Below are 144,179 nucleotides of genomic sequence, written 5' to 3' on the forward strand. Positions count from 1 at the left end.
ACAGAGTGCAGAAATGCTGCTATTTGTCCAGTGTTTATGTTTTTGTGCTTGAGCATTGGATGGTGTTTTAGTGCTGAGCATATTTAGGTTTAGTGATTTGAACAAACTCCTAAAATTAAGCAATAAATGTTGCCATGCCATTTTTTCCTGCATTGTTTGTGCTAAAAAAATGCACAAATAATGCAGCTTATTAAGGAGGTAGATACTATTCTAAGCAATCAGAGTTTATGATTTTTGCCTTGTGGATGATAAAACTGGTGAAAACATCCTATAGACAACACACAACACCCTAGCAACCACCAAAGCGCCCTCATAACCACCTAGTAATGCCTTGGCAACCACCAATACACCCTAGTAACCACACTGCAACTCCAAAGCACCCTAGAAACACTCCAGCAACCCATATAATAATTCACCCAAAAATGTCTTAGCAATCAGCAGTACACCCCTGCAACTGCAAAGCACCATAGTAATCACCTAGAAATGCCATAGCAACCACCAAAGCACCCTGGTAACCACTTAGTAAGGTCATTTATACACCCTAGTAAACACTGCAACCACACAGCACAATAATAACGACTAGTAATGCATTAGCAACCACCAATACACCCTAGTAACTGCATAGCAACCACAAAGCACCCTGGTAACCACGTAACAAACACAAAGCACCCTAGTAACCACCAAATCACCCTGTTATCCACCTAATAATGTCTTTGCAACCACCAGCACACCTTAGTAACCACCAAAAAGACTTGGTAACCACAAATAGTACCTGAACAACTACTGATACATCCTAGTAATGACAAAACATCCTAGCAACCACATAGTAATGCCTTAACAACCACCAGTGCACCCTAGTAACCACATAACAAACACAAAGCACCCTAGTAACCACCTAGCAACACCCTGGAAACCACCAAAGCATCCTGTTAACCACCTAGCAACCACAAAGCATTGGTAACCACCCTGGTAACCAACTAGTGATAGCCTCAAAGCACCCTAGTAACACCCTAGTAACCACCAAAGCACCATATTATCCACCTAATAATATCTTAGCAACCATCGGCACACCCTAGTAACCGTCAAAGTGCCTTGGTAACCACCAATAGTACCTTAACAACCACTGATACACCCTAGTAATGACAAAACTCCCTGGTGACCACCTACAGTAGTAATGCCTTAGCAACCATCAGCACACCCTAGTAACCACCAAAGCACCTTAACAACCACTGACACACCCTAGTAATGACAGAACACATTGGTAACCACATAGTAATGCCTTAGCAACCACCTAGTAACCACATAGCATCCACAAAGCACCCTGGTAACCACATAACAAACACAAACCCTAGAACCACCAACGCATCCTGGTAACCACCTAGCAACCACATAGCACTGGTAACCACCTAGTGATAATTTAACAACCCTAAAGCATCCTAGTAACCACATCACAACACCCTATTAACCAAAAAAGCACCCCGTTATCCACCTAATGATATCTTTGCAACCACCAGCACACCCTAGTAACCACAAGTCACCCTAGTAACCACCAAAGCACCTTGGTAACCACCAATAATACCTTCACAAGCACCAATACACCCTAGTAACGACAAAATGCAAATGCCCTAGCAGCCACCAGCGCTCCCTTGTGGACACCAAGCAACAGCACAGCAACCACTAAAACACTCTAGTAATCACCTCGCAACATCCTAAAACTAATTGGAATTGTAGCAGCAAGTTTTGTTCCACAAATCTGGTTTATAACACGGTGGTGTACAGTTATAACTGATTTTTCTGGTTGCGTAATGCACAAATTGAGAAGGCTGTTGATAATATGCTGATATCGAACCTCCAGCAGATGAATAAGCCGGGGGATTTTCATTCTAACACCCCCAGTAGTGATCGGCATTGATTCGCAGCGCGCGGCAGGATGCCGGGAATATTGAAGCTGCAGCAGCACAGCCGGTTGTCGATACTGTTGATATCAACGGTGGACAAATCATCTGTTTGATCCAGCAAAGCCCAGCCGAGCCAGAAGAAACCTGAGGTCACGTGACGCCAATGCTGCTAATGAGCCACTCTTTTTCCCATAATACAGATGCTTATCTAGAGTAACTCAATCCTCATGTGTGAAGGGAGGACCCTGTTACGCCATTTACGGCACCTTCAGTGCGATGCTCCTCGGGGGAAACCGATCTGCCTCTTTCACTAAAGCAGATCATGGATTCTATATGCATCTGACGGAAACTAAAGATGCTACTGAGTCAAAGTTGTCTGGGCGTTTCGAGTCACTGGAACTAATCCGGACGTCCCGATTGGCTGACGTCCTCTTCCTAGTTGCTTTTACGACCGACCCAATCCCCAGTGCTGCTTTGCCTCGCAGTGACCCTCAGTCTTTCACATAGTCTCTCTTTTGGTGGCTTTTGTCCACCTCCCAGTGTATTATTGTCATCCAAACGCTCCCAATTAACAATGCCACTGCTTTTTCTGAAAAGACGAGTCTTGGATCTCCATCACGGGGTCAGTGTTTTTTCTTAAGAGCCTTGAATGGTGGAGCACTGGGGAATAAAGGATGTGTACTGTTTACCAGTCGAAAACAACGCAGCATTGTTGACATTAGTCTCGGCTCCCTCGAAGACAATCGTAATTGAAATGATTGCGAAGATGCACCGATCTTTCAGCCAGCGAGCCCATGGGAAGAGTATCTCTAGCACATCATCAACAGGTTTTGTTGCCGCAGACGTGTACAATGGGCTTTACTGAATGCTGAAGGAGCTGTATCAAGCTCCCCCTTATAAAAGCTGTCCAGCAAGTGAAGTAGGTGCCCTGCATAAATTATGCAAATTTAGCAGAAAGGATAACAACAGGGAGTGCAGAAACAGTGTGTTTCTCTGAGGTTCGGTACAGGCGCAAGATGTGACCACATGCTTGGATGAATGTTTATCAGAGGTGTAAATATTTATTAAAAAAATATTATGAACAATGATCCCTACATTCAGCATTATCATTTAAAAACAAGATATAGCAATGCATTGCAAATGAATTGCTTATTGCTTAATTGTTTATTACAGTTACTTCTGATGTAATTGCATTAAATACTGTGTAGACTATAGAACAATTCTATATAAAACAGTAGCGGAATGTCAACATTTAAAATCTAATGTTAAAATGCATGTTTTAACCTTCTCCTTTAACCTTAACCTTTTCCTTAGATTTAAATGAATTTTTTTCTTTATATTCTATATAAAACAGTAGATTTAGCGTCAAAATTTAACATCTAATGTTAAACTGTGTGTTTTTAATGTAACCTTCTCACTTTAAATTCTAAATTAAATTTAATTTCAAATTAAACTTAAATTTATTTTGTTTTTTTATATAAATATTTAAAAATAAATTAAAAATAAATATTTTTCTAGATATTCTATATAAAACAGTATACTATATACTATAGTGGATTTATTGAATTCGGTTCATTGTGTTATTGTGAAAACTATAAAAAATAAATTTGATTCAATTTCCAATTTAAGTGAGATATTTCCTCCAGTATATAAAAGTATGATGAGGACATGAAAATGTACAGCATGACATGAACAACCCTTTTTTTTTCAAACAGTCCAACAGGTGTCAACAGGAAGCTTTCAGCATAAATTTCCCATCAAATCATTCATACTGCACACCTTGCGCATACACAATCCAAAAAACACAGACTGCATGCTGTTTACATCTTACAAAGCTCTGAGCATATCATAAAAGGTCACATTTACTTTTAGTATCACGTTGCACATCACTAGCACCGTTTCTTGACCGTGCACGTCCCGTTATTTGGTCCGTAAACCCGTGATTGATTGTGCGCGGGACTGGAGAGTCACTGGGCGGCGCGTAAAACGCAGCGTCTCTCTCCTCTTGCGCGCTGTGATCTTACAGTGAATGAAGCTCTAGCGTGGGAAAGACGAACAGGATACGCGAAGCACTGACATGGACCCACTGTAACATCACTGCAATCGCTGCTACTGCATGCTCAACGGATCAGCGTTCACTCCACGTTTAACCCAAACGCGTTTAAAGCCTAAAGACGATGCGTCTGATCGCAGCCAAATCACATCTGTTCATCGCGCAGCTGTGGCTCATCTGTCACACAGGTAACAAGTAGCCGAAATACAGTCAGTACAGAGTGATGCATGTGTCCGGAAAGGTTTGATGTGTTTTGGGAACGAATGCGTTGATGCGTAAAGTTGCCTGTATCCAAAAAGCGTTATTTCCGCAGGTTGTTAATGCATTAATGAATTTATTATTAATGATTATTGCGTTTAATCTCAGTCTGCAAGACAAAAAGCATTGCATTAACTGTTTTGATTGATTCATGAAAGGTTCATGAATCTATTTTAACTGAGTTGAATTAATAATTTCGTTTCAATGCTTTATTTGTGGTTACTTTTTAGGTTCATACACCGTTGTAAACACAGCGTTGCAAAACCAGATATGAAGTGTACTGTTTAATGCGTGATTTCCTTGGTGTGCAATAGTTGAATTTCTATTTTATGCTGCACAGTGTTAGTTGAGTTTCACTCAAGGACGTTTGAGCTGTAGGACAGACTTTGGCTCTTTGCTCTTGGCGCTCAATCACTGATGTGATGGTCGTTTAATCTCTCTGTCTCTGTTCATCCTGCTGAATTAAATGAAATTTGACATGGTGGGGGAATATAAAGCCGTGTGTTTTCGACCGCATGTGTCTCGAGCCATCTGCATCTGTGATGCCCTGCATGCTGGCACATCAGACGCTGCTCAAAGTTGATCTCAGAGCTGTCACAATGCACCATTGTCCTGTCTATTTCAGTCTAAATGTTGCTGATTTAGCTCAGAAGCATTAGTTATTCCCTGTTCCGGGCATCTGTGCTGTCACTTATGTGTGTGTGTTGGAGATATGCATGTGAGTGCTGGTGCATGTGACACCATGTTGTTGGACGTGATGGCAGGGGAAGCCCGTGTTTGTGCTGCTTTTGTCTCAGTGGCGCTCATTCACTGTTAATGCCAGCAACAGGAAGAGAGAGAGAGAAAAAGACAGGGAAAGAGAGAGAGCTTCTGCCCACCAAACACATGATTGATTGATTGATTCACATCAGGGTCACCCTGCCATGTATCCAAACAAAATAACCACAGCATGGGTGGCGATCGGGAAAATGCAGTTTATTTTCACTTGATCAAATGAGTGACAGCGGAAGATTGATTTTCATTGATTCACCCGCAATCCAAAGGCATTTCATTATTAGATGTTATTTGAAAGTGACAGGCATTAGCAATCAATTGTCACACTTTGTGACATGTAACAAAAACTGTAATATATATTGCATATTACCTTTGGTTTGCATTTGTGCTGCAGCTTGTAGAGACGTAACAATGTCTGCTTTTTTGACTTAGCATCTCAGTTTCTTTTATATATTGAAGTTATTGGAGATTGTGCATGCTTCATTAGAAGCCTGCATAAAAAGCTACTGTTCAGACCTTCATGGTATTTGGTTTGCTGGTATTTGGCACCAAAAGCCTGAACTTTTTTTCCAAAGTTACTTGATACCAAAGTGGCTTCAGATAGGACTTATTTAATACCTGTACAGTGCACCTTTGTACAGTTTTTCTTGTTTTAATCTTAGTCTCAACTAGTGGTTCATGACCCCAAAATGCTAAATACACTAGAAGTCAAAAGTTTTTGGACAGTAAGATTTTTAATGTTTTTAAAGAAGTCTCTTCTGCTCACCAGGCCTGCGTTTATTTGATCTAAAGTACAGCAAAAACAGTAAAATTTTGAAATATTTTTACTATTTAAAATCGCTGTTTTTTTTATTTTAATATATTTAAAAATGTAATTTATTCCTGTGATTTCAAAGCCCAGTTTTCAGCATCATTACTCCGGTCACATGATTCTTCAGACATCATTTTAATATTCTGATTTGCTGCTCAAAAACATTTATTATTATTATGTTGAAAACAACTGAGTAGATTTTTTTTTCAGGTTTCTTTGATTAAATAGAAAGCTCAGAACAACATCATTTATCTGAAATAGAAATCTTTTGTAACTTTATCAATGCCTTTATCATCATTTTAAACAATTTAAAGCATCCTTGCTAAATAAAAGTATAATTTCTATAATGTCTTTCCCCAAAATAAATAAAAAATCTGATAAATACTGGTCTTTCAATCTGTCTATTCAACAGAGAATCCTGAAAAAATGTACTCGACTGTTTTAAATATTGATAATAATAATAATAATAATAATAAATGTTTCTTGAACAGAAAATCTGCATATTAAAATGATTCCTGAAGGATCATGTGACACTGAAGACTGGAGTAATGATGCTGAAAATTTAGCTTTGATCACAGAAAAAAAATTACATTTTAAAATATATTAAAATAGAAAGCAGTTATTTTAAATAGTAAAAATATTTCACAATATTACTGCTTTTGCTGTACTTTGGATCAAATAAATGCAGGCTTGGTGAGCAGAAGAGACTTCTTTAAAAAATGTTAAAAATGTTACTGTCCAAAAACTTATGAGTGGTAGTGTATATGCACATTAAATGCTAATTTAATTAATTATATAACCAAATTGTATAATCAATATTTAAAACACTTCTAAAACTAAAATAATACTTTAACTCTTCAGAAGTTGCATTTCATTGCGTCAGTTTAATATAATTTAAGTTGAAATGACTTCAACCAGGTTGATTATACTTACATTTAAGGCAGCAACTTTAACTAGTTGGAAATGCAGTGGTATTTTAATGCAAAGTCAACTTAATTAAACAGGTGTGATCAGGGACAGGTTGTGTGACTTGGAAAACCAACATAAGAGAAGGTACAACCCAGAAAGTTCACTCACAATGAGGATAAACATGGCTTGCCAGCCACAATGTGTTTTTTATGCTGTGAATTATTGATGACAGCGAGAGCACGAAGCTATTTACATTGAGACGTTTAGAAACCAAAATGATTAATTTTCCTATTCAGCCTGTTATATTAATCATTTTGCATACTGTGGATTTCCTAAAGCCAAACCCATTGAGAAGCATTGCTCTATATAACCTTCATCATCAATAACTAAATCTGTGTTAAATCCACATTAATTATTGACGATTATGGCCTATTTAAAATTCAGCAGTCGTACCCTATTTAAGCGTAAAAAAACAACTCTGCCGAGTTTTGTATATTGGGACTTGAATAAGTGAGCTTACCTTACGTGGGTTACGTTAAATCATGTCCTTCTGCTTTCTGTGGTGAACTGCTGTGAATTCACCTTAAACTCAAAGGGCAAACTGTGCATCTCTTTACAGATCAGAGTGCAGCCGGATAATGAGTCTGTTGAGCACTAAACAGCTCCAGTTCATTTCCAGCACCCGTCTGTGTCTAACGCAGCCTCAGGCAATATTGCATGTACTGTTATGTCATCCTACAAATGGAGACTTACATAATGAGCAGAGGTGCTCTAGATATTAATGCACATTGGTTTTAATCAACCTGAAAAGTTTTGTGCTGAACCTGATGCCATAGTTACTCACTCTCAGGCCATCCAAGATGTAGATGAGTTTGTTTCTTCATCAAAACAGATTTGGAAAAAATGTATCATTACGTCTTGCTCACCAATGGATGCTCTGCAGTGAATGGGTGCCGTCAGAATGAGAGTCCAAACAGCTGATAAAAACACAATAATCCACAAGTAATCCACACCACTCCAGTCCAACATCTTGTGAAGCCAAAAGTTGCGTGTTTGTAAGAAACAAATCCATCTCTAAGACTTTTTTAAAGGTCAAACCAGTGCTTCTAGACAAAATATGACTTCATAACGCTTCTTCTAGTGAAAAAACAGCCCTCAAAGTACATCAGAATCCACCCATATATTTGTTTAGAACTGTTTTGGTCTGTTTTCACTTGTAGTGCTTGATCTGTGCATATTTCTCTCCTGATTCACATGAGACACTTTTTTTTTACTGGAGAAAGCAATATTGTGGATTAAGATGGAAGCTGTCATTTGAAGTCAAAAATATCTTGATGGATTTGTTTCTTATAAACACACAGCTTTTCGCTTCACAAGATATTAATTGATGGACTGGAGTGCCGTGGATTATTGTGATGTTTTGTAGTGACGTCAGAATGAGAGTTCAAACAGATGATAAAAACATCACAATAATCCACAAATAATCCACACCACTCCAGTTCATCAAATAACATCTTGTGAAGTGAAAAGTTGTGTGTTTGTAAGAAACAAATTCTTACAAACAAAGACTTTTTTTTTTAAAAGTCAAACCAATGCTTCTAGCCAAAATATGAGTTCATAATCCATAATAATAATTCCTCTAGTGGAAAAAAAGCCATCAAAGTACAACAAAATCCACCCACATATTTGTTTAGAGCTGTTTTGGACTGTTTTCACTTGTAAACTGTGTTTGGTCTGTGCATATTTCTCTCCTAATTCACAGGAGACAACGTTTTTACTGGAGAAAGCAAGACATTAAAAATGTCTTAATGGATTTGTTTCTTAAAAGCATGCAGTGTTTTGTTTCACAAGATGTTAATTGATGGACTGTAGTGGTGTGGATTGCTTGTGGATTATTGTGATGTCTTTATCAGCTGTTTGGACTCTCATTTTGACGGCACCCATTCACATCCATTGGTGAGTAAATGATGTAAAGCTGCATTTCTCCAAATCTGATGAAGAAACAAAGTAATCTACATCTTGGATGACCTGATGGTGAGTACATTTTCAGCAAATTTTGAACTGTTCCTTTAAATTGAGTCAAAACAACACTCAAGATGTTCATTCTGGTCTAAAACATTCCTTAGAGAAAAGCTATTCAATGTTGGAGAAATACAATCTCCTGTAAAGAGTACCTCGTATTCAAACAAATCTGGGCAGACGTTGAGATGGCCAGCCGTCTTCATTTCATTCAATTTCCGTTGCATTTTTCCGAGTGGTCGTATTGCTTCTCAGTGTGTGTGATTTAGATTAAAGTCGTCTGGATATTTACACCATTTCCATCGACTGAGCTTGATGCTTGTGCATGTGGACCTCGCGTTAAAGAGCTTCTTAAGCCTTTTGATGTAAAATTCATTAATTGCATGCTCTTCTCATGTGGGACTATGAGACTTTATTCCCGGGATCTAAATGCAGTTTTTCTAAGCATTTATTAATGAGATTCATGGCAAAATTTCACACCTGTCACAGGCTACATGCTTAACTTAAGCAGATTTCCTTCTATTTTCAGTTCAAAATAGGATTGAAATTTGAAGAGACGGTTCTTTTTAAAGCCCATTTCTTGATTTTCTCTGAAAGCATCTATAGATTTGCTTCTTATCTATAGTGTAAATGTTTAGAGAGGAGACATAGAACTGGAGAGACCGTGAAAATGAGGCTAAACGCTGAAGGAAGAAGCAAATCTCTTCCTCTTGACCTCAGGATGTGGAGCCGGAGCTCTAGTAAAGCGCTGACAGTGTGCTGAACTCATAAATGGCTTTGGCTCGGTCCGGCGGACGGACAGTGAGGCGAGGAAGGAAAGCTTTTTCCCCCATTAAAGAAAGATGGAGGATTCGGTTGCCTTTCCGAGTCGGATCTGGCCTGGTGTCCGTGGCGATAGAGGAGGCTGTGGAGGAAGTCCTGATGGCTGAACGCCACCGGAGGTTCTGTCTGTTGTCAAGGAGTTTCCTCTGGCACGTCCTAAGAGTGAATGGAGAGCGTCTCCTGCTCGGATGTGCTGCATAATATATATTGTGCTTGTTCTCAGTCATTAGCTATTACACTCCTAAAATAGGCTCCAGAAGTGGATTTTCACAGTGATGCCACAGAAGAGCCATTTATGATGGAATCTTTCAGTAACAGTTCTTTGAAGAACATTTTTTTGAACATTCTATTCATTTTAAATGACATTTTTCTGCTGTTAAGAACTTTGAAAGATTCCATTGATGTTACAGGTTCTTCATGCAGCCATAGATTCCATTAAAGAACCTTTATTTTTAAGAATGCATGTTAGTAACATTCGTCTTTTTTGCTGTCTTATTTATAAAATGATTTGGGTTACATCAGTCAATGCAACCTAAAGTATGTTTCTCTGTTAATATGCACGCCCTAGAGTTATTAATAGTTTTCCAAACATCACTACTATTACACATACATGGAGGTTAATGATTTAAACAAACCCATATACCGAAGTATTACACCTCCCATACCACTTGTCCAATCATTTTAGGATCAGCAATGTTGACTTTTTTTTTTCTCAGTTGTTATCATTTCTTTGCGTTTTGACATTTTTAGGAACTTTTAGCACTTTTGCATGGAAAAAAAGCATAGAAAATCTGCTTTAAAGCACCTCTGCTACATCTATAAACATGAAGTTGGACAATGGACATCTTTTGGATACAAATACTTGCTGAAATTTCACCAATGTGACTACACAATCCGTTATGAAATCTGCATGTGGAAGTCTTTCCCAAACACATGAATTCCTTTTGATTTTGCAGACAAAAATTCACCAAAAAGCTGTAAATGTGACTGCATCTTAAGATGTGGAAAATAATTTTATTTTATTTTTATTTATGTTATTTTATTTTATTCATTTTTATTGTCTTTTTTTGCGTTTTGACATTTTTAGCAACTTGTGCTCAAATTAGTAAGTGGACAATGTGCTGTGCTTTTAGATTTTAGACATTTTGGATGAAAAAAGTCATAGAAAATCAGCTCGAAAGTACTTCTGCTACATCTATAAACATTAATTTGGCTAATGGACATTTTTACACACAAATAGTGACTACACCTTTGCTGAAATTGTGACCACCTTAAGTTGAGTATTTTTTATTTATTTTTTATTTAATTTTTGCATTATTTTATTTAGTTTTTTTTATTATTATAATTTATAATTTTATTTTTTTTAAGCAATTTTAGACATTTTGCATGAAAAAAAAGAAAAGAAAAGAAAAATCTGCTTTAAAGCAATTTCACCAATGTGACTACACCTTAAGTTGAATCTGTTGCAGACAAAATTGGCCAAAAAACTGTAAATGTGACTGCATCTTAAGATGTGGAAAAGAACCATTGAATTTTATTTTATTTTATTTTAATGTATATTTTTTTATTTATTTATTTTTTTTGTTTTACTTTATTATTATTTATTTCTGTGTGTTTTGACATTTTTAGCAATTTGTGCTCAAAGTAGTGTGCTGACAGTGTGCTGTGCTTTGTTTTAGACATTTTGCATGAACAAAATTCATAGAAAATCTGCTTGAAAGCACCTCTGCTACATCCATAAACATTAAGTTGGACAATGGACATTTTTGCACGCAATTTTTTTGCTGAAATTTCACAAATGTGACTGCACTTAAAGTTGAATCTGTTGCGAAATTTGCGAGCCAAAATCTTTCACCCTCATACAGAATTCCCAATTGGATTGATTCCTATTGAAATTACTGAATTTTTCTTTCTTCCTTTCTTTCTTTTTTTTTATACAAGCTGAAAGCAAGTTTGTTTTTTCATCCTTGATCATGAGGGAAATCTTACAACAAGGCCAAGGATGTACAAGCCAAGTATGTTTACAAAAGTATCCTGAAAAATGTTTGGATGAGGATAAGAAATCCCACAACAGCAGCACAGCCTTGATTTATTTTTTCCTTCAGTGTCTTACAAAAACATAGCTTGCCATGAAGGCCAATTTATTGACTAAAAGAGTGAATTTGAGCACTGAAATGGGAATCTTGGAGGCAGGGCAGTGTTTGTGGGTGTCAGGGAAGGTATAAACCCCCAGCTGTTGACTGGCATTACTACCTTCAGCTGCAGTGAGTTCGTTCTCACGCGGACCGCATGTCACTTTCCCCCGACCCTGCAGTAACAGCTGCCACAGGCTGCCGCACACATGCACCATCACATGCGGTTTCCTACAGGAGGAGACCCTCACTTTATATGTTTCTCTATAGCATCAAAAAAAAAAAAAATGTATGAACATTCTAGCAGCCACACACCAACATTCTAAAAACATCCACATAGCAACATTTTAAAAAATCTAAAGAATATTTGTTTAAAAACTTGTATGTGCAAGTGTTTTTTTTTTTTTTTTTTTTTTTTTAATGAATTTTATTTCATTTTATTTTATTATAGATTTTATTTGAACTTATTTTATTTAAATTCTTTGATTTATTTTAACCTATTTTCATTTATTTTATTTTACATTTTTTTATTTTATTTTATTTTATTTATTTTAAATTCTTTTACATTCTTTGATTTATTTGAAACTTTTTAAAAACATTTTTATTTTACATTTTTATTTTATTTTATTTTAGATTTTATTTTATTTGTTACATTTGTTGATTTAATTTTATTTCAACATATTATATATATTTTTTTAATTTATTTTAAATTCTTTAATTTAATAATTTAATTAATTTTTAACCTCTTTTAATTGATCTTATTTTAGATTTGTTATTTTATTTATGTTAAATTCTTTGATTTTTATTTTATTTTAACCTATTTTAATTTGTTTTTTATTTTTTAATTCTTTGATTTTATTTTATTTTAATCTATTTTAATTTGTTATTTTATTTTGTTTTATTTTATAAATTTATTTGTCTTATTTTATATTATTTATTTGTCTAGTTGTTCCAGAACTTAAATTTGATTTGACTTTACCAAAACTTAACTTTTTTTCTTCTGTTGAACACAAAAAGGATTGCCATTGACTTCCATAGTATTTTTTTAGAACCCATATTCTTTAAAATATCTATATATCTATTTATGGTGTTTAACAGATGCAAGAAACTCATACAATTTTGTAACGGCTTGAGTAAATAATGGCCGAATTTTTATTTTTGGGTAAACTATCCCCTTAAGTTCTCATGTAGACAAGTACAGATGGATTATATTTCAGGATGTTATATTTCCTAAAATTGGTCCAATTATAGCCAAGCTTTAAACTTTCTTCTGTCTTCAATTATTTCCCAACTGGCTGATTTCCAACCCTTGACCTTGGGGATCCAAATATAATCTGTGCCTTTGGAAGCAAATGTCATAATTCAATTAGCTGTCAATTTCAACAACTGCGTCCTGTGAATTTAGACCACGACTCTTCGTTTCCCAGAGCGCCTTCTCAGTGTCAGACAGGTGTTCTCCATCATACGAGCGTCGGCAGACACAGAACAGTTCACAGGCTGCGTTTCATCCAGACGAGGGGAGGGAACTCCGCGTCGGAAGTTATTTAGTGATGGGCGAGGAGGGGGACTGGGATTTAAGGCCCGTGTTTTTGTTCTTGAGTTAGAAACACGACGTGCTGGCCGTCTTCCCCGAGTCTTTTCTAATCCTCTTATGTATTTGAATGACTCCAGAGACGTTTACAGAGGGCAGAGGATGGTTACGATTCCTCCCCCATCCATTTCCTGCGTGGTAGAGGACACATGCTTACCGTCTACAAGCTGTGAGCGAGTGACTGCAGTCCGGCTGTAGTAAACAACTTCTGCCTGCCAGAGAGCTGTCCTTCAACAAACTCTGTACTTGAACTTTGCACTAAGTGTGGATTCAGAGTAAAACAACTTAAAAAAATTTCTATATTCAAATGTAGTAATAATTGCATGTTGTTTATTATTATTATTATTATTATTATTATTACATACAATATTTTGATACAATTTTGAGAGCACTTTTCCACGTCCACTCATGTAACCATTTCTATATTCCATAAAAAAAAATCAATAATAATAATAATAATAATTAATAATAATAATAATAATAATAATAATTATTGTTATTATTATTGTAATTATCAACAATAAAATATAATATTTATAATAATAATAAAAATTATTATTATTATTATTATTATTATTATTATGTGAACGGTTACATAACTATTTGTCTAACATTTTGAAAGCAATGTCCAGTCATTTTTTAGATTTTATTTGAATACTAATCATAATTTATTATTATTATTATTATTATTATTATTATTATTATTATATAAAATTATTACATGAAATATAATTTAAATACATTTTAAAGGCCAACTCCCATTCATATAACCATATTATATTTAAATGTAGTAATAATAATCACATCTATAATAATAATAATAATAATAATAATAATAATAATAATAAATTATAATTAGTATTCAAATAAAATCTAAAAATGGTTAAATAACTGGACATTGCTTTCAAAATGTTATACAAATATTTATGTAACCGTTCACATAATAATAATAATAATAATAATAATAATAATAATTTTTATTATTATTATAAATATTATATTTTATTGTTGATAATTACAATAATAATAATAATAATAATAATAATTATTATTATTATTATTATATTAAATATTTATATACAATTTTGAGACATGTTAATAATAGTAATAAATAGCAATAATAATAATAATAATAATTAGTATTAATTAATAATAATAATAATAATTATTATTATTATTATTTATAATTAATATAGTTAATATTAATAATAACAATACATAATATAATAATAATAATAATAATAATTTTTATTATTATTATTATTATTAATTATTATTATTATTATTATTATTATATGAATGGTTGCATAAAATATATATTTTTTTTTAATTTTGAAAGCAGTGTCCACTCATATAACCATTTTTAGATTTTATTTGAATACTAATCATGTTTACATATTATTATTATTATTATTATTATTATTATTATATGAAATTATTAGATAAAAATATAGATTAAATTAAAAAAGACAACGTTTGTATGTAAATAATGCAGGTAAGTAAATAATTTTAAAATAAATAAAAACACTATAAAATAAATGTAAATATTATACCAGTTAAATGTATGATTACTTTTAAATATATTGATTATTTGCAATCATTTTCATTAATTTCACTGAATGTTGCCATAGAAACAAATAATTTCCAGGGGTGACTCACAGTAATCACAGTCATTTGGATGAGACGTGAACATAGGGCGTCATCTGCTGCTGCTTGTTCAGAGATATCTCATGTCTAATAGTTTTGTTTATCTGGAAAATGGAAGCAAATGCCCAGTTGCGTTGATGTGTTTTTGTGGAGAGCAGTGAGAATGCAGGATGTGAAGTGGAAGAGGGGTCCAGTGAAGGGCTTGTTTTATTGGTGATAGACTCATTAACATCAAACTGTGAGCAATTTTAATCTAATTTGCCGCAGGCTTTTCTCTCCGTGCCTGTGAAATGGAGCCGAGCCAAAGAAGCTCAGCAGCTTTGTGGGGCGCAGGTCGCTGTATGATACCGCTCCTGTGAAACGGGACGGACTCTGTTTGACGAGCCGAGCAAAAGAGCTTTTTCCACTCGCAGTTTCATCGCCCGGCCAACTGGGATTTACTCCACACAACCGGCAAACACAAAGCCCGTTTTTGAAAAGGAAATGTAAATGTAATGTCCTAAACAAATGAGTGTTTTACCATGTTTTACCACAAGAATAGTGAATGTAAATAAAGTGGTGTAGTGCAATGGTATTTGCTAGCTAATTTTTGCACTAGTTTTCAACCCTGAAGCATTAAGCTGCGTAGCATTTTAAATGTCACAAAACAGATACATTGTAAAAATAAATAAATAAAAATAATATAATAAACGTAATTTATTTTTGTATTATAATAAAAACTTTTTCATTTTTCAAAATATATAGTACTGTATATAATAAATAAATGTTAGAACATTATTTTATGTTACAATAAAACATTTTTTATTTTTAATTATAATTAAATAAACTTCATAATTTGTTTATATTATAATAAAATATTTTGTTCAGTTTTTTTAAATATATAATATTCTACCTTATTTTTGAATATATAATATTGTATATTATAGATACATAAGATAAATAAATATTAACATTTTATAAATATTTTATAAATAAATGAAATGAAATAATATTTTATATTGTAATAAACCACTTTTATGTATGAATAATAATATAAAAATAATATAATGTGTATAATTTTAAATAAAAAATGTATAATATTGTATAAAGATTATTAACAAATATTAATATTAATATTAACAAATATTTATTGCATATTATAACTTTTATTTTTGTAAAATATAAAGTGTATATTATTTTATTTTTTAAATATATAATATTCTACCTTATTTCTGAATAATAGTATTGTATATAATAAATATTATTAACATTTTTTACATATTTTATATTTATTTGGTATATTTTGTAATAATGTTTAAATATATAATATTGTATATTGTTTTAAATATAAAATATGTAATATTGCAAATTAAATATTTTAGGATTTTAAAAAATTATAATAAATCAGTTTAAATATTGTGTATTGCATATTATAAAAACTTTTATTTTCAGTGTGTGTGTATGTGTATATATATATATATATATATATATATATAATATAAAAATCTATTTAAAAATAAAAAAATCTTTGTAAAAATGATTGTTTATTTCATATATTTTATATTTTTATTTTATTAAGATATATAATATTATATATTATTTTAAAACTTTAAACATATATTTAAATATATATTTAGAAAATATAATACATTTGAAATTATTTTATATCTAAGTATATAATGAGGATACATGGTTTGGGAATGGATGGATATAAAATGTAAAAATATATGCTGTTTCCTGACAATAACCTCATATGGACCTCAGAGGTGTTTGTGAAAACTCCTCCAGAACAACTTGTGTCTGACTGTTCTTTCTAATAATGGCCTGTTCTGTGGCAAAACTCTTCAAAGGCTCTATTGTGTCAGTGGCTCTCGGTCACCATTCACTGAGTAATGGGCTCGGCAGGGACGGGACGGCTGCAGCGGGTCCGGCCGCATTACACACGAGACGGGTTAATGCTGTTGGGTCAGAGGGTCAGACTGTTAAAATGCTAAAACGCTCTTTAACTGACTTTTACACGCTTCATCAGTTTTCATCTTCTCCAATCCCTTGGAAGGGCATTTTACATCTGATACACACACTGACTCTTGGACTTTGTCTAGTTTAGCCGCTTACAGTCTGACATATGCAGTTTCAGTAGTTTCCTACCACTTTTTTTTCCCAATTTTTGGTTTCTTTGAGTCCTATCAAAACATTTGAAGTTGTTGTTTCTCAGCGGTTATGGCTGTAATCCGGACACAAGTGTGTGTGAATGAGCTCATGTGTCCTTTCATCTCGACTTTCCCTTGTATAGCAGTGACACGTGTGTTTTGATGTGTCTGGCAGGTGTCCCTACAACCTCACACACACACACACACACACACACACATGTGACACCAAACACCAACACACGCACCATACCATTCATTAGTCTAATGACATCATTTTAAAGGTATAACCTGCTGTGACATCCTAGCAACTGTACAGCAATGCACTCTATATACCATTTAGAACATCACACTATCCACATAGCAATGCCCTAGCAACCACATAACAATGCACTCTATATACCACTTACAACACCATGCCAACCACAAAGCAACACCCTAGCAACCACATAACAATGCCTCCTAGCAACAACATTGCAATGCACTATATGTGCCACTTAGAACACCATACCAACAACATAGCAACGCCCTAGCAACCACATGACAATGCATTCTATATACTACTTATAACAACATTTCAACCACATAGCAACACCCTAGCAACCACACAGCAATGCCTCCTAGCAACAACATTGCAATGCACTATATGTGCCACTTAGAACACCTTGTGTTCTATAATGCACTCTCTATATACCACTTAAAACACTATACCAACCACATAGCAACACCCTAGCAACCACATGGCAATGCCTCCTAGCAGCAACATTGCAATGCACTATATTACAAACCACATAGAACACCTTGTGTTCTATAATGCACTCTCTATATACCACATAAAACACTATACCAACCACATAGCAACGCCCTAGCAACCACATGACAATGCATTCTATATACTACTTATAACAACATTTCAACCACATAGCAACACCCTAGCAACCACACAGCAATGCCTCCTAGCAACAACATTGCAATGCACTATATGTGCCACTTAGAACACCTTGTGTTCTATAATGCACTCTCTATATACCACATAAAACACTATACCAACCACATAGCAACACCCTAGCAACCACATGGCAATGCCTCCTAGCAGCAACATTGCAATGCACTATATGTGCCACTTGGAACTTACAAACCACATAGCAACACCCTAGCAACCACAAAACCATGCACCCTATATACTACTTAGAACACCATACCAACAACATAGCAACGCCCTAGCAACCACATGACAATGCATTCTATATACTACTTATAACAACATTTTAACCACATAGCAACACCCTAGCAACCACACAGCAGTGCCTCCTAGCAACAACATTGCAATGCACTATATGTGCCACTTAGAACATCTTACCAACCACATAGCAACACCCTAGCAACCACATAACAATGCACCCTATATACTACTTAGAACACCATACCAACAACATAGCAACGCCCTAGCAACCACATGACAATGCACCCTATATACTACTAAGAACACCATACCAACAACATAGCAACACCCTAGCAACCACACAGCAATGCCTCCTAGCAACAACATTACAATGCACTATATGTGCCCCTTAGAACACCTTACCAACCACATAGCAACACCCTAGCAACCACATTATAATGCACTCTCTATATACCACTTAAAACACTATACCAACCACATAGCAATGCCCTAGCAACAACATAGCAATGCACTATATGTGCCACTTAGAACACCTTAGTAACCACATAGAAACACCCTAGCAGCCACAGTGCACTCTCTATATACCACTTAAAACACTATACCAACCACATAGCAACACCCTAGCAACCACATAGCAATGCCCTAGCAACAACATAGCAATGCATTATATGTGCCACTTAGAACACCTTAGCAACCACATAGAAACACCCTAGCAACCACATAGCAACACCTTAGCTTCAAGGTGGCAACTTTTGCATGTGCAAACCCCAACAATCTCCAAATAATTAGTGTATATTGTCACTTGTATAATGATTGCATTATACGAACAGTAAAGATTGTTGTTGTATTTTGTGTTTTCTCTGAAGGTTCTGCTTGATGTGTTTGTTTGGCTCTGTGTTAGCGCTGCTTTGACTCCAGCTCTCCTCATCTTTCTCGTTCCAGATCTGAGCACGGCGTACCTGAGAGGTCAGCGCAAATTCGCCGAGGACGTTGACTGGTCTTACACAGGTGAGTTCACCGTGAACAAACGGCCTTATTGTGAGCGTTTCACCAGACTCCAGTGTGGCACAGCTCTGGCTTCAGCCCAAACGCCTTAAAAAGCTTTTCTCCTGCGAGCGAGAGACAGGATAAGGTAGCAGCAGATGGAAGCGAATAATGACGGATCGATGTCCGTTCTCCATCAGAAACGACGGCAGCGAGTCGACCGCTGACCCGCCGGTGCAGGAGATTAGCTGAAAGTCTGAGACACTTTAAGACACTTGAGTCAGTGACATTCAGGATTGCTGGAGAGCCTTGACTTGTGGCTTTTAAATCAGGCTGGTGGACAGTAGTGGAAAAACAGAATGGGATTGAACAGTTTTTTGGCTTTCGGTCCATGTCTCTTATTATTATTATTTTTTTTTTTATATAGTTTCAGTTTTCAGTAGAAAAGCTAAATATTTAAAATGTACAGTCATTCTCTTACCTGGAAAAGAGACCAAAACTGAGTCACTCACTGACGGGAAAACCATCAAAACAAATGTGATGTCACATTTCCAGATGGTGTCAGACACTGATGAGATGAATTACGGTAAATTCATCTCAAAGAACATGTGAAATGAATCATCCAACTCAATCCTTAAAGTAGTGTAATTATGCAAAACAGGTTTTGTGTGAAATGTCCTTGTTAAAAATCGTTTTAAATGGATAAAATAAAATAAAATAAAATAAAATAAAATAAAAACAAAAAACAAAAAACAAAACAGAATAATAAAATAATATACATTTTTAGATGTATATTTTAATAAGAATTTTGTTTTCAAATAGTTTTGACAAGGAAATCTGTCACCTTGTTTGTTTATTTATACTGTTTAATTTATAAATTATATATTTAAAATCTATCATTATTAATGACTTAATTATATGAATATATAATTTTATAATATATTTATATATTATAATATATATATATATATATATATATATATATATATATAATAATATATAAAATTAAATTAAATGATTTATTTAATACATTATTTATAAAATTGTATAAAATATATAATAAATATAAATATATTTATTTATATATTATAAATATATAATAAATTACAATTAATTTTATGTGTATATTTCAATTAATTTATAACAATTTTTAACAAAGAAATCTGAACCTTGTTTGTTTGTTTGTTTGTTTATACAATTTAAATAATAATATTATGTATACATATATTTTTTTTAAATAAAAAAAATAGATTTAATTAATTAAAATAAATTTTCTATGTATATTTCAATAATACCAATTAATTTATAACATTTTTTTTTTAAATGTATTATTTTTTAACAAGGAAATCTGACACCTTGTTTGTTTATACGGTTTGTATAATTATATATAATAAATATAATATAAGTAAATATATATTTGTAAATATTTAAAAATATATACTTAATTATCGATGAGTTGTTGTTAATAATAATAATAATAATAATAATAATTTATTTATAAAACATATTTGCTAAACACACACACACACACACACACACACACACAAAAATACATTTATTTAATGAATTAAAAATAATTTCATATTTAGATTTTTATAATACCAAAGCGCAAAAATATGTAGAATTTTATGACATGGAAATCTGACACAAACCTTGTTTGTTTTTATGTATTTTTAAAAATGTTATTAAAATATGATTATAATACAAATAAAAATAAATTATATATATTAATGCACCTATAAAATAAATAATAATATTTATTTAAATCATTTGCTTTTAGTACTTTGGCACTTCATAGCTGCTTGATTTAGATCATCATATTAAATTGGTTAAAGTTTATTTTTATTTTTTTGTCACTTTTTTTTTGTGTGAAGCACTTAACATTACGCATTTAATGTTTCAAATCAGCTTCATGAGAACACTGTCTGTGAGTCTTAAAGACATCCATAAGACAATCACTGCTGTCACATTAAAACTGCTGCAAGTCTGCATCGAGTCAAATGTTACTGTTTTGTAAAAACTTGTTTGTCTGACTGTGAAGTAGAGTAGGATGCGGATTCGTGTGTGTGTGTGCGTGTGTTCAGTGAGTCGAAACTAAATGAATTAACATGTGAAAGAGCACGCTTGATTGTGAGGCCCGGCACAGACCTGTGGAGAAAGAGAACGAAACACGTTCCTCTGTTTTAACTGCGATTGTTTCCCGTAAGCTCCTCTCTCCACAAACAAAAGTCGTCAAGCTTGAATGCTAATTTGTTCATAGACCCTCGCTTCTTCAGCTGACAGTCACACAGCGACTCTGTAACGCTTCAGATTCCCTCCTGATGTGTGGGAAATGTCTGTTTTTGTTTATATGTTTTATTAGTTTTTTTGTTATATTGTGTTATGTATTATACTGTGGTCATGGTCACCCGGTTAAATGAGCAATATCCCATGAATTATTCCACAGCATGTCGTTTCTCTCCAGATTCTCACTGACAAACTTTATTTTCTCCCCTTTTCTTCACTTCTAATCCGTATTAGCATCCATTACTGTGGGAACATTTAGGCAAATGCAATGGACAAGATCACGTTTATTGTAAAAAATTACAGAAATAATTAAAAATATATATATATTGAAAAGAAACTGGAAACATTTTCATTTAGAAATTAATATATAAATAATTTTTAAAAAAAAGCTGCAAATTTTTATTTAGAAATTGCTAGTAAATGTATTTGTTTAAAATTTTACATACATGAATATTATCCTAATATAGTTTATATATTATATAATGTACTTACATAATATATCAAAAAATGTAGAATATATTACATTTAAAATATATTTAATATTAATATATTATAATATTTCAATAAGTAAATGCTTTCATTAATAAATTGCTAGTAAATTTATTTGTTGAAATATTTAAATATATGACTATTATCCTAATATAATATATGTACCATATATAATATATTTTATAAAATGATATGTGTATTTAAATATGTATACTTTTGAACACACATATATTTATATTTATATTTATAAGTATCCTATTATAATAACATGTGTAATATTGTACATAATATATCTTATAAAAATTATAAAATGTAATTTAAAATAATTATTATAATAAATATAGTAATATAAAGTAATTATATATATATATATATATATATATATATATATATATAATTTTTTTTTAATATATATTAAATGTTATAGTTGATATCATTTTTTATAATTTTTGTAATGCATATTTTAAATATATTTTTGAATATATTTATAATTATTTAAATATTTTGGCTTGGCTTATACCTAGTAGCTGTTAGATATCTACAATTCTTTGTGAAATGTACTAAGGCTTGATTTCAATGTGAAATTTTAAAATAGTAAGACCGTGAACATACTACAATAATTTTGTTGTATTCAGAACTTCAAATATATAAATATATATAGGCGAAACCTATGTCGTATGTACTTCTATTTGGTTGTGTAATGGATGTTTTCTTATGTAGAGCGTTCTAAATCAGTCATTTCTGAGGTTCAGTTTCAGCAGCTGTCTATGTAGGCAGTAAACGGCAGGACTGCTCACCTGATTCTGGGACAGAGATCTTGAGTGTGTGTACATGATGATGGGTTATTGTAGCGTGTCAGTCCCCCGTGGAGCCTGTTTTCCAGAGCCCAGGAGTGTGTGCGATTCCCGCCGCTGGCGCGGGTCCTGTCTCCATCTGCTGCGGGGGCCGCAGCTCCTTCCTCTAATCGTCTATATGCTCTGATAACCTGCACGCCTCCGTCCTCAGCGGCACCTCGGCTTTATTGCTCATGATCTCTTATTCATGAGAGACACGGAAAACATGATGTAAAAATGCATATGTTTCTCTAGAGCAAGTGTGTAACTGCTGTGTTGATGTGTAAATTATTGATCGATCACATAGAGGCATTGCTCTATGGTATACACATGCTTAGTTGTCATGGAAACGACTCTACAAGTTACTCACACTCAAGCTACATCTTACAGCGGCTGGCCACCTTCACAGGATATAATGAATTTGTTTTATATAAAGGAAAATAGGTTATTATAATTACATAATATGCAGAAATAAAGGACACTTTGAACTTGAATATGCAACATTTATTTGTTGTTATATATTATATTATATTATATTATATTTAAATATTTCAATACAGCTAATTATTTACACTTTAAGCTGTCATTTTTGTTCAAGTTATTTAATATGTATTAATATTTCATTATTTAATTAAATATTAAATATTAATATATTCAAACTTTTAAATAAATAAATAAAATTTTTAAAGTGTCTTTTATTTTATATATATATATATATAGTTTTAAATAAAATGCAATATTTACTATATTTCCCTATAATTCACCAATTAAGTTAAAAAATTTATTTTGTAATTTTAACTTTTTAAAAATTAAATGGATATGATGTGTATATATAATTTAACATATAAAATGTGAAAAATAAGTAGGAAAATGTATCATAATATTTCATAATATATCATATCTAATTATTATATTTGCATGCGATTAATAGACTAATACAAATAATATTATATATAATTATATATAATATTTATATTTAATTTAAAAAATAAAAAATGAACACCTGAGCACATTTTAAAGTTAATTAGCTACATTTAATTGTTAAACTATTTAATATATTATATATATTATATATTATATATATTAAATTGTTGTATTAGTATTAATTATTAAGTTTAAAATGATTTTTTGTAATTTTAACTTTTTTAAATTAAATGTAAATGTTATATATAATTGAACATATAAAATGTTAAAAATGATTAAGCACATTAATATCTACATAATTTTTTAATATAATAATACAGTTATATAGTTTATATTAATTACATATAACATTTATATTTAATACAAAAAAAAAAAAGAATTACATTTTACTTAACTTAATTAGTGATTATTTAATTGTTAAACTGTTTAAATATTATACTATATATAGGATAGCTGCTCCTTTATGACTTTGCAGTGATTCCACAGACATTCACACAGGTTCTTTGCTCTACTTCTCCCCTTTGCCGACCTTCTTTCATGGAAATTGAGAAGAAACTGTTTTGGATAATTGGCTGGTGTAATCAGACTGAATGTCGGAGTGGATCAGGGTGTCATTACAGAGGGGGAGGAATCCGTGCTAACCATTCCCATCCGTGATTGTTCTTACGTTTGTTCACATGCATCATAATTCTGTGGATCGCTTCAAAGGCCGAAGCGCTTCCTACCTGTTATTGCGGCTTTTGATTGTGAACGATCTGACCTTACGTGCTGTTAGAAAAATAGAAATATTCAAAATGTCAGAGCAGCCCAGAGGTCTCAAAATCCTCTAAATTACTTCAGGCTCTGCGTTTATGCCACATCCGCAGACTAGCGGTTACCATAGCAGCAGCGCTTCTCTTTGATTACGGCATATCCATATGTGTGTGAGAGTGTGGCAAGCTGTTTTAATCCTAAGTGTGCTAGTATAAATTTTCATATAATAAATCTTTACTAATAACTTAAAGTGCCAGTAGCTAATGAATTAGCACAAGTAGCCATCGCTAAAGCTACTATTCGCTATAAGCTACTATTAAAGCTACTATTAAAGCTACCACCGCTAGTAGCTAAAGAAGCACTTGTAGCTAAGTGCTAGTAGCTAATGAATAAGAACTAGTAGCTAAACAATAAGCATTAGTAGCTAATGAAAAAATGTTAGTAGCTAAAGAATAAGTGGTAGTAGCTAAAGCATAAATGGTAGCCAAAGAATATGTGGTAGTAGCTAATGTATAAACACTAGTAGCTAATGAATTAACATTGGTAGCTAAAGAATAATCACTAAAGTGCCAGTAGCTAATGAATTAGCACAAGTAGCCACCGCTAAAGCTACTATTCGCTATAAGCTACTATTAAAGCTACTATTAAAGCTACCACCGCTAGTAGCTAAAGAAGCACTTGTAGCTAAGTGCTAGTAGCTAATGAATAAGAACTAGTAGCTAAACAATAAGCATTAGTAGCTAATGAAAAAATGCTAGTAGCTAAAGAATATGCGCTAGTAGCTAATGAATAAACACTAGCACCTAAAGAATAATAACTAGGTGCTAAGAATAAGCGCTAGTAGCTACAGAATAAGCGTTAGTAGCTAATGAATAAGTGCTAGTAGCTAAAGAATAAGAACTAGGTGCTAAAGAATAAGCGTTAGTAGCTATAGCTACAGAATAAGTGCTAGTAGCTAAAGAAGAAGCGCTAGTGTCTAATGAATAAGTACAAGTAGCTAATAAGTGCTAGTAGCTAATGAATAAGCATTAGTAGCTAAAGAATAAGAACTAGGGTCTAAAGAATAAAGAATAAACATTAGTAGCTAAAGAATAAGTGCTAATAGCTAATGAATATGCATTAGTAGCTATAGCTACAGAATAAGTGCTAGTAGCCAATGAACAAACACTAGGAGCTAAAGATTAAGTGATAGTAGCTAATGAGTATGCATTAATAACTAAGAATTAGTAGCTATAGCTACAGAATAAGTGCTAGTAGCTAAAGAAGTGTCAGCATCTAATGAATAAGCATCAGTAGCTAAAGACTAAGAACTAGGCACTAAAGAATAAACGCTAGTAGCTACAGAATAAGTGCTAGTAGCTAATGAAGAAGCACTAGTAGCTAAAGAATAAGTGTTAGTAGCTCATGAATAAGCATGAGTAGCTATAGCTACAGAATAAGTGCTAGTAGCTAAAGAAGTGCCATTATCTAATGAATAAGCACTAGTAGCTAAAGAATAAGAACTAGGCTGTACAGAATAAGCTCTAGTAGCTATAGAATAAGCGCTAGTAGCCAATGAACAAGCAGTAGTAGCTAAAGAATAAGAACTAGTAGTGGAACAGTGAGTACTAGTACTTAATAGACACTAGTTGCCAAAAAAATAAGTACTCGTAGCATGAAAATAGATGCTAGTACTATATAGGGATTAAACGTTAAAACGGCTTGCCATAGTGTGTGTCTGCTAGATCCAGATGTGTACTGCTGTATCCTGTCAGACTCGTAGTTCAAAACACTATTTTCCTGGTAAATGTGGATCCATCAGTCAGGTTAACGGCTGACGTTTGTCGATATTAAGCACCTCGCGGATGTGGTTCTGCTGTCCTCACATGGTGGACGTGATCCTTTATAGCCTGTTAGGGGCGTATTAATTATGTTGTAGCTTAAGAGGGTGAAGAATTGCCACCCGGGAGCTGAAAGTGAAATCATTGTGAAAATATACACACTAATTGTCCTGCCAGGGAACATTAGAGCTGCTAATTCAGATCTAGCGTCTTAAAGACATGTCCTTGGGGACACTTTTAATCAGCTGTGTTTATGTTTGTGTGTGTGTGTGTTTGTTCAGTGATGTGTGACCCGCTGCCATCTGCTTGGTGAGTTTATCATCTGCTGAAGTCAGTGTGATATATCATAGCTCTCGGTTTATGTGTTCAACACCACTGCAAGTGACATTATTCTGCTCTGATCAGCACTGACGCTTCATATGCCATACCATGTGCTTCAGTTTGCTGCCATATGTCATTGCTTTACATTTTTGGCTTGTTTATTTGTAGTACACAATAGAGAAATCAGAAAATTTTAGGTAGAAGAAAAAGCTAAAACCTAAATTTGACCCACAATGGGTCAGAAAAAGCACTGAATACAAGACATGTCCTTTCATAAAATACATAAAATAAATATTAAAATATTAACTATAGCTTTTAGGTTCTTTATAAGAAGTATACTGCAGAAAAAACCTTGTAGCTGCATTTTCATGCTTAAAATTTTAATAAAAGCATAGATGACATGCAACATCCTGCACTGTGACATGCTAAATTTAATCTAAAACTTGCTAGTTTTTGTGTGTGTATGTGTGTATATATATATATATATATATATATACACAGTATTTATATTATATTACTTAAAAATATATAATAAATGTTTAAAATACTATTAACGTTTAAAATAAATATTTTAAAATATTATTTAATACTCTTTAATAATATTTAAAAGTTTTTTTTTTTAAGTTTTTTGTGCATAGCTGCTCTTTTTTGTATTCATAAAACAACTTTTGTTTTATTTTTTTAGCATTTTTATAGTTCTTGTATAATTATTGTACATTTGTTATTATTTATTATTTTTTATTTTGTATTATTTAAATGTTTACCATTAGACATTTTTTGTGAATGATTCTATTCTGTTTATTAATTCATTATTATTATTATTTTGTTTATTATTTAGTATTAATATATAATATAATATATATATATATATATATATATATATATTTTTTTATAATATTATTAAAAAAAAAAATATATATATATATATATATATATATATATATATATATATTTTTTTTTGTTTTGTTTTGTTTTTTTTTTAAATATATTTTCTAATGCAGTTTTGATTTCATGTTAACTGAGGAACTATGCAATATGTCTGCTTTTATAAGTGATTTTATATAATTGTTATTTAGTAAAATAAATTAATATAGTCACATTGCAGGACTATTTAAATGAATAATTAAACTAAAAGATAATTAAAAAGGTTCAAAGACAAAAATTGTGACCAGTTATTGCACTTTCACCTAATACGGTCACATAATTTACCTAAAAAGCTATATAAATTCAGGTCAGTATCTTGTTGCATTAATTAAGGCAACAAATCATTACTTGATTTGCTGCAAGATTGTTGTCTGACAAATTGCTTTTGTAAGCTGTTTTGATTAAAAGTGTCTGCTATTATTAAAGATTATTCCTTTCTTCTTTTATCACACCCTTATTCTTCACAGGGGCCCTGAATCCGAAGCACTGGGCAAAGAAATATCCGGTGTGTGGTAATGCCAGACAGTCTCCCATTGACATCAGTGAGGAGTTCACGCAGGTCAGGATTCAGTACCAGAACCTGCAGCTGGAGAACTGGGAACAACCAACCTCCGAATCCACCACCATCACCAACGATGGCAAAACAGGTCTGTGCCGATTCCATATTGCAGATAAAACGTGTCTGGCATTTGAATTCATTCTTTTAAGCGGCACTCAGTGAAATTACACTGACATATTAACTCCCCAGAGCGATGGCCTGCGATGAATGCAATTACAACCTGAGATTAATCACTAGCAGACTAATGGAGCCGCTGAAGAATAAAATCTACTGGTGTTTCTCTCTCATACCTGTGAATGGCAGCTGGTCGTCTTTTGGACGGTCTGTGCTTTTATAGGAGCGCAGAAGAAAAGCTGCGGCTGAATTTTTTGTTCTGATTTGACACTATGAGAATGACAGATGATTCCAGCACAAAAGGCAAAGCTGAAAATGAATCTTTTATCAGAGATGGAAGCTGAAATATGAAATATGGGCAATTAGGCGTGTTGAATGAAGAACACAATTACGCGTCAAGCGGTCATTGAGTTTGAGTGTGTGTGTATCGTGTTTCTCAGTGGTAATCAGTCTGAACGGTCAGTACTTCGTAAGCGGAGGTGGGCTCAGATCCAGGTTTAAAGTGGGCAGGATCACGTTCCACTGGGGCCGATGTAACGCCACTTCAGATGGATCTGAACACAGCCTCAACGGAAACAGGTTCCCCCTGGAGGTAAAGTTATAATAAGAGAGTAAAATGTGAATTCATGTTAACTTGAGTTAAAATGAAACAGCTGGACGTTGTGTGTCTCTGTTTCACAGATGCAGATCTATTGCTTTGATGAGGAGGAGTTTGAATCCATAGACGAGGCGATAAGTAGCGGAGGAAAGATTACTGCTGTGGCTGTCCTTTTCGAGGTGACATTTTCACAAATGCATCTGTATATTAACTCGTATCTGCAACCCTTTTATCGTAGTGACCTACATTTGGTCTGTCCTTTAGGCCAGCATTGAAGACAACGAGGACTATGCGGCCATCATTGAAGGGGTGAACAGCGTGAGCCGATTTGGTAAATCCTTATTTTAAGATGACATGCATAAAGCTTTTCATTATTTCAAATTGCAATTACACACAAACATGCTTGTGTTTCATTTTAAGGTAAAAGCAGCCCTCTGGAAGCGTTTTCTCTGCTGGCTCTGCTTCCACAGTCCACTGAAAAATACTTCATGTACAATGGTTCACTCACCGCACCGCCGTGCTCTGAGAATGTGGAGTGGATCGTGTTTAAAAACACAGTGGCCATCTCAGAAACACAGGTCAGAACATCTGTTCTTCTTCTTCTCCTCCATTTCTTCCTCATCATCATCCTTCTTTTTTTTCTTTCACTATTTCACTATTGGAAATTCATAGATACACTTGCAGGAAAGTTATGAAATTTGGCACTCAGATAAAGGACAGGCTAAAACATTAACACTTCTTTTCTTCTTCTTCTTCTTCTTCTTCTTCTTCTTCTTCTTCTGCTTCTTCCACTCTTGAAACTATGGAAATTCATAGAAACACCTGCAGGAAAGTTATGACCTTCGGCACACAGATAGAGGACAGGCTGAACATTAACCACAGCAAATTTGGGGTCTTTAACTCAGTCCTTTTTCTACTTCATCTTCTTTTTCTTCTTCTTTGTTCCTTCCACTCTTGAAGCTATGGAAATCCATAGAAACACCTGCAGGAAAGTTATGACCTTCGGCATACAGATAGAGGACAGGCTGAACATTAACCACAGCAAATTTGGGGTCTTTAACTCAATCCTTCTTCTTTTTCTTCTTCTTCTTCTTCTTCTTCTTCTTCTGCTATTTCCACTCTTGAGACTATGTAAATCCATAGAAACACTTGCGGGAAAATTATTAAAATTTGGCACACAGACAGAGGACAGGCTGAACATTAACCATGGAAAATTTGGGGTCTCTAAGTCAATCCTTCTTCTTTTTCTTCTTCTTCTTCTTCTTCCGTTTCCACTCTTGATGTTATGGAAACCCATAGAAACATTTGCAGGGAAGTTATGAAATTTGGCACACAGGTAGAGGAACATTACCCAGAGCTAATTTGTGGTCTCCAACTCAAACGTTCTTCTTCTTCTGCTTCTGCTTCTGCTTCTGCTTCCACAAATTAGTCTATGTAAATCCATACAAACACTTTTGAGGAAAATTATGTAATTTGGCACACAGATAGAGGAAAGGCTGAACATAAACCATGGCAAATTTGGGGTATTTAACTCAAACCTTCTTCATCTTGTTCTCCTCCTTGCTCGTTTTCTTCTTTTTCTTCTGCTGCCACTATTCAGTGTATGTAAATCCATAGAATCACTTGCAGGAAGCTTATGAAATTTGGCATACAGATAGAGGAAAGGCTGAACATGAACCATGGCAAATTTGGGGTCTCTAACTTAAACCTTCTTCTTCTTACGCTTTTGAGTCTATGGAAACCCACAGAGGCGCTTGTTTGAAAGTTATGAAATTTGGCATACAAAGTTGCCCTCATGTTTATGCTGATAACTTTTTAACCATAACAGCTAGAAAAAAAATTTCTTCTGCTGAATATTTTTGCTGATTTCTTGGCTCATGCCAAATTGACTGCACCCTGTGATGTCATTTTTCATCATAAAAATTTCCCCATTTTAAATTTCCCGAAAAATATAACTTGTCCTAGACAGTTTGTATGATTTTGACGAAAATTGTTTAAGATCATCTTCAGACTGTGCTGGCAAAAAAGTTTTGCCAAGAAACATTCTTGTATAACTCATTGTCAAATTTTATGACATGACGTAAACGCGTGCTGAATTTTCTTTTTCTTCTTCTTATGCTGCTTCCATTTCCATTGTTGAGGACAGGCTGAACATTAACCATGGAAAATTTGGGGTCTCTAACTCAAACCTTCTTCTTCTTCTTTTCCTTCTTCCATTTCCACTCTTGATGCAATGGAAACCCATAGAAACACTTGCAGGAAAGTTTTGAAATTTGGTAAACAGATAGAGGACAAGTCTGACCATTAACCACAGCAAATTTGGAGTCTTTAACTCAAACCCTGTAGCGCCAACAACAGCTCAAGTTTGCAGTCACATTTATGCTTATATGCTTTTTCAAACTCGTCTTAGGCAGTTTGTCCAATTCTCACCAAAATTGGCTCAGATCATCGTTAGGCCATGCTGGCAACAAGGTTTTAAAAGCTTTTGGAGCATTGAAGCATTCTTGTGTAACTCATCATCACATGTGTTGGAATGATGCCAAACTGGATCTGAAGCTGTATTTTCTTCTTCTTCTTTTTCTGTTTCTGCTATTTAGTCTATGAAAACCCAATTAACCGCTTGCGGGAAAGTTATGAAATTTGGCACACAGATAGATGACAGTCTGAACATTAATCACAGCAAATTTAGAGTCTCTAACTCAAACCCTTTAGCGCCACCAACATTCCAAATTTGCACTCACATTTATGCGAATAACTTTTGAACCATAAGGGCTGGTAACAAAAATCTCGAACACAGAAACAAAACACAATTTTCACCAAAACTGGCTTGTCAGATTTTCACCAGAATTGGCTCAGATCACCTTCAGACCATGCTGGCAAAAAGCTATTAAAATCTTTTTGATAGAACAAGCCGTTCTCATATGCCATGTTGCCAAATTGGATCTGTGGGTGTATTTTTTTTCTTCTTCTGTTTCTGCTTTGAGTCAACAAAAGCCCATTAAACTGCTTGTGGGAGAGTTATGACATTTGGGACACAGATACAGGACAATCTGAACATTATCCACAACCAATTTAGAGTCTCTAACTTAAACCCTGTAGTGCCACCAACAGCTCAAATATGCACTTACGTTTATGCTAATAGCATTTGAAACACAATATTCTTTTCGAAAACATACTTTTTCAAACTCAGCCTAGAAATTTTGTTTGATTTTCACCAAAATTGGCTCAGATCATCTTCAGACTATGCTGGTAAAAACTTATGAAAAGCTTTTTGACAGATCAAACTGTTTTCCTAAAACTCAAAATTTGACCAAGTTTGATGGCATTATGCCAAAGTCAATCTGCAAAGCTGTGGCATATTGACACCAAACCTTACCTGTGTCATTGTCACCCAACACTGACCCCACCAGATCATTTTGGTGACAGCACCACCTATTGGTCAAAAGTGATAAGCAATTATGTCCAATTGCAAGTCATTGTATTCATGGGTTTTCAACCGTTTTGCTTAAAATCATCTATAAATATCTTAGATTACTCATTGTTGCAGTTGATCTGATGCTCCCTGCCAAGCTTAGCTTTCATTTTGCCTCTGTTGTCCTCTTGAGCCCTTAATTGGTGCTTGCAGCTATTTATTAGTTATATTTCTGTGTAACACATCATTTGGCTGAATAAAGTCAAGCCTGAAAATCAGGCTAGTGAGAAGTTTGGGGTTAGTATTGCAGCCGCTGGCACTATTGTGTGTTTATGTGTGTGTGAGAGAGAAACCCCTCTCCTAAAAATGTAGCATGGTGAGTTCATCCCTCACAGCCCCTTTAGCTATTCTTGAGCAAACGGAGGCGTGTGCATTAATATTTCAGCTGGCCACAGTCTGACATGTGGATCAGAGAAAAGCCCTCGATGTCAGCGACACAACTTTGCCTCTCTCATCCAGCTCAGTTCTAAGATGCGAGGAGGTTTTTTGTCATGCGGGTGTGTTGCTATTTTTTCTTTGCCCCTGTGCCTGATCTACTTAAAGCACAGACTGTTTCTTGAGCATGAAATTTTGATGCGGCAAAGTACAGGCATGCTGAAGTAAAGCTGATGAATCTTTAGCGCTGGTTCATTGTCACGTCTGATCTCATTACTGACCCGCAACTGCATAAATTCACTCATGCATATAAAACTGTTCACACTCATTAATCTTGATTTCAATTTAAATGCAGTTAGTATAAACAAACAATATAAATAAATGAACCTGTTAGTAATACTTGGTTGTGCAAGCCAATACTGATGCTTGCTCTTTTATTTTTGTATGATGATATTATGTATTTTTGCACAATAAAATCAATATTTATGTATGTATGCATGCATGCATGCAATTGTAGTTCAGTCATACTAACTCAATATTTATGTTGTTTATGTATACATTTTATTCTTATATAATGTGTATATATATATATATATATATATATATATATAGTTTATTATAACTACACAGTTTATTCATATTATTAAATATTATATAAGATATTTGACAAAATATAACTACATCTTTTAATGAATTTTATTAAATTATGTTACCTTTTTTATATGTACCATATGTTATTTTATGTATATTGAGTGTTTTTCAATGGTCCTATTGTTATATAAAAATATGCATTTTATTTTTAGTTAATATTATTTTATGTAAATATTTTACAACATGACTCTACTGTTTATGAATTTTACTATTTCTTTCACTTTTTCACTAATAATAATAATAATAATAATTATTATTATTATATTATTTTATATAAACTAGTACTTTATTATTTTATATATTTTACATTATTTTATATTATATTATTTTAATATAAGTATTTATTTAAGATCCCATTATTGTAATAAAACTCTAAGCAGGGTTTAATCTGGTCTGTCTCACTCTAATCTCCTGATTTGTGTGTTTCGTGTGTGTTTGTAGCTGGAGGTGTTTTGTGAGGTGATGACCTTACAGCAGGCCGGATACGTCATGCTGACCGACTACCTGCAGAACAACTACCGAGAACAACAGCAGCAGTTCATGGGACAGGTGTTCTCATCCTACACGGGCACAGAGGAAGTTCCTGCACCCAGTATGCAAACCACACACACACACACACACTCCTATAAAATAATGATTAGAGAGGAGCTGGAGGTCAAAAAGAAGCAGTCGTGTGCGTCTCCTCCTCCTCTGACCGTGGACTCACATGCGTTGCGCTTTTTAAGACCCTGCTGCGAGTGAGTGTTGCTAGGTAACCCCGCTTTGGCGCTTTTCCAAAACAACAAATGCAACAATTCTGTTTCAAACAGAGTTGATTTAGAAGCAATTTCGGAAGTTATTGCTATTCGACTGAAGTTACTGCTCCTTATTAGAATAAACTGTTCTGCAATAACATGACATTCTCTGAGGCTCTCTATCTGTATATTCACAATGTAACACACCGTCTAGCATATTATTGCTTAATCTTGCTTTCCCTCCAAGAAATTAGGGTAAAAATGACAAAAAAAATGACATTGTTTAAAAAAATGTAACAAAGTGTACCTATAGTTTTGAAAGAATTGAAGTATTTTTAAAATCGTTTTTAGATATTTTTATGCTTATTAATTATATTTACAGTGATCCTATTCATGTTTTATGATTTTTTAAAAATATTTTAATTTAATTTAATATTATTTTTTATTTTGTCAAAATATAACTATAATTTTTAATTAAGTTTTACTAAAATCTTCTTTAAATGTTTTATGTTAATTGGATTATATTTTCAGTGATCCTAATTATGTTTTATGAAAAATAAAAAAGGATGTATTTGTATGTATTTTATTTTATATTATTTTGAATAATTTTTTTTAGCAAGTTTTACTAAATTATTTATCTCCTTTATAAATTGATGTTTATTGATTATATTTTCAGTGATCCTATTTATGTTTTATGAAAAAATAATAATTTGTCAAAATGTAACTAGGGTTTTTAATCAGTTTTCATGAAATTATTTATTTTATACATTTTAGTGATCCTATTTGTTTTATGAAAAAAATAACCTTTGTACATATTTTATTTAAATTTAACATTACTTTGATAATATTTTGTCAAAATGTAACTATAATTTTTGATAAAGTTTTACTAAATTATTTATCTTCATGTTTATTGGATTATATTTTCAGTGATCTTAATTATGTTTTATGAAAAATAAAAAAATTATATATTTTGTATTTTATTTTATTTTATATTATTTTGAAAATATTTTATCAAAATGTAACTATATTTTTTTAATCAAGATTTATTAAATTCTATATTTTCTTTATAAATTGGTTGACATTTGTATAAATATATTTATATTCTTTATATATATATTTGTTTATTATATTTTCAGTTATTTGTGTTTGAAATAAATACAATTTATGTATCTTATTTTTATTTAAGATTTTTTACAATATTTAAAAAAATGCAACAATACTTTTAATAAATTGTACTAAATTATATATATATATATATATATATATATATATATATATGTATATATATATATATAATTTCATATGTATGCATTTTTTAAAAAATGTAATGTTATTTAATAATGTAATAAATATATTTTACAAAATGCAACTATACTGTTTGTTATTATTATTTTTATTATTATTATATTTTTTAATATTATTTATTATTTATTTAAGCTTCTATTATTGTAATAAAACTGAACACAATTTTCTACATTTTCTGAGTTTTAACAGTAATATTCAGTCTCTTTCTGTATTTAGTGTGCAGCTCTGAACCACAGAACGTGCAGGCAGACTCTCAGAACTACACGGGTATGGTGGTAACGTGGGAAAGGCCGCGGGCCGTCTATGACACCAACATTGAGCGCTACTCTGTCACCTATCAGAGACTGCAGGGCAGAGACCCGCCTAAACAACAGTATCTCACAGACGGAGACCAGGATGTGGTGAGCGCTTTTAGACCTGAACCATGATTAATATAACTGTGATGAGTGAAGTACAGTAGGGATAATTCAGTCAGCGCTGTAAAATGATAGCTGATCATAGTTCAAGGTTACACCAGTCCTGATGGTTAGAAGCAGGTGTTATGGTATAATATGGTCTTGTTTTTCCAGGGGGCCATTATCCATCATCTGCTGGCAAACAGTAGCTATGTTGTCCAGGTGGTGGCGCTCTGCACCAATGGCTTGACGGGAAAAATGAGTGATCAGGTTATTGTGGACATGCCTCTCGAAGACCCTGGTAAACAAAAATCTGAAAATCTCGCAGAAATTTTCCATTACAGTTAGGCACATTTAATAATGCATATTATTTAATAATCTATATTAATAATAATCTTGTATTATTACCATAATGAACAACATTAAATATGTATTTTTAATGATATTGTTATAATTGTACTTTACAAATGTGAAAAATTCTAAAAAATAACAACAATAATAATAATTACTAAGTATTTGTTTTACTGAATTTATTTATAAATAATATTAAATGTACAGTGTACAATGTACTGGAATTAATAATAATAATAATATTTTTTATAATACTTTACAAATGTGCCCTAAATAAGCATTAACAACTATATTATTTATTTTACTGAATTTATTTAAAACAACTATATATGTATATATAATGATATATGTACTGTAATAATAAGAATACAAATAAAAATAATAAGAATATTATTATTAATTAGTATTTGATTTCCAGAATTAAATTATAAATAATGTTCATTATTTCTAATTAATATAATAGTAATTAAATTATTTATAAGTAATAACAACAACAACAAATATATAATAATAATAATAACAATAATAATAATAATAATAATAATAGTTATTGTTGTTGTTGTTGTTGTTGTTGTTATTATTATTATTATTATTATTATTATTATTATTATTATTATTATTATTATTATTATTCCAGTGATCGTCATTGTAGTAATTGTTTTACTAAATTTATTTACTAATTATTTAAAATAAATACATAAAAATGAATGAATGTACTGGAATGAATATAACAACAACAACAAAAACAACAACAACAATAATAATAATAATAATAATGATTATTATTATTATTATTATTCCAGTGATTGCCATTGTAGTACTTGTGGTACTGAATTTATTTACTAATTTTTTAAAAATAAATAAATAAATGTACTGAAATTAATATAACAACAATTACTATTATTATTATTATTATTATTATTGTTCCATTAATCATCATTGTTGTTACAGTTCTGTCTGTTTGTTTTCTTGGTTTCTCCCATTGTCTCCCCCCGTCGATCTGTCTGATTTGGTTTAGTCCTTGTTAGTGTCATCTGGTTCACCTGTCTTTGTAATTAGCACACCCTTTATAAATCTGTCTTTGTCATTAGTTCCTTGTCGGTCTTTGTTGTTGAATTGTGTTTCTACGTGTGTGGATTATCGCTCTGTGTTCCTGCCTGTTCCAGCTTGTGCTACCTGAAGTTTATATTAAATATTGTTGCTTGTTATCTCGTCTCTCGTCTCGTTCCGTCCAGCACGCAGCGACTGCGTAACAATTGTAGTACTTGTTGTACTGAATTTATTTACTAATTATTTAAAAATAAATTAATAAATAAATGTACTGAAATTAATATAACTATTATTATTATTATTATTATTATTATTATTATTATTGCATCAGTTAGTGAGAATTTGGGGGGAAATGTGCTTAACTGTCAGGAAATTTTATTCATTTTCAAAGAATTTTATTTTATGCAAAATATTTAAAATATCAAAATTTCTTGATTTAGGGGGTAAAATATGACACAGATTTTCTTTTTCTTGGTGTGTGTGTTATTTATTATACAGCAAGAATATTTATGTGTTTTACCAATATTTTTTTTTAACCCTGCAGTAAATGAGCTTGATCCCTTTGGCGATTTAACAGATTTGGAGGAATATAATGAGGTGAGATTTTTGTAATCTACAATTAGAAACAATCATGAGCACTTTAATGGATTTTCATGAGCATCTTGATTCAAACATGACGTATTTCATCTTCAGGAAACATCTCCACCTACGTCCAAGTCTCCGTCCGGCCGAAACCTCATCCGTGATTCCGGCAGTTCCATCTCCATCACCACGGTGACGGACCAGCCAGGTTTCCTGTTCCCCGTCGTCAGGACGACCCCGATTACAGTCCGAGGAAAAAAGACAGAGGAATCTTCACTGTCGTGGTCACCTGAGCAAAACAAGAGCAAAAATGAGACCAAACGGCCGTTGATCAAACTCCTTCCAGAGGACAGCGGCCAACGTCCTCACAGCAATATGGTGGTCACAGACGTCTACTATGAGGACGTCCCAAACACCAGCACTACAACAACCACACCAGCCCAAAACAACGGCCAAGACCAAGAAATCTCAGCCACGACAGCCAAACCTTCAACCACCACCTCTAAACCTGCAGAAAACGCAACCTCAGCAGACAATGCTAGCACCGCCACCACTGAATCAGCTATTTCAGCATCTATGAAGATCATTTCTCAGACCACTCAGCCCCTCTTTAATGGTAAGACAGTCTTTTTTCAGGGTGTTTGCTCAATCAAAACCTCAGTAAATACTAACATGCTTGCAGGGAAATGTTGGAAATGACTAGTGGTTGAACTAACAGTAGTACAGTAGTAGGATAGTTCGGTGATTACAGTGTTTCCCAACTGTTCATCCTGAGAACTCCTTTGTAAACAAAGAAGTACACTTTAGCATACTCAAAGGGATAGTTCACCCAAAAATGAAAAGGACTACTTGATTTACTCACCCTCAAGCCATCTTAAATGTATATGACTTTCTTCTTCCAGACGAATACAGTCGGAGTCATATTAAAAAATGTCCTGGCTCTTCCAAGCTTTATAATGGCAGTGAATGGGTGTTGAGATTTTGAAGTCCAAAAAAGTGCATAAATCTATCATAAAAAGTTCTCCACATGGTTCTGGTGGGTTAATAAAGGTTATTATGGTGATTACAGGGTTTTTCCCAACTGTTTTCATCCTAAGAACTCCTTTGTAAACATTACCTTTGTGAAAAACAAGTATACTCTAGCATACTTAAAGGGATAGTTCACCCAAAAATGACTTTCTTCTTTCAGACAAATACATTCGGAGTTATATTAAAAAATGTCCTGGATTTTTTAGGCTTTATAATGGTAGTGAATGGGTGTTGAGATTTTGTCTCAACACCCAAAAAAGTCCAAAAAAGTGCATAAATCCATCATAAAAAAGTGCTCCACATGGCTCTGGGAGCTTAATAAAGGCCTTCTGAAGTGAGTCGACGCATTTGTGTAAGAAATATATCCATATTTATGTCTTTGGAGTGTTTTGCCAATATTTTTTTTAACCCTGCAGTAAATGAGCTCGATTCCTTTGGCGATTTAACAGATTCAGAAGGATATTGAATATCTTGACAACTTTATAAGCCATTATCTCTAGCTTTAGTGAATTAGAAGTACAAAACGATTATTTGTAAAGAAAAATGTTTTTGATATAAGCCTCGAGACTGGTTTTCCTTTACTTTTGTGAATGTGCATATGACAGCTAGATATCACGGTTTATAAAGTTCAAAATATGGATATTTTTCTTACACAAATGCATCAGTTTGCTTCAGAAGGCTTTTATTAACACTCCGGAGCTGTGTGGAACACTTCTAATGATGGATGGATGCACTTTATTGGAGTTTTAAAATCTCAGCACCCATTCACTGCCATTATAAAGCTTGGAAGAGCCAGGATATTTTTTTATATAACTCTGACTGTATTCGTCTGAAAGAAGAAAGTCATATACACCTAGAATGGCTGAGTAAATCATGGCGTTGTTTTCATTTTTGGGTGAACTATCCCTTTAAGTGCTAAGAAACAGTCATGAAAATGTACTTTCTTTAAATACACTTAAATGGCTTTTATTTCATTAATATTATGCATTATTTAATATTATGCAGTTCTATACTTTTTCAAATTTAAAGTACACTACAAGTGCACATACAATTACAAGCATTTACACTTATTTTTAATAAAGGAACTTACTTACACTTATTTTTAATAAAGGAAAACCTGCATTAATTTTAATATTATTCAGCATAATCAATATTACAATACAATAAGTCACTTTTAAGCTACAAACCAAGCTACTGAGGGTTGAAAAACTCTCTTAATCCTCTTGTTTTCATACGTTTTGACAGTTCTGGTGTTCTAAACCTTCACTTATGGTGAATGTATTTCAAGATGAAAACAAAAAGAGACATTTCATAAACATAAAGTCACTTTTTTAATGGTGGAATTTAAGTCACTAACAAGCTCAACACGTATATATATGTAGAAATATCACCCACTAGCAAATGCATTGTCATTTGTACAAATTTTAATGCAAAGCTACATCTTAACAAAAAATGTACAGGTTTAATAAAGCAAAACTGTATTTTAGTATCTGCAACTCCAGGTTGGGAATCACTGATTTAAAGGGACAGTACACCCAAAAATGAAACTTCTGTCATCATTACTCATGTTGTTTCAAACCTATACGAGTTTCTTTCTTATGCTGAACACAAAAGAAGATATTTGGAAGAATGTTGGCAACTAAACAGTTGCGGCAGCCATTGACTTCCACTGTATGGAGAAAAATACTATGGAAGTCAATGGCTACCGTCAACTTTTTGGTTGCTAACATTCTTCAAAATATCTTCATTGTGTTTGGCATAAGAAAGCAACTCACACAGATTATACAGGTCATACACAAACTATCACTTTAAACTTTTAGAAACGCTCAATTGCTGAAGTATATGTGGAATAAAATCTTGATTGCTTTCTTGAGACACAAATCCTCAAGAAAAGCTTTGCTGGACTCTCTCTTCTCGGCTGGTTTGCTCACGCTTCCGATGTCAAACGCGGTGGTGGTTCTTCTCTTGCTCCTGTGCTTCTTCATCTTGCGCATGGTGATGGCGCCCCCTTGGTGGTGGCTTTAGATATTGGAAGATAAATGTAGCTTAATTCCAAGCACTTCTTTCCTCCGACATAAACGGCTCTTTAGTGGAGATTTGAAGTCTTAACTCTCCAGGTTGTTTGTTACAGCCACATCGTTCAGTAATCAGACTGTTTCGGTGGTTCACGAAGCCACAAATCTCTCTGAATCCTCAACCATTATTTTGGAGGAGGGCTCTGCTCAGCTTCCTTCTTCAGGAGAGTTCAGCGGATCGGGTTCCGCAATCTTCCTGGAGGAGCTTGACCGGGAATGGGAGCTCGACCGAACCCAGTCGGCTCTCAAAGACTCCCATCTGAGCTCCAGCAGATCTGAAGATGAAAATAGAGAGGGTCTGTCCTCTACTTTCTACTTTGAGAGTGAGCGAGAGGCAGCCACCACCGGAGAGCCAGAGAACCAGGCGTTTCTGTCATGGGTGACCTGGTCAGCTGAGTCTGACGCTGGCTCTGGTCAAGGAGGGTCAGTGAGTTCTCAAAGCGATGATATTCCCGTACAGCTCATAATTCCTGAACTTGCTATCCGAGAGTCAGAGGAAGATCAGAATGCAGGTAAAACTCACGAATGATGTCAAAACAACTTTTGGAGAGTGAAAAACATGACTACTTGTGTAATTCTTGATCATTTCACAGGGGTTTGATTCACAAAAATGGCAATAACATTCTTAAATCAAAATTAATTTACTTAAGAAAATTACATAAGGTTAAAAGTCTTGTTTTAAGGTTATAAGTTGTTTTATATTCTAAATGTATATTTATTATAAAAATAAAGTGTACTTGTTTCCATGATCAGAGGCGAGTAACAGCAGTCCGGAGTCTCGTGTCGGGATGGTGGGAGGCACGGAGAAGGAGAAGAGGACGGTTGTTCCTCTGGCTGTGGTTTCCACTCTAACTGTCCTGTGTCTGCTGGTGCTGGTGGGGATTCTCATCTACTGGAGGTATAAGATCTTCACACACACGTCAAGCCGTCAGTGTTTGCTTTGAGATTTTAGCATCTGTGCTACAAAGGTCACGGCAAATAAACAAAATGTGTCGAGAAATGTTTAGGAGCATTTTATGACAATCAGGCCCTTTTTTGGATTTAATTCTCTTCATGTTTGTACTCTCATAAAGTAAAAAAAAGAAATATTTGAATGTGTTCATCTGTATTTTACAGAAGGTGCTTTCAAACGGCACAGTTTTATGTAGAGGACAACGTTTCAGCCCGAGCCATATCGGCCCCATCAACTCCTCTTCTTCTGCCTGCAGGTAACAAGAGCTAACAAAAATATATTTTTCTTTCATGGCTTACCTTATTTATTTATGTTTGTTTGTTTATCTATCTATCTATCTATCTATCTATCTATCTATCTATCTATCTATCTATCTATCTATCTATCTATCTATCTATCTATCTATCTATCTATCTCATGCCTTGGTGTTTATTTATTTATTTATTTATTTATTTATTTACTCTTTCATTCATTTCATGCCTTATCATTTTTGGTTGTTTGTTTTAATGTTTTATCATCATCAGTTTCATGGCTTGACTATCTAAATTATGTTATATTATATTATATTATCTATCTATCTATCTATCTATCTATCTATCTATCTATCTATCTATCTATCTATCTATCTATTTGTTTATTTCCTTGATATTTCTTTGTTTTTTACTTTATTTATTTATTTATTTATTTATTAATTATTTCCTTTTTATTTGATTATTTTACAGCTTGTTATTTATTTAACGACTTGACATTTGTTTATTTATTTTTTTTTTATAGCTTGTTATTTATTTTAATTTATTTTGTGCTTTATTTATTTATTTATTTATTTATTTTGTGCCTTATTTTTGTTTGTTTGTTTTAATGTCTTATCATTTATTTATTTATTTATTTGTTATTTTTATATCTTTATTTATTTGTTTGTTTGTTATTTTACGTCTTTTTATTTATTTGTTTATTTATTTATTTTTTAATGGCTTGTCATTTGTTTATTTCATTTATTTATTTATTTAATTAATTCATGCCTTAACAGCTATTTATTAGTTATGTTTGTAAATATATATTTTTTTCTTTTTGTCAGCAGAGGACAATGAAGCTCTCCCCATTAAAGAATTCGTAAAACACGTTGCTGATCTTCACATGAATCACACATTCTCCAAAGAATTTGAGGTACTTGTGATTTTTTTATTTTTTTTTAATCACTTTTTACTCAGTTTTTTGACATTTATAAAATTGAAACTTAAACACTGCACCTTATTATGCAATATAACCATATCAAATAGTGCATAAATGTCATAAATTCATGAATATGAGTGGGATGGGGCAGCATGTAAAGGGTGATGTACAGGCGTCTGCATGGACACCCACACAGAGCGACAGCCCGTCTGAACCCGTCTGTAGCATGAAAACACATGCAAAAACGTGCCTCATGTACCTGCACTGGCGCCTCTCTGTTTGTCACGGACTTTCATTGTGCTTTTCTGCATTCTCACCCCCTCCCTTATTAGATCTTGAAAGAGTCTTATGAGGTAAGACACATCTCCCTTTGTTTCAGTGTTTCTTGTGACTTGTTATTCTTCTGTTCATTGTATTGACATGTCAGTGTTGCTCTTTGCATGGTTAGCATGCATGATAACGTGAAATTGTTTAATAAAGGTTCATTGAGATATGATTTTGTCAGTGATGGGATGAAACGTTTCTTCTAGGAGATTCAGGGCTGTACGGCGGACGTCGGCATCACTTCGGACAGCTCCAACCATCCAGACAATAAGAGCAAGAACAGATACATTAACATCCTGGCCTGTATGAGATGTTATATCCACTCATCCAGAACAATATAAGCATGCATTTCTAAATAAAAACTTGACTAATAAGACGTTTTTTGTACTCTCAGATGACCACAGTCGAGTTAAACTCTTTCAAAACTCTGACAAAGATGGAAAGACAGGGGACTACATTAATGCCAACTATGTGGATGTAAGTGTAAATACAGTTATTAGAAGACACAGTCTCAAAATGGGTCTATAATTGGTCTGTCACTAGTGTTGGTAGAAATGATCATGGTCTGATTGTAATTATTATCTTTAGGGCTACAATCAGCCGAAAGCGTATATAGCTGCCCAGGGCCCACTGAAGGGCAGTCTGGAAGACTTCTGGAGGATGATATGGGAGCAGAACGTGGGTGTGATTGTCATGATCACTAACCTGGTGGAGAAAGGCCGGGTAATGCTTTTCATCACTCTTTGATGAGATCATTTGGTTGCAACAAATAAAGTGGTCTGATGAGTTTCCTAATTATATATACATGGTGTGTGTGTTAAACAGAGAAAATGTGATCAGTATTGGCCCTTGGAGAATCAGGAAGACTATGGATGCTTCCTAGTCACGCTGAAGAGCACCAAAACTCTTGCCTACTACACACAGAGGACGTTCACCTTGAGGAATGTTAATGCCAAGAAGGTCAGTATCTACACCAGAAACCCTTGAGGATATTCCCAGCTTACAAAGAACGTTCTCAGAATGTTCTGGCAAGGTTCTTTTAAAGTTACGAACAAATGTTCTTCTAGTACTGTTAACAGAACGAGTTATCTGCCCTTTACTAATAATCTGAATATATTAGCACAAAAAAGGTTATTTATACATTGTTCATTTTCACTCTTTTCCCCCGTCAGGGCTCACAGAAGGGCCGCAGTCAGGAGAGGACGGTGCTTCACTTTCATTACACTCAGTGGCCTGACATGGGCGTCCCAGAATACACTCTGCCCTTGCTGTCGTTTGTGCGCGTGTCCTCACAGGCCAGGATGGCTGATATGGGGCCTGTGGTGGTGCACTGCAGGTAGACATCAGTTTGAATTTAGCATAAAATTATTATGGTGAAGGTATTATGGTCATCAATTTGACTGTACTGTAATTGCGACTTTTTATTTTAGAATTCTGACTTTTTTTTCGCACAGTTCTGAGAAAAAGTTATAATTGCGAAATACTAACTTGCAGTTGCAGGGGAAAAGTCTTAATTATCTTTTATGTATGTGTGTGACGTAAACTTAGAACTCCAAAAAAAGAGGAAGAATTGCTAGATGTAAACCCAGACTTCCAAAAAAAAGTATGAATTGCAAGATGTAAAGAAGAATTGCGAGACGTAAACTCAAAATTCTGAGAAAAAAAGGAAGAATTGTGAGACGAAAACTTGAAATTCCGAGAAAGAAAAGAAGAATTGCGAGACGTAAACTCGGAATTCCGAGAAAGAAAGATGTAAACTCAGAATTCAGAAAAAAAGTATGAATTAAAAGATAGAAAATAGAAAGAATTTTGAGATGTAAACTCAGAATTCCAAAAAAGGAGGAATTACGAGATTTAAACCCAGAATTTAATGAAAAAGGTGGAATTGCGAGATGTAAACGCAAAATTCCAAAAAAAGAAAGAATTGCGAGATGTAAACACAGAATTCCAAGAAAAAAGCCAGAATTGCGAGATGTAAAATTGGAATTCCGAGAAAAAAGAAAGAACTGCGAGACATAGACTTGGAATTCCAACAAAAAAAAGGAAGTATTGCGAGACGTAAACTCTGAATTCCAAGAAAAAAGAAAGAATTGTGAGACATAGACTTGGAAGTCAGAGGAAAAAAAGGAAGTATTGCGAGACTTAAACTCAGAATTCCGAGAAAAAAAGAATTGTGAGACGTAAACTTTGAAATTCCAAAAAAAGGAAGAATTGCGAGAAAAAAAGAAAGAACTGTGAAACATAAACTCTGAATTCCAAGAAAAAAGGAAAAATTGTGAGACTTAAACTCGGAAGTAAAAATTTTTAACTGCAACATACATCAAGATGGCATTGTAACATGTTTGAATGTGTGATTTGCAGTGCAGGTGTGGGAAGAACTGGAACCTACATTGTGATCGACAGCATGCTGAAACAGATAAAGGAGGAAAGTACAGTGAACATCATGGGATTCCTCAAACACATTCGGACCCAGAGGAACTACCTGGTGCAGACTGAGGTTCGGCAACATATTATTTCAAACCATAGTTTAGGTTATTTCATGTCACACGCAACATGAAACATCTATCATACCTGTGTGTGCGAGCAGGAGCAGTACGTCTTCATCCATGATGCTCTAGTGGAGGCCATCAGGAGTAAAGAGACCCTGGTCTCATCCAGTCACATTCACACATATGTGTCTGATCTCCTCACACCGGGACCTACAGGAAAGACCCGCCTAGAGAAACAGTTTAAGGTGAGAATCTTGGTTTTGTGATTCCACCTTAATCATTATTACACTGAGCAATTCACTGATGAGTTTTCCCTTGTGTTCCTGTAGCTGGTCAGTCAGAGTTGTGCGAAACAGAGTGATTACACAGTGGCTTTGAAGGAGTGCAACGCATCTAAAAACAGGACGTCTTGTCTTATGCCTGGTGAGTGTGTGCAATATAAAATTAATTATTTTTTCCAAGATTATATTCAGAATATAAATTGTGTTTTTAAAGATCTAAAATATCAGTGAGCTCATTGGATGAGTTTAGTCTTGTGAACTATAATGGCTGATCTCTATCCTGACATGTGTTCCATCTGTGTTTCAGTGGAAAGGTCAAGGGTCAGTCTGTCTACAGCACCTGGAGAATCATCAGACTACATCAATGCCTCTTATTTAAGGGTAAGACTCTTGTTCTGACGCTCATGTTTAGATTCTTAGGTAATATGGTGTGATTTGATGAGTCTGTGCTGTTTACAGGGGTACCATGAGAGCCGTGAGTTCATCGTTACCCAGAATCCTCTCCCAAACACTGTACAGGACTTTTGGAGGATGATCTGGGATCACAACGCACAGATCATAGTTTCCCTGCCAGATACACAGAGTGTTGTGAGTCACACACACACACAAACACATCTATACTTCTACACACATCCGTATGTAATAACTGAGGCCTGTCATTTCTGACCGTCACAGAGCAGAGAAGGAGAGTGTGTGTACTGGCCCACAAAAGATCAGCCAATCAGCTGTGAGACCTTCACTGTGACCTTCAGAGGTGAGGACAAACTGTGCCTGTCTAATGAGGAGTCACTCGTGGTACAGGACTTCATTTTGGAGGCCCTGAAGGTGAATAAAACTTATTTCATTTATGTAGCCACAACTCAATATTTGCAGCTGCTCGGGATGAACCTTACAAAACCTGTCAAAACAAATGTTTGGGTCATATTTCACCTCACAATCAACATGGATTTTTTTCATTGTGATATTATTTTCATAATAATTAAAATATAAATAAAAATATTTTATTGCAGTAATTTCTACTATTCATATACATAGGATTTTTTTTTACATTTAAGAAAAAACTTATAAAACATCTGTACACATTACAGTAAACATTACAATTAATAACATTGTAAATATAATATTATATTATATAATTAATATAATATTGTGTAATGTCATTTAAGATGTATATGTAAAATAAACTGTAAAAACCGAAATAAATAAATAAACAAACAAATAAATACATAATTAGTAGTAGTAGTTGTACTGCCTTTATTTTAAATAGAAATGTATACTATAAAATGAGAATCATGCATAAGAATAATTTAAAATAAAAAAAATACTTAAGTAAAACATCTGGACACATTACAGTAAACATTACAATTTATCACATTATAAAAATGAATGTATAATATTATAAAATTAAAATTTAATGCATAATATTTTTGTATAATATTGTATGATGTGATTTAAGATGTATATGTAAAATAATCAGTAAAAACCTAAATAAATAAATAAATAGTAGTAGTTAATTACAGTAATTTTTACTATAATAAAACAATGAGATGCCAATGACTTGTGAAATTTAAGAAAAAAAACTTCAGCAGAACATCTAGACACATTACAGCAATGACAATTTAGAATACTGTAAAAAAAAAAAATTTATAATATTATTTATAATTTATCATAATTATTCTTTATAATATTATTAAATTACAATTTGATATGTTCATAATAATAATTATTATTATTATTAAAATAATAATGTATCGTGTAATTTAACATGTAAAATTAAATGTAAAATTATCACACACACACACACACACACACACACACACACGTTTTAGTGGCACTAAGGCATTTAATTTTTAATGCAAAAGTATATATTTTTGTTGATTTTGATATTTTTGTGAGATTCACACCATAACAAAAACATTTTCACATTTAAGTGGACATTGCATCTCAAACTGAAGCATTTGAGTTTATGGCACAACAGAAATGTGGTGATTTTATTTTATGTGATTGCATTTGACAGGACGACTATGTGCTGGAGGTACGGCAGTACCAGAGCCCTCGCTGGCCGAACCCTGACAGCCCCATCAGCAACTCCTTCGAGCTCATCAACATCATCAGAGAAGAGAGCTTGCGCCGAGAGGGACCCGTCATCATCCACGATGGGTAGAGTCTCATTTTATTTACAAAAAAGGCTCCATCAGTGACTGATACAGAGGAGTGTGTCATTCCTCACTGCATCTGTGCAGGTCTGGAGGGACGAGTGCTGGTTTACTCTGTTCACTAACCACCCTGGTTAACCAGCTGGAGGAGGAAAACACTGTGGACGTCTATCAGACTGCCAGAATGATGAACCTCATGAGGCCGGGCACCTTCAACGACATCGTAAGAGAACTGTAGTGTATTCTGATAAGATAAGAATTATAAAATGTGCAGCTATTCCTTTAACATCTTCCTGTGTGTGCAGGATCAGTATCAGTTCCTCTACAAAGCGATCCTGAGTTTGGTGAGCACCAAGGAGGACGAGAGGGCTCTTCACTACTCGGAAAACAACGGCACGGTTCCCGCCAACCCGTCGGAAAGCCTGGAGTCTCTCATGTAGCTATACAGAGCGCTGTCACCCTTCACCCAAGGAAATGTACATTGAATCAAGAGAAAGTAGTTTTCGAAACCCTCCCAAAGTCTCTAGACGGACTACGTGGGTACAGGATATACTGTCATTTGGTCTTTTATTGTGCCTTTTTGTTACCTTTGTACTGCTTTGATATAATATTATTGTTGTAACTAATGCCAAAATTTCTACTCTTTGGAAAAGCAGTGACTGCTGTATTGCTGGTGATGTTTTAGGTTTTAGTCGGATGTAACTGTTGAAGAAATATTTATAAGTAGCAGGGCAGATGATTTCATACGGTATCTATTTTGGGGGTAAAACAAATCTTAGATATAAACACGTTCTTGAATGTAGCCTCATAGTGCAGAAGAGAGAGGTGTGATTCTAATAATATAAAAACCATCAGCCACACCAACAGACCAAAATACATTTATATGACTAGCGCTTCTTTTTTTTACTACGTTTGTTATTGTAGCAATTAAATGTTTCATTTTTTGTAATTGTAGAAATTCAGTGATTGTTTTTTTATTAATTTAGTTGATATGTTGTAACAGACAACATTTCGTACATTTCTCGTTTGTAATATGTACCTAGATTTAAATCAGCAGTTTCATAACCAGCATTCAGTTATTTATCTCCATATTTATCAACTTTTATTTAAACTGTCTAATCATTTAGGACCTTTGTCAACTATTAACACAGGACGTACGTGGATACAAGAAAGAAAGCACAATAAAAATAAACAAAATAGGATTTTACACACGCATCATTTCTTCTAGTGTTTGTCTTTTCTTAACATTGTACTTTCTTCCCCTGAGCTTCTGAATTGCTTAACCACAAAATGTAGGTGAGTGAACTGAAATACTTTTGGTAAGTGCAAAAGTGTAATGAACTTTTAAATTCTTTTAGAAGTGATATTGAGAGACTACATTGGTATTCATGTGCGGTATTATTGTGTTGTTTCAGAATGAGTAAAATTTCTTGCACAAGTATTATACATGAATACCAAGTATTTTGATCTTTAAAAGATGTTATTTGAAAGACTACAAGTAATTAACATACATTTTAACATAAATTATTTATGTTAATCAAAGTCTGTAGACACGTCAACTAACCAAAGGCATATAAATATAAACCTTTTTATGGTATTGGTATGTTTTTTAGCTGAAAATTGTTTATTTTAATGAGATACATTTTTAAAGTTTCCAAACTTTTTATATAGGCATTATACATTGAGATTTTGACCTTTCAGTGTATTATTTAAGAGACTACATGTAATAATTTTTAACATGAAATACTGACGTTAATCATATCTGTAGGCATGTCAACTAATCAGAAGCGTAAAAATGTAAAAAGAACCTGAACGTGTATTTTGCTCTAATTTATGTTCCCCCTTTTTTTAATGTCATTTAGCTAGAAATTAATTATTTTGATAAGTTGTTGTTATAAGCATTACAAATATCTTACATTTTTATAATGTAAGATATTATTTGAGAGACTACATGTAATAAAGTCAAAATATTAATTTTAATTTAGACCCTTAAGCATATAACATAGCACCTCAAATTCATAAAAATGCAAAACCTAACATGGAATATTTTTCTTTTAATTACCTTCTCCCCTTTCAATTACATTATCTGTGTAGAGTATGTTATTCAGCTCCAAACTGACTGACTTTTTATGTGTATTTTTGGTCATTTGTAGCCTTTATTGGATCTGGAGTTCATTCAGTACAAAAGCCACAAAGCTACAAATCCAAATCAAAATTGATTTTATAATATGTGACCCTGGACCACAAAACCAGTTATAAGTCACACAGGTATATTTGTAGTAATAGCTAACAATACGTTGTATGATTTTTCTTTTATGCCAAAAATCATTAGGATATTAAGTAAAGATCATGTTTCAATAAGATATTTTGTAAATTTCCTACTGTAAATATATCAAAACCTAATTTTTGATTAGTAATATGCATTGCTAAGAATTTCATTTAGACTTCATTCCAGATTTTTAAATAGTGGTATTTTGGCCAAATATTGTCCTGTCCAATGAAATCATACACCAGTGGAGGGCTTATTTATTCAGCTTTTCTCAATCTCAAAACATTGACCCTTAAGACTGGTTTTGTGGTCCAGGGTCACATATACATTTTACTTTAAATTGCTTTAAAGGTCCCTCATTGACCCAGTCACTGATAAAATGTAAAGAGTGATTGACTGTGTAATAGACTTCTCATATTTGCTATCTCATCATTTTTACATGTATTAGAAACACTATAATGTCCATCTCAATCTATAACAAACAGCTGTAAAAGAAAACGCACAGCTTAAATGGACAGTGTTTGTTTATTTATTATTTAATATAAACATAATATGTACATGAACATCATGAGACTTCAGATGGGCCATTTCCACTGGTTCGCCGGCGCTTCCTCTACGAGAGGCTCCCACGGTTTCCATTCCGTCATCTTCCTGGACAAAGCCAGCTCAGCCTCAGCCTGCAGACACACCAAACGGAGTGAGGTACGACACACTGTATTTACTTTATATGCACCCAGTTATTGTAAATGAGGCTTTGAGATCTTCGGTTGTCGCATCTTCTCACCTGTGCAATAACCTCCTCAATCTGTCCACAGTTGATTTTCTTTTCAAGCTTTTCTACATCTGGCTCCTTTATAGCACATATATAAAAATTAAGACAATATATCAACAGGTGTTTTAATACTTAAACCTAAATCTCAGAAAGTAGATTTTAAATATCTTACAGCTTTGACATGATTGAACCTGTCATTGATCAGCTGCTCCGTGTATTTCCTGTAGGCAGCATCCTGAGGCATAGTTTGTAGAGAGCCTAAGATCTTTGTGTACAGAATCCGAAGACGCTTTGGGAAAGAAAGCAACGTTTTAGTATAAGTCCTCTAAATTAAAACAAATTTACAAAGAACAAAACACCTAAATTGATCAAAATGAAATCAAAACACTGACCTCGTGTGGGTTGTGGGAGACAGCAAGGCCAACCAAGCCCGTGGTCTAAAAATAAGACAATCAAAAGATGTTTATGTCCATAACGCGTCAAAAACAACGTATACGATAAAGTCGTTCAAAACCGTTAATGCTTATTTATTCAAGCAATTATGCAATGACAACGTCAATGATGCTCGTATGCATATTCATATAAATCTCATTTTGACTTGTCAAATGCACAGCTGCACAACCCAGAAAGATATTAAATCATCCAACTAATTACTTGTATTATTATAAGCTTTTTTTCATGTAGGATGTATTTTCAATACACTTGCCATCACAATCGACCAAAACAAAGCACGACTCACGCATTTAAATACATACAAACGCTGAGGACAAACGTGCAAAAGAGGCGGAGATACTCAAACGCTCCGTTTTTTAGATACAAGCTTCATTTGCGGATGAATATCCATCGTTTTATGAATATATTTTCATGACCTCCGCACGTACCTTCTTGATCAAACCAGCCATTTCTGCCTGTGCGAGTCAACGACGCAACTTCCGTCGCCTGAGTGTGACGTCCGAGATTCGCTCACATTATCGTGTAATTTTGAATTAAATATTTTTGGCTAATTTGTTCTTTCTTTTAGCCAAATTCACAATGAATCATCAAGTTTTAAATATTAAATTATTGTTTCGTATATTTGAATGAAAGCATTAGCAAGGTTCTCAAATTGTTTCTCCATTTATACTTTAAATACATTTTTAGCCCTCGAAGTTTGATTTTTTTTTTTTTAATGATCTATTGTGTCTTGAAATTAATCCCTAAAAAATAATTTTGTCTGCCTCATCTTACTAAATAATAATAATAATGATAATAATAATAATAATAATAAATAATAATAATTGTAGTAGAACTTAATAGTTAGTAGTAATAATAGTAATATTTAATAATAATAATAATAATAATAATAATAATAAAATAATAATAATAATGATAATTGTAGTAGAACTTAATAGTTAGTAAATAATAGTAATATTTAATAATAATAATAATAAAATAATAATAATAATAATTGTAGTAGAACTTAATAGTTAGTAGTAATAATAGTAATATTTAATAATAATAATAATAATAATAATAAAATAATAATAATAATGATAATTGTAGTAGAACTTAATAGTTAGTAGTAATAATAGTAATATTTAATAATAATAATAATAATAAAATAATAATAATAATGATAATTGTAGTAGAACTTAATAGTTAGTAGTAATAATAGTAATATTTAATAATAATAATAATAATAATAATAAAATAATAATAATAATGATAATTGTAGTAGAACTTAATAGTTAGTAGTAATAATAGTAATATTTAATAATAATAATAATAATAATAATAATAATAGTGTACTTTTTAAATTACGATTTTTAAGTGTATTTTAAAAATGTCTTTTAAATATATATATTTTTACATTTATTTTAACAAAACGAATCAGAATATTGTACAAATTCAGCATCTCAACAACACTATTGTACTTTGTTCCTTAAAAATATGTGTAATTCTGGCGCCATCACTATTAGCTAGACATGTTTTTCAAAAACATTATAAGCATTTTACATGATAAATGCCACTGATAAAATAAAATTAAGTCTTAAATTTGTTGCAGCAGTACTTAAAATTCACCACAAGAGGTTTCTCTGAGTTTTACAAATATATTAACTTACCTATTTTAGAAAATCATTTTCTGTTTACAGATCAAGATTTTTCTCTCGTTATAAATTATAGCCATACAAATAAATTCACAATCACCACAGGACGGCAGTAACTTTCCTCTGTTACCAGTTTATGTGACAAAACGACCTTCAAGTCTTAAATAAGTCTTCTGTATTTATTTATTTATTTATTTATTTATCTGTTTGTCAAAAATGTTTCTTTATAAGAGTAGTATTGTAAGTGTTTTAACTGGTATGGATTTTTTTGATTATTTTATTAGTTTTGCTTAATTCTCAAAATCTTGTTGCTTTTCACAGTATTTTGCTTAAATCTGCTCTACTGTTTCTACTTTTTAGGACTAGTAAATGATGACTTAATTTTCGTTTTTGGGTGAACTCTCCTTTTAACGTAACTGTGATTTTTTTTCGTCATGAGTATAAGAGTAAACTCGACTAAGAACTGAATCAGTAACCCAAACTGAAGTCATTTTCAATCAGTCCGGTACAAAATCTGCAGTTCATCATCCGCTCGTGTAGGGGGCGTAAGCAGACTCCAGGTTCAGCGTCACACCTGAATGAATGAATCGTCGACAACAACACCTGATGTCAACATGACAGACCGCGTTTTGATGGTTTTACAGTCATAAAACTACATGACAGCTCAGTGACACACTCATCGTGCACATATTCCAGCCTGTCAGCGAAACCAACCGACAAACGTTGTGATAAACTGCAGGAATCGACAATGACACGCCGCTCACTGTAAGTAACTGTACGCTTAAAGTGCCTTCCTGTTGTCACTATCCCACATCATGTAGCAGTCCTCGTTTGTATTTAAGTCGTTTATTAAGTTTGTATTAATGTGTTATTTTTCTGACGTCAAATGTAGGCTTTTGTGTTTGCTGGAGTGTTTAGATGATGCTGCTCTTTCTGGCAGATAATCAATCTTATCTTGTATGTTGGTCTATCAAAGTTTTGTTTACACTTTGCTCTCTTGCTGAACTCTCTTGTCAGGCCTTTAGAGGAGCAAATAAGTTTCTTTACCTTTATAAGGTGAATCTAAGGAGACTGTTCCTCTAAACTCTAGTTTTTTGTCTGCTGATGTTTTAGTGTCAGGTAATGGTCTAATGGATTTGGGTTTGTTAATAGAGTAAGATCTAAGATGGTGTTCATGGAAGTTGTTGTTCCTGCTGTTTCATTATGAGCTCAATGTTACTGTCAATATGATCCCTAGGGGTTTAGTGCAGTTAAACACATTTTCTAATGCTAGTAAATAAATAAATATTATGTATTCAGTGTAACAGGTATGTTTATGAAAAAAATTTAAAGAACATATTTATTCTGACCTGTACTTATTTAAAATAAACATATAAATAAAATAAAATTTATAATAATAAATTATATATATTTATTTATATATATTTATATATATAATTTATAATAATAATAATTATTGTTATTATAATTATTATATATATATATATATATATATAATATGTGTGTGTGTGTGTGTATATATATATATATATATATATATATATATATATATATATATATATAGGCATTCTAAACTTTATTATTTTTAAATGATTAAAAACAACTTGCTGACAAATGGGTAAAACCTAATGGTAACCTAGAGGTAAAGATTTAAAATTACAATTAATTATTATTTTGAGGCTGCGATGTGATCCTAGTCTTGTAATGTCATCTAATGATTCTTGCTCTAAATCATATAAAAAAAAAAAATAGGCATTTTTTTGCTCAGAAAAAAATTTAATAAAAACAGGGCACATTCTAATGTGTGAGTAAAAATTAAAAATTAAAGGTGTATTAAACTTTTCTTGTTTTGATGCTTAAAAACCCTTCATTATCTTTAATCCTGTTCCCTACAGAAAAAGAAACGGAGTGTTATACCCTGCCAAAAGAAGCATGTAGAAATACATTCGCCATAATGACGGACAACTGCTATTGCGCAGGTAATGTTTACTGTGTTTTGTCTATTGTATTCCCTTTGCTACTGATGGAAAAACCACAAAATAATTATTCTGTAATTTCCATCATTTACATACCCCAGTGTACAGCACAAATGCAAATAGTAGTTGTGTTACTGGCCACTGTTTTAATCTACTTCTGTCAAATGCAAAACATTTCTAAGGACGTTTTGGATTTTTTCCTTAAAAATGTCTTCATTTAGATGTTTTTGGCTTATGTTTACTTATATTGATGTCATGCAGTGTTGTCAACATTAATGCACACTTTGGTCAGAGAGGAATAGATGTGATTTAAAATATTTTACTACAGTTATAGTTATTGAGATTAATTTTATGTCAGTGTTGTGTTTACGTAAAAGTTAGGTTTAAGTTTAATTGTAATTTTAATATTTAATTGTAATATTGTAATATAAGGATGCCTGTAAACCACTGTATATTGTTATTTTTAATTTATTTTTATTAAAATGTTATTTTTAGAAGAAATAATAAAAACTTTTCATTTAGTGTTAATTTTCATTTGATTAAGATTAGATTAATTAAATGTTATGTTCATATATATATATACATATAATTGTTTTTATGAATACCATTGATTTGGGCATGCTCACTGATTAACAAAATGTAATTAAAGAAAAATAAAAAAGGAAAAAAAAGGCTAAATAGAAAAAAAAAAAACTAAATTAGAGAAAAAAAACATATTTGATATGGTCTTAAAAAATTCTTATTAAACTCCTTGTTCAATTACTAAGGAATGCTTTTTGATTACTAAAATTGAATTTACCCATTAAGAGACAGAATCCAAAACAAATAAATAAATACGTTTTTTGCTTCTGTTCCATGTTCAGTGGCCTGCAGCACATTAATGTGATTTGTCGCATCATCACAAAAAAAAAACTGTAATGATCAAGCCAAAATGATCTGCCTTTCTTTTTTTTTTTTTACATTGTAGTTGTATGAACATATACACCCATTAAGATGTTTCTATGAACTGAAATGATTTTACACTTCCTGTGTGATCAAACTTCTCACTTAAAATATATATTTATTTAATTTAAATAATTCATTTATTTAAAAAAAAAAAAAAAGTGATTTATTCAGTGCGCACTGCACTGAATAAATCACTTTTTTTTTTTTTTTTTTTTTTTTTAAATAAATGAATTATTTAAATTAAATAAATATATATTTTAAGTATATATATATGTCAGTTAACATTTATTAAGTGTTATGCACTTTTAAATTCTAATTTTAATGATTCTTTTGTAATTTTGTTATAATTTTTTTTTTTTTAATGGCTGCACTTGCATTTTCTTTAAATAATAGAAACGAACAGTTGTTTGTGTGAGGAGCTGGTGGTCCAGTGGTCAGAGTGCATGGCATGAGTGCTAAACCTGACGCTGGGGACCAGGGTTCGGTTCTCTGTCCTGCTGTGGAAGGAAATGCAAAGGGGTTTTTTTTGGAAAAAAAAAAAAAAAAAAAAAAAAGGTTAATTTTTTTTCCCCTTCCTGTTCCGCACCACACCCTTGCCACGCCCTGCATTTGGTGTTCTGCCCTCGCCACCACGCCCGGAATTTGGTGTTCCACCCTCGCCACCTAGCCGTCACGCCCTGCGTTTGGTGTTCCGCCCTCACCGCCATGCCCGGCATTTGATGTTCCGCCCTCGCCACTTAGCCATCACGCCCTTTGTTTGGTGCCACGCCCTGCATTTGGTGTTCCGCCCTTGTCACCTAGCCACTACACCCTTTGTTTGGTGCTTTGCCTTTGCCGCCATGCTCTTCGCTTTGTGTACCGCCCTTGTCATCTTGCTGCCACGCCCTTCATTTGACACACCCTTTGTTTGGTGTACCGCCCCAGATACTTTGCTGTCCCACCGAAGTGGGATTTGAACCCATGCCTCCACCGTAACTCTGTCCGCAACCAACGTGTGCCTAGCCACTGGCGCCATCGTGGCTTACACACTAAGCGCTGCCGTTTGGCACCCTTTATTGGATTTAATGACAACAGTATAACAAAAGTAGCAGTGAGGTTTGAACTCGGGTCTCCAAGATGATGACATAGTGTTTTATCCATTGAGCCACTGAATCCTAGTGGTTGCTTGGCGTTTTGGACGTGTTTTATGGATTTTTTTAAGTTGTATTGGAAAAAATAAAAAACCTTGTTTTTGAGGGATTTGAGCACAGGTTGTTATTGCAATTGAGATTGTAGTTCATGCAAGTTAACCACTGTCCCATTGTGGTTTTCATATTTGGGTCTGGTGTTAGGAACACCTTGTTAGATATTCAACTGAATGGTTGTTAAAGTGGGATTTGAACTCCGGTCTGCAGGATAAAAGTGCAATTCTTTATCAACTGAGCAACTGAGCAACTGAGTCTATGGGTTGGGATTTATGATAGACTGAGTTTCATTGAGGGCTTTGTTTTCTATAAAGAAAAATATTAGTGTAGGCAGGATTTGAAACAGGAACTCTGTATGTGCTAGGCAAGTAATTAACCACTGAACCATTAGAGTTGTAGTGTTTGGTTTGGTGAATTTCACTAGATTTTCAGACACAGGAAAAAAAAAAATTATTAGAAAGACAATTTAACACAAGCTGTAGCGGGATTTGAACTCAGGACTCCAGGATTAAAACAGGAAGCTTTAACACTTGAGCCACTGAGTCTGATAAGGCTGTGGTTGTTTTGGATGTGTTTTTCTTGAAGGCTTTGTATTATAATTTGGAAAATAGTTTGAAATTGATGGATTTGAATCAAAAACTCCACATGTGATAGCCAACTGATTAGCCACTGAGCCACAGAATTTGTGGCATTTGAGTTGGTTTAGCTTAGTTTATCCACAACATTAAAAAAAAAATAGAAAAGCATAATTTAATATAAGCAAGAGCTGGATTTGAACTCATGACTCCAGGGTTAAAACTCAAAGATTTATCACTTGAGCCACTGAGTCTGAATGGGGTAGCAAAGTTTTGGAATTTGTCTTGAGAGTTTTATGTTATAAGATGGAAAACGTTAGTGGGATTTAAACCAAGAACTCCAAATATGATAGGCCACTGCACCACAGAATTTGTAATGTTCAAATCAGTGCAGATTGACTGATTTTCAGTTAAGCTACTGAATCACTTAAAAAAAACTAACAACAGTGGGATTTGAACTCAGGACTCCAGAATTAAGACACAACACTTTATCACTTGAGCCACTGAGTCAGACAGATTGGTGGGTGTTTTGGATGGGTTGTACATGAGAGGTTTGTTATATGATGAACGTGTTAGACTAGAACCAACAGCTTAACATTTGATAGGCAAACAATTAGCCACTGAGCTACAGAGTTTGTGACATTTGAGTCAGTGTGGATGGACTGATTTTCAATTTAGCTACAGAATTACTAAAGAAAAAACAGGCAGGAGTGGGAATTGAACTCAGGACTCCAAGATTAAAGAATAATGTTTTATCACTTGAGCCACTGAGTGAGCTATGTTGATGAACATTTTGGATGGGTTTTTCTTAAGAGGTTTATATTATATGATGGACAACTTTTTGAAATTGATGGATTGGAACCAACAACTTAATATTTGATAGACAAATGATTAGCCACTGAGACACAGATTATGTGACGTTTGAGTTGGTTCAGACTGACTGATTTTCATTTTAGTTACCGAATTACTTTAAAAAAAAAAGAAAACATAAGCTACAGCAGGATTTGAACTCAAGACTCCAAGATTAAAATGCAGTGCTTCATCGCTTGAGCCACTGAATCTGACACAACGATGGATGTTTTGGTTGAGTTTTTCTTCAGAGCTTTGTGTTGTATGATGAAAAACTTAACGAACATGGGATTTGAACCAAGAACTCCAAGTACAATAGGCAAGAAATTATTCACTGAATCACAGAATTTGTTATTTATTTTGGTGCAGATGGACTGATGTTAATTTTAGCTACATCACTACTTAAAAAAAAATAGTATTTTTAGTGGACATGGTTTTTACTAAGTTTTGTTTTATATGCATCAATAGAATTTAAACAAAAAACTGCAATATTTTATTTTTTGAATCACTGAGCTATGCATGGTAAATTCAAGCTTAGAATTTTTTTTGCATATCCAAATTAAAAAATAGCAAAATTTTTACCAAGACTTTATAAAAGGTAAAAAGAAAAACTGAGCGACAACATTTTCATACTTTAAGTTTTCATACGCTTGTTTTATATGCTTTGAAATCACCCAATTATCTTCCACACTTTGTCATTGTTAATTTACATCACAAACGTTGTTATTGCATCTGTGAAGAAACAATTAATTACTAAAAAAAAAAAAAACTATTATATCATAATATTACAATATTATACATACATATATATATATACTTCACTTTATTATTACATGCATGAAATGTTTTGGTCTATATAAGCTGTTGTGCAAACAATCACACAGATGGTAAGAACTTTATCAAACTTTATCAAATTGATAATACATACAAGTTGTATACATTTACTTGTAAATAACATAATTTGTTAAGTCAAATGAAGTTTATAGTTAATATATATGAATTGTCTAACAAAACAATTCAGAACACCAGCCTGCAAGTTTCTAGCAATTATGAAGACTTTGATTAGCTGCTTCAGCTGTTTTTAATCAGGGTTAGAGCTAAACTCAGGAAAGTGGCTCACCAGGAGGAAATGGATTAGATACTTTTTTTGGGAAGTGTCGCCCTCATGTGGAGAATCTTATAAGAGGCCTTAAGTATTACTCTGACTAAAATCTTTAAATTTATATTAATCATTTGTAGTTTGAAAACTACAACTGAGCGCCCTCTTGTGGTGAATAAAAAGTTGAATTACACTGACTAAAATAATAAAAAAAACGTAAACTGAGCGCCCTCTTGTGGTGAATTGACAGGTTGAATTACACTGACTAAAATCTTAAAAAAAACACAACACCTAAACTGAGGGCCCTCTTGTGGTGAGTTGAAAAATTGAATTACACTGACTAAAATAAATAAAAAAACGTAAACTGAGCGCCCTCTTGTGGTGAATTGACAAGTTGAATTGTGCTGACTAAAATCTTTTACAAAAGCTTAAACTGAGCGCCCTCTTGTGGTGACTTGACAGGTGGAATTACACTGACTAAAATCTTAAAAAAAAACACCTAAACTGAGCGCCCTCTTGTGGTGAATTGACAGTTGAATTACACTGACTAAAATCTTAAAAAAACACTTAAACTGAGCGCCCTCGTGTGGTAAATTGGCAAGTTGAATTATGCTTATTAAAATCTTAAAAAAAACTTAAGCTGAGCGCCCTCTTGTGATGAATTTGCAATATGACAATTTTATTGAAACACCACTGCACATTTAAAGCATTTATACAAATAAATCAATCACAGCTATTTCAAAGAATATTTTTTCTACAAGGGAAAGATTAAAACAGAATCTGTAGAGCCACACAATTTACAATAGCCTGAATGACAAAGAAATACATTCTTTATTAACTACTAATTGCAATATTTAAACCACAGCTTGAACAGACATGGAGCTCATGTTTTCATGATCTTGAAAACAAATTTACAAATTTAAACAACATTTCAAAACAACATTATCACAATAAAGTGTGCTCCAACATACATGCCCTGTAACATTTCAGACACAATACACAATGATGGTGACACTCAAAAATGCACAGTTAAAGTAACATGACGTGGCATGACACACAAGTCAAAGAAACAACAAACACAAACTTCATTCACAATCCTGGAAAATAAAATCACCACAGTGATTCTGTCGTGGCTTGATGGTAACCTTCATTCTCATGTCAAACACATGATGGCGCTGTTTCCCATGACATGAGTTACAAAATACCACCTGGTGGCAACAAATGAGGTTTGCAATTGTGGTATAGCCAAATATATATTTTAATTTGTATTAATTAGTGAAGAGGAAATCTACTTCTTCATTCATCTTTTATGAGATATTAGCATGTACATAATAATAGACACCTAATTAAGGATACATATGGGCAAAGTTAGACAACAATTTAAGATCACCAAGCATGTGTAAACTAATTAATATTCATGAGCACATCAATTTTATAGATTTTTTTCTGCCGAACGCAAAACAGATTCTGCATTGGAAAAAGCCTGATGTTTTGAAATTATTAACAGATGTAAATGGATTTGGTTACAAAACATAATTCAAAGACTGAACATGAGCAACATTTACCTGCACATTAAGCACATAGCAACATACATACAAAACATGAACAGTTTATGTTTTCTGTCTAGGTCTAAGAAAGCAAAATAAACACCATATGTGTTTGTGAGCTGCTACATGTGAGGGAACTCGAACCCTTTTGCCTAGTCATATCAAAGTGACCTGCATTCTCAAAGTGTCGAGAGAAAGCGGGTCAGCACTAAATATATCCAGCAGGACCTGCGAAAACAAACTCAGTCTGTGTTTTGCAACGCTGCGAGGTGCATGACATTACTTCAGATATTCCATCAAAAACTCTCATTACAGAAACTGGAAATTCATGTCAGTTTTTTAATTCATCTGCACGACTCAAGTTTTCATCGAGATTAACGTTTTGTTCATGCGTGCATCTTTTTGAAGGCCGAAACACAATGGACTACATGGAACAAATGGATGAAGATCAGCTCATTGAGTATGTTATTCAAATGAGCCTCCACGATACTTGCAGTCTCTCTGTTTTGAAAGAACCACTAAGGTATGTGCAATATTATGCTTATTTTAAACAAAGGAAGCCTATGTTTTAATCTCACACATATGTCATTCTCTCATGCAGCACTTTAGAAACAGCCAGTGATGAAAACCTCAAGATTTTAACTGCTATAGATCAAGGTACTTCATACATGTGCCTAAATATCAGTGCTCTGTTTTGCTTTCCTAATGGCTTGATATTCCGCATATGCGTGTGTAATATTATCCAGGTGATGTGTTTGCACTGAGGCAGTTGCACAAGTACAGTGATGCCTATAAGGAAAAAGACAGCAGAGGTTGGCTTCCGATGCACAGAGCGTCAGTCCAGCCGGATATCCATGTGTTGGATAGCGTCCTCCTGGGTGAGCAGACACAACATGCCTATGTTAAAGTGCAAATGATTGAGTGACAGTTAATAAGATATTTTTTCTTGGACAGGATCCTATGAGCTGAGCATGGAGGAGATGACGACGGATGGAGACACCGCTTTGACTCTGGCTTGTCAAGCAGGACATTTGGAGAATGTGAAGGTTCTTCTCCAACATGGAGCATCTCCACACAACATGAACAGCAGGAATGAGACTCCACTTCTCTTGGGTATTAGAACAAAACAACACAAAATAGCCATTAAATGAGTCTTGTCTTTTGCTGGAGCTCTCAGTAAGCTATTAAAACATCATCAATAAAGACAAAAGTTACTTAAAATGAATTTAATAATTTGCCCCAAAAAAATAAAAAAATAATAATAATTGTATGTATGTAAACATTTTATTAATGCCAAATATTTTATGTACTTATTAGTAATAATAATAATAATAATAATAATAATAATTATTATTATTATTATTATTATCATCAAGTAAATACAATATTTGGCATTAATAAAAGGTTTACACACATACACACATAAACCATTTCTTTTTTGGGACCGTATGTTTTGTTTTGTTTTTCAAATTAATATATATTTTTAAAACCATTAATATTTTTTTGGTAGTGCAATATTTTCATTTTTCGTCCAATTTAATGTGATTTTAATAAATGTTATATAGTGATGATATTTATCTTGTACAGCTACAGTGTTTTTCATTTAAATATAAATGGTCCTAAAATAATATTAAATATAATTTTATTATATATATATTTTTAAATACTTTTAAAAAAAAAATTTGGGATCATAATTTTTGGTTTTGTTGTTTTCATATTATTACATTTTTGGTAGTGGCAATATTTTCATGACAAACACTTTTTTCTCCTAATTTAATGTGATTTAATAAATGTTTTGTAGTGATGAACATCTTTTACAAACAATTTTTGTTATTTATATTTATTCAAGTCATATTTTTAGAATTAAAATCTTATTGAAATTATATTGAAATCAGCATTAGCTCAGCACAAAATACTGTACAAATAATGTACTTTACAATTTAAATAATTTCTTTTTTGCTCCATGTAACAGTTGGTGACTGAGAATAGAGACAAACATGGTCCTAAAATAATATTAAATATCATTTTATACTTTTGGGTGAAATATAACCCAGATTTTTGACAGATTATGTTAAATTCACCCTCTCATATGAAATAACATCTCATCTTGTACATGCCAATTTAAGCACAACTTTATAAAAACAGCATTAAATCACATTACACTAATCTCACAGGCTTGTGTAAGAAAGTGCATCATGGTTTTGCACAAGCATATGAAAATGTGGCATAACTTTACACTATTTCTGGTTTTGCATTAGTTCTTATGCTATGCTTCAGGATCATATTCCCATGTTTCCCTTTGCAGCCGTGAGGGCAAACTCCTATGATATGGTTCATGCTCTGATAATGGGAGGCGCCTTCGTGGAGCAGGTGTGTTTGAAGAAGTGGACAGCCACCCATGAGGCCGCTAAGGTGGGTTGTGTGGACATCATGATGTTGCTGCTGAGACACGGTGGAAAGGCAATGGGACGGGACGGGCACGGGGTCACACCGCTGGGGATCGCCGCAGAGTACGGCCATCCGGAAATACTGGCAATCCTTATTGAACATGGTAAGTCAGTATGCAAAGTTGACCAAGAATCAACTCTTGATCTGTCCTAGAAAATAGTAAATTCAATTGATTAATATTAAATATAACCTACTGGTGATAAACAAATACTATAAATTATATTTATTTATTGCTGTGCAAACTTACAATTACTTCATAAGCTGTCATGCATAAAAATCAGTACATTTTGATTTTTAAATCAACCCAAATGAACTATTGTTGGCTTAATATTTCCACTGAACACACAAAAAAAAAGAAGATATTTTGAAGAATGTTGGTAAACAAACAGTTGCTGGTAGCCATTGACTTCCATAGTGCAAACCTATGTTTGCAGGTTGATTGACTGTCTTGTTTTCACCTCTAGGGGGCGACGTGACCGCACAAGCTACAAATGGAGACAGTGTGTTATATGACGCTGCAGGCTGTGGGAATCTGGACTGCATTGATTTACTTTTACAACATGGTGCCAGTCCTAATGTAGCCAGTCTTTGCTCTCAACTTCCGATTCACCGCGCAGCCTATGAGGGGCACTACCTGTGAGAGCGCTAAATCAATCTCACCACACCATCTAACATCTCAGCCATAATAAATACACTGTGTCTCTCTTTAAACTGACAGGGCTTTGAAGACGTTCATTCCCATCACCACTAAGAGGGCCATCCGTCTGTCTGGGATGAGTCCGGTTCATTCTGCGGTGGACGGCGGCCACGCTGACTGTCTCGAGCTGCTCCTCGAGAAAGGCTTTGATGTCAACCCAATCCTGGGCTGCCATATTTCTGAAAACTACGGTGACATGAGAAAGACCCCGCTGTACTTCGCCATCTGCAATGGAGACGTGACCTGCGCCGAGATGCTTCTGAAAGCAGGTGCGAAGCCCGACCTGGACCCGCTGCGCTGCCTCCTGGTGGCGGTCAGAGCTGGGAAGTACGAGCTGGTGCGGCTGCTTCTCGCCTATGGGGCGGACGTCAACTGCATCTTCTCCGTCGTCAGTGACACCGTATTTCCTACAGCACTGCAATACTGCCTCAAAGATGAAATGATGCTACGCCTGCTCCTTAATAATGGTTACCGTGCAGAAAGCTGCTTTGAGTGTTACCATGACAGAAGTGTAACAACATACATTTGGGCAGAGGCTCCTAGCCAGTCGTACCAAACCAAGAGCACTACGAATAAAATAACCGTAAGCATCATGTTCGGGGGCTAGAAAACAATGGGGTGAATTCACTAACAGCATACACAAAAACATGCATTATATTCACTAACCACCTGAAAATACAACAAACAGTGCAATGAGAGGTTTTACAGAAAAGTCAGATGAGCAGAAATCTGAACAAAGTGACTCTAAAGCATCGTGTTTGAAGTCTAGAAAACAACGGAGTGGAGTTGCACCATATTTGCATGTGCAAAAACATGCATCATATTTACTAACCACCTGTAAGTACAACAAACACTGCATTTAGAGTTTTTGTAGTGAAGTCAAATCAAGAGCAATTTGAACAACAACCAAAAAGCATCTTATTTGGGGTGCAGAAAATGGGTGAATTCTCTAACAGGTGCAACACTTTTGCATGAGCAAAAACATGCATCATATTTACTAACCACCTGAAAATGCAACAAACAATGCAATGAGTGGTTTTATAGAGAAATCAAATCAACTGAAATCTGAATAAAGTGACTAAAACATGTTTGAAGTCTAGAAAACAATGGGTTGAACTTGCACCACTTATTCACTATCACTAACCACCTGAAAATGCAGCAAACATTGCAATGAGAGGCTTGATAGTGAAGTCAAATCAAGAGCAATCTGAATAAAGTGACTCTAAAGCATCAAGTTTAGGGTCTGGAAAACAATGGGGTGGAGTTGCGTCACTTTTGCATGGGCAAAAACATGCATCATATTCACCTGTAAATACAACAAACAGTGCATTTAGAGGTTTTATAGTAAGGTCAAATCAAGAGCAATCAGAACAAAGTGACTCTAAAGCATCATGTTTGGGGTCTAGAAAACAATGTGGTGGATTTGGTTTACTTTTGCATGCACAAAACATGCATCACTAACAATACATAACGATTATAATGAAGCCAAATCAAGAGCAATCTGAACAAAGAAGCATCATGTTTGGGGTCTAGAAAACAATGGGGTGGAGTTGCACCAGTTTTGCATGCGCAAAAATATGCATCTTACTACCCACCATCTGAAATTTATTCCGATCACTTCAACAATCTTGGTGAATTCTTAGTGAATGTCTATACCATGTGGCCTAATTATGCACCATGTTCTGTTTTTAAGTTTTGCGAGTTTATTAGTGTGGCATGGATGGCGGACTTAGCGGGGGGAGTGGTGCAGACACTCCTAGATTACGTGAATCACGTGCACATCTGCTCTAAACTGCAACGCATTCTGGAAAAACAAAAGGATTGGCCCGATATCTGTGACATCCTAAGTAAGACACTTCTGTTTATCATTCATATCATTCCAAACCTGTATGAAACATAAAAAATAACCATTTCTGTATGTCTGTTTGTTATTAGGAAGCCCTCGTCCTTTGAAACACCAGGCCAGGTTGGTTATCAGGAGACATATGACACTGAGCCGACTGAATGACCCGGAGTTCATGAGCACTGTTCCTTTCCCACCGGCACTGAAGAACTTCCTGGTTTACAAAGAATATGATGTTTATGGTCGAATGGATGAACAGTAGATCTACATGTATTTTATTCCAATTTATTTATATGAGTGAAACTATTTGTAATTTTGTGATAATGTAAAGATGTTTGTTTATAAACAGTATTACCACGATAATATATTTTTCATATGTTAATGCTTCACAAAACACATTAACAGCAAGTCCAGGTCACATTTCACCTTAAAACTAAAAGAAAAAGAATTAAAAGGAATAATAATAACTGTGTTATGCATATGCACCTTTTCCGATTTTAAAGTGAAATTTGACCTGGACATGATCCTGACAGGTTTCCTAAAATGTACTCTAAATAGTCTGTAGTGTGTAAATATATATATGCTACATAAATACATAATTTACTCTGGAAACAGTTTGACTGGCATTGTATTTTTAATGCTAAAAGACTGTATTACTTTTTAAACCATACCAATTTGACAAATTTCAAACTTCACCAGCATTAATCCTGACCCCAATCCCAAACACTGAGGATTTTGCAGAAGCTGTTGTTGCTAGAGACACTTGTTATCAGAGCAATAACATTCCTGCACTGTCAACGCCAGTCGGCGGCTCCGGAGACAGAGCGGACATTGTGTTCCTGTCATAAACACAGATCCTAGCCTTACGTGGTTGTTTGGATCCTATGGGCCAACAAACAGCTTATCTGCACATTCACACTAAGTCCAAATCTGATCATTACACACAGGCCTGAAGTGACAGCTTATGGACTTCAAAATCCATTCATATCTACACCATATTAACCTTTAGCCTCTCTTAGGATTCACTACATTTTAGGCAAGCTGTGGATTTGACAGTATGACGTATGCTTTGATGAATACAATAATGAAGCAAATTTTAATCCTGATGATGACATCAAAAGCGAACAAAACCAGTAAAAGGCTAAAAGTGAAGAGGATTTTTTAAATCCGCACAATGGTTCATGCCAGGCTGATAACAGTTCTTGGGATAATCTGCCCTCACTATTAGCCTGTGACGTGTTACTTCAGCTCTATGTGGTATTTTTGGCACATATGAAAAAACTAAAAGCACCTAAGAGTGTTCTGGGTTGTCCAACTCTAAACATACAAAATTAATTGAGGATTCCGTTAACGTCAACGACACTAAATTGTATCTTTAATGTTACAATTTAGCCAATTGAGCTGTTACATGCAGCGATACAGACAGCTGGTTGTGATTTCATTAAACACAGCAAAATGACACCAGTAAACACACAAACAGCCATTTAGAACAGGCTTTCCTCACTGAAGTACTTTAAAATGTAAGCATTTACCACCTTGATTTCAAAAACGACTTGCTATTATAAGGACATTACTGTTTCTCTCTAAGCTATCTCCTCAGAGTCTATCTGCTTATTTTGGACATGAACAATGCAGTCAGCATTCACTGACAGACCTCGCGGTGGCCATGTTGTGAGCTCACATGCTTTTTGCAGCTCTGTCTGATTGACTCCTGCCTCCCAAAAAAGCAACAGCATCATGGGCTGGGGCTTTGTACCACGTCTCTCTGATCCAGCTCTTAAGACCCCTCCAGCTGCCCACCACAGTAGATGAGCATTCACTCTCGCTTACACCACTTGAAAGATCCCAGGCGCCTGGGATAGCACCAATACTGAGACAAAACCAAGACTTTAAGACTCTTGAGAAAACTACCGAGAGGCCATGAGTACATTCGGCTATCGGCGGGAACTAAGTAAGTATGAGGATTTGGATGAAGATGAGCTGTTGGCTTCGCTGACTGCCGAGGAGCTTCAGGAGCTCGAGAAGGAGTTGGCTGATATTGACCCAGATGACAATCTTCCCATCGGACTGCGACAGAGAGACCAGACAGAAAAGACTCCCACTGGAACGTTCAGCAGGGAAGCTCTGATGAAATACTGGGAAAATGAGACTCGAAAACTGTTGGAGGAGGAGAGGATCGGATCGACAAGTCCTGGACAGGTCAGTGATCAATAACTTCAAACGTTAACTTGTCAGTAGGGTAGTACCCTATAAAGGGTACATATTACTGCCTTAGAAGAGAAATATGTACCTATATAGTAGTCATATATACTCTTATGGTAGTAGTATGAACACTTTAGGGATAAATAAGGTAGTCCGTTTGAGGGTGCTGCCCTAGTATTAAGCTATGAGTGTATGGTTTAAGCTCAAGAAGTTTTTGACGATTTCAGTTGGAGAATAGTTACCATTTGGTAAACTTTAGCAAAAAAGATAAACGGTTTACATACTTTCATATTCTGATTAAAGGAATGTTTCGAAATGTGGAGGGACAGCATAGGTCTTTCAAAAAGCAATGAGAATTGCACCAAAGTTGTTTTAACAATGATTTTATCCATTCCAGAAAGATGAAGACAGCAGGGAAGCAGAGGAATGCATGACTGAGAGCGACACTGAAGAATCTGGGGATGAGAAAGACAAGGCTGAAGAACAAGAGAAAGACACCCAAAAATATCAGGAAGTTGAGGAAGACCAAGAAGAGGAAAGTGAACCAGAGGAGCCGGTAACAGAAGAAGAGGAAGAGGCGGAAGAAGACGATGAAGAGGAAGAAGAGGAAGAGGAAGAAACTGAAGAAGAGAACAGTCCTAAAATGGCACTGGCACATGATTGTACCACTCACCCTCAGAAGTGTTGGTCTTCCAACGGTCAGCCCAATCAGAGACAGGCAGAGCCTGTAAAACGATACACTCCACTGATGAGTGAACCAAAAGTCCAAGTTCAGGAGCCCAGTCGCATGTCAGGAAACCCCACCGTGGTGGACGAGGTTTTTGAAAAGATCCTCAACAATGACCCAGATACCACTGAAGTCAACCTCAACAACATTGAAAATATCTCCCAAGACACTCTTATCCGATTTGCAGAAGCATTACGTTCTAACACAAACGTACGTTTCTTTAGCCTTGCCAACACGCATGCAGATGACCAGGTGGCTTTTGCCATTGCCAAGATGCTCAGAGAAAACAGCAACATCACAAATCTTAACATTGAGTCCAACTTCATCACAGGGAAGGGTATCCTGGCACTGGTGCAAGCCCTCGCCCGAAACAGCGCTCTAACGGAAATGCGATTTCACAACCAGCGACACATTTGTGGAGGTCAGGTGGAAATGGAGATTGTAAAGTTACTGAGGGAGAATACCACGCTGTTAAAGTTGGGTTACCAGTTTGACCTTCCAGGCCCTCGTATAAGCATGACGACCATTCTTACCCGCAATCAAGACCTTCAGAGACAAAAGAGAATGCAGGAGCTGCGCCAACAGCAAGGAGGTGCAGCGACGCCAACAAACCCAAGAACAGTCGCTCTTCAGAAGAGCACGACCAGCTCTTCTCCTTACGGCTCTCCTCGGAGTTCACCATGGTCATCTCCAAAGCTACCACGCATTGACATGGCGAAAAAGAACGCTCCCCCTGCTCCTCTACTTCCCCCACCACCACCACCTCCTCCACCACCACCACCACCTCCACCTCCACCACCCAAAGCCTTCGTCCCAGAGAAGAAGGCGGCTCCATCCAGAATGATCGCCGAAGTCATCAAACAACAAGAAGGGACTTCCAAGAAACAGCAGCATGGTCCCACCAAATCTAAGTCCAAAAAAGGCAAAAAAGGGGCTCCAAAGCAAACAGAGACTGACAGCATATTAAAGGAACTGAAGAATGCTTTAAAACCCATCAATGACAGAGAGAACTCCAGACCATCCACACCTCAACGTTGCGCTCACGATGAACTCATGGCCGCCATCAGAGGCAGTAGCATCAAAAGCCTCAAAAGGGTGAGTACCATAAAGATCAGGCTTCTCCAACCCTGCTAGTGTCTCTTCAGTTCCAGCCCTGCTCCAACACACCTGCCTGTAATTATCCTTGATTCACTGGTTCAGGTGTGCTTGATTGGGCTTGGAGCTGAAATCTGCAGGACAGTAGCTCTCCAGGAGCACTGTTGGGAACCCCTGATAAAGACCAACAGGCTCAATTCCAAAACCTAGCCAGCTTTGTAGTTGTCCACCATCTTTTTAGTCACCTTCCTACCTGAAATGGAACCTCAAATGACTAATTTGTAAAACTCCATACAGGCAGCAACCTTGTACGTCACAAATAGAACCTACACCAGGGGTGTCCATTCCTGCTCTTGGAGGGCCATCATCTTGAAGAGTTTAGCTCCAGCCGGCTTCAACACACTTTCTAGAGCAGGGCTGCCCAAACTCGGTTCTGAAGGGCCGGTGTCCTGCAGAGTTTAGCTCCAACCTCAATTAGACACATCTGAACCAGCTAATCAAGCTCTTAATAGGCATACTAGAAACTTCCCGGCTGGTTTGTTAAGGCAAGTTGAAGCTAAACTCTGCAGGACAACGACATACCTGGACCAAATTTGGGCTGAAGTTAAACTATGCAGCACAGTAGCCCTCAGGACAACCCTGACATAAGCAGTCATGAGCATTAGCATGTTGCTAAGCTGAATTTATTTTTAAACACGCTTTTCAGTATTGACAGAACAGTATTTATGGCTTTATGAGGGGTCAGTTGTGGCCTAATGGTTAGAGCAGGGGTGCCCAAACTCGGTCCTGGAGGGCCAGTGTCCTGCAGAGTTTAGCTCCAACTTGCCTCAACACACCTCCCAGGAAGTTTCTAGTATGCCAGCTTGATTAGCTGGTTCAGGTGTGTTTAATTGGGATTGGAGCTAAACTCTGCAGGACACTGGCTCTCCAGGACCAAGTTTGGGCACCCCTGGGTTAGAGAGTCATACTTGTAACCTAAAGGTCGCAGGTTCAAATCTCTGTACCGGCAGGGATTGTAGGTGGGGGGAGTGATTGACCAGCATTCTCTTCCACCCCCAATTCCACAACTGAGGTGAGACCCTTGAGCAAGGCACAGAACCCCCAACTGCTCCCCGGGCACTGCAGCAACAGCTGCCCACTGCTCCGGATGTGTGTGCACATTCTGAGTATGCTGCACCATACTTGGCCACATATCACTCACTAAATTGCATTCTTGATTCTTCTTCTTGCAAAAAATGTAGCCTGTGCTGTCTAGGTATTGGAACAGAGCATCTATCAATGTTTTAACGTGAACAAGATGAGATTAAAAAGTGAAAGCAAAACTATTTGGTATTTTGTAAAAAGCATCTTGGCCTTAGTTATGCAATAGGTCTGTCCTCCTTTCAAGCACAAATAACTCTCATTGTTGCCACACCTGCTTGTAACAGGCGACGTGTCACAATCCGACCTATAGTAGAAACATTCCTAAATACTGTGGTCACCATGATAGAAGAATAGACGTGGGGAAACGAACAAAATTATTCCCGAAAACAAATCAGAGTGTTCTGTGTATTGCAGCAGTGGAAAATTCTGCATTACCCTCAGACGAGGCATCCTGACCCCACAAATTCCTCACACTTAACGTTGCTATAAATAGAGACCATTTTGCACGTCTCGATAAGGCAGATGCCTTCTAGTGCTGTGGAAAATTGAAAGCAGTTTGAGTAAACAGGACTTTCATATAGGTAAACAAAGCAAAATAATGCTTGTCTCGATTTTACTTGTGTCATGGTAATCAAATTCATAAGTTGCACAATGAATAAATTTGATTAGACAAGGGGGAAAAAAATGGGGGATCTGACCTTATAATTCTTCGCAGGTGGAGGTTCCCAAGTATCTTCGGTAACCAGGCTGTAAGACAGAACAGGAAACCAATCTCCGGAGCATCATCTGCAATATAAGATGTGTAAACAGAGATGCTGTGTGCTTTTTTCAGACACTTGGAACATTTCTGGTTAATGCAGGTGTTTGGCGAGTTTGCATTAAATGTTTCAAGATTTCAAATTCTGTAAATGTGCACTTGATCACAACAGGGTTTTCTGTATTGGAACTGACCTGGACATTTGCACTGTATTCATTTTTTTATTAATAGTGATAGTTTCTGCTGTTGTTGTGATTATACCTTCATGTTTTAAAATGAAAAATCAACTTTGCTAATGATTTTTAACACCATTTCATGTTTGTATAAATGTAAATATTTGACGATTTAAAATGATTAAATTTAATAATCAAGTAAAATAATGAGAGCACCATTATTTTTGCCATACGGTTTGTGTAATAGTACTTACCAAAACGGTTGCAAAGGTCAGAAGATTAGCCTCATATAAGCAAAAACAGGGCCAAAATGACTTCGCTGTAACGACAGAGTATTAGTTGTATGAATATCAGTCTCTTAATCCAGACTCTGTATGTTTGTATATTTTGGAAAAGTTCCCTGGGACTAAATCCACTCCACAGCTGTTCACCGTGAACAGAGAAATGTTTTTAGCGGCAGCGGTAGGAACATCAGCGAAGTTTGTTGTATCTGAAAGGCAAATAGTTTTCCACAGAAGAAGGTTATATGAACATTAATAACTTCTAATATCATTCCCATGTTTATCAAATCATGCAATAGATGTTTAAAGCACAGATGCAACTTCTGACGACATGCGGCCACAAGGAAAAAAAATGCAAGTTGTTAAACAGGTTATGAAGGAAGCACAGAGATGGAACTAAAACACTTCCTTAAACCATTTTATTCTAATTCAGCATTATGCATTGAACTTACCTGAACTGACATTTACAAATGCCAAATTCCTCCAAAAAAAGACACATGGCAATGATCCAGTCCTTTCTGAGATAAAACATCATCATTTCGCATGACAGAGAAATCATTCGGTTGATTTGCATACATTATGTCTGCCAAATAACTTTAGCGCTCTAAAAAAAGATCAAAACAAAATGTCAGATGCAATCAGCTGCCCAGCTAAACCAAAGTACTACCATATCAGGCCATGGGCTTTAAAAATAATCATAATGTTCCAGTATTAACTTTGTATCTAGCAACATTTCTTTAGGACTTTAATAAACATTTTTACACCATGTAAAGAAAATTTAAGCAAATACAATTTAAGAATTTTTTTTTATATCTGTTCTTGTTTTAAGCATAAACTCACTTGATTTTGTTACATTTCTTATAAAACAAGACTTCATTTGCATCTGAAGTAATTTTATCTTAATTTAAATATTTGTACTGGAAAACAAGACAAAAGTACTAAGGAAGATTTGTTTTTTTTGCAGTGTATGCAACATTCAGTGCCAAGACTTTATGAAATTAAGACTTCATTTACCATATGGTTTCTCTACGTAAAACAAATAAAACAAGCAAATGCATGAAGGTTCTGTAAATATTAACATTTATTTGAGTGTACAATTTGAATAATTCTTTTTCAACCTCATTTCAAAGGTTTCAAGTCTCAACGCAAAGCAACCCTGGTTGAACAAAGAATCTGGAAATTATATTTTAACTGTTGTTAAACACTGTTAAAAACAGTGAAACTACATGATACGACCCACTGTGGACCGTCAGGCGAGCCAGAGCCTCTCTTTTTGAATTAGTACAGCATCACAGTGCGTTATTAGTGAAACATCGAGAACGTACGAAACGTCCATTTAGAGTTTTTTTTTGTTAAATGGCACACATGAACATTAAATCCCAACATGAACTGGAAAAAAAAACAAAAAAAAAACCTGTGCCTGTGAAATTGGTTGTAATGTCAGTAAAATGCCAACTAGTGTATGCAAACAGGGTATTTTTAATAATAACTGTAGTGTTTCTCACATCTAATCTTAAGGAGAGTCCTGATGTAGTAGCTATAGCACACGATGTGTAAACATAACCGCCGTATTGCGCCGTTTCCCCACTTTTTTCCATTTTGATTCGTGCAAAAATAGAAACCGACTCAAACTCGGAGCAAATTTACAAATTAGCAATGGGGCTAAATATGATTTTTACGAAAATAAGAGCGCTAAACTATGTTGTGAATAAGAAAAGGTAAGAGAAAAGTATGAAAATAGTGTTCTTGCTTTGAGTCACCACATTAGTATTAAAGACTCGCTCCTCTTGTTCCTTAGAGTCGACTTTCTTAAAGGAATGACAAAGACAAAAGACCCAAAAACATTCAACTCTACAAATCAAGACAACTTGATGTAAAATTGCACATGAGGAGAGGAAAATAAAACCTTTACAGGAGATGCATGACAAACCCTTACAGATTAAATGAGGTATTGCACAGATTAATACAAAAAAAAGCATAAAGGCAACAAAAATGTACAGCAAATCGGTCATTTACATTACAATTTTAGAAGATTTCGAATGTCAAGAGCAATGTAGTGTCTTAATTCTTTTAGGGCAGCCCCGGTCATCAGTCATCCCACTCATCTTCATCCTCAAAATCTTCTACGTCATCATCATCATCATCTTCATCTACAAATCCACGCATTGAATGTTAAGTTTTCTGCTTTTTAAACAAGACGTCAAACACAAGTCCTAAAGGAGTCTAAATGTTATAAAGCATACCTGAAGAGTGGATCGCTTTGCTTCTCTTCTGCATGACCTCCATCAGCGCTCCCACGATCCCTGATGAGGGGGCAGGAGTGGATGGAGTGGACGAGTCTGTAGCGTCCGATACCTGAAAATGTCACATGATCAGAATGGTTTTATTTACATGCATGCCACACAGTTCTCATAACAGACTGGGACAAAATGGGAAAAAAAAAAAAAAAAAAAAAAAAAAATGGAAAAAAGCTTTTTCATTTTTGAACTGAAATTGTGATAGATTTTGAAAATGTTAACATTGCTACATAAAAATAAATTATTTGATTTTAAGTTAATATTAATATTTTAAGTCAATATTAAAAGCTTAAATACACCAGTATTTGTCTTTTAGATGAAAGAGAATTGCTGAAGTAATAAGAATTTGGAAATGTAAGGAATATGTTGGAAATATTAAGAACGTGCACTAATATTTTAAATTACTTTTTATTAATTTTATTCAAATTTTATTTAGCCAGCTAGCATTTTTGAAACAGCTAACCTAAATATTTGAAACAAATTTCACTACATTATATAATTTACGTAATAATTTAGTTATTTCTGGTTACTGGAACACACTAGTGTTTAAAAATTTGTCCTCAGTGGGCAGGGTTGCTAGGTTTTCACAACAAAACCCACCCAATTTCTACTCAAAACTAGCCAATCGCATTTTGAGGGGAAGTCCCCCATTAAAACTCACGTTTTTTTTCGGAGTTCCCCTGGTAAATTCACATTCACCACGTGGACCTCAAAAACAACCCATGGTGACAGTGTTAAAGGAGCCCAATTCCCGCAGACTTGGCAACACTGTCAGTGGGATTTTTAATTAAAAAAAAAAAAAAAAAAAGCTCTTCTGCTCACCAAGGCTGCATTTATTTGATTAAAAATACAGTAAAAACATTAATATTGCAAAATATTATTACAATTCAAAATAACATCCTTATATTTGAATAAATTGTAAAATGTAATTTATTCATTACTCCAGCCCTCAGTGTCACATGATCCTTCTAATATGCTGATTTGCTGCTCAAGAAACATTTTTATGATTTCTTAAGAAATCATTTTCTTATTATCAATTTTAAAAGAGTTGAAGACAGTTATGCTGCTTAATATTTTTCTGAAAACTATGATACAAATAGCATTTACCAATTTAATGCATCCTTGCTGAATAAAAGTATTAGTTTTTTTTTTTTTTTTTTTTTTTTTTTTTTTTTTAATCTTACAGAAAACTTTTAAACAGTAGTGTAAATACATAATTACAGTAAAAAAGTGGGGAAATGTGTGGAAAACTATGTCAGTAACTAAGCTATTTGCATTCATGATATGCTGATCATGCACTAGAAAAATGTTCCATTCTGCTCACTGGTTAAAAAAAAAAATAGAAGCACTCCACTCACGTTTTTAAGCTGAATGCCCTGTCGTATTTGGTCTAAGAGTGCGTCACGTCCACCACCAGATGCAGGCGGCTTGTTGTTTTGGTCCACTTTCTTCAGCTGCGCCCCTTCTCGAATTTGGTCCAGGAGTGCAGATTTACCCCCCATCACCTCCCCTGAATCCCCGTCCGGTAGTGGAGGAGCCATGGGAGGAGGAGGTCCCGGAGGAGGAGGAGGTGGCGGTGGTGGTGCCCCGCCCATTGAGGATGGAGGAGGAGGTGGAGGAGGCGGTGGAGACAAGGAGGCAGGATGGGGTGGAGGAGGTGGCGGGGGAGCCATCCCAGGCCCTCTGCTGGGGGGAGGAGGTGGCGGTGCGCCCGCACCTGGTCGGGAAGGAGGAGGAGGTGGAGGAGGAGCGGAGGTGGGCCCTCTTGATGGCGGTGGCGGAGGCGGCGCTCCTCTGCCTCTGGAGGGAGGTGGGGGAGGAGGAGCGGAGTTGTGGTGAGGTGGAGCGGAGTTGTGGTGAGGTGGAGGAGGCGGCGGCGGTCCTCCTCTGGATGGCGGTGGAGGTGCTATAGAAAGAAAACAGAATTCTCATGTAAAAGTACTCAACAGCCATTCACTGCCATTATAAAGCTTGGACGAGCCAGGACATTTTTTAATACAACCCTGATTGTATTTGTCAGAAAGAGGGAAGTCATATAAACCTAGGATGGCTTGAGGGTGAGTAATGACAGAATTTTCATTTTTGGGTGAACTATCCCTTTAAGAGCTGTTGTTTATGTTGTTTACGGCTGCTAAGCAACACAGCAACTTAAAATCGCAGAATTCCGAATCAGAACTCTCAGATTTATTTTACTATTCTGAAGGTTTTTAAAATAAAATGTCAAATAATGTGAGGTTAATTTACGATTAATGAATAATTTTATCTTCTGGTTTGGGTCCACCAAGCTCCAAATAATAACAGAAAATAAATTGGAGTAGAAAATAAATCATGGCTTTTAACAGATAAAACATTATTCTGTTATATTTAAAGCAAACATAAATATGTTGTGTTATTCAAGATTGTACGTTTAAAAAAAAAAAAAAAAAAACATCTTATGCTAACTATTATTAAATAAAAAAAGCTATATTGTGAAATACTACCAATGTAAATAACTATATTCTTAATATATTTATATTTTAGATTTTAATATTCTAATTTATATACTATATTATAAAATGTATACATATAAAATGTAATTTATTCCTGTGATTTATTCAGGAATGTATTTATATATTGATTTATTTATTTTTCAAGATTGTTTGCTGAACATAGAACTGCAAAGAACTGAAAAGAACTGCATTTATTTGAAATAGAAATAATTTGTAACATTATAAATGTCTTCACTGTTCAATATACAAAATATTCAATATTCAATATACAAAATATTAAATTAATATTATTATATTAAATATTAATTTCTTAAGGGAATTTTCCCCCCCAAATTTTTTACATTTTTATTTGTTTACTTGCATGTACTTGTGTTACAGTGACATTATATTTTGATCATACTGCCCACCCAAACAATGTGTTAAATTATTAATGTCCAACAACTTGCTAATGCAGGCAATTACTTCCAAGTCAAACCCAACTTACAAACAGACATTTCATTCTGGGGTTCTTGACTTTGTCATAAAAAGGAGAAAGCAGCTGTTTTTCAGTTTTCACGTATGATGCAGTGTGTTCTGCTCACAGCTGAACTTATTCCAGCAAACCAGTGTCTAACACAAATACTGACTCTGCAGAAAACGCTGAACTGGGGAAATCTGAGCTGTGAGCAGTGAGTAAAACAGAAGAGATGTTCTTCAAACATATGAGCAGAGCTGGAGTGTTGATCTTGTGGTTGAGACCTCAAGACTGCATTAAAGTGGCTTCTTTTTTTATTTTCCAATTCAGCCTGTTTTGAACAACCAGGAAATTTGGAGGTCTAGTTTTGAGTGTTTTAAGGACTTGACTCCAGCTCTGGTTCTACATGGGATCTACATAGAAACACACACAGCATCAACCAACAGCAGACTTTTGGATAGATGCAAGACTCCCGGTTAGGCCACTGCACTGCCTATTTTTGAGACACGAAACTGCTTGCTTATTCTTTTTATCACTGCAAACTCATGCAAAATGGGCAAAGCAACCTACCGCAACACCTCGGGGGTCCTGAAGGACAAATGATTTGAATATTACTTTATTATACTACAAAAGATAAAGTTTGCTTAGATAAGTTCGAATATCAGAGTTTTCAAACGCCTGATAATTGTACACAAACTCTTAAGACTCACCTTGTCGCCGAAGTTCACTTTTTACAGCCTCTACTCCTCCTCTCTTCTCAATGAATTCGTAGATGTCTTTAGACGTCTCTTTGTCCTTAAGCTGGGCCTCAGAAATGCCACACATGTCAAACAGGTGCTTTAGCTCTGGGTCCAGATTATTCAACTGACAAAAGACAAACAGAATGTCAACAAACGAGAGGAAAGAATCTGTACATCACTATATTAACTACGGACACTGGGGTCAGTAAGATTTTTTTTTTTTTTAATAAATGAATACTTCTATTCTATTCAGCAAGGATGCATTAAATTGACCAACATTTATAATGTCACAAAAATGTCTAAAATATCAGAAATATTTCTTGAGTAGCAAATCAGCTTATGAGAATGCTTTCTGAAGAATCATGTGACATTAAAGACTAGAATAATGATGCTGAAAATTCAGCTTTGCATCAAAGAAATAAATTACAGTTTACATTATATTCAAATAGAAAGACGTTATTTTAAATTATAATAATATTTCACATTATTACAGTTTTTACTGTATTTTTTATCAAATAAATACAGCCTTAGTGAGCGTAAGGACACATATTTAAAACATTAAAAATCCTACCAACCCCAAACTTCTGAACAATAGTGCAGTGTGACCACATTTTTTTTCCACTGAAAACCTAACACATTTCTTTTTGTGACATGTTTTTCAAAAAATGGTTTTGTGGTAAATAAATGTGACTCAGTTTGCTCATTTGTTATCTAACGCAATAAGATTTTTTATACACAACATTTAAGATATCTTAAGACTTTTGGGGGCTACAATATTTCAGCATATTCTTAAACCACAGAAACGGATGAATGTGCCGGACAGGGCTTCATAATTCTTTCCTGTGATAATGAAAAATTGCTCCTGCAGGCAGTCTACCAGCGCAATCACACCGTAACCCCCAATAAATCCCCTTTATGTAATCTCTCATTCAGGGGAGATCAAATTAAAAACTGGAGCCACACAGATCTAATACACACGCCCAGCGCAACGCGTGAAATATGATCCTTGATTTTTGGGAGAATGATTGCTTTGGATTATAAAGATACAGCCCCTCCAATTACATTGTGTAAGAGATGACTTGCAATTGTGAATCATATCCTGACACGACCTCTGACGATGAAAACATTTAAATATATGCACTTTAGGAAGAAATGCATTAAATGTAAACATGTAGTGGCAAAAATACTCACATCAAAGCCTGTGTTTGGATCCCAGCCGACATGCCCAACGTGCCTGGAAAAGACATTTTAATAAAGAAACAAACCAAACAGCTCAGAAAATGTAAATGCATCAAGCAAATAAGGATAAAACGGAGATTAAAGTACGGCAATAAGCATGTTCGTGTTTAAGGAAGTCTTATCTGACTTCAACATGATCCCTGGAATACAACATCCAGATTATCCACGTCTGAGATACATTACATGAGATTAAAAACAAGTGTCTGTCCGATTACACTTTCCATCACAGCACACTATGCGAACGTCCAGGAATCTAACAGGAAGTCAGATTTGATAAAGCAGCTTTATTGGTGAGCGCACAAGGAAGTGTATGCAGTACCTGGCCAAAACCAACAAGGCTACAAAGGGAAACGTGAAACCAATTCGGACTGAACATGAAAGCAGAACTCACCGGAAATTGCTTGGAGTGCCGATTTCAGCTTTGGATATTTTCTTCTTGCCTTTGGGCTTGCCTTTGCCTTTGTCTTTTCTGTTGAAGTTGCTGAGGTTGATGTTGTTCATTTGAATGTTATTTTGATGACGCGGATTGTTGATTTCGGGGTTCTTTATGTCCACCGTGGCCATTGGGAGTGTTGGTCCTAAAGGTCCTGATGGTCCTGAAACAGTCACAATCAGATCCATTTTTAAATTATGCATTAATTAACGTGGTGAAAAATTGGGAGCCCATTTCTGACCCGGTAGGTAAGTGCGACTTTTTAAATCTCATAGTACTGACTTTTTTCTTGCAATTCTGACTTTTATTCTCTTGTGATTTTTTTTAATGGGTTTATATCTTCTAATTCTTTCAATTTTGAGGAGAAACTTTCGCACTGAGATACAAACTCGTAACTGCAAAGAAAAAAAATAAGTCCGAATTCTGAGATGTAAACTTAAAATTTGTAGAAAAAAAAAGTCAGATTTGTGAAACTCTGAATTTCGGGAAAAAAAAGCCTCAGAATTGTCAGATGAAAACTTCGAATTTTGTTAAAGATGTAAACCCAAAATTAAAAGAAAAAGTCAACTCTGCGATTTAAACTTAGAATTCGTAGAAAAAACAGAATTGCAAGATGTAAACTCAGATTTTGCAGAAAAAAGTCAAATGCAACATTTAAACTCAGAATTCATAGCAAAAGTCAGATTTTCAAAACGTAAACTCAGAATAAAAAAAAAATCCTCTGAATGGCGAGACGTAAATTCCAAATAATTATTAAAAAAAAAACAAAAAAAACAAAACTTCAGAACTGTGAGATTTAGACTCAGAATTTGTAGGAAAATGTCAGATTTGCGAGACGTAAACTCTGTATTAGTAAAAAAACAAATAAAATTAAAATTAAAATTAAAAGAAAAAGTAAATTGCATGATTTTAAACTTAGAATTCATAGAAAAAAAAAACAGAACTGCAAAATGTAAACTCACATTTCGTAGAAAATATTCAAATGCAAATTCAATTTAAACTCAGAATTCATAGAAAAAGGCATTTGTGTAACAAACTCAGAATTAAAAAAAACAAAAACAAAAAAAAAAACGCAAACTCAAAATTTGTAGAAAAAAAGTCAATTGTGAGATGTAAACTCAGAATAACTTAAAAAAAAAGTCATAACTGTGAGATGCAAAATCAAAATTCGTAGATAAAGTCTATTTTATATATATATAAATATATATTTTATATATATATAAAATAAAAAAGCGCTCAGAATTGTGGTGTGAAATGAAAAGAAAGTGCAATTAGAAAAACAAAATAGAAAACGCAGAAAAACAAAATTGCGAGATGTAAACTTAAATTTGATGGAAAAAAATCTAATGCGAGATTTAATCTCAGAATTCGTAGGAAAAGTCTGATTTTTGAGACGTAAACTCTGGGGGAAAAAAAAAAAAAAAAAAAAAACTGCAGAACAGCGAGACGTAAACTCAGAATTTGTCGAAAAAAAGGTCTATTGCAAGATTTAAATAAATAATTCATAGAAAAATGTCAGAATTGGCAGATGTAAGACCAGATTTGTAACAAAAAAACTCCCACCAGAACTGCAAGATGCCAACTTAAAATTCGTAAATTTTTATTATTATTTTTTACACATATTTTAACATAATTCTAAGAAAAAAATGAGACAAAAAAAGTCTGAACTGTGAAAAAACTTGTAATCCTGATTATGAGATTAAATTATGAAATAAAATTTTCACAATCACTTGTTTTTTTGTTTGTTTTTACTCCATGGCAGAAACGGGTTTCCATAATCAAGCACTTTTGAGGTTAACACTCACTTTCTTCAATGCACTGAACACAACAAACTGCCTTAAGACTAAACCAGCCAATAAACCTCATCCAACCACTTTACGAAACATCTCAGGTCGCAACCTACCTTTGTTCTCGCGCTCGACGCTGTAAGCGGGCGAAAGTACAAACGACCGGCTACCGCGTCCACTAATGTCTCCACCCCCTAAACCCACGTTCAGAAGGATTTTACCCATCACCACACAGGTGCGCTCGCTGTGCCGCAGGTTAGCGGCGGGGTCGGAGAACGGACCGTACAGCTCGTCCTGCGGGAGTACGAGGCATTGCAGGGGAGCCAGGCAACCTCCCAAATCCGAAGCCCCATCTAGTATCTCATCAGTCGGCGCGGACAAAAAGGTGGTGCAGAACATCATCTCTGAACGCATGCGGACGTCCACGATGCTCTTCAGGATGCTCTTGCTTTTCTCTGCCAGCATTTGAAGGCTGGAGCCAGACATAAAGTCCCGCCTCTTTTTAATCCTGGCAAATTATACATCACCGCTGGACTTTACATAACCGTTAAAGCCAGCAATAAGCTGCCGCAAATCTCCTAGGTTCTTCTAAGCACTGTGTGATGAGGACACCCTACATACAATTCAGCACCAAACCCTCCACGCAGACAGGGGGCGCTACTCACCTGAGACGGATGTCTATACTAGGTGATTGTAAGCAGTGTTAAAAACCCTGCTGAGCCTTAATTCATATGACCAGCAGAGAAAATCTTCTCAAACAGATTAACTACAGATCTAGTATTTGTCGTGTTCAAATTGATGTCAGGATGTCACATATACATGAATCACCTACACTGTCACTCAGTGACCCACTTTGGGTGTTAACAGCACCTTCGCACACCCAAAATAGCCTTGTTTTGTTAAAAAAAGACATTTGAAATCAAAGTCATCCAGTCTAGCTTTTATCTGGCTGATTTTGTGAAACCTCATGTTACTTCAAAGCTTCAGCAGTGCACGGCCTACAGGATGGAAGTGACACGGATGCCAGATTTTCCAGTATAGCTGGATTTGTGACTCCGGGGTTGAAGTCTAGGGTGGGTTAAATGGACTGTTAACATATGTTCGTTGGGTGGGAATTATGGGTAGGGTAGTTGACGGTCCCTGGGGGCCTTTTGGTGAAAAGACCATCACCACTGTAAAGATCATGTTTTTTAACTAATAGCACATGAGGGGGAAGGTGTGTATGCTTGTGAATTATATGTGGTGAATTGCAGGTTTACAAGAAAAAAAAGAAAAAAAAAAAAGAAACCCAAAAAACCCCACACATATATTTCAACATAAATTTTATATGCGTGTGTGTGCGGTATAAAAAAAAAAAAAACATTAAAAAGAAATGCAACATAAACTTTATGTATTGTGGCACTGTTTTCTTGATGAATTTAACATCTAACAGTGATAAAATATTTTTTTATTTTAATTACATTTATTTATTATTTATTTATATTTTAGGTTTAAATTAGATTTATATACAAATTGATATTTCTTATATAATTATATATACAAAGAAAATAATAATAATACAAACAAGAACAATAATAATAATAATAATAATAATAAAAGAAAATACTATATATTATGATAAATTAAACATTTAACGGTGATAAAATACTGATATTAACATTAATTTATTTTAATTCAATTTATTTATAATTTATTTATTTTTTCTATATTTAAATTATATTGACATACAAATTTATATTTAAATTATAATTAAATATAAAGATAATAATAGCAATAATAATAAATAAAAGAAAATAATATACATTTATATATTATTATCATATATTTAAGAAAATTATATATTTCTTATATATTACTATTTTATATACGTATATATTTTATATACTATTACAATATTACTTTGATATATATATATATATGTAAAAAGAAAATTCTAGATATTTTTCTTTTATATATTATTTTTATATACATATATATTTTATATATTATTATTAAAATATTACTTTAATTGTATATTTAAAAAAAAAATGTAATACTACATATACATACATATATACACACACACACAAAAAAAAAAAAAAAAAAATAAAATAATATAATATAATATATATATATACACACACACACAGTTTTTTTAAAATATATTTTTTAACATATTTTTATACACATACACACACCCGTATTTACAGTGTAATTATGAAAAATATTGGCAGATTAAAGTTTTAATTCATTAATTTCATTGTAATGACAATTTTGGGGTAAACTGTCATGATAATAATGCCACAATACAAAACTTTAATGTTTGTACAAACAAACAAACAAAAATCCTATTTTCTCCTTTTAATTTTGTGAAATCTAGCAATATAACCTGGGCATTTCTTTGCAACCTGATTATTCAACATTTATTCTGTATTAATACACATATCATCAAACTTTTTCCGTCATGTTTAGACAGAATTAACATTCGTGTAACTCATTAGTAAACAACCTACCATTAGGTGGCTCACGTCTTTTTTCTGCAAGACAAAATTAAGATAACATTACTACTAAATTCACCACCGTGAGATTTAAATGTGAGGTTTATCAGTGAAAGAGCAAGAAGGTGAGATTTAAGATCAATCTAGGGCTGTAGGAAATATCAGAGAAGCTGTATGTTTATTATTAGTCGGAAATGTACGGGAAAAGGCCCAAATGCACAATCCTCTCCTTGTCCCGGGAAAAGCTGCTGAGTCAGTCGACACAAAGACAGGAAGTGGTTAAAGAGCAGTGCTAATCAGAAGCAGACCTACACGATCAGACCCAGACACATCAAAGAGCAAGACGTGGCACAAACAGACCGAAGAAACGGTTTGAGGAGCCTTAGTTAGGAAGAAAATACTGGGAGAGAAAGAGTGACAGAAGCAGATAAAGAGGGAACGACTGAATTGTGTCAGAAGAATGAAATGATGTCTTTCCAGCAGAATACACAGAGACACAGCTGTGTCATGAAGTGAAGGACAGATACAGGCTGAGATGTGGTTATATTTACCGGTTTTCCTCCCTTTTCTACTCATAAGGTCACCGGCTACAGACTTGAATCGCCTGGCTTCCTCCTCACTGGCAAAATTTAGACCAATCTGGCACGTCTGAGGACAAACACAATAAAGATGCTTTATATACACCAGATAACTCAAAACATAGATGATTCAAAAGGTGATTTTTTTAAACAATATTAAATGAGAAAAAACTTGTTTGATGATAAAGTGCATGAATAAATCATGCATAAAACCAAAGCAGTTAGATTCAATTTCATGTTTACGTTGATGTCAACTCCAGCTTTATCAGTCTGTGTCCACGATGGCACATACCTTACGGTCTGCTGAGGTAATGTATGAGCATAACGGTGCGACTGTTAGAAAAACATGAAGGACATGCAGGCACAAGATCTGAGTACTTACATCTCCAGCGAATGTGATAAAGTATGGCCTGGAGCAGTTTATCGAAAAGTTGTTGTAGAGCTCTTGAGCAAACAAGGATTTTCCATCCTGTCAAAGCAGAAAAAGAAACGGGTTACTTAATAATAAGAGAAAAATTACTTAGCTATATATTACTTTATTTATATGCATATAGACTGTATTTATACAATACTTAATCAATAAAATAAACTAAAGAATTAATAAATAAAAAATAAATAAAATTAAACACATATAATAAGTTTTATTATTAAAGAATTTATAGTAAATTCGATATTAATTTATATTTTTATTAATATTAAAGATTTTTTATTTATATATTTCTTTATTTATTAATTAAAATATTATATGAATAACATATATATTTAAATATAAATGTATATAATCTATTCTAAATATATTGTAAAAATGCCTATATATTATAATATTTCATAAATAAAATATACATGTTATCAATGTGCAATTTTACAATGTATAGGAATATCAAGAATAATAAATAAAATAATAAATACATTTTAATATTAAAGAGTATATTTTTATGTATTTAATTCATACATAAATTATAAATAATATAAAAACATGATGTGATATATACTTTACACACACACACACACACACATATAAAATATATAAGAAATAATTAGACAAAATAAATAATAATATAATAACTTTTAATATTAAAGAATATATTTTATTTAATATATAATAAAACATTATATACTGTACATATATCAATAACAAGATATACTAGATATATAATATATAATAATATAATAGCTTCTAATTTTATAAAATATATTTTATGCATTTAATTTATTCATAAAATAACATAAAATATAAATAAAACATCTGAATATAAATAAAATATATAAACAATATATGAATAAACATTCTAATATTAAAGAATATATTTTATCTATTATTTAACTTGTTCATAAGTAAATTAATTTTGATTATAAATAAAATATAAAATTCATATAAATACACAAAAACATACATGAATACAAAAAAAAAATCTCATTCAAATGTTATTGGTATTTTGCTAACTGTATGTTTGGGTCTACATAAAACTAAACTAAGTTTAATGAAAAGCGCAGAGAGTTATCAAAAAAAGCATCTGACCCACATAGAGCATCTGTCGACTTACTCTCATATCAAACACCCTGATAAAGTAAGATCTCTGAGGGTTGTCTTTCACCAGACAGGCCACCCCACAGCACTTCTTCACCCAGGACGAGTTTCTTTCGGCTCCATAGACCTGCACCACTGCTGCAGACAAACTCTGTGCACACAGAAAAGAAACGACAGAATTAAAACAAATCTGTAAATGAAACTCCATTCTGCACCTGCTTATGTAGGTCACGTTAACCTACTGTGAAAACAGACACCCAAGTATAAGTTTCAGAATGATTTATAATAAAAGACCATAAAAAGTCACGATGCATGTCCAAAAATAAGCATTGGTACTTTTTTGGTTTATTACCATTTGTCATAACGTGGTCAATTTTAAAGCTTTAATAGCATGAAACTACCACAAACTGTGCTCTTCAACAGCTCTGGCCACACGGTGGTCAATCTGCAGAGGACATTATGATAGCGCAGTTTCATTCACAGGGCAAACAGCTCGTGACGGATGTGAGCGAGGACGACAGCGCTCACGGGAAGCGGCCCGACGCCTTTGACAGTCTCCTCACGAAGCCGCCGGTCACAGTGTCAGTGAATGAAGACACTCTCTCAGACTAATCAAGAGGAACACGCTGCATTACGCACTTTATGACCACAGACGAACCTACGGCGAAAAGCACAGCCCATAACTGATCATTTTTTACATTACACAGAGTAAGAGAATTAAATCCAGCATGCCTATATAATACAAATAGGAACAAATACTGCACTTTTTTTTAATATGTGTTTAATATGAGTTTTTAATTGTGAGAACTTATGTAAATGTGGGCGGTCATATGTTAATGAGATCTTGGTTGTGACATCAATAGCATTATATTTTCTGAATGACACTGATACTTATTTACACCACAGAATAAAATAAACAAATAAATAAATTGTTAAATAAATTGCCGTTAGATAAAAAGTCACTTTTTTTATGTAATAAAAGGAATAGCGCAAGACAGAAAATAAAAAAGGTAATTACAATTTATTATGTCACAATTCTGGCAAATTTTTAACTAAGTTTATATCATTATAACTGTTGCAAAAAATGTAATTTTTTCCCTTAGCACTTTAAGAAAAGTCAGAACTGTCTGATGTCAACTTGTGAGATAAAATTGCAATTACCTTTATTTTTTTTATTAAATAAAAAGAATAATAATAATAAAAAAAAGATACTTGTGACTTTGACACAGTTCAGAGTCTTCTGATGTAAACTATGTGCGATAAAAAGAAAGTGCAAAGTATCTATATATATGTATATAAATATATAAATATATAGATATAGATACAGATATATATATAGATATATAAAACTTTAAGAATATATTTTATTTATATATTACTTAATTTACTCATAAAATAAAATATAGAAATAAAACATTTGTTGATATATTGATAAAAATGTCAAATAAAATTATATATGAATACAAATAAGTTTTAATGTTAAAGAATTTTTTTATTTATATATTTAGTTTATTCATTAAAATAATATATGAATAAAACAATTGAATATAAATAAATGTATATATATATATATATATATATATATTAATTAAAAATTAATATTAATTAAAAATTAATTTTATACATTTTTATATATTATACATATACATTTTATTACATCATAAAATATATAATAAAATTTATTTTATTAATTAATTTAATTTTAATTTATTCAGAAAATAAAATAATATATAAATAAAATATATGTGAATATGAATAAAATATATTAAAATACATTAATAAAAAACATTTTAATATTAAAGAATACATTTAATTTTTGGATTATTTAATTTGTTCATAAAATAACAGAAATAAAATATCTGATTATAAATAAATTTAATTTATCTTACAATTATGAGTTTATATCTTACAATTCTGAGAAAAAAAAAAAGTCAGAATTGTGAGATTACATTTTATTTATTTATTTTTATTGAATAAAAAGAATAAAATAAAAAACTGCGAGCTAAATTGTGCCATAAAAGTTGAAATGACCTTTTGTTTTCTTTTTAAATGGAAATAAAAGGACTAAAACAAAAATAAAAGAGGTAACTGCCTTCTCTCACAACTGTGACTTTTCTTCTCAGAATTATGAAAAATAAACTCAAAATAGTAGGAAAAGGTCACAATGATCTTTTAACTTATTTCTGACATGGAATTAAAAAAATTTTCACATTTTTGCAGTTTATTTTTAACAAAAGGACTGGACACTCGAAAAATCCTGGACACTGAAAATCCTGCTTTCCACAATATTTCATTTTTGAGGAAAAACAAAGATACACCCGGGCCGAAACCGGCGCATGCATCTAATTAAACCGCTGAGTTTACAAATCAACCGTTTGACCTGAGATGAACCAGCTGTGTGGAATCAGAACAAAAGAGCCAGTGAATATTTCTGGTGAAAAGCCACAAAGGACAGTGAAGCTACTCCTAAAAACTGCATTCGTGACACATGATGTAATCGCAAACTTCCGAGCAGCACTTTTGTGTGAATAGCTGCAATATGCATGAAGACGTCCTCGCCAAAGAGCCACTTTGGGGAATTAACGACCAGCATCCATTCTCAGCAAGGGCCAGATGATTTACATAAGCAGAGAGCGGACCGGCAAAGCCAGACGGCCCTGCCAGGATCCCGGTCAGGAATGCAGCCACGCCACACGTCTGAACAACCCGCTGAACCGCAGGCCTGCACTGATGCTGCTGCTGCAGACACACTCAAAGCTTCCATTAACAACAAGATAAAAGCCAAAGAGAAGTTTACAGGCGCAGTAGGATCACACACACACACACAGCACTGGCTGAATGAAGATGCCGTCTATTATCAGGTCGTTTCGGTCATTACTCAAAGCCGGAGGCATCCATCCGAACCCGAGAGCGTGCGACCGTATCTCACAGTTTATCGCTCGTTATTAGCTGCGGCTAGCGGAAATTCACCCTCTGGACGAAATATGGTGACGTAATGTGCATGTACTCGTGCATGCACGCAGATGACGTCATTGATGAGCATACATCAAAGAGGCATTATTTGCTGTGAAGCTGCTATTTTTTGAAAGATATATATGCTTATTCATCAAGGATGCATTAAATCGATCAGAAGTGACAGTAAAGAGATTTAAAATAGTACAAAAGACTTCTGTTTCCAATAAATGCTTTTCTTTTGAACTTTCTTTTCATCAAAGAATCCTGGAAAAAGTATCAGTTTCTACAAAAACAGATAGGAATGTTAACATTAATAAGAAATGTATCTTGAACAAATCAGCATATTAGAATGATTTCTGAAGGATCATGTGACACTGAAGACTGGAGTAATAAAGCTGAAAATTCAGCTTTGCATCACTGGAATAAACTACATGTTATAATAATATTAAAACAGATAAAAGTTTATTTAATTTGTAATATTTTTCTGAATATTTGTAATATTTTTTTCATAATATTACTGTTTTTACTGTATTTTTGATAAAATAACTGCAGTCTTGGTGAGCAGAAGTGTTTCAAATACATACATATATCAAATTGAAGAATATTATATAAAACAAATTTAAAAACAATTAAGTGATAAGATTTTAAAAAATTATTAGATATAGATAGATATATTTTTAAATAACATTTTAGAATAAAATTACATAACTACATAATTATACATAAATAAACATACTAAATAATTCCCTATTTATAAATGTGTTGGTTTAGATTTTACAATAATTATTCTAAAATAAATAAATAAATAAATTAATTAATTAAAACAAATGAAAAAAAAAAGTAATAAGATTTTAATCAATTACTAAATAGGTTTTTAAATAACAGTTTACAATAAAATTATAGAACTAAATATACATTAAACTCCATAAATAACTACATAATTCCCAAATCATAAATGTACTGGCTTAGACTTTAGACAATTATTCTAAAATGAACAGATAGATAGATAGATAGATAGATAGATAGACAGACAGATGAAAAAAAGTAAAAAGATCTTAATAAATTATTAAATCATTTTTTAAACAACATTTATATATATATATATATATATATATATATATATATATATATATATATATATATATATATATATATATATATATATATATATATATATATATATATATATATATATATACACACACACACACACACACACACACACACACACACATACATATATATATTATGTATATACATATATATATTATTATGTTATATTTAATTAATTAATTAATTAATTTTATATTTTAACAATTTCATAATATATATTTGTGTGTGTATAAATATAAATTTACTTTGCAATTTGGAAAACAGAAAAAACGAATTACAACTGCCACTCGACTTGTAAGTGGTATGTGACCCAAAGGTCAAAGCTGAAGAATCAATGACTGTGCTATGATCAAATTCTATGCATTACAATCTCAAAGAAAGACTAGTCTTTCTGGAGATTTTTAGCTATCCTCACAGCTGAAACAACCAAAAATGCCAGAAACTCGGTCAGCAGGAACTACCTGAGAGGATGGACTGGTTCTCCAACCCCCCACACTCACATGCAGGAGGAGAACCACATACTGCCAGCAACAGCAGAAAAACACGAGGCCCACCGGACCACATCCTCACGCTGGGCTGATCGAGCAATCCCGCTCTAAAACTAGCGCTGTGTGTGAACCCCAAGCAACAAAATCTTCCCAACTAGCAGACAAGAAAAGGATGAGTTTTAAGTCACAAGCTCATGGTTCTGTGATTCACAGCAATTGAACTGAATCCTCAGAGAGATCTGGACAACACACCCACTTCAATCGTGCCACAACACGTCGTTTGAATATAAAAAGACTTGCAATATAAATATGTCAGAAGGTGACTCCTAAGCCTCTGGGATGCATTGATATTGCAAGCGTACGATAAGCAGCGTCACCATACAACGCCGTCAGGAATGTGAAGCATTCAAGGACTCATGTCATGCAAGAGCAACTATGAATTTTGGGCGACAAGTCCAGCGACTCAAACCCGGTTCCCGTTTTGCACGGAGGAACGAGGCTCTTTGGAAACCAGTGTGCACTCATATGAAAAAGGAAGCTTCATTTTTGCTATCTGAAGAACACAACATTCATGTAGGAACAGAACAGGTAGTGCAGTGGAATGAGGAAACAGAAAGACGAACAGGTGAGCGAGAGCAGCACGAGACCTTGGACTACACCCGGACTAAACATTACCCGAATAACACCCCAGTCTAATTTGGGTATCAGCTCGTTACGCAACACTGGGCCGAGAGAAATCTGATTACACTGATGATTAAACAAAACAATAAGGAAACGTGTCCGTAGCACACTATAAAACTTGAGATCAAAGGGTTATGATTATCGCTGCATAAGGTAAAATGTATATGTTTATTATGATGAATAAGGGTCAAAGATGAAAAGCAGTTATCAAGCATAAAAGAAATAGGTTTAATTGCTAATACCTTTCAAACCACTAGTTTTTACCCCATATGTAAGATTTTAATCACTTAAAATACAATAAAATTAATGTTAAAATTTGTACTTTTATATATTTTAATAAGTACATCAGAATTTTCAGTACTTTTAATTTTTAGAATTTTTTCCCATTAATTTTATTTTTTACCTACATTTTTTTTGAAATGTCAACATTATTTCAAACATTTTCATATTTTATTTAAAAAAAAAAAGATTTAAAACATTAACACAGACACTTGACTTGCATTTCAATGCTTTATATGTATATAAAATCATTTTAGAACATTTTGGATACCAAAATGTGATGTCTTTGACCCATAAACATATGAATCATATAAATTATTAATTTGCCTACTGTATAGTTATTTTTATAGAGATTTTCTGTCAACTAATGTGACTAATATTATACAGTACATATATGTACTATATTGTGTTAAAAAAAATGGGTCCCACTTTATATTATTTACATTAAATTCATATTTCATACAATGTGCACATGCATGTTTTTACGTTGCATTTATATTTAAAAAAAAATACCTGCATGTAATTACATGTGCAATTTCTGTAATTACACTTACAGGTACACTGCTGACCCATCCCTTACACCTTAACCCATCCTTAAACCTACCCATACCACCAAACCTGTTACTAACCTTACCCATATCCCACCTTAATAGCAGCAAACGTGTTTTGCAATAGAATATGAACTGTTTTTTATGTAGTTAAGGCCACCTAATATAAAGTGGGACACAAAAATGTGTACTTAATTCCACTATATAAGGCACATCAGCCCAATATTCAATGACTTCTTTCATTTGCTCCTCCCAATCTTAAAATATTTGGTTACATTCTTGACAGTTTAACCAGACACACCAATGACAACAGTTTCCTCATATGAATCCTAGTTATGAAAGCCTGGTTTATAATCATTGCACACATTGCATAGACTCAGAAATGACTTAAAGGTCAATGTGTCGTTTTTGAAACCAGGGCTATTTTACGTGAATCCGAAAGAGTGAGAGAAGGAGGAAGAGTTTTATCAGGTGCTGTCAGGTGACGGGATTCATCTGTCATAAACGCAGGCCAATAAATCGAGCTGTGAGAGGAACATAAAGGCATAAGCGAATATAATTAAACTTGACATTCAAGTTCACCACCGACCTACTATAATGATATTAACTTAAAATAAATAAAGGCGCGTTGTCTTATCAGAGCTATATATAAATGTAATTTAACACCGAGTCATACATGCGGGTTGATACGTAAACATTATAGCCGCTATTATGTTTAAATAAGGAGGTCAGCATATTTGCATCCAAAAGTTTGATCAATCTCACCAGCTCACCTGAAAGTTTAAAAGCATTCTTTCAGATACAGAAACCCTGACACCGCACCAAAAACAATGTCAGACAGATGCGCCACATAAACTTTGATGATTTGTCAACTGGATACATTGTATCGCTGCGTTCTATTAATGGAACATCCAAGTGTTACATTCCCGTGGAATCATTTGTAACACTGTATCGAGTCGGCAACATCACACAGCATGACTGAACACTACCTGGCAAAGAAATCAAGCAAATGCTTGAGAACTTACGGTGCATTTCCTGTCCAGATGGCTGAAGAGCACTTCGTTTTCTTGCGGGGTGAGAAGAAGGGAGCCAGTATTGTTCGCAGGCCTCCTGTTTAAAGGTGGACCGCTCATTTTTCACAATCCGATGGTGTGAACTTGTGATCAGGAAGTGTTCAACAGAAATATGTGTTCATTGATCTCCGATCACCGCTGTTCGGATCCGGAGCCTCTCATATCCAGACCTGTTGTGTTTCGGCCGGGGGTGGGTTAAGAGAGAGTCTTGAGTCTCGGAAACAAAACGCGATCCTCGTTTGCTTATCCAATGTCGTCTTGAGACTCTAAACTTTCATCTGAACTCCTGTGCACCGAGCTTTCGATCCAACATGGCAGTGCCACCGTTGCGCATGACAGTGAGACGCGGCTGTTTACAAATCCTACTACGGCGAAAGCGTAGCTTATGAATATTAACGACGCGCGGTGGCGTTGGATAGGTAGCCGTAGCTGATTGGCTCAGGGGCGGGCTTTGGTAGCGTTTGGCGAATCAGAGACTCGCGGGGCGTGGCTTATGAATATTGAATACGTTACGTGACTAGACGCTCTGGGAAGGTTACCAGGCAACGTTAGCACGAGCTAAGAAATAACTATGCTAAGCCTTTGCTATAGTAGGATACACGTCGCGTTTAGTCTACTTACAACGTTTATTTAAAATAAATGTTAGTTGTTATTAAACAGCTGCAGACTTTAAAACGCAGTCAAACCATTACAGACGGTGATTAAAACGCAGTTTAACAAAGGAGTGCAGTGTGGGCGGAGTCATGACGTGGAGTCAAGTGGGTGATTTTTTAATTGTAAGTCATTTTATACATATTTTTAGCATTACAATAATAAGCCTTCCCATGCAAACAACACTGCTACAAAAGAGAAAGAGGAAACGAATTAAATGAGAGGAAATAATCGACAACAATAAAGCCAAGCTTAATCAGAGGAGGAATGTGACTTCTGAGGCTGCTCTGCACATGTAGTCCAAGTCAACAATTGCTCATAATTAAAATAGCCACTTAAACTTCTGTTGCCCTTTGGACTCTTTATAGCACTGATGGCCTGTATATTGACCTAATCAGCATATGAGTACTGCATATGTCAAAGTACAACAAAAAGTGCATATGTCCTCCGATTTGGACCACATTAAAGATTTGACATGGTGTTTGAGGCAGTAAGTCTTATTCAATAAGTCTATGCTTTTGCCTTAGGTAATATCTTGACGTCAGTAGGCTATATGAGGAGTGAATTTATTATATAGAAACTCCTCAGCTATGTAGATTGGGAAAGTTTTTGTGTCAGGGATGATGTGGTGAAAATATTTGCTGCGTACAATGCTTATGAGTATTTCCAGTCGTGGCTTGAAGTTAGTCACTCCCAAACATGGTTGAGCTGTGAGGTAAACAGACAGAAACCTGAAAAACCAGTTAGATGAGAGAGAGAGAAAGAGAGAGAGAGAGAGAGAGAGAGTCAGTAGGTCAGTTTTAGACAAAACTGAATATGGCAAAAGAAAGGAATGAAAACACGTATTCATAAAAAAAGAAAAAAGAATGACAGAGGAATTTAGCTGCTTCAAATCAGATCGAGTTGAGTGTTATATATCTGATTAGGGACTAAGCAACAAAGGTGCATACGTATCTATTCTATTTTTTTATTGTTGATATTTATTATTATTACTATAAATTACTTTAATAATAATAATAATAATTATTATTATTATTATAAAATTAATTACAATAAAATTATTATTATTATTGTTTTTTCTTTTTCTGTTTTCTTCTTCTTCTTTTTTACTAAGTTTGTGTCACCCTCTAAAACCATATTGTAAAATTATGACATTTGGCCTACAAAAAAACCCCCAGCGAGGTCTAATTGATGACAACACCATCTACTGGTCAAACGTTACACAGTTAAAACAATACTCGTACAGTTAAAATAAAAATCTACTCATAACCTCATATCTTGTAACCAAACAATTTTGCTCCACCTTGAATTATTTTAATTTACAACTGCATTTTAAATGTGGTACAAATAAACTTACAGCTTAAATAATAAGAAAAATAATGAAATGCACAGTCAGTGAGTCATGTTTTCACTGAAATCAAGGGAATCAATCTGCAATTACCATTTACTGTAAACACTGACCTGTAAAAACCTAAGGCGCTGACATTTATCACACAGAGGATGATAAGAACTGCTTATCAGAAATCATATAAGTGTTGCCTTTATCCATAGCTCTGTTAACCTCTCACACTTATCTTCTCACTTTTATAATTCAGGTTTCCTATGCAACTTTCCGCTTTACTGTCGTCTTTTTTGTTTCCTTGTGCTGTTTGAGGACTGATTGTGGGTGAGCATGATATTTGCTCTATATAGTTTTATGCTGACACTCTACGGTTTTGGCCAGAGAAAGCTGAATGTGCTCATTTGATTTACTGCAGCATCACATGCAGCAAGTATGAAGACCAGCTGTTTCCTACCGTCCAGCACATGTACACATTAAGCACAGATTAAACACACAGACATCCAGTGTTCATGCCGCTTTTAAGTGGCAATTTGGTGAAGTGTTACTATCACCTGAAAATTAAACCTGCAAAGAAACAGACATGTTAATAAATCCTTGGAGTCATGTTATGTGAACATATACGTCTTTGCCAATGAGACTTAAATCATTGGTTTTACTCAGGTTGTGGAAGTCTTTGGAAGGCTTTGTTTAATCATAATAATGATTTAAGTCATAATTATAAGATAAAAATTCTAAATTAGGAGATAAAAGTCATTATTATGACACAAAAAGCTAAATTCTAAACAAACCCTAAATGTTTGATCTAAAAATTATGACCTCAAATCAAAATGATGACATAAAAAGTTGAATTTATGACAAGTCGAAATTATGAGATAAAAAAACAATATTTTGGCTAGAGTCATAATTATGAGATAAAAATTCTAAATAAGATAAAAACTCATTATTATAACTCATAAAATATTACATAAAAATCTGAATTTTTGGTCATAATTATGACTTGTTAAAATAATTATGACTAAAACAAATAAAATAAAAATAATTAAAAAAATAATAATAATAATGACATAAATTCAAAATTGTAAAAGTCAAAACGGAGATAAAAATCTACATTTTAATGTCATGAATTTGTTGTTTTATATCAAAATAGTTGACATAGGTGAAAATTATGACATATTAAGTCATAATTATGAGACAAAATTGTCAAATAAAAGTAATAATTGTGGAAGTTACAACTTCTGACATTCTCTACTTTTAGATCATAATTATGACTTTTTATAATTTCATGTAGTATGTCATAATTATGTCTTATATAACAATCTTGATGTTTTATGTCAAAATAGTTGACAAAGAGTCAAACTTATGACATATTAAGACATAATTTTTTACATCATAATTATAATTTTATGTTATGACATTTTTATTTATAAAACAAGTGACAAAAAGTCGAAATGATTTTTTATGGGCTAAGAAGTTTTGACATTTTCTACTTTTTAGATCATAATGATCTTATTCCATGTAGTATGTCATAATATTTTGTCAATTTAAATTTGTCTGTCTATAATTATGACTTTGTATCACATCATTTGGATTTTTGTCAGAATTTTGACTTTTTTTAAATCTCATAACTGACTTCAGTAACTGTTTTTACTTTACCACTATAATTAATAGTTTATGACATGGTTGCAAAATATGTTTGAAATGACACTGGGAATTTACACTGATGTCAAAATATGCATTGCATATTACAGTATATGTATAACGATATTTAGTATGAATCACAGCGGAAGAAATGTAGTGCAATACCGTTCAGCCAAACCCTATCAGACCCAATATCTAGAACTATAAAACGGGAGTGTTTTGTTTTGATATTAAGCTCAAAATCACATGTCAGTTCTGCCTTCTCAGATTCAGCTGGTCCTGTAGGGTTAAAAAGATCAATAATCGTACAGCAGAGTAGCTTTTTTTTTTTTTTCCCTGCACGGCTGGAAGCAGCGCAGCAGCTGATCTCTGAGGGAATCGGCTGGAGTTATGTAATGTGTGTTGTGTTGCTCTGGTTGGAGCTTTTACTGTAATTCATGAAAAAAAAGATGACAAAGTACAAGAACAGAGAAACAGGACAATCGTATAAACAGGAAACTTTTCCGGAAGGTGAAGACCCAGATGATGTAAAGCTGTGTTACTAGACTGTTTGACAAGAGGAGAACATGAATATGAGTCAGAGACCGGCTGTGTGTTTGCCTCAAAACATACACACACACACACACACACACACACACAGCTGGTTTATAAGCATGAACACAGGCCAGAAGGAAGTAACGCATCAAGAGAAATCCCTGCATTCCCACACGACAAAACGAATTGATTATATAACAAAGAACAATGATAATATCAAGAAAGATAGTGACATGGAAAGAAGAACACAGAAAGAATCATGCATGGAATCCCATTTCTGTCCCCACAAGAAATACATATTATGTCAGTAATAAGACATATTATATATGAACATCAGTCATGATTAGGAGATAAAAGTTTTAATTGCAACATAAAAAGCCAAAGTTCATATCAAGTCATAACGATGACAGAAATCCTAATTATGAGATAAAGGTCAGAGTTATGAGATAAAAATCATTATTATGAGATAAAAAGTCATTATTATGAATGTAAAAAAAAAAAAAAAAAAAAAAAATCAAAATTATAACATAAGCCAACTTTTTAAACATTATATTTATGTTTTTTGTCAAATAATTAACATAAAAGGTTACAATTATCAGAAAAAAGTCTAAATGTTTAACATCATAATTATGACTGTCAGAATAGTACTGTAAAGTCAAAACTGACATTTAGTCATAATTATGAGATAAAAAGTCATAATTGCAACATAAAAAGCAAATATTACAAGATAAAGTCATTATGAAATAATAAACATTTTTAACATTATAATTGATTTCTTCTTAAGTCTAAATTTGTATGACTTTGTCAAAATAATAATGTAAAGTTAAAATTATGACAGATTCAGTCATAGTTCTGAGATCATAATTGCAACATAAAAAGCCAAAATTTATATTAAGTCATAAATATGAGATAAAAAGTCAAAATTACATGATAAAAAAAAAAATCATGAAGTCAAAAATTTGAACATTTTAATCATCACTTTTTTGTCAGTTGACATAAAAAGTAAACATTTTTTACTTTCATGACGTAAAAATGACGTAAAAATAAAATTATGCGATACTACATCATAATTATTAGATAAAAAGTCATTATTATGACATTAAATCATAATAATGAGATAAAAGTCCAGTTTGTGACAAGTCTAAAATTTTAGCTCATAATAATGACATTATCTCATGATTTGACATAGTATGTAATAATATTTTGTGTCAATTGCTACTCTATAATAATGAATTTTAATCTCATAATTGCCTTAGTATGTCGTAATTATGAGCATTTTTCCTTATGTGGCAGAAATGGGCTTCCTTATAAAGATATGAGATGTGATGGATGGAAACCTGCAGAAGGAGAAACATCTCAAATAAGACTTGAGAGCTCCATGAAGTCTCATGAGCAACATCTGAACAATGAAATGTGATTCTGTCATGGCCAAACATCAGCACTAAACCAGACTGTGCTGTCAGTAAGGATTTCTTGCATCCTATTTCAGAAGCTGAAATGAAGCAGGGTGCGGTGCACATGATTGTACATGATGATGCACAGCCAGTGTAAACACTGATGTCACATCCTAAAAAATCAGCATAGCGCGGCAGGAATATTTGCCAGCTGAACCGTATCCTGCACAGCTGACGGCATCAGCGCTGGCTAAATATTGACCTAAAGATGTCAGCACTGTGTATTTCCTCAGTATTTATTTGACCTTGTTTCTCGCTGTACCAGCAAAAGACACACCAGGCTGTAATTCTCATCATGTCCTCTGGGTGGCAGCGCACACCTTATTATTTTTCAAAGCGCCAACAACATATGCACCATATTCAACACCAGCAAGCTTGTAATAAATGCTTACGAAAAATGATGTTGAGGTACATTATGAAGCAACTTGTGTGCTGAATTGTAATTTTTTAGGGTTGGTGTTTGAAATGAGCAATAGAAAGTGACAGTTCCCACAGTGTTTTGCATACTAAACAAATACACCCAAATATACATGGTGTGGCGCCCTCTTATGGTAAATGTGAATTGTAAATACCTCTAGGACGCACATTGTGTAATGTGGCACACCTCATCACGACCTCTGCAAGAGTGGGCTTGTTTATAAGTCTTTTTATGAAGTTCCGTAGAATTTAAGACGAACTTAAGTGTTTTTGCCCAGACTGAAACACTCAGTGAGGTTTCATTACCTGTTTTCTGCAGTATGGGAACTATTAGGTAATTCACTAAATTATCAAAGATAGGTATTGTTATTTAATACATACGTTTATTTAATACATGCAAGAATGTCAGGGATGCTAACAGGAGAAAACACAAGCTTTTGAGAGTTCAGCTGATGTGTGAGATCAGTGTGACATCACTGTAGGTGTTTAAGAAGAGCATACGGGTCGAGTCTGAGGTTACAGCCCCATTATTGTGATCGTATGAGATGGGATTTGGTTTCAGGCTGTAAAATCACACTGCCGTTTGTCCTCACCTCTGTGCTGCTCTTCAGATGGAGCCGTGCTGTGGGGGGCCAGTGCTGATTACAATGACAAGGCGATGAAATTTAATCAGACCACAATTACACTACACTCAGAAAGTACATTTAGATAATTAGGGGTGTTTGCTTAGATATAAGGTTGGAATACATCACACAATTTTCCCCAGATTTTTCACCCAATTTACAGTCTGGAAAAGTCGGCACTTGACGAAGTCAGAGCCAGTTTGAGATGACAGTTTTAAATATTTTATTTGTGGTAAAAGTAGTACTTCTTTGTTTTTAGAATTCTTTGTTAAATATTTAAAAGTTTAAAAGAACAGCATTTATTTGAGTAACATCTTTTCTGTTATAATGTTTAAAGGAGAAGTCCACTTCCAGAACAACAATTCACAGATAATGTACTCATCCCCTTGTCATCCAAGATGTTCATGTCTTTCTTTCTTCAGTCGGTAAGAAATTGTGTTTTTTGAGGAAAACATTTCAGAATTTTTTTTTCATATAATGGACTAATATGGTGCCCCGAGTTTGAACTTCCAAAATGTGGCTTCAAACAATCCCAAATGCGGTTGTAAACAATCCCAGCTGAGGAAGAAGGGTCTTATCTAGCTAAACGATCGGTTATTTTCATTAAACAAATACAATTTAAATACTTTTTAATCTCAAATGCTCATCTTGTCTTGCTCTCCCTGAACTCTGTGTATTCTGACTCAAGACAGTTAGGGTATGTCGAAAAACTCCAATCGTATTTTCTCCCTCAACTTCAAAAATCATTTCAAAATCATCCTACATCTCTGCAGAAGTTCCAAACCAAGTCTTTGTGAAGTGAACATGCAAAGATCATCAAACACCCTTAACAAAAAAGGTAAAACAGCGATACAGGATGATTTCGAAGTTGAGGGGGAACATGAGATGGGAGTTTTTCGACATACCCTAACTATCAAAAAAACAGAGGACGGGAAGAGCAAGACAAGATGAGCGTTTGAGATTAAAAAGTATATAAATTGTATTGTTTTTATGAAAATAGCCCATTGTTAAGATAAGACCCTTCTTCTTCGGCTGGGATCGTTTACAACCGCATTTGGGATCGTTTGGAAGTTCAAACACGGGGCACCATATCAGTCCATTATATGGAGAAAAATCCTCAAATGTTTCCCTCAAAAAACAATTTCTTTACGACTGAAGAAAGAAAGACTTGAACATTTTGGATGACAAGAGGGTGAGTACATTATCTGTGAATTGTTGTCCTGAAAGTGGACTTCTCCTTAAAGTTGCATCTCTGAAGTTTCACATAAATAGAACAAAATGATGAAATACTTCACAAAAATACATAATTTTGGTAGAATTTTTATTTTTGGTATAATTGGTATAATAACTAACAATATATATTTTCAGAGTCAGTTTACAGATTTAAGTTTTCAAAAAGTCACAAATTTTTAGCTTTAAAATATGATTCCATTCAGTCAGAGAATATCAAACATGATTTTTAGATATTCTATTTGATATTTTGAGCAGATTTTAGAACACACAATTGAGAGCAGGTTACTTTTGGTATGAAACAAAGTCTCAGCTTTTAATTTTTGTCATTATTTAGGAAAATCAAACAATAAATACCACTTTGTGGGTCTTTGAAGAGTCGTGACAAATTGCTGTAGCGCCTCAGTTCAAGTGGCACCGAACCGATCATCTCTTCCTTTTCCTTTACTAGTTATAGCATAAAATAATCACGAATGAACTTCAGAAGGTATGTTTGTCTTGACCGCAGAAAGACATAAATACACACCATTTTTCAAGTTGAAGTCCACCAACGTTATTATCAGGGTTGCCAGGTTTTCACAACAAAACCCACCTGATTGCTATAAACTAGCCCAATCAAGTCCCCCATTAAAAAACGCTTATTGGGGTCGCTTCAAACCGCGGAAGTCAAAAACAACTCGCGACAACAGTGTTAAAGTAGCCCAATTCTGTGGGAAAAGTGTGGACTTGGCTGCGTTATAATACAAACCGTTTGGTTTGTTGATCGGACAAAATGGCAAATTCTGTGTTTTGATTGGTCAGATCACCTGTCAATCAAACTCCATGTGAAGGGTCAATTTTGAAGTAACTTTTATTTTTACATTTTCAGTTTTTATTATAATTTTTGTTTAAATAGTGGTAATTTTTTGCCATTTTCTATTCTTCTTCTTATTTTTTTATATTTATATTCAGTTTTATTTTAATTTTTGTTTTGGTGTTAGTTAATTTAGTACTTTTACTTATTTTGTTTCAGTTAGTTGCTAAGGCAGCATTTACAATGCTTAAGTCAGTTAATCAAATATAGTGTTTTAGTATGTTCATATTTGTCATGTTCTGTATTCTAGTCTAGATCGGAACCGCCATAGCAACTGCATACCAACGTGCTAACAACCACTCAGAACACCTTAGCAATTGCCCTGGCATCCACTTGCTATATCATATGCACTTGACCTGATCTGGTCTACATTCTCTTTCTCTTTCTAAACCATAGACTTCCTATGTGTGTTCTTTCTGTGCTTTTTGACAGCACGGTCAACCACTTCATCATCAACGTCACAACCACAAACCTGCAGAAAGTTCCTGGGTGCTGTGTGAGAACAGATGACAACTCTGATAAGGTATCATCTCAGCGCTTCCAGCTTTTGCATTCAGAAGAGCCAGACGGGATATTGTTATGCACATTTTGCCATTTTTATAAGCGTGTTTGTATTCCTCTTCAACTTATTCAGTTTTGGTTTTAAGAACTTTAGTACTTCAGATTATTCTATTTCAGTTTTTATTCTAATATTTATTTTAGAATATTTATTATTTTATTTCAGCTTTATTTAAATGTATCGTTTTGTCTTTAGTTCACAGTAACGACAAATTGTTGTACTGGCTTAATGTTTATTTTCACATTATTTATTTATTTTTTGCATTACATGGAAATTATAACTGCATTTATTTACATTGCAGAAGAGAGAACTGGAAGAAAATTGCTTAAATGCATAAAGCAAAGCAAACTAGATTTTAGATTGTCTGGTTGCTATGTTGCTTATCAGCTTTGTGGTAAAACACATTCTGAGTCGGTGTGAGATGAGAGCAAAAGGCTGCAGCTGTCTGCGGCCTTGTGTGTGACACTTTGAATATCATTTGACTATTTAAATATTATGCGTAAATATTATGGCTGGGTGTTGAGACCGAGAACTGCTCATTTGCTGCATTTGGCATTTTTGAGAAACACACTTCCTAAACGCTTCCTGTTCACGCTGATTACAAACTTATAATAGATCCAAAACAGAATATTAATGATTCACGGATGAAGAAACAAATCCATTTGCACTGCTCATTAATGAACGACAGATGTTTTCTTTGGAGTACTTAAACTGCGGCTGAAAGAGGGCGGCGAGGGCATTCAGTAAAGCCCCGTTAAACACCAAAGCAGATTAGAGCTGATGCTTTATCCTTTACTTATGGCAAGAAAATGTCCTTAGATAAACCTTGAATAGCAAGCCATGCATTCTTTGTTTTAGGAACAATGTCACATGTTAAGAATAATGCGTTGCAACCCTCCCTTAAAGTACGACATGAGAAATCTTCTATGAAAATGCATTAACAGGGAATGTTCTCAGAAGGTTCTCTCAAAGTTATGAACAAACATTCTTCTAGAAACGTTAATAGAATGTTCATTCAAATTTATCTGATCTTTAATAGCGTTCTCAAAACAGTCACATAAAAATTTTATTTGTACATTGTTCATTTTATTCGGACGTTCGTCTTACATTTTTAAATGTTGCGCTCAGAGAACATTCAAAGTTAACGTTTGCAAAATGTTTGCAAAATGATAAAATGGAATGTTCCCTTAATGCTTGTGGAACCAAGCAAAAACATTAAAAAAAAAAAAAAAAAAAAAAAAACTTAACGTCTTTTTTGTAACATTTTTGTAACATTTGCAAAAAGCTAAAATGGAATGTTGACAACATTTGTATAACCAAGAATAACGATTGCATAACGGTTTTTAAAACTTAATTTAATATTTAATATTAATTTTAATAATAAAATTTAATAATGTTTTCAGAATTTTTTTTTAGCATTCAAAAAAAGTCTTTTAAATGTTGCTATTTGTTTCAGAATGTTCAAAGAACATTCAAAAGTAACATTTTTGTAAAGTTTGCAAAATGCTAAAATGGAATATTCACTTAATGTTTGTATAACCAAGAAAAAAATGTTTTTTAAACTTAAAAAAATTACATTTTGAAGGTTCAGAAATAACGTTTTTGGAATTGTAACAGAAAGTCAAATGTCAACCAAAAAACTAAGAAAAAATGTTCTTTGAAACTAAAAAAAAAAAAAAAAGTTAAGAAAATATTCAAAGCTAACATTCTCATAATTTTTGTAAAATTATTTATGATATGGTATACAAATGACATATGAATGGTTATATGATAGTTTGACCAAAAAAAAAAGTTCATTTATTTATTTATTTTTTTTTAATCTTACTATTTGTTTCACAATGTTCACAGAACATTCAATGTTAATGTTCTCATAATGTTTGCAAAATGATAAGATGGAATGTTCGTGTAACCAAGAAAAAAACCTTTTCATAACTCAGTGGGAGCGTTAGCAAAATTTTGGTTCAGCTCAGATGTGAATGCTTCAGTCATTCTGTCAGTATACAAATACAATCGCAACCATTAGGTTGATCACCTCTTCTAGTCTGTTGAGTCTCAAGGGACAAGAATCACACGAGACGTGTATGTAAACCAGACAGTGGCTGTTTTGTTTCTTGACGTCAGATATGGAAAATATGCAGGTCCCTTCAGTAACAGCCAAATCTCTCCTGCCCTGACCAGAGTATTGAGAGCACAGTCACCACGACAACACTCAAATACATCCCAAGATACACCAGACGTCACGTTTGATCTCTTTAATTTGATCATTGTAATGAGTGCATAGTCCGAACCGAGACAAAGATGTGCTACAAGTTTAAAATGCAATAAATTAAAGAAGTGCATCAAATGAATTATATCATTCTAGACTCTAGCTGTAGCACTAATTACATAAACAGACAGGAAAATGATAAAAATCATCACTAACCCATTCCTCTAATTATACAAAATGTTTTCCCTCAAAGTCAGAGGGACGAAACAGTACATTTGAGCAGCTGCCGAGAGTCTTTACATCAACAAGTGACCACATGCATAAAGGAAAACATTTTATGAATCTTAGAAAGCCTCTTTTCACAGAACAAAATCAGGAATTTGTTTTTAAAAAGTCACTAAAATCACAGAGTTTTGAGGCTGAGGTTAAAGGAATAGTTTACACAAAAATAAACATTTGCTTACAATGTGCTCGCCCGCAGGCCATCCAAGACGAGTTTGTTCCTTTATCAGATTTGGAGAAATGTAGCATTACATCACATGCTCACCAATGGATGTGAATGGGTGCCATCAGAATGAGAGTCCAAACAGCTGATAAAAACATCACAATAATCCACAAGTAATCCACACCACTCCAGTCCATCAGTTAACATCTTGTGAAGAGAAATCTGCACGTTTGTAAGAAAGAAATCCATCATTAAGACATTTTTAATTTCTGGCTAAAATACAAGTCCTCTAACAATATTATTGCTTTCTCATCTGAATCAGGAGAGAAATCTGCACAGATCAAGCACCGTTTACAAGCTAAAACAGTTCAAAAACAATATCTGGGTGGATTTTGATGTAAGAGAACAACAGAGAATGAACTTTTTCACTTTTTATGGACTCATATTTTAGCCAGAAGCAATGGACTGAAGTTAAAATGTCATAATTATGGATTTGTTTCTTACAAACAAACAGCTTTTCACTTTACAAGGCATAAATTGATAGACTGGAGTGTTGTGGATTACTTGTGGATTATTGCAATGTTTTTATCAGATGTTTGGATTCTTATTCTGATGGCACCCATTCACATCCATTGGTGAGCAAGTGATGCAATGCTACATTTCTCCAAATCCGATGAAGAAACAAACTCATCTACATCTTGGATGATCTGAGAGTGAGTAAATATCAGCAAATATTTCTTCAAAAATTCATTATTCTAAGCTTTGGCAGTTTCTCTCAAACAAATCTTTTGAAAAAGGAACAATGTTTCACAAAGAGCAAAACACAAGGAATATACATAAATTCAGTCATATGGTCAAGAACGACGACTCTTTTGAGGGATCACAGTAGTTATTCACAGTGCACGGTGCTCTTATGTTTCATAAAGTTGGACCGTTTTGCAAATCTCATTATTTTGAGACCGCGTTGTTCGTAAATGCTCAGCTTTAGCTGCCGTAAGTAGCTTGATGTTTTCTTTATTCCTCACTCTGCATCTCAAAGCCTTGTTTCTACAGAAGACGAACTGAGATACGCCTGAACTTGTTATGGTTCGGATGTAATACTTCTAACGAGTTTCGATTACAGAAGTCCAGCTGCCTAGAAGTGTAATGAAGGCACTCAGTTGCGCTCGTCTTGTTAAAGCTAAAGAGTCACAGTTTATCCCACAATCAGTTTTGCTACGGTTTGTGCAGAGCGGCTCATTATCAGGGCGAATCGGCATGCAAAATCCTGACGCATGCAGTTACGAGGGGAGATCGTCCTCATAAACCCCTTCATGCAGTAAAACTATCATCCAGACGCCCAATATTCAATAACCATCAAAGCCCAGCAGTGTTATCCGTGTTAGTCATTTGTGAAATCCTGCTGTGTGTGTGCAATGGCAGTTCGTAAGGTTTATCATGAACACATTAGGTTTAAAAGCACATTAATGCTGCTAATGCAGCTACGCTTGTTTCTTTGAGGAAACTTTTCTCTGAGGGTGTAACGCTGGTGCAAAAATCCCCCTGAGAACCAGCAATTTATGGGTTTTCTAATGTTTATACCTCTGAGAACTGGTGTATCTGTCTTTGTGTGCACATCCTGGGCTTTTCTGTCATACCAAATATTTGGGCTTGAAAATTACATCATGTGACCTCATAAATTAAAAATATTCAAATTAAGTTGAGGAGAATGGGGCTAGTTGACACACAGGAAACTATCCATCCATCCATCTATTTATCCTTAAAAATTGCCTTGAAACTATTTAAGAAAAAATGCAGAAATTTGAAAGTTTAATTTACTTTGAAAGTAACTTCTAAAAATAATTTTTGCAATATATATATTTATTTATTTTATAAGTCATTTATTTTAGAGCAAGCTGTCATGTGTAAAATGTAATTTTACAGAATTAATATTATAATTAATGTTATTCATTTCCATGTTATTGTTTATTAAAAATTAATATCAAATTAACTAATATAAAAGATAAAATAAAATATAATATTTTTATACAAAGTATATAACAATATAATATTATAGTATTAATTACAATAAACGGACTAGTATAATTCATATAAATACTAAATATTATAAATAAATATATAAATAAATATTAAATAATAGCATTTTTGTTTTCTATCGGCTAAAACAACAATATTTGTCTGTGTTAAATTACATATTTTTATATTTTCATGATTTTTTTTTTGTGTGATTCACAATTATTTTAGTATTTAAATTTATATATGTGACCCTGGACCACAAAACCAGTCTTAAATGGCACTGGTATATTTGTAAGCAATAGCCAAAAATACAATGAATGGGTCAAAACTTTTGATTTTTCTTTTATGCCAAAAATCATTACGATATTAAGTAAAAATCATGTTCCATGTTCTTACCGTAAATATATCAAAATGTAATTTTTGATTAGTAATACACATTGCTAAGAACTTCATTTGGACTTTAAAGGCGATTTTCTCAATATTTTGATTTTTTTTTGCACCCTCATATTCCAGATTTTCAAACAGTTGTCAGCCAAATATCGTCCTATCCTAACAAACCATACATCAGTGATGCATAATGACTGGCTTGTATTCCAGGGTCATATATTATATATATACATATATAAAGGTTCTCATTGTGACAACTTACCCCACATAGTGTGACAACATGCCCGAAACAGAAATTGACTTCAAAATAAACCTGGAGTGACAACTAGCCCTAATCTCGCCTTTCTTAATTCTTTCTCAAGCATCAAACATTCAAATGTCTTTTTTGCTGGTCCCAGGAGGATACATTAGGAAAAGCCCACATGCGATTTGTCCTTCTCCAGCTTCCCTTTTGGCAGCAGGCGTCCATTGGCACCAGCGTTTGGCATCTCCTCATCATTCCTATCATTACACACAACCCTCAGCAGAATATTCGACAAGACGTCTTGATACAGACTCAGACAGACCCATCCTGGAAGATACAGCAGCGTCACCAGTCCCATGAAATTGAGAGGATAGTGGGAATAGTCCCAGGAGCAGGCGTCATACTGTCTCAGAGCGAAGCCCCAGCTGAACTCCCACGTGTAAATGAAGCAGATGTAGATGGGAAGGCGCTGCAAGGTTCCCCATCCTCTCCTGAAGTGCAGATGGAGGTAGAGCTTCTCCACCACGAAGCTGCAGCTTCCATACATGAGGAAGGACCACAAGGACGTGTGGCCCCTCAAGGTCCGGTCCGCTTTCTCAAACAAGTTGAACACCGATGTGAAAACCACCTCGTCCAGAAAGCCGTGCATCCCGAAGAACACGAAGCGCAGGACGCCGGGTAACCCGTTCGGGCAGGATGACCTCAATAACACCCGCTTGTCCTGGTACTGCAGACGCAGGAAGCCTTTATGAAAGACATTTGTGAAGTACAAAGCGAGGAGGTAATGCACAACGAGCTGCGTGACAGAAACCACTCTGATGTTCTCCGTGCTGGTCACCACATTCCCTATTAAAATCTGCAGGCAGATGTACAAGGACGGGTAGAAGACGAGGTGGAAAACGACAGGGCGCTCTTGGAAGCATCTTTTTTGCAGGTAGATCTTCTCCAAAACCAGATGCGTGATAGAATGCACGACGCAAAGATACGGAGAGGAGAATCCCAGCAGTCTGAAGTCGTTGCCGTCCAGGAACCGGCGCGCAGACGACAGCAGGATGTCCAGCGTGACTCCGTGCATCCCGTAGAAATACATGCGCATCCACTGCGGTAAAGCGCCCGCGGACGCTTGTCGCGCCGCATCGCGGGCTCGCAGGCTGTCCGCTCGTCTCGTCGTCATCATCGCAGCTGTCCTCAAACGCACTCAGATGTCGACGCGTCTTTGTCTGACGGTCATTTTACGCCGCGACTCGCCGGTGACACGCTGCGCCCCCACGAAGCCCAAAATCTCACTAACCGCATTTGCACTTGCACGGTCATTGGAAGAAAAGAAAAGACAAAGACGTAACAAAACCCACCACAAGATGGCGCTGTCCTATTCAGCCAAAACTATACAAAGTACAACGTCTCAAAAGTGCTGTAAAAAACCCCCAAAAAAGCAATACAGCATTATACACAGTTCTGCACATTAACACAATATATTATACTGTTTTGTAAATACATTTTCCTTATGAATAAAAATAATTTTATTGTTATATAGTATTTTAGCTTTTTAAAATATACTATAGATTTTATATATTAAATATTTATTTTTTTTGTGTGTTAGTTTATTTTAAATATTAGTACTATTATATTATTTTATATTTATTATAAACTGTTTTATAAATAAAAATAATTTTATTGTTATATAGTATTTTAGATTTTTTAAACATACTATAGATTTTATATATTAAATATAATTAAAATATTTTGTATTTATTTGTCATTTTATTTTTTATTTTTATAGATTTTTAATAATATTTAATTATTTTAATTTTCATTTTTTATTTAATAAAATAATATATTACATAATACTTTTTATACTTAATAAATACTATATTGCATAAATTAATAAATTTATATTTATACTTTATAATAGTTATTGTTACTATATACATCATTATACATGCTATCTTTATATAAACACACACACTCATATATTATTTTATTGCTATGTATTATTTTTACTATTTAATATTTATTTAATTTATAATAATGTTATCTTGATATATCATATTTATTATTTTAGCAATATATTATTTATTCAGATTTTTTATACTTTTTAAATACATTTATTTTGTTTCATATTTTAATTTTATAATTACATATACTATATTCCATAATTATTACATATAACTTTTTTATAATTAAGGAAATAACATTTATAGAATTATAAATGTTATGTGTATTATATATTATGTTAAAATTCTAATTTATTCTAGATTTGTTTTATAAATACAATTCAGTCTATCTATCTATCTATCTATCTTTATCACGTCCTCACAATGAAAACTACCCTTGGGTTTCTCTCTTATGAACTGGAGTAATATCTCTCTCTGGGACTAGACATTAGTCAGCTTCAAACTCAATTCCCTCGTCACTCCACAAGAGACACTTACCTCAGGGCTAAAAACGTCTTTCATTCATATTTAAAAGCCTTCTACGCTCAATGCATTGATCACCTTGGTAGTGTGAAGTTGTAGTGCAATTCAGCACACAATTTAGAAACAGCGTTAGAACAAATTGTACGTACAAAATACTCATTAAGAGTTGCTTTAGCTTCCATATAGGCTATTTACAGTGCTTTTGTAAATATGAGGCACTGTGAGGTTTGAACTCAGAGACACTTCTGCATCACTAAAATATCACGCGCTGTTATCTCAGAGCTCCAGTGATTCTCTGGTGTTTTTGGAGGTGACAGATTAGCTCTAAGCATCCAGCCGGGGAAACTGCTATCTGTGAGAGCCGCGGGATAACAGACAACAGGAAATGGTCAGAGGTCCTCAGCCAACTATATGAACCAACTATATCAAGTTTATAAAATAAGAAAAGAATGATTTACTTACAAAATGGCAACAATTTTTGAGTGATTTTCATTTGTGTTTCACTGTGCAACAAAATAATGGCAAGAAATGTCATGCTTTTTTGTTTTTAATCCCTTTTTTAATTCCTGTATTGTGTCAATAGCTGCAGTAACACTGCAAAGCAGTCACTAGATGGAAGCAAAGTGAGATTTTACCGCAAGCCATCGCTCATTGTGTGTGCTGCACCGCTGCCCTTAGGAAAGAAAACATAATTGTATGTGAACGGCAAATTATTAGCAAGCTGGTACATGACAGGGGCTTTTAGAGTATTACAGCAGTGCTGAAAGCAATACATCGCTTTAATTTTTCCCAGCATGGGCCCAGCATGTCAGAGTAGCATGAAATGATCTTTATTATGAAATCTTAATTCATCCCTTGAAACGCCTGACTTGAACATGTTAATATGCTATCAGAGATTCTTTTGTTTTTTCCCTAATCTAAGTCTATGGACATGCCGGCTGTTTAAGCTATAATCGCTTTAAAATAAGCATTTGTATTAGCTTATGAATCGTCTCGATTCAGATTGGCAGTTTTTAATCACGTTAATAGACGATAGTCATGAGAGTGTCATATTTAGGTTATTTTTTTGACAGGAATGAAAACGAGACTGAAAAGCGTTCAATAGATTGCACTTTTAGCAACATACCGATTGTTCAAATGACTAAACGCTTTAACGAAAGAAAAACACTCCATAAAATAGTTTTTAAAGTTGTGAAAATTACATTACATTCTATTCATACCGAATATCCACCTTATTCTTCAACGCAGAAGCCAGCCTATGGGCGAGACTTCCGGTTCATTCACCGCTATAGAGAAATAACGTGAGAAACAACGTGCAGTAAACGGTAAAACTGTTTGCACTACAAACCAGCGTGTTCATAATTAAGATAATAGATTAAAATAATATGGCAAGACACCAATTTGCAATACCAAGCAGCAAAACGAGTTTTGTACAGCTAAAAATAGCTAGATGTGGATGAGACTGGAAGCCTCGCAAATAACATACAAATGGCTGCGCCCATTTTTACGGTCTCCCACCTTATTTTGCAATGCAGAATGAGCTTTTTTCTTTGAATGTGCACACATCCTAATTCATTGGCTGCTGTAAATAACTATACAGTATGTACAGTAAACAGTAAAATTATTTGCGCTACAAACCAGCAAGTTTATATTTAAGACAATGCATTAAAAAAAAAAAACTAGTTTGCAATATAAAGCATATAACAAAAAAAATGGAAGACACCGAAAGTCTTGCACATACAACCCAGATAGCACACATACGTTTGCAAGATAATATTGTTAAATTACTTGATCTGGAAAGCATCTGCTGTGTACAAACATCTGACAGACGTCTGTCATACATTCTAAATCATAAACATCTTATAGACATCTAAAAGACGTCTATTTGACATCTGATAGGAAACGTCCAATAGATGGATTGCAGATGAGCAAACATTCTAATACGTCTTGCAGATGTAAATGCAGACATCAAATAGACATCTCCGTGATGTTCGTGTGCTATCAGGGAACACGTACATCATGGAGACATCTATTTGACGTCTGCATTTACATCTGCAAGACGTATTTTTAAAGTGTTTGCTCATCTGCAGTACGTTTATAGGACGTTTCCTCTCAGATGTTTAATAGACATTTATTAGATGTCTTTAAGATGTTTATAATTTAGAATGTATGTAAAACTGACATTTTAAAGACGTCTATCAGATGTTTGTAGGGAGGAGGTGAAAGATAGGAAAGCAACGTTTTCTCAGTGCTCGACAGAAAGGACAGCCAGATGCCGGCGGTGTGAGCGTCCTCAGCACGTCCTTGCGTCTCGCAACGGATGCCGGCGTCCAGCTGCGTCATCACCCAGTAAAACACACCTTTGCATTTTACATCTGCCTGTGTTAAACGAGTGTTTGCTCATCTGCAATACGTCTATAGGACGTTTCCTATCAGATGTTTAATAGACGTTTATTAGATGTCTTTAAGATGTTTATAATTTAGAATGTATGTAAAACTGACATTTTAAAGACGTCTGTCAGATGTTTGTACACAGTAGATGCTTTTGAGATCAAGCAGTCTTTAACAGACATCTTGTAGACGTAAGTGTGCTATCTGGGCTGCTTTTATGTTAAAAATAAGGTGGATAGGATGTACTGTAAAGCTCAGATCATTTATATTTCACCAAAAATGCTGTTTTTCAACAGCTCTGCATTTCATAACCATTCTGTTCAGATATATTTTGCAATGCGGAAGTAAGCTATTTTTATATATGTGCGAGACTTCTGATTCATTAGCCACTATAGGTAAAAAACAAAAAGTGCAGTAGAATGTAAAACTCTTTTGCACTACAAAACAGTGTGTTTATAATACATTAAAACACATGCATCCACAAAAATAAGTTTTTATTATTAATAAATATGACCAACAGCTCTACATGACTGATGCTGTCATCTATTTTGTGCCGTCAGGCCTGTTAAAAAAAAGATGAACTCAGTGCGTGACTTTAATGGATATCTAAAAATGTAATTTCAGATCCCATTTCCTCCAATTTGCGTCTCTTATTGGTTTGAGCGGCTCTGTGCGTCTGGTTTAGTGTCAGAGGGGCGCGGCCAGGTCACAAAGGGGGGAGGAAAAGACAACGTCCCATGAGGGGTTTCACTCTTGTTTACTGTTTCTAGGTTTTATTAGGTATTCCCTTCACTTGCTGCTCTCCCTGGGTCCGCCGTACCGAGCCTTGCATCCGTAATGAGGTTTTAAACGATCTCGGGCGAGATTTCCACAGCGTCCGTGCTAGTCTAGACAGCTAGTTCAGAGCTGGACTGAAGATATATTGGAAAGCGACAATATATCTCCATTACATATACACCAGAGCAATTGCTTGACACTATCTTTACCTCCCATCTGTAATTTATATCACTGTAAGGCTGTTAAAGCAGCGCAAGGTCATCGCCATGGAGACAACGACTTCAGCTGCAGTCCTTCCCCTCACATTTTCACATTCGGTCAGTTAGCATGTTTACAGCTGAGGCCGGATAAGCATCTGAGGGAGGAGGTGAAAGGTAGGAAAGCAATGTTTTCTCAGCGCTCGACAGAAAGGACAGCCAGATGCCGGCGGTGTGAGCGTCCTCAACACGTCCTTGCGTCTCGCAACGGATGCCGGCGTCCAGCTGCGTCATCACCCAGTAAAACACACCTTTGCATTTTACATCTGCCTGTGTTAAACGAGATAGCCCTGCGTGAGAAATGAATAAACACATAGCCGTAGTTCTTTTTTAATGAGCTCCCATGGCAACCTGAGTATGAGCTGGAAACTAGGCTGAATGTACTAATATTTGAACCCAAGGTAACCTGTCAGGTTGAAAGGGTACAGCACGTGTTTCATGTGATTGCTGCCGAGCGAAAACAACATTCTGGCAATCCTGCAAAGAGGTGCTGCTTATAATAGAGAAAGAGTACAGAATGAACTGACACAAGATGTAGAATAGAAGCAGAATTAGAGCAAGAGAAGTCAGTGGTGAGATGTGCTTGCATATGTAAAATTCATCACCATAATGATAGGGTTGCCATTCAAAAGTTTGGGGGCAGAAATTAATACTTTTATTCAAAAGGGATGCATTAAATTGACCAAAAGTGACAGTAAAGACATTTATAATGTAATTTATATTTCAAATAGATTTTTTTCCAACATTCAAATCAGCATATTAGAATGATTTCTGAAGGATCATGTGACAATGATGCTGAAAATGCAGTTTTGATCACAGATATAAATTACATTTTAAAATATATGAAAATAGAAAACAGCTATTTTAAATTGTAATAATATTTCAAATTTTTGATCAAATAAATGCAGGCTTGGTGAGCAGAAGAGACTTATTTCAAAGCAAAAATAAATCATACTGACCCAAAATTTTAAACAGTAGTGTATTTTTTTGCTCGCTTTTTTGTCCATCAAGATAAAATCATACATATGATTGCTTAAAAATGCACAGCATGATTTCAGGAGTAGCGACAGCGATGCTTAGCAAACACCTTACAAGCGGTCTGGCACTTCTGGTGTTTCCGCTTGAGTGATTGGTAACTCCAGGGAATATGTAATACGGTAAGGGCATAGAGACGTTTTAACTAGCTGAAGACGGGCATTACTATCAATGGTTAGTGTTGGTTTACATTGAGAGGTCACGGGGGCAGGATATGATGTCGTCAGCAACTAGATTATCTGCAGGATATGGCCACTTAGCGATAACTGAGAGGGTATTAGTTGTGTTACAAAACCTAGTGAGCTCACTGCTGCCCATATAGACAACAATTTTATTTGTTGGGTTATTATAGCTATTAAAACTAAAAACTAGGGCTGTCAGGTGATAATTGTTTAAAAATCTGATTAATAACACAATGTGGTGATTATTAATGTAATTATTAGCAAAAAAATCACACCTAAAAAATAACCAAAAGAAAATTGTGTTAAATAAGAAAAGCATCAAATAGATATTACAAAAAGCAGCTTTAAAAAGAAATATTTTGATTGAACTTTAACCTGTAGGCTACAACTGCCATTATTTATTTATGCATATGCATCTGAATTGGTATTTAGATATATTTACAGACTGTTTGTTTCAGCTCAGAGGTGGGATGAATGCATTTATCCTGAAATTACAATTGCATAAACAATGCTATGAGATCAATGATTATTTTAAATGGGTGTTAAAGGGATATTTCACCCAAAAATTAAAGTTCCGTCCTTTACTCACCTCATGGTGTTCTGTGGAACATAAAATTAAAAAAAAATTAGTTTACCAGTTATTTTCCAAGGAAATATTTCTTACTGTTATTTAGTTAAACTTGATATACTAAAATAAGTAAAACTTAAATAAAAATGAATTTAAAAGTACATATGCATTAAAAAAAAAGGACTAGAAAAAAATTTCTACTAAAACCTTAAAAAGGTAAATAAAAATTCAACTCAAAGTATTAATAAAACTATAACACTATCTCATTACAACAGTATACTGAAATAACACACTGTTTCTACTGTAAATTCGGGATTTTTTCCCCACTGACCTCAACTCAGAATATAAATAACTAGGTTGGTCTTACAAATTGGCTTGCCTAAAATTTGGAAATACTATTTGATATATTCCTGCCATAATTGGTGTAAAACACAAAAGATCCTGAAATCCTGTTCATTAGAATGGAAAATATTGCTGAGGGAAGGAACAAAAGAGCAGCTACATCAGAGATGGACATTGTATCAAACTGCTGACCTTTCAGTATCCATGCAATTGTTGAATATAAAGAGAACAGAGGCATGAATATGCAAATCAGAAGGGAGTGGCCATGCTGAGTTCAAATATACTGACCACAATGTGCAGAGGACAGAGGTTTGGCTAAATGAAGGTCATGCATTGTTGCCGGATTAAGCGTTCGTTTGCTCACCCTGGAGAACTCCATTATTATTCACGGCATTACTCGTAATAAATGCAAAAATCTGAAGGGCTGGTTTTTCATATCCCCTTTTCAGAAACATTTGGTTAAAATGCCAGAAGAATGTCAAACTAATGTCAGCAATTAAACCCGAGTTGCAATTTGCATCCATCAAATGAGAGAAAACTGGTTTGGAGAAGCCATTACCCTTGTTAGAAAATCAGGAAAGGCAGAGCGTTTTTTTTTTTTTTTTTTCTTTCAGAGGCTTTCTGCACCTGCATTTCTTTTTATTAATTATTACTAATTGTTCTAGTGAGAGAATGACATAACTTAGCATTTCAAGATGTAAGGCAGCAGTGACAGAGAGACTGAGCACTCATCATCTCTCCAAATCTAATTACAGATATCTGCTCCACTAGGGACACAGACCTGCACGGATCAAATCAAATCAATTCCCTTTTTAATCACCGGCCTTCCAGCATTGACTTAAAGCTGGAGATTCATATAATAATAACTGCATTTTTAGATTTTCTTAAAGCATTTTACAGAAATCATTGCATGATAGAACGCTGCTACAGTATGTGGTTACTAGGGAGTTCACAGATGTTTTAGAATGTTGCTGTGTGGTTGCTAGGATATTCATCAGTGGTGGAGGAAGTACTTAAGTTTAGTACTTAAGTAAAAGTACAACTACCCTGCAAAATATATACTTAAGTAAAAGTATAATTACTACATCAACATCTTACTTAAGTAAAAGTCCTAAGTACATACTTTTAAATTTACTTTAAAGTATTTTTTTAAGTAAAAGTACACAATCGGTTGTCTCAATGTCTGGGCTGTTCAATTGTAATAATCACAAACAATTTCTATTGTGTACTGGAAAGGGTAGTTGTGCAAGCTATCTGCAATACTGACACACTGTAAAAATCTGGTTATTTACTTATTATTACTCATTAAATAATAATTAAGCTAAGCCAATTATGACATACAATTTATTTTATTTTTACTATACTATTAAGAGCAGTAAAAAAAAACTCAAAAGTACACAGGTGAGTGTTATTCTGAACACTTTAATCAAATTTGTATGACCAGTTTATTCTGCTCAACAACAGTTGCTTTAGTCCTTTACCTTGGCCTGCATGGGGAAAACGTAGCTAAAACTGCATTTGAGGCTTATACTCCATTGATTACAGAAAATCCAAAAGCATTAGGCTAATAATGTATAACACATTAGAATGAGAAAAAAATAAGCACCAAACAAAATTTGACAAGGGTGAGCGCTTCTCTTAAAACATGCAAGTAATATTGCTATTTAGAACTCTGATCAACCTAACATTAACAGGACAAAAAAAAAACAGAATCTATGTGAAAAACAATGAAGTCAATATAAAGGCAGATGTTACGATAAGAAACTTAAAAACAAAGGACCTTCAAATAAAAATTTTGGCCAGGCAATCAAAGGTCAAAAGGGCTACAGCAGAAAGCAAAAAGCTACTGTATTTGCCATGTTAAACTAAGTGTTTGGACCCTAAAGTTACAGGATTTTACATTTACGTTAATACAAAACCACAGTGTATGGGGCACTGAAACGCGAAACCAACGTGATTACATCTTTAGACTAAAAAGACAAGCTACTGACACTTACAACCAAGCATATTACACGGGTAAAATTGGTTTGATATTCGCATATACTTTCGCGCTAAATTACTAAATATATATATATATATATATATATATAAATATAATATATATGTTTGCAAATTCTAAAAAATGTCATGATATTGACGAAAAACAACTGTCATAGTGCAAAATTGTTCACAATCGAATCAAACCTAGATATAGTTTTAACTGCATGCTTACTTGCGAATGTCAACTAAATACCCAATGTTGAATGGTAAAGAAGCTAGGGGCCGTATAAAAAGTTTGAACATTTTTTCATCGAGTCAAAACAAACAGCTATTTTAGCCAACTACGAATGTACAGATATAGCAGTAGTTTGCTCATCTCCAAAAATGTAACGTACTAGCAAGCTATCGTCCCTGCTGTGCTAATAACCAGCTAATGAAGTTGCCCTGTTAGGGTACCACTAACTTACGTCAAACAAATATTATACTGGTGTGATATTTTTGTTATGTTGACATCCGTTTTTCTATAACAGTCATAGCACCATGTCATAGCAAGTTAGTAACTTAAATATTAATAACTAGCATTGCATGTCTTACCTCTATATGTTTCTTCAAATTTGAAGGGGAGTTTTTAAACGCCAACAGTTTTTTGCGTTGAGGTAGGCACTTGACACATTGAAAACGCCAGGAGTCATTCTTTGAACCTTTAAATTCAAATAACTTGCTTAAATAAGGCCAGGGGTGTCTCTCAGAATCAGAGCTGCAGGGCACAGGCTCAAGCTCAGTCGACGTTGTTGGCTCTTCGTCCATGTTTGATATTTGGTGTCCTTTTCTTCGATTTACATCAGTTCCGCTTGTGTTGTTTCAAAACGCGCGCTCACTATTTTCGGTGTGAGTTCTTTGACCAATCAGATCTCCGATCTGTTTCAACGTGCATTGGCCAGCAACGCCAAAACGTCAGTCGACCAAAATTTTTTTATGCAAGATTCGGAAGGATGTAACGACACGCATTTTAATAATGTAGTGGAGTACAAAGTACAGATAATTGATGAAAAATCTACTTGAGTAAAAGTATAAGTATGCATTATTTTTTTTACTTAAGTAAAGTATAGATACGTAAAAATTTACTTAAGTACAGTAACGAAGTACAAATACTTCGTTACATTCCACCACTGATATTCATAGATGTTTTTAGAATATTGCTAAGGTATGTGGTTACTATGGTGTTCATAGATGTTTCAGAACATTGCTATGCGGTCCTTATGATGTTCACAAATGTTTTTAGAATGTTGTTACAGTATGTGGTTACTAGGGTGTTCATAGATGTCTTAGAATGTTGCTATGTGGTTACTAGGATGTTCACACATGTTTTTAGAATGTTGTTACAGTATGTGGTTACTATGGTGTTCATAGATGCTTTCAGAATATTGCTATTTGGTTGCTAGGATGTTCACAAATGCTTTTAGAAAGTTGTTACAGTACTAGGGTGTTTACAGTTGTTTTTTGCATTTTAGGATGCTGTTACAGTAAGTGGTTGCTAGGATATTCATATATGTTTTTAGAATATTGCTAAAGTATGTGGTTACTAGGGTGTTCATAGATGTTTATAGAATGTTACTAGGATGTACACAGATGTTTTTAGAATGTTGTTACGTGGTTGCTAGGACATTCACAGCCAGTGCTGGGTAGAATACTTACAAATTGTAGTATGTTACTGATAAAAATGACATTATAAACACTGTAGTGAATATAGATAATCTAGATTCCTAATTTTAGGTAATGCATTCTGACTATGTAAGGATTACTTTTAGATTACATTTGATCTAACTTGTTTATAGTTTTAAATAGGAATATTGTTATAAATAAAAGAGAGAAATGTGTTGTTAAATGATTGAAATATTCATTTTAAATCTCATTTTTGACTGACAAAAAAAATTGCGAATCCTTACATCACATGAACAAACATTAATAAACATGAAAACATGACATGGTCAAAGGTTTTAAATATTTTGGTCAGTTATACATCGGCAATATTTAGTAACTTGCATAACTGTTCATCTTATACACGGTGTCACTGACTGAGAGGTGCTTTTGTCCCCAAATTCAGATGTATGGTTTGCAAATTAATTTACATGGCTATTCTATATACTTACTGAATAGAATTTTTTAGAAAGTAAAATTTAAAAGACAGAAAAAAAAAAGAATCAATAAATTGTGAATAACTGACTGCCATTGTGTGAATAATTTGTAATCATGTAATCCATTAAAAAAAGTAACTGTAATCCGATTACGGGCATTATAAATTGCAACGTAATCTAATTACGTAATCCAAATTACATGTAACCCAGCACTGTTTGTATATTTTGTATTAAGAATGTAAATATATATGGCTTGGGTCCCTCTTAAAAATGCAAGTCTATAAGGTTAAGCTAAACAAACAAAAAAAAAAGACAAAAGAAGGATAAAGCAAGATATCTGTGAGATGTTTCTTAACCGTGTTTGTTCCTGATCTTCTGGGACAGGGCTGGAGATTTATGTGTTGAATCACTGAGGCGTGAGGCGTTTCCCTCCATTTCCAAATCCCAGACCTCCCGTCCCGATTGATTGACTGCAGAAGGACAAACATCCCTCATCACCCATCCAGAATGGAAATCGCCTTCATGTTAATCCATTAAAATGCCAGAATCATTCTGTCAGCCCCACAAAAACTAAATTATTAAAGCCCTGTCCTGATACAAACAAAACGTTCGCGCAGTGAATCGAAAGCGCTCTTCTGATATGGTGACCGTATCTGAAATTGCATTCAGCGATAGATGGCTTAGCTGGATATCTGATGAGTGCCAATGAAAAGTTCTGCTCTAACAACTGCATTAGCATGCGACGCTCAGGTTGTGCACGGCTCCCGCGGCGTGTCTGTGTATGCAGGGAACGCTGGGTAATGTCACAGCTTTGGGACGGTTCCCCTGCGTCGAGGTCACTGGGCCGAAGTGAATCTGAACAGTCCAATTAGGATTTGCATAATAAAAGATTAACAGCCTCAAACGGAGGCACATCTCCACAGGTGACAGCCCTTAAACATGCCCGCAGCACAATACACAACATGCATACAGGCAAATCCTGAACAAGTGTCTATGTTTAGTCTTCACATCAGTCCATGTGTATTATTATCATCCCAATGCTCAAACTACTTCCTTTGTGTCTGAAAACAAAAAAATAGATCAATCTCAAAAGATGATAATCATGCCATTTTACTCTTAAACAAAATAAAAGTACTACTATACTACTATATGATCAGTTACAAAATGTATTATTATAATATAATATAATGATGTTTTTCCCTTTTGTTAGGTTGAGGTTTAAATTATTATATTTAAAGCAATATTATTTCTAAAATAGTTTTTTTTTAAACTTAATAAATTAATGATGTAAACACTTTTTATATTATTATATTTCTTTGTAATTTTGGGTGTCATGTGATTTACCATAAGTTTAATAATAAAAATTTAATTTGTTTATATAATATATATTTAAAATATTTATTAAATAAATAAATATTAAATATTTTTAAATATTATATTTTTAAATATATATATATATATATACACATACATAGATAATTATATAATAATTATATTTACACAATATTATTATTTCTTTATTATTTAAATAAAAAATCTATATATTATATTATATTATATTATATTATATTATATTATACTATAATAACAAATATATTTTTCTTTTTATTTTGGGGTGTAATAGTTTTAATTTTAGTCATATAATATACATTTATTAAAAAATAAGTATATAATATAAACACATTACATTATTTTATTATTTAATAATAGTATTTAAATTCAATATTATTTCTTTATTATTTAATTCATTAAATAAATGTATTAAGTAAATATATAAATATTTATATAAAATATATTTAAAAAAAATATTATTAATCAATATTATTAATCAATATTATTATATTATATTATATTATATTATATTATATTATATTATATTATATTATATTATATTATATTATAGGAAAAACATATATTTTTTTGTGGGTGCAATATAACCATGGCATGTTTTTGTAAAATTCATATTAAGTTAATACTACAGCTTTTTTCGCCCCAATCATATAATAAACATATGTATCTAATTATTAATAATTAATTATTTATATAATATAATATGAACACATTACATTATTTTATTACTTAATATTTAAATTCAATATTATTTCTATATTATTCATTAAAAATACATTGTCATAATATAATATAATATAATATAATATAATATAATATAATATAATATAATATAATATATAATATAATATAATGTGCATATAGTATTATTAGTATTATGTGCATATAGTATTATATTATATATAATATAATTTATAATAAAATATAATTTATTTTTTCCTTTTCATTTTTGTGACCTAGACATGTTTTTGTGAGAGTCACATCTCTCCGGACCACTAGTTTGCATAAATTTGCAGTGTGACCTTTCACTTGTTTCTCTAATGAAATGATCCATGCAAAGAGGAAAGAACCATAGCAGAGGTCCTCACCACTGAGGCCCCAGAGGATGCTGGGTAGTCTCTGACCCACTGACACACATCTTACACCCTCTGAACATCCATCTGCTTTTGAGACTCCGCTGGAGACATTAATGCCACAGTGCCAGCTCCTCTAAATCACAGGAGAGAGAAAGACTGTGTGTGTATGTGTGCATGAGGATGCATCGCTCAACTAGCTTAATATTTACTCTCTCTGTCCCAGCCAGTCTGTATAAATTATTCAGCCTCACACACACACTGTCTGCTTTCCTGTTGTCACTGTTCCCCAATGTCACATAGCAGGAGCTGCTACCATTCAGACGGAAATGAAACCATCTTCCTTTCTCATACTAGTCCTGACTAGTTCACTAGTGTTCTCTTCACTGCAGTGTGCACGTGCACATCTCTAAATGGGTCATGCAATGAAAAACAAGATTTCTTGCTTATCTGAGTTTGATGCACTATGGAGAGATACTCATTACTTAAAAGACGTCTTAAAGGTACAGTAGCCAAAAAGCTGGAGGGTCACTTGTGTTTTTAGAGTGTTAGTTCACCCAAAAACCCTAAGTCCATTCAAGATGGAGATGAGTTTGTTTCTTCATTAGATTCAGAGAAATGTAGCATTACATCACTTGCTCACCAATGCATGTGAATGGGTGCCGTCAGAACGAGAGTCCAAACGGCTGATAAAAACATCACAATAATGCACAAGTAATCCACACCACTCCAGTCCATCAGTTAACATCTTGCTAAGCAAAACAAATCCATTATTTTATCTTCAAACCATTGCTTTTGGCCAAAATTGAAGTCCATAATCCATAATAATGATTCCTGCAGTGAAAAAATCCATCTCCCGTTTTCCTCTCATATCAAAATTTACCCACATATTTGGTTCAGAGCTGTTTTGGCTTGTAAACGGTGCTTCATCTGTGCATATTTCTCTCCTGATTCAGACCAGATGACTTTTTACTGAAGAAAGTTAAAAACATCATAATAATGGATTTGTTTCTTACAAACATGCAGCTTTTGTCTTCTCAGGATGTTAAATTAAGGATTGGAGTGGTGTGGATTACTTGTGGTGTTTTTACTAAGATGTTTGGACTCTCAATCTGACGGCACCCATTCACATCCATTGGTGAGCAAGTGATGTAATGCTGCATTTCTCCAAATCTGATGAAGGATTACTAATGACTTATTGCTCATAGATCTTCATGTACCAGCATGCTTAATATCTCATGAACTTTGATTGATGTTCATTTATCAGTTTCCTCGCTATTTTCATTGGTAAAACAACCTAATTTTCTTTTAATTTCCATCCTGAATTCCTGTAGTTCCGCCACTGCTTGCTGAAATACTGGAGCTAATTATGAACCAAATCTGCTCTCATTAGAAACCGAATCTGCTTTCATTATCTTAGATTATCACAGACCATGAATATGCAGCTACCGGTGCATAAATTATGCAAATGTGTGGCTGCGGAGAGAATTGATTGGAACTAATTGATTAATGAGCGGCGCTAATCTGAGATAATGTGCTGTCAGTCAGTGTGAGTTTAACGTCACCGTCACGCAGCCAAAACACGATCAGTCACTGACCCGCTTCTCCAGACCGACTCGATCGCTGACACAGATTCATATTATCGCAAAATTACATCTGCTGGAGTTGAATAAACCCAGAGCTTTGATGGTAATGTGGCTGAGCGTCGTGTCTGAGTAGCAGGTGTCAGAGATGAGCACGGAGATGATCATATCGGATCAGACTAATAAAAGTAACAGGCTTTATCCCAGATGATGTATGATGATTTATACGCATGCAGACACTCACTCGATTCATGTTCTCTCGCTTTCTGTGACTTTCAAATTCAGATGGCCTCTCTCTCTCCACATAATGACAGAGATGGAAAAGGAAAATAGATTTTAAAGCTGAGCTGAGGTGACATGAATGATATTTCCCACAGAATAAAAGGTTTTCAAAGGCGTATTTACTTGAGAGATCATCCCTCTAAACCTTTCTGGGTTATTTCATCTATGTGGCTGAATCTTGTGAAAATATGTGCAGTTCGTATTTCAACTCAAAAAATAAATGATTGTATGCAATATTAATGTTAAAAAGAGTTAAATGCTAGTTAAATAATATAATAGTTAAAACTACTACTACTACTACTACTAATATTAATTAATGATACTAATAATGAGATTTTCATGACAATTAATTAAATTACATTATGTTAAATTACCATAATGTATTCAGACATTTCCTTATTGACTTAACTGAATTTCTTTGTAATTCAGTGGTTATTCACATTATTTACATGTTTATTTATTTTTAAAAATACTGTAATACATAAACTAAAGGGAGTACAATGATATGTAAATACTAAATGGTATAAATTATTTAATTTATTATTTAATTTTTTCTTTGAATTACAGAATAAGTTTTGCATTGTTTTGTAATAATAATAATAATAATAATAATCATAATAATAATTGTAATAATAATAATGCATTTTATTTGTAATGCATATTTTTTTAATTGTAATTGTAATTTTCTAAAACCAAAGCACTGCAGTGAACTACAAACATAATAATAATAATAATTAATAATAATTAATAATAATAATAAAATAATAATAATAATAATAATAATATTATAATATTATAATATATAAAATATTAATATATATATATATATATATATATATATATATATACACACACACTCAAAAGTCAGTATAATATTCTTAATGTGACATTTTCATGACAATTTAAGTAATATTAAAATCAAATTGCCATAATGCATTCAGTGGTTAATTTCAATATTTATATCTGAGTAAAAAAATACTGTAATACATAATTATATTATAATTTATATATTTTAATGATATGTAAATACTAAACGGTTTAAATGATTTTATTAATTTTCTTTGCATTACAGCAATGAGTTTTTTTTTTGCATTGTTTTTTATAAACAACAACAATAATAATGCATTTTATTTGTAATGTGCTTTTCTAAACCCAAGGCACTGCAGTTTAATACAAACATAATATATAATATATATTTATATTTTATTGTTGAATTCTGATTTAAAAAATTACTGTAATATATAAACTGAAGGCAACACAACAAATACTGATATGATCTGTAAATACTTTGCAGTTTAAATGATTTCATTACAGTAATGAGATTTTTTTTTTTGCAAACAGTAATGACATTTTGCAATAAAAATGTGCTTAATTTTCACACAAATGTCAGTACAAAAATAAATCTGCATAGGCCTCATTTACCTCAATCAAAACATAATTTCAGTCTTTCTTTTGACTTCAGGGTGAAATATGACTCAGATATTTTACAGTCAATATAACTGGGGTCTGATGGCCTTGCAAATACACAGTGACCCTCTCTCTCTCTCTCTCTCTCTCTCTCTCACACACACACACACACACACACACACAGAGTGTTTCCAGTAGCAACTCTCTGTAAGCCCTGATGAATCATCTCAGTGGGCGACCAGAAGCCCATCCTCCCTCAGCAGCAGCTCTTGTTTTCTGTTTATTTATCTTCATTCTAGCTGCACTTCCCTTTTTTTGTTTTCTTTTTCTCTTATTTTCTCTAACCGTGTCTGAACTGGTCATATTGTCGCGCCATGACAACCGCATATTCTCTCCGCTTCACCCGGCAACAAGCATCTGTGCTCCCCGACTCAGCTTATTAACCACTAAGACGACTTCAGCATCACGGCACCCCGGCTTTACCTAAGTAGCCTTTTATAGAGATGTGATGAGAGCACATAGGGCTTTCATTTCAACCTGAAAGGAACTCTGGGATGGCAAAGTCAAGGGGAGATGTTTCGGTTACTATGGCAATGGCAGGAAATGAATGGATCGCCTCCTTCTGAAGAACAGAGAGGCGAGCAGGAAATTTCCATTCGCGAGCAATTACGGCGATGGCTGAAACACGCCCAGGAGAGGCCGCGTAACCTCACTCCAGGAGAAAGCACTTTAACACGTTAACGTAAATGCGGAAACCTCCTGTCCTCATCTCAAATTGAGCAGAAAATCACAGCTGATGAGTGGTTTGGGGGGTCGTGCGATCATGCTTCAATACCATCCCAATGTCAGTCTGTTTTCTTCAGATGTACAGGCCTTAGTGTTTTCTACCTGTTCAAAGTGCCTGAATTTTATGTGATTCACAACATAAGGTTTTGTTTTTTATTTTCTCTTTTGTTGCATGTTGCATTTGACAAAAATTATATATAATTATATATATAAGTTTGGGATCAGTTAGATTTTTTTAATGTTTTTTAAACAAGTCTTTTCTGCTTATCAAGGCTGCATTTATTTAATTAAAAATGCAGAAAAAAACTGTAAAATTGTGAAATATTATTGCAATTTCAAATAGTGTTTTTCTATTTTAATATACTTTAAAATAGAATTTATTCCTGTGATCAGCATCATTACTCTGGTCTTCAGTGTCACATGATCCTTCAGAAATCATTCTACTATGCTAATTTACTATCAATTTTTGAAACAGTTGTGCTGCTTAATATTTTTTTAGAACACGTGATATTTCTTCAGGGTTCTTTGATAAATAAAACATTAAAAATAACATTTTTTAAAAAATAGAAAAATCTTTTGTAACAATATACACTACCATTCAAAGTTTGGGGTCAGTACATTTTTTCTTTCTTTCTTTCTTTGAAAGAAATTAATACTTTTATTCAGCAAGGATGTGTTAAATTGATAAAAAGAAAAAAGTATAATGGGTTCCAAAAAAAATATTAAGCAGCACACTGATAATAAGTTAGCATATTAGAATGATTTCTAAAGGATCATGTGACACTTAAGACTGGAGTAAATGATGCTGGAAATTCAGCTTTGCATCACAGAAATAAATTTTAAAGTATATTAAAATAGAAAACTGTTGTTTTAAATTACAATAATATTTCAGAATATACTTTTTTCTGTATTTTTGATCAAATAAATGAAACTTTGATGAGCACTTGATGTTCAACGTAAAATATGGATCCTGAAGCAAAACCAACTGACAACAATTGGTAGTTTGGATGTTGGTCTTCCTCATTCTATTGCACTTGTGTATTTGCTCAAACAGTGGCCAAATGTGACCGTCATTTCCTCCATATCTGACCTCCGTGCAGGCAGCTGGCTGTCCCGCAGTGGCACGTGTCTTGAGAAAGAGGTGATGTGGTCTTGCACATCCCACTTGTGCGAAGAGCCACAAAGCGGGCATTGTTTCAAGCCTGGCATGTGATTTCGACAATGACGCACGTTTGCCACCTCTGTGTTTGTCCACCCTTTGAGCAGACTGCCTCTGAAAATGCCACTAAAAGTTTAATAAAGGGGTTTTTTGCAAAGATGCCATAGAAGAATCATTTCGGTTCTTCAAAGAACCTTTCAACAAAGAGTTCTAAAAAGAACCACTTTTTCTTAACGCGAAGAACGTTTAAAAATTGAAAGAAAAAGTCCATGGATGTTAAAGGTTTAGAAGAGAAGATATACGTGCACAGAACACCAGCTGACATCCCCGCAGCCCAGATTCACTGTCAAAGCTAGTGAAAGCTGAGATGGAGAAATCACAAAGCAACAGAGAAAGAGAGAAACGAACACACCGCCCCCGCAAATGAGTGGCGTGGCATGGCCAGAGCTTCAGAAGGGTCTCTGTGGCACAAATGCTTATACAGTGGGAACAATGAGCGCTCTGTGGATGGCTCTCGGCCGGCGCATTGTGTTCCATCTCTCTCTTGTGTTTCCCCGTCTCAGCAGGCTTCACTCTTATGGGAGGAGGAGGAGGAGGTCCGGCTCTCAGATGATCTCCAGGGGCTCCGATCTGAGGCTTGATAAGCATGTGACTTCTCAATTCTGTTTGACTGAACCGCTTGGATATCACCCAAGCGAGCGGCCTCTGATCGCCTCTGATACCCAGCAGGAGCGGTTATTTGAGAGAGAAGTGTAAGGCTGTCTGATCTGATGAGCTGGTATAACGTCGACCTTATGGGAGATGAGCGCTGTTTCATCCCGAAACATAATGCGAAAACAGTGCAATGTAACAGCGTCACATAATCAGAAGTTAGACTCAGACTAACAAAACTAACAAACTCCCACAGGAGGTTGTGTGTTTGCATGCAAAAGTACTTTTTAAAAACATATATGATCAATAAGTCTATGGCAATATATCTTTTTCCATTATTTTAACCAATTATGGCAGTATATGCTTATTTATACCATTTCTAATAGTTCTAGTCATCTGTTATTATGGCAGTGTATTGAACTGCACTCACTGCTATTTCCTATACTGTGATTTATGATTGCTGCTGTACTGCCTCAATTTCCCTCAGGAGATTAATGTACCATCCCATTCTGTCCTACAATAAATGGTTGACAATGCATAAACTGTGTTTACATGTGATTTCAAACGTATAGTTACAGAGAGATTCATTCAGCGTGACTGATCTGTTAAGCAGCTAAACAAGTGCTGATCTTTATGAGTAAGTCACTGAATTATTCACTTAACTCAAAGGTAACTGTCTTTACAAGGGAATCATTGCTCATTCACAACTGATTCATTAAAAAATGATCAATATGGGATGAAACAAATGCTTGTCGTTATGAGTGAATCAGTGAAGTCACTGAACCATTTATTCAACTGAGTCATTAAAAAACACTGATTCATTTATCAACAAAAGTAGTAATCGACTCTATAAGTGAGAAAAGCACTGATTCATTAAGGATCAAAATAATGTTTGTCTTTATGAGTAAGTCACTGAATCATTCATTCAACTGATTCATTCAAAATCACAGATTAATTCATAAACAAAACGGGCTGAATTAAAACTAGCATACTACTTTGTGCTGTATAAAGATACAGCAGAAATAATAAAAAAAAATAGTATGGTAGCATGAGATTCCTAATTCTGGCTATATTTAAGTTTTATTCATAAACACTGTTTCATTAAAGAACAAAACAAATGTATGTGATTATGAGTGAGTCATTGAATCATTCATTCAACACATCCATTTAAAAACAATGACTTGTTCATCAACAAAACAAGTAACTGTCTTTCTGAGTGAGCCGTTGCTCATTCACTACTGATTCATTAAGGAACAAAACAAGTGTCTGTCCTTATGAATAAGTCATTGAATCATTAACCCAACGGATTTGTTTGCATTTGGAAGAGCAAACTAGTATATTTCTCTTACTCTAACTACTTTTGTCATATAAATATTACAGCAGCATAATTCCTGTCTTTATGATTTATTCAAAAACACTGACTCAATGATCAACAAAACAAGTAACTGTCTTTATGAGTGAGCCATTGCTCATTCACAACTGATTCACTTGTAAATACAGATTCATTGGTAGGAGCTAAACACGTGTTTGTCTTCATGAATGAGTCACTGAATCATTAACTCAACTGTATGAATTCGGAAGAGCAATAAATAGTTAATAGTAAAAATACCATGGTAGTATTCTGCTTGTCTTTACGAGTGAGTCACTGAGCCATTCGCTTTAATGTTTCATTTAAAAACACCAGCGCATGTTTTAATAATCTCAAAGAAAGCTTGACATAATGTTGCCGGCTTTTAAATGGATTAAAATTTTCTTAAATGTCTTCCACAGCCAACCTCTAACCTGCATGCTAACACTCACACTCATACACAGATGTGTTTACAGCATCAAACCAATGTCACCCCTGGGGCGGTTTTCTTAGAAGAGGCTTAAGGCTAGAAAGGGCGGTAGAGGAAGTGTGTGTGTGTGTGCGCGTGTCGGAGCGTTTTTGTGCGAACACGTGTGTGTTGTGAGCTAGTGTCAGCAGGCTAATTCATCACAGGGGGCTTTAAATGGAGTCTCCATTACCACCTGCTTTCCTCCAGACTGACTCTCTCCCACTCTGCACAACCGATACTGGGTCAGAGCGTCTATGAGGAGAATCCTCATTAAAAATGGATCAGCAGGATTTTTCTCTAGCCCAGCACTAGAAATCCGAAACGGCACCAAATTTATCTCAATCTCAGGTGCGCTGAATTCAAAACACTTAGAATAATCCATGTGAAGGGAGAAAACAAAAAGTGGGTGAAAATGAGGGTAGATAAGAGACCCAGGAGATTGCAAACATACAGGTGCGGGGCTGAAACTTATTCAGGAGCTTCTCATCGCAAGACAATGAGCGCACACTCACAACGCCACTGAAACGGGTTCATTATATCACAAGACATCACAATGAACATGAAAGACTGTGAAACCAGGAGTCTTGATTTTAAAAGAGATGTGAAACACAATGGGAACTATATTTAGAGTGCTTGATAAACCAGTAATGCATATCCTCTGCTTTCAAAGGTTGTCTTGGAAACTGCCGCATGAATAAGACTGATAACTTCACCGTCAAGGAAAAAGTTGGGTGTAATTTTAGCGCTTTTTGCTGTGCTGCAGTTTCTTTGGTGCAAGAAATGTCAGGCGTACTGTACTCCGGGCCAAAGCACTTCGTTGTGCTGACATTTGCCAGAATCTGAGACATTCTGTGACATTTCTGTTCAGAAACATACTGTCAGTCAGTGCTCTGGAAACACTCTTAAAAGTCCAACTTTTACAGACTGAAAGTTGCTCAGACTGAAAAAGGACTCAGGTTGTGATCTTAATTATTTTGAGCGAACGAAGTAGCATCCAACGTCAGGCACAGTTCACATGTTAGTAATTTTTTGCGAGTGGTGTTTGCTTGAGCAGAACTCACTGTCATGATGCTAGGGAGTTGTGGGTGGTTGCCATGGCGATGCAGTGCCGTATCTAAGGTGCTCTGAGTCATTGTAACAGACTGCTATGCGGTGCTGTGGGTGGATGCTTTGGTTCAAGCCAAAAGAGCCCACCTCAAGAATTTATGATGTTCTTGTCTCTATATGGCTTTTATATGGACAGAAATGTCTGTCCTTAAAGGAAGACGTTTACCCAAAAATAAACATTTGCTGAAAATGTACTCACCCTCAGGCCATCCCAGATGTAGATGAGTTTGTTTCTTCATCCGATCTGGAAAAACGCAACATCACTTGCTCACCAACGGATCCTTTGCAGTGAATGGGTGCTGTCAGAATTAGAGTCCAAACAGCTGATAAAAACAATCCACAAGTAATCCACATCTTTTGAAGTGAAAAGCTGCATGTTTGCAAGAAACAAATCCATCATTAAAATGTTTTTAACAACTGCAGTACAAGTCCTCTATCCATATATTGCTTTCTCCAGTGAAAAAGTCATCTGGTCTGAATCAGGAGGGAAATATAAGCAAAAACAGTCCAAAACAAATACGTCGGTGGATTATGATGTGAGAGGACAACAGGTGATAGACTTTTTCACCAGATGAAGCAACTGTTTAAAGTTAAAATGCCTTAAGCTGCTCCAAAAAGAATAAAAATTGACGTACCTCATGAAAAATAACTATAAATTTCTTTAAAGGTTTGTATATATCTGTATATATCTGTAAAATGCAAATAATGGTGAAAGTCATTACCATTAATGAGAGAGAGACATAAAATACAGTTCTATACTAAGTGAAACATTAAAAATTGTCCAACAATTGAAACAAATATCATTAAATGCATATTCATGTTCTCTTCAATTCATCATCTATTAACTAAAAATAATAAAAATCAACATACCTGATGAAAAACAACAGTTAACTCCTTTAAAAGTTTGTATAGTCAACCTTCATACATCTGTAAATTAGCCAAAGCAAAAGGCATGGTAATTAATAAGTCAGACATGAAATACATTCCTATACAAACCAAAAAGTCCAATAACTGATGCAGATTATACCAAATAAGCATAAACAGTGGAACAACAGAAGCAAAAATGCATTTTCAAACCTTGAAAATGGGAAGAGGCGGAGTTAACACAGGAAATGATTAGAAGCACATGGTGTAATGGGTCAGGTAATTAAAGGGGCAGACATATTATATACACATACCCTGCGTCCCAATGTGCATACTGTCCACCCTATCTGCTCTAAATAGTATTGAAAATTACTACGATCACATAGAATTTAGATGGATAGTATGCACATTGGGACGTAGGCATAGTTATTAAGGTACATTCAGATAGACAAAAGAAAAAAAACTACAAGCCACACATTTACAGTACTTTAACTTCAATATCAATAAAAAAGTAGTTACCATCAACTGCTAGATTAGCCTACATAAGAGAGGGTTAGCATTTACGTCACAGTTTGGTTAGTTAAGTTACCCGGATGCACAGCCATACTGAAGATACTTGGATGTAAACGACAGCATAGATTTACACAGGTTAATGTACTACTAAGTACGTTTTTTTTTTTTGCTAATTTACATTGTCTAAACCACGGAAAAACATGTGGAAGCTGCTAAATCATATAGAAAAGGATTTAGTGAGAAGAAAAGTGTGCAATATTTTGACAAACTAAAGTTAATAGGTGGTATAGACACGTACGAGCAGAATTAATTAAAATATTAGCCTAACATGTCACCTACCTGACCGGAAATTATAACAAATGCGAAAGTTTGTTCCTGGTTCAGGACTGAAATCCTAGTTCAGTTCAACCACAAACGCGTTTTGCTCTCAGTTTTTTGCAGTCTTCTCCTTGATTTGTTATATCGTTTGGCAGTCTATAGTACTCCAAATGCTTTTCCAGGTCTGACCGATGCATGACAATAATTGACCATTTTCAGCAGAAATAATTAGATAAATGTGCGATTTTCATTCGGTTCAGTGGCATTGTTTACACTCCGTGCCGCCAATTTAGCCGTCGCCGACTGATGATGCGTCGTGAAAACGCTGTATTTTAAATATTTATAAAACTTTACCACCTAAATTTACACTTGGAAAATTACTGAAAACATTGTGATTAATGTTAATTGAGCTTCTGGCAAAGAACTATTGAACTGATGCACAGGATCTTTTGTTAATGCTACTTACTGATGATTATTGGTATTATTGAATATGTATTGACAAACCTATTTTTTTTAACCATCTGGATGAACTGATTCATTACTAACCTATTCTAAGAGTGATTGATTATTGGTTTGTGCTATTACACGCATACATGCAGCAATTTGTTGGAGACATGAGCTTGCTACTGGAAATGCGACACTATTTTTAAAACAGCAGTTCTACTGTCATGCAATTGAAAAGTGTATTTAGTAGCCTTGCTAATTTTAGTTAGTTACTCCCTAAACATCAGTGTGTGTGTGGACTGCGGGTTGTACAAACTGCGGCTGTCGTGACACAGGCTGGTAGGATGCGTCTGCAGGGAGTGGGGACTTTAAATAGACTGTCGTTAAAACCACACATTGATGCGAAGCAACAAGCTGTCAAGGTGGCCCACTGTCATTTACTCCGTTGGATGTGAGGCATTTTCACATCGCATTCTTCTTTCTCGAGCTCAAGGCGATGAGGGAGTCGCTTTCGTCACTGCTAGCGACACCCGTATCCGTTGCTGCCCGAAGGCTTCGGAACCGCTGTGACAATGCCATTAGTTTTCCATCAGCTCCTGTATCTGGAGGTATTTTCTGCCGCAGTGGGCTGAGAAATTGCCAAACATCCATGTCGTTTAAAGAGGAGGATTATGATACCTGCGTTACTCGCAAAACCACAGCCAATAGACGAGGGCCATAAACTCCTCACGCCTAGCGCTCGCTATCAAACGCAATCAATATCTCATTGTTTGGGAGCTTAATGTGGCGCGGCCGCGTGTGTGTAAAGCAAGCCTTCCAGCTGTATTACAGATTACAGAATTAAGGCTGAGCATCAGGTCTGGATTTGAGCCAGTCTGCCATGAGCTTGAATTAATGTGCTTCAGAAGCAGACGAAACAAACTTTGGCTGCCACAGCTCTGGATGGCGGGGATGAGAATGGGTTTGTGCCATTGCAACTGCATCGTGCATTTGGAGTTGCCACAGTGATGGAAACAAGATTGGCTGCCCATCGCAGTCAGTGGCGGATAATTGCGGTGAATAATTACTGTAGACTGCCTGATGCAATTAGCAGCACAGTGTAAAAAAAAACGCACTGAATATGTTTCTGATTCAAAGGCATCAAAATAGTTCAAATTGAAATTTTTGCTCTTTAATGCAATCAGGGCGCATTAGTGCTGTTTGCCAAGCTGAGCAACAAGTTAAGATGTAGCTCAAACAGTAGAGCATTGTGCTCGCAACCCTGACGTCATGGGTTTGATTCTTAGAAAATGCATGAACTAACAAGTGCAATTTAAGTGGCTTTGGATAAAAGTATCTGCCAAATGGATTGCAAGAAACTATTAAACTTAATTCTTCTTAATTAGGTCTTTCGTCTTTTCTATAAACAAAAACACGATTTAAAAAGTGAAATAATTTCCTTAGAAAATTGCTAGTAAATTTCTCAAACGTATACAGTACAATGAAACGGCAAATAACAGCAAATTAAATTATGTGTGACATTTTAAAGTAGAAAGACCAAAATTGTAGATCTATTTTTGGAAATGTACTCTAATAATCAGTTTTATTTACAACTTAAAAAAAATCTTTAAGATATGTTTTGAAAAATGTATCAAAATTAAGCGAGTTCAAAACTAAAAAGAAAACTAAAAAGAAAACCTGTCAATATAAGAAAAATAAAAATAGCCTAGCCTTATTGGCAGATTTTTTTTTCTAGTTTTAAACAACAACAACAACAACAACAACAACAACAACAACAAAAGATAAATATTTATTAATTTAAAACATTTAGCTATTTGTATTGTAAAACAATACAAAAGTAATTACGAAAAACATTTTTGCAGTGTAAAAGTTTCGAGTGTATAACAGTTTCTTAAGATTTGCATATTTATGAAGAAAAATAAACTCAAATGAAAAATACGATTTTTTTACCCTATTCGTAGATATTTTTCTAATTTTAAGCAAATAGTCAAATAAATTTGATATATTTTGTCATGTTTTTTTACACTGCACAAAAAATCTCACTTAATTTTGATAAATATTTTTGAAAAAAAAAAGGCTTAATATCTCATGAACTTCATTTAAAAACATTTAGCTATTTGTATTGTAAAACAATACAAAAATAATAAACAAGAAAAACATTTTTTGCAGTGCAATAGTTTCATGCGTAAATTTGCATTTTTATGCATGCAAAATGTCTGCCAATTGAGTAAGTTTTTTTTCACCCTATTGGTAGATTTTTTTCTAATTTTAAGCAAAAACTCAAATAAATTTGATATATTTTTTCATATATTTTGGTATATTTTTTCCAGTAAAGACTTAATATCTTCTGTATTTTGCTTCTCAAATAAATGTATCTTGACTCAAAAATGTTTAGATATTTTACAGTAAAACAAGACTGAAAAATACTGAGGAGGAAAGTCAGTTTTGGCAGTGTATACTTTGATGCATAATTTATCCTACAGAATTTGTGCTTCAGACATGAATGATGCTCCAAATCGTACAGTTTGTTGCAGAGAAATGTGCTAATGCTTTGCTTAAATTAATAATGGGCACAAAAGTTCTTTAAAACATCAGCAAACCACCAAAATATACCCACAGCATCAAATGGCCAACTCACATTTTCCTCAGAACACGTAAAAATCAAGCTAATGTGATCAGCATTTTAAATACAGAGTGAAAAAACAATGTCATAAATGTTAATTTAAACAGACAGCACAAAACGCTCCCCCGAGGCTGATACCAAACACCGTGACCTCCAGGGCAGGGAGTCTGTCAATCGTGTTAAACTCCGCCCACGTCTTCTGTAGTCACCATGGCGATTCCCACTGCTCATTAGGGCTACTCAATTAAAGAGAGAGCAGCAGGTGTTTCCTCAGGAGCCGTCCAGAGTCAGATTATCCCAACCTTTCCCGGCAGAAAGGCATGATGAGGGAGGGCCTGCGGAGATGGAGCCGCATCCGACAGAGAGGAACGACACAACACACACCCTAATCCTCACACACTCCACGGGAACACAGAAGCCTGGAAGATCACAAGATAAACTGGCACCTGCTTCACAAACAACAGAAGCACACCTACGAGCCAAGACAAGAATAGCCATTGGGGTATTATGAACGTCACATAGTCGAGCCACAGATGTCTGACTAATCTACAGGATGCAGTTGGTTTAAAAAAAGCTTTCACGTTGCTTTAGGATGAAGATTTGCTCAAAATGCACTCATCCTGAGGCCACCCGAGATGCAGGTGAGTTTGATTCTTCATCAGATTTGGAGAAGCGCAGCATTGCATCACTCGCTTACCAATGGATGTGAATGGGTGCCGTCAGAATGAGAGTTCAAACAGCTGATAAAAACATCACAATAATCCACAAGTAATTCACACCACTCCAGTCCATCAATAAATGTCTTGTGAAGCCAAAAGCTGTGTGTTTGTAAGAAACTAATCCATCATTAAGACACTTTAACTGTAAACCATTGCTTCTGGCCAAAATATGAAACCATAATCCAAAACGTCCATCCCCTGTTGTCCTCTCGAATCAAAATCCACCAAAATTTTTGTTTAGAGATGTTTTTCCACTTGTAAATGCTGCTTGATCTGTGTATATTTCTCTCCTGATTCAGACGAGACAACTTTTTGCTATGGCTTGTTAAAACAAATCATGTTTACAGTAAAAATTTTACAAACATCAGGTTCGTTAATTGGAATTAAATTAAATTAAATTAAATTAAAAAAATAATATAATTAAATTAAATTAAGTATTAAAAGCTCTACTAAAAAAAAGAAAACACACACACACAAAAAAAAATCAGGTTTGTTAATCAGAATAAAATAAAATAAAATAAAAAAAAATAATAAAATTAAATAAAATTAAAAAATGAAATGAAAAATGAAACAAAGTTGAATAACTAAAATGACTAAAATTGAAATAAAAGTAATTTAAACTATATGAAAATATTTAAAATTCCTAAAACTTTAAATAAAAATTAAAACTGGCTATTTTATTGTTAACTAAAACTGAAACTACTAAAAATCATGCTCATAACTGAAATAAAGCTAAAATAAAACATACAAAAATTATATAATGAAAATATAAATGGAATTTAAAAGTGGTGCCCTGGCAACTAACTGAAATAAAGTTGAAGTACTAAAATGACAATAAATAAATAAAAATAAAAAAGAGGTGTTTTTCACCTGTAAGTGCTGCTTGGTCTGTGCAGATTACTCTCCTGATTCAGGCAAGACAACTTTTTCACTGGAGAAAACAATATTACGGATAAAAAGATAAGATTTTAGCCATTAAAAACATCTTTTTGTCTTCTCAGGATGTTAATTAATGGACTGAAGTGGTGTGGATTACTTGTGGATTATTGTGCTGTTGGGACTCTCATTCTGACGGCACCCATTCACTGCAGAGCATCCACTGATGAGCAAGTGATGCAATGCAACATTTCTCCAAATCTGATGAAGAATCAAACTCATCTACATTCAGTACATTTTCATTTTTTGATGAACTATTCATTTAATACAACTGATGATTGGATTGTTCCTGCTTTGCAGTACATTTTAATATCCTCATCATATGCAATATTTGCATTTACATAGTTTCAAAGTGCATTTTAATCATGCATGCACATGACATAAAACTATTTGCTTGTCATCTGGGAAAACGGATTTTATATTAAGATTGTTGTATTCAGTCTGCTGGTGAACTTGGCAAAAGAACAAGCGCCGTGCCCTCTACTATCTCTTTCATCCGTATCTCCAGCCATGAGAGAAAGGTGTCGGCTGAATCGTGCCAAAAACCATGGCTGGAGGTCAGTGGCAACGAGCCATTCTTACAATAACATAAAAACACTAATCAGAAAGAACTGATTTACGCCAGACGCACATGAATTCATCCTGTAAGATGAAGAGAGAAGGAATAACGTGAACTAGACCATCCGTCAACCAACATCTTCATTAACCTAGATGAGCCATGGAGGAGAAAAATGGCTCTTGAAGGACGACCAGTGCATTTTTGATTCCACCTATTCCAGTGGAAACCGTGCTGCTCTTAAACTGGAACTGCTCTGCAGCCATTCAAGCATTCAGTTCCAGCGCTGACCCAGAAATGAAGACAATCATAAAAGAAGAGCCACTCGTTCCCTCAGGAGGACTTTTGGAGGGTCACTACGACACAGACTGAACAGAAATCAAGCACAATTCACTACAGCAGTGGATAAACTGGCCATAAGAGTGCTGAGCCTTTTCACAGCCTGTTAGTTATATAGCACATACAGTATATAAAATATTAAATAAAACCTAATTTAATACTTCTGACTTGATATATCTTAATAAAACCATAAATTAAACACTGACTTTATTATTATTATTATATTATATTTTGGGGTGCAATACATTCCAGACATTCCTTGCATTTTTTTGGTCAAATAACAATTTTTTGTCTTGTCAAAGCAATTAAAGAGAGATGGAAAAATGTGTTTCGTAACATTTGGCATGTATGCGTATCCCTTTAAGCCGCAGAGAAAGTTTGTGACAAACTAGCGGCAAATATCTTTAGTACATTCACAGATTTTGTGAAGGTTTCGATTCACTGGATCAGATCCTGTTTGAGCCCTTATAAATAAACATGGGAAAACTGGCTGCCTCCTCCACACAGCTCCACATGCCAGAACCCACACAGCCGAGGAATCGGTGAAATATTCATCCCCGCTATTTCTTTCACTTCAACAATTATTCGTTTGTGCTGTTGAATTATGCATTTTCTCACTGTGAAGCTGGACACTGGTGTTTCTGTTCTTTAAATCTGACTTTGAATGCGTCTATAAAAATTTATGAATGAATCCTGATCAATGGTGGGGAACTTTATGTCCAATGAAATGTGTGCTATAAAACAACTTAATTTCCTCAATTAAAGCAATATTTCACAAGTTAAATGCTATGGCTTGTAAAAACAAATCATGTTTACAGTAAAAATCTTACAACAGAAGCACGTTGTCGTGCTTGTATTTATTCTTCCATAAAAATGTGATATATCATCTGTAAAGTGTCAAAATCATTTCTGAATGGTGGACTACTGATCCAGGAACAGCACTGTTAACTAAAAAAAAAAAAAAAAAAAAAATAAAAAATGAAAAAAAGAAAAAAAAAAAATAAAAAAAAAAAAGAAAAAAAAATTGATCAAATAAAATATATAAATGAATGTAAATAATATAAAAATGTGTTATTTTGTTAATAAATTGTCATTTTAGTGTTGGCACGACTGTTCTAGGCACATTGTTATTGTTAACTAAAACTACTAAAATCATGCTTGTAAATAACATAAAGCTAAAATAAATTAGAACAAAAAAAAATAATATTTGACTTGTGCTATTGCAAATTACTATAAAGAAAAATGTCCATGGAAAAAATATATATTAAAAATATGTAAAAAATGTTTTTTTTTTTTTTTAAAAATGTAAAAAAGTATAAAAAGTTTAAAATAATCTTAAATAAAATATGAAAATGTACGGGTTTAATATCAGACATTTTTAAGTATTAAAATAAATACAGAATTATAAAATGTAAATCAGAAAATGGTTTAAAGTGCTCCTATTATGCCTTTTCAAATATGACCTTTTATGCAGTGTGTCATGTAGCTGTATGTGAACATAAACTATCTACAAAGTTGTGAAGCCGACAGTGCACGATACATAAAGTTAATGTCTATCAAAAAAAAAAAAGAGTCGGTTCACGATAGCCTGAACGAGTCGTCAGGAATTCGAATCTTTTTCTGTTACGGCCATACGCCACGAAGGAACACATTTGCATAATGTCCGCCCACGTTCTGCGTCGTGAACAACTTGCCCGCCCACAAACACAGTCAAATTTCCATGTGGTATTTTCTAGCTGTCATAACTTTATATTTATCCATGTAAATAATCTATTTCTGGTACTCTTACACCAGGGGTGCTCAACCCTGGTCCTGGAGATCGACTTTCCTGCAGAGTTCAGCTCCAACCCTGACCAAACACACCTGAACCACTAATTAGGATCTCAAGGAGCACTTGATAATTACAGACCGGTGTGTTTGATCAGGGTTGGAATTAAACTCTGCAGAAAAGTCGATCTCCAGGAACAGGGTTGGGCACCCCTGTCTTACACAGTATTTAAATACTGTGGGAATATTTTAACTTTTTATCCCCACTTTTGGTTGTTTATGATTAAAAAATGTTGTATTAAGAACGTATTTGTTAATAGTAACAAATCAAATGTGTTGTCTGCGGTGTAAACGAAAACATCTTTATATTCATCCAAATATTTCACAAAAAACAGTCAGTGTAAATTCACCAACGCACACAGAATACTAAAGTTCTGCTTTCATAATAAAAGCAGTGATTCTTTACATCCTCTCCTGACAGTGATGGGAAGAGAATAGCTGTGTTTCCGCCTGAGTAAGTCTCCTGTGCTCTCAGGCCCGTCAAACCTCCGCGCTACAGAGCGAACGCATTACCATGAACGTGCCTGAAGACTGCAGACACCCACTGCAACCTAACAAGGTCTGGGGGCACGTTATTCCTGGCAGTTTCTCCAAAACTAACCTCATTAAAAGAGACAAAACACACCTGTTCCTCTCGGACAGGGTTGGAATGAAGCCGTAAAGAGCCCTGGAAGAAAACGGCATCACCTGCACAGCTGTAGAGCTTCGTAACTGCCTTGAGTTCTGCTGTTATTATTGCAGCATCTGAAAGGAGAGCAGGGCTTGAGAATAATGGGGTTATACAATGGCCAAAGGCTGCAGGAGAGTTTGATTGAGACACTGTAATGACAGACGTCATGCTGCTCCTGGACAATTACCAGCCAAATATGGCAGATCAATCTCTCCGCCGCGGACGAGTCCTGACAAAACGGCACCGATTCATCTGGCGAGAAGACATGAGCACAGAAACCTGTCAAAGAACAAAGGACATCGTTTAAAAGAGTCGGCATCCCACGAAACCTGTCAGAAACATGTCATATTAGCCCTATTTTATCATTATTTCTAGTGATTTCCTGCAAATTTTTTTTTTTTTTTTAATTTTAATTAATTTATTTTATTTAATTTGTATTTTAATTAATTTGTTGTTTTATTTAGTTGAATGAAGCCAAATTTTAAAATAATTTATATTTGACTTATTAAACTGCCAAAAGTTGTATAATATAATATAAATATATATTATATTATGCATTATATCTATTATAATTTCTATAATCCAATTATAATGATTGGATTTTTTCCATAATTAAAAAATATAAATAAATAATAGATAAAAAAAATATATAAAATAAAATAAAAAATAAAATTATATATAGCTCAAAAGCAATTTGATTTTCAAAATATTTTTGAATTTTTTTAATATATATATATATATATATATATATATATATATATATATATATATATATATATATCTCAAATATGTTTTTTTCTATTAATTTTATTTATCCATTACTTAAATAATGTTTGGAAGTTACTTGCAATAAAAAATAATAATAATAATAAAAATAATAATAATAATTATTATTATTATTAAATAATAAAAATGTAAGTCAAGTTTTTCTTATTAAGTCATGACAATTTATGATTTTACAATACTTTAGCTCATCAATTAAGTTGAGCTATTTATTTTTTTATTTATTTGTATGATTAAACTGACTTAAAATGACTTAAACAACCAAGTTAATTATACTTAAAAATATAAGGCAGCAACTGAAACAAAGTTAAAATAGGTGGAAATTGGTAAAAACAGACTTTTATTTCAAGAAGCTGCCAAAGTTGTTTAAATGCGTACTTTCTGACAAATTCTAATAATTTTGGTAATAAAAAAAAAAAACCATAATATTGAGTTCACTCTAAAACTCTAAAATATTTGTAAATGTATGAAAACATTTGCAATTAATTTGTCAAAAGATGTGGGAAGCCTGTATTTTCCACTTCTGTCTTAAATAAAATGATTTTTTTTACAATATCAAATTTGTTTATATTTTTGCTATTAATTTCGTTGATTTATTACGTGTTTAAATGATGTTTTAACCTATGTAAAGTCCATTTTTACCAATTGTTTTTGTTAAAAATATTATCATTTCAAAGGAAAATGTCATATTACTCATATTTCAGCAAAAAAATAAGAAATATTTTGCTTAATTAAAATGAAGTTGAAATCATTTGTAGGTTGATTTTAAAAAAATGAATAAAACAAAACCTGTTTTTTTATTTGAGCATCTTGATCAAACTTACAGAGTAACATTGGCTTAACCAATGGCGTGAGTTTGGGGGCGGGGCTATCCATTTGTTCGCCCAATGGCAGATTTGGAAGTGTTGGAAAAGTTGGTTAAGACTAATATTATTGAGTACATTTAAGCAAAGAAAATAACATTTCAGACTTTCAACGTTAAAATTCATATTTGATTCAATGTTACTTGCTGTTTCTCTGTAATTGCGAAATGTATTAGCAATTTCTGTTTCTTTTTTTTTAGTTCAATAGCTCAGAGATGAGCATTTTTATACCGATTTAAGCAAAAGATTGTATTGCATTATTTTGTACTGTAATGCAGTAATGAAAAAATACTATTAAGAACAAGAAAACAAACAGAAGACAATGTACACAATAAACTACTGAGAATTTGGAGGGAAAATGTGCTTAATGGCCATGCCAGAATGCAAAACATCTTAACGCTCCTAAAATAGGCCTTACTTTTTATGCAAAATCTCTTTTTCATCTTGTTTTGGGGCTGGTTGTGACCCAGACATGTTTTTCTGAGATTGGTTCATTTCAGCAAGACTTGCAAATGTTCAAAGTGCTCCAAAATGATTTTTCCACAAGCACGATTGAGATAAAACACGAGTAGGTGACGAATTTCGGGAGCCTGATTACTCTGCAACAAATCAAAGCGTGGCGTTTCTGCTGAAACATTTTCATATGTAAATTGGCCAAACACAAACGTTCCTGTCTGTCACTATCTTCCCACAAAGCGTCCCCAAAATAGTAGATTGCTCCATTTCTGACACCTCAAATACGGCAGATGCGTCTGAAACACAAAAGAGCACCTCCTCCA

The 144,179-nt window shown here is 34.1% G+C and overlaps 6 protein-coding genes across 12 annotated transcripts; 3 read left to right on the plus strand and 3 right to left on the minus strand.

Moving 5' to 3' along the window:
- The first annotated feature begins 3,885 nt into the window (after positions 1-3,885).
- ptprz1b (protein tyrosine phosphatase receptor type Z1b) lies at positions 3,886-49,421 on the plus strand. Of its 4 annotated transcripts, none has more exons than XM_051108147.1 (31): positions 3,886-4,139; positions 19,166-19,231; positions 28,025-28,204; positions 28,671-28,822; positions 28,912-29,007; positions 29,093-29,159; positions 29,249-29,406; positions 33,768-33,918; positions 35,582-35,766; positions 35,935-36,061; positions 37,706-37,758; positions 37,855-38,359; positions 40,904-41,359; positions 41,601-41,745; positions 41,964-42,055; positions 42,878-42,963; positions 43,302-43,322; positions 43,500-43,596; positions 43,688-43,770; positions 43,882-44,016; positions 44,119-44,253; positions 44,466-44,629; positions 45,655-45,790; positions 45,881-46,027; positions 46,112-46,205; positions 46,371-46,444; positions 46,523-46,651; positions 46,739-46,888; positions 48,081-48,223; positions 48,307-48,442; positions 48,525-49,421. In XM_051108147.1, the coding sequence occupies exons 1-31, from the start codon at positions 4,076-4,078 to the stop codon at positions 48,657-48,659; spliced, it is 4,362 nt and encodes a 1,453-aa protein (XP_050964104.1). In that variant the 5' UTR covers positions 3,886-4,075; the 3' UTR covers positions 48,660-49,421. The 4 variants fall into 4 exon arrangements, with proteins under 4 accessions (XP_050964104.1, XP_050964103.1, XP_050964105.1 ...); XM_051108146.1 differs by having other exon boundaries at positions 3,887-4,139; positions 42,875-42,963; XM_051108148.1 differs by lacking the exon at positions 40,904-41,359 and having other exon boundaries at positions 3,893-4,139; positions 42,875-42,963.
- Positions 49,422-50,994: 1,573 nt separating this feature from the next.
- On the minus strand, positions 50,995-52,217 carry ndufa5 (NADH:ubiquinone oxidoreductase subunit A5). Its single transcript, XM_051107889.1, has 5 exons — positions 52,142-52,217; positions 51,653-51,697; positions 51,433-51,549; positions 51,273-51,338; positions 50,995-51,165 (listed from the first exon to the last, which is right to left on the minus strand). Exons 1-5 carry the CDS (start codon positions 52,160-52,162, stop codon positions 51,064-51,066), a joined length of 351 nt encoding a protein of 116 aa, XP_050963846.1. The 5' UTR covers positions 52,163-52,217; the 3' UTR covers positions 50,995-51,063.
- A 1,722-nt stretch (positions 52,218-53,939) lies between these two features.
- Positions 53,940-67,187, plus strand: asb15b (ankyrin repeat and SOCS box containing 15b). Its single transcript, XM_051108221.1, has 11 exons — positions 53,940-54,112; positions 55,243-55,326; positions 61,931-62,045; positions 62,124-62,179; positions 62,269-62,400; positions 62,477-62,635; positions 63,828-64,073; positions 64,435-64,606; positions 64,689-65,250; positions 66,361-66,514; positions 66,603-67,187. Exons 2-11 carry the CDS (start codon positions 55,302-55,304, stop codon positions 66,770-66,772), a joined length of 1,791 nt encoding a protein of 596 aa, XP_050964178.1. The 5' UTR covers positions 53,940-54,112; positions 55,243-55,301; the 3' UTR covers positions 66,773-67,187.
- An 844-nt stretch (positions 67,188-68,031) lies between these two features.
- On the plus strand, positions 68,032-72,808 carry lmod2b (leiomodin 2 (cardiac) b). Its single transcript, XM_051108222.1, has 3 exons — positions 68,032-68,709; positions 69,110-70,534; positions 72,393-72,808. Exons 1-3 carry the CDS (start codon positions 68,431-68,433, stop codon positions 72,417-72,419), a joined length of 1,731 nt encoding a protein of 576 aa, XP_050964179.1. The 5' UTR covers positions 68,032-68,430; the 3' UTR covers positions 72,420-72,808.
- A 1,143-nt stretch (positions 72,809-73,951) lies between these two features.
- Positions 73,952-94,400, minus strand: waslb (WASP like actin nucleation promoting factor b). 4 transcript variants are annotated; one of them, XM_051108296.1, is made up of 11 exons: positions 94,000-94,399; positions 86,927-87,061; positions 85,765-85,851; positions 85,356-85,452; positions 84,820-84,843; positions 80,499-80,703; positions 80,060-80,102; positions 78,839-78,992; positions 76,544-77,091; positions 75,132-75,243; positions 73,952-75,038 (listed from the first exon to the last, which is right to left on the minus strand). In XM_051108296.1, the coding sequence occupies exons 1-11, from the start codon at positions 94,105-94,107 to the stop codon at positions 74,977-74,979; spliced, it is 1,575 nt and encodes a 524-aa protein (XP_050964253.1). In that variant the 5' UTR covers positions 94,108-94,399; the 3' UTR covers positions 73,952-74,976. The 4 variants fall into 4 exon arrangements, with proteins under 4 accessions (XP_050964253.1, XP_050964256.1, XP_050964254.1 ...); XM_051108299.1 differs by lacking the exon at positions 94,000-94,399 and adding an exon at positions 87,312-87,953; XM_051108297.1 differs by lacking the exon at positions 84,820-84,843 and having other exon boundaries at positions 94,000-94,400.
- Positions 94,401-108,077: 13,677 nt separating this feature from the next.
- Positions 108,078-109,947, minus strand: tmem229a (transmembrane protein 229A). The gene has a single exon (XM_051106947.1). The coding sequence runs from the start codon at positions 109,821-109,823 to the stop codon at positions 108,810-108,812; it is 1,014 nt and encodes a 337-aa protein (XP_050962904.1). The 5' UTR covers positions 109,824-109,947; the 3' UTR covers positions 108,078-108,809.
- Positions 109,948-144,179: the final 34,232 nt, after the last annotated feature.

Source organism: Labeo rohita, chromosome 4 (assembly GCF_022985175.1).
Source record: "Labeo rohita strain BAU-BD-2019 chromosome 4, IGBB_LRoh.1.0, whole genome shotgun sequence".
In the NCBI taxonomy this organism is placed as follows: Eukaryota; Metazoa; Chordata; class Actinopteri; order Cypriniformes; family Cyprinidae; genus Labeo; species Labeo rohita.

Bases quoted from the DNA above. Each gene is read 5' to 3' on its own strand.
- lmod2b (XM_051108222.1), top strand. From the start codon at position 68,431: ATGAGTACATTCGGCTATCGGCGGGAACTAAGTAAGTATGAGGATTTG. The intron at 68,710-69,109 runs GTCAGTGATCAA...TATCCATTCCAG, and splicing joins GATCGACAAGTCCTGGACAG to AAAGATGAAGACAGCAGGGA. The intron at 70,535-72,392 runs GTGAGTACCATA...AATTCTTCGCAG, and splicing joins GCATCAAAAGCCTCAAAAGG to GTGGAGGTTCCCAAGTATCT.
- asb15b (XM_051108221.1), top strand. From the start codon at position 55,302: ATGACGGACAACTGCTATTGCGCAG. The intron at 62,046-62,123 runs GTATGTGCAATA...TCTCTCATGCAG, and splicing joins GTTTTGAAAGAACCACTAAG to CACTTTAGAAACAGCCAGTG. The intron at 64,074-64,434 runs GTAAGTCAGTAT...TTTCACCTCTAG, and splicing joins GGCAATCCTTATTGAACATG to GGGGCGACGTGACCGCACAA.
- ndufa5 (XM_051107889.1), bottom strand. From the start codon at position 52,162: ATGGCTGGTTTGATCAAGAAG. The intron at 51,339-51,432 runs GTAAGATATTTA...TGTGCTATAAAG, and splicing joins GGTTCAATCATGTCAAAGCT to GAGCCAGATGTAGAAAAGCT. The intron at 51,166-51,272 runs GTGAGAAGATGC...GTGTGTCTGCAG, and splicing joins TTGAGGAGGTTATTGCACAG to GCTGAGGCTGAGCTGGCTTT.
- tmem229a (XM_051106947.1), bottom strand. From the start codon at position 109,823: ATGATGACGACGAGACGAGCGGACAGCCTGCGAGCCCGCGATGCGGCG.
- waslb (XM_051108296.1), bottom strand. From the start codon at position 94,107: ATGAGCGGTCCACCTTTAAACAGGAGGCCTGCGAACAATACTGGCTCC. The intron at 80,103-80,498 runs GTGAGTTCTGCT...TGTCTTTTCCAG, and splicing joins GGCACTCCAAGCAATTTCCG to GCACGTTGGGCATGTCGGCT. The intron at 75,244-76,543 runs GTGAGTGGAGTG...TGACATTTTCAG, and splicing joins AGGGCATTCAGCTTAAAAAC to GTATCGGACGCTACAGACTC.
- ptprz1b (XM_051108146.1), top strand. From the start codon at position 4,076: ATGCGTCTGATCGCAGCCAAATCACATCTGTTCATCGCGCAGCTGTGG. The intron at 42,964-43,301 runs GTACTTGTGATT...CTCCCTTATTAG, and splicing joins CATTCTCCAAAGAATTTGAG to ATCTTGAAAGAGTCTTATGA. The intron at 48,443-48,524 runs GTAAGAGAACTG...CTGTGTGTGCAG, and splicing joins CGGGCACCTTCAACGACATC to GATCAGTATCAGTTCCTCTA.